The sequence below is a fragment of the Sminthopsis crassicaudata genome, chromosome 1 (genome assembly GCF_048593235.1).
Source record: "Sminthopsis crassicaudata isolate SCR6 chromosome 1, ASM4859323v1, whole genome shotgun sequence".
NCBI classification, from domain to species: domain Eukaryota; kingdom Metazoa; phylum Chordata; class Mammalia; order Dasyuromorphia; family Dasyuridae; genus Sminthopsis; species Sminthopsis crassicaudata.
In genome coordinates this window covers 71,932,456-72,054,351 of record NC_133617.1, presented here as the reverse complement: position 1 = coordinate 72,054,351, position 121,896 = coordinate 71,932,456, and the positions used below count along the sequence as shown (strand labels likewise).

The window sequence follows — 121,896 nt, the reverse complement described above, 5'->3', positions numbered from 1 at the left end:
TCTTGTTGCTCACAAACTCCTTCAAAACCCTTCTCTGGACACTGGACGTCCTCATTCACATCCTCCCCTTTCCCTCCTCCTCCCTCCTTCCTCAAAGGGATCATAAGAGTGGTCCTGAGATCTTGTAAGACCCGTCCAACTCCCTCACTTTACAGACGAGGAAACTGAGCCTCAGAGACTCAGAGTGTACCTTGTACAAGGTCATACGGGGTGACGCCAACCCGAAAAGCCAGCCTGGGCCTTCAGACCGCTCCCCGCCCCCTGCTCACAATTCCTTCCCTCATCCTCGTGCACCCCTTAGTTTACCTCAGCCATCCCCCCTTCCTTCTTTCCCTCCCTCCCCTGGCACTATCACCTCATTTCCCACCTTCTGGCCTTAGTTTACTTCTTCCCCCGTTCTTCTCTTCCCTTTTTCTCCTCTACTCCTACTCAATCTCCCTCCCTCCGTTCCGTCCACAGTCTTTTCCCCTCCTCTCTCCTTTTCCCCCTTTTTCAACGACTCCCCCACCCAGGTCCCTACTCTTCCACTCCCCGTCCCTCCTCCTCCCTTCTTTTTCCCCTCCACCTCGAACCCCGCCTTTCTTAGTCTCCGGTCGCCCCGCCCCGCTCCCTTCGCCGCAGTGGCGCCCCCAGAGCGCATGCTCCCCGGCGTGGCCAGGGGTGGCGTTTGTGCGGGAGGGGCCCAGGCACCCAGGGGAAAGAGGCTAGGTAAGGGGGTATTGGAAGCAAGGCTCCCGGAGCGTGCGCGTGCGGGTGCACGTACTGTTCGGGAGAGGTGAGAGAGGGGGGCGGGGGGGAGGGGGAAAAAAAAAAAAAAGAGATGACTTCTGCGCACGCGTGTTCGGGAGCGCGCCCGTCTGCCTCGGTCTGTCTTTCCCTGATGAGAGTTCCTTTTCCTCCCTGCGTCTTTGGGGAGGCGGGACGCGCGTGCGCATCACGCCTCTTTGACACGGAAGGGGCGGAGAGCAGAGGCCGAAAAGGAAGATCGACTGAGTAGCCGGAGCGCACACGAGGAGCCGCTGGGTCGGGTGGGGGAAGGGCAGGCAAGCGCGCGCGAAGGGGTGGAGGTGGGAGGGTGCAGCCGCGGAGGCGCGGCTGGCTGGCGAGCGAGCGCGGGATAGAGGCGGGCGCGCGCACCAGCTTCCCCTCACTCGGTGGCGGCGTCTTTGTTCCGTGTGGAGAAGAGAGGACTCGAGAGCCAGCGACGGGCCCTGGCCCTGGCAGAGGAGGGGGGGAGCGCTGGGGACGCGGTACTGCCGGCGGTGGCGGCTCCTCCCAGGTCCGGGTAAGGAACAAGGCCCTGGGGATGGGCGTTGGGGAAGGGAGGGGGCGGTTGGTTTGAATGGAGTAGGGGAGCGGGGGAGGGGGAAGGACCACACTGTCGCCTCGGGTCGCGCGGGGACTACGGAGGCGCCACGGGGTCAAGAAACCTCCGCTGCCGGCTCCCCCTCGCCGACCCGGCTGGGAGGGCTGGCCGGGCTGGGCCTGGACAGGGCCTGGGAGTGGGGGAGGGTGGTACGACGAGCGGGAAGCTGGTCTCGAGAAGGAGAGTGGAGGAGAGGCCGTTTCTAACCACTCTCCTCACGGACACCCTCCTCCCTCCGGTCTCCTCAGTTTACCCTGCGATTCCCCCCTCCTACTGCTTCCTCTTTCACACCTCTCCGTCCTTCTGGCGCCGCCGTTTTGGACGCTTTTCTGGGGCTTCGCGGGACCGGGGGTGGGGGCGGGTCTTCTTCCCACCCCCACATCCCAACCCTCGATCTCTAAGGCTGGTAGTCCGAGCTTGCTCAGAGGGGGTGGGGAGTGGGGAAAAGGTACTAATAAGGGAGACGGGAGATTGTATGTATGTCTTTCTGTGTTTGAGACACACACACACACACTTTCGCCGGGAGGGGATCCCCCTGGGCTCCACCGAGATCGGCATCCCAAAGCGCTTTCCCTCGCAGTCGATGACTCGCACGGGGCCAAGATCGGAGGGGAGTGGGAGGTGACGTGCGTGGGAAGCCGGCGCCACGCGGGGGCTTTCTCCGAGGCTTTCCAAACAAACCCTGATTTTCTATTCTATGTGCCGCTTGGAGTGGGGGCCCGGCCTGTTCCCCCCACCCCTTTTTGTTATTTCAGCTCTCCCTCCTCCCTTAACAATAGGCTGTTGTTAGAAAACACTCTGGGAGCTCGCCCTTCGGGTTACTAGAGTAGCAGCACCTCAGCTCCAAGTGTAAAAATGGTTTTAAAAAATAAAGTCGCAGGACATGTTGATTAATTTCGGACTTTTTAAGTCTCTTATTATCCAGTCAGCCAAGCTAAAAGATGAACTCGTGTCGACCCCCCCCCCTTTTTTTTTTTGTGAAAAGAAATTTTGTCTAAAATTTTCGAAAGACCATGTTGATAGTTATTTCAGAATCTTCCTTGCGAAGTGAGGAGAGGGAGAATGGCTATTGAAAGGAAGGAAGGAAGAAGTTTGGTGTCAATTTTGAAATTTTGTTCCTCTCTTTTCCCCAAGATTAGCTTCTATTTAAATTTTTTTTTTAAGAAATGCAGATATTCTGAGAATGCTTTGATTCGAAGGTTTTAAGAATTGTTTTGCTTTCTTTGTTAATGAGAAGTTTTGGACTTTAGGCACTGTTAATCTTTTTTCCCCCAGAAAGAAAGTATAGACAATAGGTTAACCTTTCAGTTGGGATGATATTTTTAAAAATTATTTAATACAGTGCCTGCACATAGTAGGTACTATATAAGTTTGTATTTTCTTTTAGTGAAAAAAAAAAATAGGACTTGGAGCTGGAAAAGACCTTAGAGATCATATAGAGAAACTAACCTCCTTATTCTACCGATGAGGAAACTGAAAATGTAAGTTTGTCCTTTTTTTTTTTCCTCTAAAAGAAATAGGCTATCTTAGAGAATTTAAGACTGAAAAAGGCCAAGTGCAGTTTTCTGACAGTCTGTCCTTTAAGAATGTTTTGTATGTATGTAAAATACATAAGATTACAAAATAAACAGTTACATTGAAATAGTTGTCAAAAATAAAAGTTCAGGACTTAAGGCCATTTGCTGTATATGTAATTTATTCCAATGAGCAATGGGACTATGATAAAAGGTGATTTTTCTTAGGAATTCCACAGAAGTTCAGAGAAAGGAGAGTTAGCCTTCAACAAAAGAAAGGAAAATGTTTTGGTGAGCTGAGCCTTGAAGAATATATAAACAAGTTGGAAAGACATTCTAAGGAGGGTGGCATGCTTGAGCAAAGATTTGGAGGCAGAAAAACTCAGGATTCCTTTGGGAAATGATTCATAGTCAATTTCTCATTCTAAGGAGTTAGTCCATTATAGGTATAGTGAGAACTGGAGCCATAAAGGTATTTTGAGGAATCCAACCTAAAGAAGTGTTGACAGTGGATTGATTAATCAGGCTATTGTGATAGTTTGGACAAGAGGTGCCTGTACTAAGTTGGCACTTGTGGAAATGAAAATGAGAGAAGTTTAGGAGTAACATCACAGATAGAATCTGCATAACTTGATAGCTACTTTAACTAGTTATAACTTGATAACTAATTTTACAGGGGGAATAAAAGAGGAACTGTCAAAGAAGTGTTTAGGTTTCCACATGGGTGAATGGGCCCAAATAGGAATGACATGCCTAAATCCTATGTAGGAGACAACGGTCTCCTGAGAGAAACTCCAGGTCTTCCCAACTCCTTAACCAGCTCTTTCTGAAACAGCAAGAACTCTTTGGTTTAATTGTACAGATGAATAATGTTTAGTTCAAAGGGCAATATTTTTCCTCTTGCTTCACTTCAAGTTCCATTGATTTAAGAATTTGTTTTTCTTTCCAAAATTAAGCTTTTTTAAAAATTCCAAAGTTATCATTGCAATAATTTACTTGTCAAAGTAATATGGAGCAAAATCAAACCTGTCCTTGCATTAAGAAACTTCTTTTCAAACAAGCTTCTCTTGTTTAAGAAATTTCAAATCTGTCACCTTAACCACAGAGATCCTTCAGTTTGTAATGTACATTGTCTCCTGACATATTTTTAAATTAACTAGAGAAAATCACGATTTTTCTTATATTAGGCTTTTCATTGCAGCATTATTAGATCAAATTACATTAAGATAACTTACATTATGATGTATTACCTTTAGAATCCTGAAAGCAGATAATACTTTGCATCATTTGTTGTTTTCATCCTTTCTGTAAATGCCTCTATTTTACATATGTCGCAATAAAAGATGTCATAGATAACATGTATATGTGGCAAACTGTTTTCAGTTACAAGGAAATAAAAACTGTTGAGTATCCAAAGGTTAAAATGAATCTGATACTACACAAATAAGTAGCATAGTAGATTTCAAATTCTTAGTGATGTTGGATAAATCAGGGAGTAATAAATTATCTACTTAACTAGCCATCAAATAATGAATACTAATTTTTCCCCAGACTTATATATGCACATGCATATACACGTATGAGAGATAAAGGAGTATTGTTGTTGTCATTCAGTTGTTTGTCATATTAAATTCTTCATGGTCCCAGTTTGGATTGTCTTGGCAAAGATACTAGAGTAATTGACCATTTTCTTCTCCAGCATATTTTGCAGACAAGCAAACTGGGGCCAGATAGATCAAAACTACTGAGGTTACACATCAGATAAAGTGTCTGAGGTCAGATTTGAACTAAGGAACATGAATCTTCCTGTCTCTAGACCTGCACTCTTATCAACTGTGACAAGAGTTGCTCTATTATTATTATTATCCTTCCCCCTTTTTTCAGAGAAAAGGAGGCCAACTAAGTTTAAATGCTAATGTGATTAAGGGCAAGTGTTACATTTTTCAACCTCCACAAAATTCTACTTTACATGCTTCACATAGGGTGATTCTAGCCTCTTGGTGACTAAGCAGAAAGCTTTTTAGTAAGGTTCCAGGGAGTATCTGCTGTCTGAAAAACAGTTCAGGTTAAGGAGAGGTTCTTCCCTAACAGGTTGGCACCAAGTAGACAATGGATTATTTGACCAGTAAACCGTTAAGTCGCAAAAATTAAAAAAAAAAAAATGTTAACTTTACATGGCATATTCTTTAATGATAAGATATTAAACCATCTATAACCATTTACTTAATTGTTAATATTCTAAATGTGACATCTTGATAATCTAAATGTGACAGTCTTGCATATTGATTTACCAATAGGAAATTTGAACCATATAAATCTTAGCATTCTTATTAATAACCTTAGACTCAGACTGGTTACATTTCCAAAGTGTTTTAAAGTTTATAAAACATTTTCTACAGTTACCTTAGAGGTAAATTAGGAATCAGTATAGCTGTTTTATGAGGTTGAGAGTGAGAGGAGTGGAGTACCTTGGCCAGGTTCACATTGGTAACAAGTGACAGAAGTTGGATTAAACTCAGGGCCCTCCTAACTCCATCTCCAGTGACTTTCTACAGAGAAAGCATGGATGGGTTAAGATCTCTGTTAGAGAAGAGACACTGATGGATTTCTGACCTTTCAAAGTATACTTTTGAAATAAAGGGTTTTTCAATTCTGATAGATGTGGCTCTCTTCAAGATGATGAGATGATTCAAACCAATTCCAATTCTTCAGTGATGAAGAGAACCATCTACACCAGAGAGAGAACTGTGGGAACTGAGTGTTTCCTTCTTGATCTGATTTTTCTTGTGCAGCAAGATAATTATATATGTATACATATTGGATTTAATATATATTTTAACATATATTGGACTGTCATCTAGAGGGGGAGATGGGGGGAAAGAGGGGATAAAAATATAAAAAAATATATCTTTGAAAGGATCAATGTTGAAAAATTACCCATGCATATGCTCTATAAATAAAAAGCTTTAATTTAAAAAAAAGAAAAAGAAAGAAAGGAATTTTGTAGAGCTCTTCTCCCATGAAATATATAAAACTTAAAACTGCACAGTTTGATTATTAAGTGATAATAACCATTTTTGTTTTCAATTTGTAAGCAAGATAATTAATACTTCATGACCAAAATGACAAAAAAGGAAAAAATTATCACATGTTGGAGGGGATATGAGAAAACTGGGACACTGATGCAGTTAGTGTAATTGTGAATTGATCCAACCATTTTGGAGAGCAATTTGGAATTATGCACAAAGGCCTATAAAATTTTTCATATCCTTTGATCTAAGTCTGTATTCCTAAGAGATAAAAAGGGCTGGGAGAGGAAGAACTTATTTGTACAAAAATATTTATGCCAGCACTTTTTCTGGTGGCTAAGAACTAGAAATTGAAGGAATGCCTATTAACTGGGGAATAGCTGAATGAGTTGTAGCATCTAATTGTAATGAAATACTGTTGTGTTGTAAGAAATGACTAGCAGGATGATTTCAGAAAAATATGAAGACTTACATGAACTGATAAAAAGTGAGTAGAATCAGGAGAAATTTTGTACACAATAATAGTAATATTGTGCCATGAGAACTGTGAATAACTTAGCTTTTCTTAGCAATATAATGATCTAAGATAGTCCCAAAGGACTCATGATGAAAAAAATTTCCACCTTCAGAGAAGGAACTGATGTCATCTGAATACAAACCAAAGCATATTATTTTTCCTTTCTCTCCTTCCTTCCTTCCTCTTTTTTCTTTTTTAATTTTATTTTTTTCCCCCCCTGAGGCTGGGGTTAAGTGACTTGCCCAGTTCACACAGCTAGGAAGTGTTAAGTGTCTCTGAGACCAGATTTGAACTCAGGTGCTCCTGAATTCAGGGCTGGTGGTCTGTCCACTGCTTTGATTTTCTTACCCAAAATGTCTAATTGGAAATGTTTTACATGATTTCATATGTATAGCCTATCAGATTGATTACTATCTCAGAGAGGGACAGAATTTAGAACTAAGAATTTTAAAAGAGAAGGGGGAAGAGAACGTTAAAAGTGTTTTGATGTATATATTTGGGGAGAAAAATGAAACTTTTTAAAAGGGGAAGGACAGAAATAGTTCCCTAAAATTAACCCAACACATCAACACAAACTCACATGGTGTTTATGTAGTGTCCCACACCTGTAGTATTCCAACTTTTGAGTGGGTTTCCTTTGAACCACAACATTGAGAGTATAAGATTAATTTAAAATATATAACATTTCATAATCTAATATCAGTTTCTTAAAGTTTCTCTTTCCCTTCCTGTGATGCATCAAGAAAACTACCTTTGGTTTGGGTTATAAGTGTAATTTTGCCATAGACACTTATTTTTGAGAAAAATACAATTTTCATATCAATGTTATTTGTACATATCACTACTTACTATTAAGTAAAACTCTTATTTTTGCTCTAAACTAGTTGGATATGCTTGATTCTATATCCCCATTACATTATACTTGTCTTTTTATATTGTATACATCTGTATACATGTTTCTTTCCCCAGTAGAATACAAGCTTTTTGAGGACAGAGATTTAAATGTTTTTGTCTATATCCCCAGCATCTATCAATAGTTCTCAGCAAGTTATAAATCTTCTGTAAATCAATTTACTTATGATATTTCAGTAAAATTATAAGATAGTAGATATTTCCCCTTTCTAAATAAAGACTGTATTTAGTACTAAATGAAGACATACTTAGGGGTAGTACTTAGATTGTATGATAGATAGAATGTGATAGTACTTAGATTGCTCAGATTCTCCCAAGAATTGTTAATTTGAACTTAAGGCTCCAGTTCTCAATTCTCTTTTAAATGCTAGACTATATAACCTCTATACAAAACAAATTATTTGTTAAGTGTCATTGAAATAAAGTGCTAAATTAACATCTATTGTATCTGTTAATCCGGTATTTCTTCCTTCAAGGTTGGGAAACATTGTAATTTGTCATAAATAAGCATTTCTAGTTACTGAAATAGTTCCTTTGAACTTTGAGAAAATTCAGCAACTGCTCAAAAAAGTAGTTTAACCACATTTTATAAAGGAAGTGGATTATCATACCCATGCTTATTTTATCCTCCTATACCAGGAAAACCCTTATAGTACACTCTACAGATGTAGATTGTGTCCCTTCTTGTGTGCAGGATACTAGTATAAGTAGTGGGAATATAAAAATACATGTAGCTCACATCCTTTTCATCAGATACTTTCTCATCTATTAGGGAGGAAAGACAGACATACAAATGATAATATAAGAACTCGTGGGAATTTATTCAACAACCTTTAATTATCTGTTACCATAAAATACTGGAGATGTACTGGAGAGACAAAAAAAAATGAGACTACTGAGTACACACATACAGACTCTGTTTTCCATTTAGTTTATTGTATCCTCTATTTCTTCCACTTGGAACCCTTTTTCATCTGAAAATTTTTCACAGTGTATATATAAAATAGATATACAAATCAAACATTTACTGATAATAATTTTGTGACCTCCACATTTTTTTGAGATCTTAAGTTTTGCTTAAGAAGTTGAGATTTTTAATTGGAGCTTCAGAGAAGCTGGAAAACTTGAGCTCAAGTAAGACTTACCCAGTTCAGCCATAGAATGCATTAAGGGAATAGTATGAAATAAAATTGGAAAGCTAAGTTAGAGGAAATACAATAGAATACAATACCTAACAATTTAGTACAAAATAATTTGAGGAAGCAAAAGAGATGAAGAAAACTTATCGAAGGAGATAACCCTTGAGCTGAGCCTTACAAGAAAAATATAGTGCCTGGCTCATACTGGATGCTTAAATAATCATTTTTTTTTTAATTAAATTAAAGCTTTTTATTCACAAAGTATATGCATGGGTAATTTTTCCAACATTGACCCCTGCATAAATTAAAGACTTGTTCAATTGAAAAAAGAAATAGGAAAGATGGAATTAACATGGAATACCCTTGTATTTTAAGCAGGGACTTTTTGAGTCAGTAAGCCCTTACTTAGTAAGTACAGAGTGCTAAGCACTGTGTTAAATTCTAGGGCTACAAAAATACCAGAAGACTATTCCTGACCTTAAAGACTCCATGTCAAGCCTCATCAAGAAGCATTTAGTAAGCACCTACTTTGTACCAGGCACTCTTCTAAGTGCTGGTGATATAAAAGGTAGTATCCTCATGGAGTTTCTAATGGAAAGACCACAAGCAAATAAATATATAAATGAACTGTATGCAGAATAAGGAGGATTGGGAGAAGCTTCCTCTAGTACAGTTCTTGAATTTCTTCCACTTAGAACCCTTTTTCATCTGAGAAATTTTCACAGTGTATATGTATAAAACAGATATACAAATCAAACATTTACTGATAATAATTTTGTGACCTCCACATTTTTTTTGAGTTTTGCTTAAGAAGTTGAGATTTTTAATTGGAGCTTCAGAGAAGCTGGAAGACTTGAGCTCAAGGAAGACTTACCCAGTTCAGCCATAGAATGCATTAAGGGAATAGTATGAAATAAAATTGGAAAGCTAAGTTGGAGGAAACTCTGGAGGAGGATCATAAATGAATTAGGCTAGGGATTCTGTATTTTATTCTAGGAATAATACCCAGCCTCAGAGAGTTTGTGATCAGCAAAGTAACAAGGTCAGAGAGGGGCTTTAGAAAGAAAGATTATTTTGCCAAGTTGTGAAAGATACACTTTTCATCTTTGTGCATACTTTATACTGCCACTTGGTATCTATTGTGACATTAGGCAAAGAGTTTCACCCCTCTACAGTTTCTTCAGTGCAAAATGGATAGGTTAGATTGAGATCGTTTTAATCTCTAAATCTATGAAATTATTTGTTTTCAAATCCCTTTAGCATATAGTAAGTAGGTAGTAAGTGTTTGTTGGCCTGTATTAGATTTTTAAAAGATTTATTTGGAGATTTATTAGAGAAAGTTTTGCTTCTACTTGTAAGAGACTTCCCTTTATTTATTTATTTATTTATTTATTTATTTATTTATTTATTTATTTATTTATTTTTCTGGTTAAAGGGTACAATAATAATTAGTCAGTAGATCTCTGCTTGTCTAGGAACAGATGCAGTGAAATCCATCGTGTGAAATCCCACATATGGGTTAGTAAATGGGGATTGGGAAGAAGAAGAGTCAGCTCTATATTAAAAGATTATTATAAGATAATGGTAAACTTCACTCCCTTTAGTAAAAGGTTAAATAATGGGCAGTGGGCTCCAGCTTTTGAAGAAAGGAGGTTAGCTAGAATGAAGAGTAATGGTTGAGTAATGGGAAACTAGAAAATTGTTCATAGTTACTTAAGGGTTCCATTTTAAGAATTTCCTTCTCCCCCTCATCTCCAAGAAACCATGAAACATTCGTCTTCCCCATCTTTGTTTTTTCCCTCCCTAAGCCCTAAATAATTTGTAATGATGTTTTTACATGAAGTACTAAATTTAAAATCTGTATTTGAAATTAAGCCCAACAGTTTGTGTTTTACTGTTTCCATTTAGGAAGAGATTTAAATTCTGTTTCTTCATTTCTTTATAATGGGGTGTGTGTGCGAATTTTCAGAAATATAGTATGTCAGAGCATTTAACCAAAAAGAAATAGGCTTTTCTATGTGGTGAACAATTATTTCCCTGCTTCATTGTTCGCTGACAGTTCAAAAATGGCAACTTTTGGAAAATGGCATTTTAAAAATCTTTATTGGGGAAATCTTTGTTTCTTAAACTGCTATCACTGTTTTTGTCTCTGAGAAAAGAAATCTATATTGACACATACATAGGGAGCTGGAATTAAGTTATAGGAGCTTCTTATGCCTAGAAGTTTTGTAGTGTGTAATTTTCTGCACAACTGCACGTTTCATCAGTGACAGTATTCCCTCCCTTTGATGGGAAGGGCTAAAGGAGAAGTGGTGCTAGGAAAACAAACCAGATTGTCCTTTTGAAATTGTTGGCCCAACCCCATGCTGGGAATAACAGGTTCTCCATCTCATATTCCTGTAGAATATTTTCTTTTTATGATATACTTCATTATTAAAGATCTGACTTGTCAATTGGCTATTGAGTTAAGACATTAACTTGTACCATAAGCCTTCCGAAAGTATAGAAAGTATAGAAACCATAGATGTTGCTTATGTTCACTCACTTCTTAATATTCCCCTTTAAACTGTTACTTTTTTTCTCTTTGTTTCTCAGCTGCAGTTTTCTCTGTAGGAGAATGAGAACATAGTATTGATAATAACAATTGATTACATAGCATTTTCTGCAAAGTGCTTTGCACTGAAGATGAAAGGGTATTGAGAGATTTGATCATAGATTGTTTTAGGTTCTGTGTTTCTTTAAAATGTTTCCTCAGAACCCTGTGTGCTAAAGAGGGCAAGAATTATACTTGTTTAATACATGATGAGACTGAGGCTCAAAAGATTGATGCCCTGTTCATGATCTTAATAGTTTGTAAGTGTCAGAGGTGATACTTCTTAGTACTTAATGCCCTTGTGTTTTAGCTTCTGTGAGTGATTTTCAGTTTGACATAACTACTTGGTTCTCCCATCTATAAATGTGAATACTATTCCCCAGAAATGCTGCTGTGTGGCTTCATTGAATAAAGATTTAAATTTTTTGTATTAAAAATGGCTAGTACCAAAAGTGCTATGGCATTTCTTGCCGTGCACTCTTTTGGCTGTGGTTGGCATCATTTCACATGGGCCGTATGTTCTCTATTCCCAAATATTAGCCAACTTTTCAACTTATACCGAAAAAATTCAAATTATCTCTTTCTTATTTGTTATGTGTTTTGATTTATCTAATTCTGAGAGTCCAAAGTTGAGATCTCCCACTATTATATTTTTGCTCTCTTAACTTCTCTTTTAGGAAGTTAGAAAATATTCATCACTTTTCATTCCCAGATATCGTGTGCCCAATTTGACCTCATGGCTCAGGTCAGAGCCAGGACTTGGATTTGAGAATTTACATAAAAATAGTATTCTGGAAGCTAGTGTAAGAATGAAGTTTATTACTATACAGTTCAGCAAGGCAAAAACTAAAGAAACTATATGGCAATATGCAGAAATTCAGCTATTTGGGAAAGATTCACTCATGTGAGGAAGATAAGTCAAATTCTTGGAGAAATATATGCTCAGAGTGAAGTCTGAGCAAGGAAATTTTATACTTTAAAGATGGGTTTGGTGGAAAACAGGTAATGAATGCCAGACATTGGAAAGGGCTTTCTTAATAGACTTAGGTGTGATAGGGAAATTTTCTGGGTCATTTATTCACCCCAGATTTCTGGGGGAAAGTTATTCATTTAGGACCTTAAGTTGGATGAGAGCCCAAATCTGTAATCAGTGATCCCAGAAATAGATGTTGCCTTGTTTCTAGTGATTGGGAACTTTTTTCCAATCAGGAGCTGTAATTATTTATCTGTGTGACACAGGGTCAGAATGAGTCAGGACAGTGGAAGAGTTAAAACCATCTATCCTTTTTTATGTTTATGACAATTAGGACTCTTTTTTTTTTTTTTTTTTTTTTTCCCCTTTCTTTTTCTGAAGCTGGGGTTAAGTGACTTGCCCAGGGTCACACAGCTAGGAAGCGTTAAGTGTCTGAGACCAGATTTGAACTTGGGTCCTCCTGAATTCAGAGCTGGTGCTCTATCGACTGCGCCACCTCGCTGCCCCGACAATTAGGACTAAATTATTCCTATTTTAATCCTGACACTTGTGGTGTATGTTATCTATCTATCTAGGCAATTGGGGTTAAATGACTTGCCCAGGTTCACACAACTAGGAAGTATTAAGTCTGAGACTTTCATTTGAACTCAGGTCCTCCTGACTTCAAGACTGGTGCTCTATCCATTGCGCCACCTAACTGCCCAATATATTTTTTAAAGCACAATTATATTATAATGGCCTCTGTTATGAAGCTACTAATCCCACATTGGGAAGTTTGATCTTTATTCCCAGACCTTCAAGATACAGGAGAACATTTTCCCCATGGCTTTTTCTAATATAGATATATGCTAAGTTTTGAATAAGTAAAACACTTGAAGAATTGAATATCTTTATTGAATGAATTTTTAATAATTCCCCCCTCACCTTTGACATAAATAATCTTCCATAAATGTCCCTAAATCTACATGGGTTAGAGGAAGTTCTTCCTTTTACCATTAAAATCATAGTCCTAATTCTTGTCTCAACATCAATAGTAATGAGAAAGAAGTTTGAAGAATCTTTGCTATAAACATTTTTTTTAATTAAAACTTTTATTTTCAAGACATATACATGGATAATTTTTCAACAACGACCTTGCAATACCTTGTGTTTCAATTTTTTCCCCTCCTTCCTCCCACTCCTTATCCTAGAAGGTAAGTAATCCAATATGTATTAAACACTCTAAACTTTTTTAAAGTTTATTATCTCTTTCTTAAAATGGAGCATTTTTTAAAATCTACATTGGCTAATTGAGGTTTCTAATACAGTTTTTTACTTTATCATATATTGATAAAGTGTTCAGATAAAGAGTTGTGCTTTTTGATATATTTAATAGTCCTTATCACTTTTCTTTTGTTTTCACTTAAAATTATCAAAATTACAATCCCTAATTGGTTAATGCTAGATACTGGTACCTTATGGTAAGGCCTACCTTTTTTTTTTTTTTTTTTTTTTTTTTTTTAAGTTAAGGCTTGAATAACTGTGCTTGCCAACTAACCAAGGACTTTTTTTTTTTTTTTTTTTTTTTCTAGTAGGTAGTAGGAGACCATTTTGAGCAACTTCTTTGAGGATGTCTACTCCAGACCCACCCCTGGGAGGAACACCTCGTCCAGGACCCTCTCCTGGGCCTGGCCCATCCCCTGGTGCTATGCTGGGCCCTAGTCCTGGACCTTCACCTGGTTCTGCACACAGCATGATGGGCCCTAGTCCTGGGCCACCTTCTGCAGGACATCCCATACCTCCTCAGGGCCCTGGAGGTTATCCTCAAGATAATATGCATCAAATGCATAAGGTAACTAGTTGTATGTAATGTATTTTTTGTTGTTGTTCCAAGATTCATTTATATACTTTAGATCATTTCCCTTATCTTAACAGGCTAATCCTATTTCCTTCCATATCTAAAAAAAAGATGGGCCATATCTTAAAAAGTTGTTTTGAATTAATTTACATCCTTATCAATGGTCTCCTAATTTGAAACTGGCAATACTGGGTACAAGAACTTAAGAAAATAGGCATTCTTTAATTCATTAATTCTCTAATAAATGCCACTAAGATTATTTTGATGTGGGAAAACTTTTCCTCTCTCTAGAAAATATTTCTTAGGTGTAGTAGCTTTGAATGTGGAAAAAATAATTTAATGTAGATAAAGGCTCTAGAAAAGCCTTTTCTAGAGAGGCTTTGCACAGTGATAGTACCTCAATACTAGACTATGAATCTGTAGCTTAACTGATCTATGTATGTCATACAATGTGGGGAAAAGTGTCCTGGATGAGAAGCCAAGAAGCCTTGCTACTGTTGTTGGTCTTGGCTCTGTCACTGGCCTGCTCTGTAACTTTGGCCAATTTTCTTAACTTCTTTGTTCCTCAGTTTCCTCATCTGTCAAGTGGGGGGGAAAACAATTTGGCTTACTTTCTAGTGGTTGTGAAGATCAAATGAGATGAGATGAAGTACTTTAGGTGTTTAAACACCTGTAAAATAATATTGTTGGTGATAATCTGGGTCAGTGTCTATTGTGGTTGCTTTTTTTGTCCTGAAGAGAAATAATGTATAAGTTAAAAGCAGAAAAATTGATAGAACTAATGAGGTAATCAAATAAAAACTTGGAATTTAGTGTTTTTGGAATGAAGCAGTTGGGTGCCTTAGGGGAAAAAGCAAGTAGTGAAGAAATATAGAGGTTCTTTTAAAGACCAGATATGGATACCTTTGCTTTACTCATTAGTTATGATTCCTAAATAGAAATGACATCTGCTCATTTCTAGCATGTCTTCCTTTCTGTGCAACCATTCCTTGTTACAAATAACTTTCTCTTTCCTAGGTTTTGTTTTATTTTGTTTTGTTTTTATATAGAAGAATCCTGTTTATCCTATTTTCTACATAAAACCATTCTGAGTTTTAGAAGGGTCCTTATTGACTAGCTTTGAGGGAGGAGAGGGGGAGGGCATTATGCTAGTGTGCCACAGTGATTCTCTGAAAAACAAAAGCAATTCTTAAGTTACAGATCCTTAATAGGTATTTAGCTGTAAATACAAATGATTGATTACACATTGCCATTCCCTCCTTATCCGCCTATACACGAATTCTCAAAGCTCTTCAGATAACAGTTAACCTGTCCTGTAGCTACTTGATGATAGAAAACCAATCATCTGATTTAACTTTTCTTTTACTTCTTTCTTTTCTTTTTCAAATATTTTTACCTTTCTCTTCTTTTTACTACTTACAGGTCAATTAATTACATACTTCAATCAATCTTGCACAAATAATTACATCTTCTTTAATTACATCTTCTTTCCCTCTAATTTCCTACCCAGTTAACTTCCTCAGGAAAAATCTTTTCCCCATTTATTCTCTGTTTCTTTTACTTGTCTTCTCTCTATAATTGTAAATGATAACCATCCAGAATTATTGACCTCAATAGCTTGTACTTAGACCTGGATTTTAATTGACAGCATTTTGGCATAACTTCATTTTCTTTTCTCTCAGATTCTAGCCTTATATCCAAACAGGATTGGACATTTGTATTTGATATTTTATTGTTACCTTAAATTCAGCTTATCTAAAATTGAGCTCATCATTTTCTCTGCAAATCAGTTTTCTCTTTCTGATGTCTTAATCACTAAGGAGCAAAACTTAAGACTCCTAAGTCCATCTCTTTAATCACCAACGCTTATTAATTTCTTTTTTCCTCTTGTTTCTTTTATCCCTTCCTTTCATTCTGCTCCTACTATTGCCAGTCTTCCTACTTAGACTACTAGAGTACATTTCTAATTAGCATTCCTACCACTAGCCTCTTTACCACAGTCCATCTTCAGGTCACCTTTAAAAGCATTTCCCAAATCACATTTTTGGATCAGCATATCATCCTTGAGTTCATACTCCCTAAATAGCTTCTTGCTGCCTCTAGGCTGGTTCAAAGTATTCAGCTCTTGTTCCAAGTCTTCCACAGTCTGGACCTGGCCTTCCTGGAATCAGTTTTCTAAGATATGAATTTTTTTACAACTCAAACTGGCTGACTTTTTTTCCTGTCAATTTCCGTGGGCTTTCCTTTCTCTCGGTCTTCATTCATACTGTTTCTTCTCTCTTCTTAATTGCCTAGATCTTTCCATCCCTTAGGATCCAGCTTGAGTCCTACTTTTATGAGGTCTTGCTACCCCATATGATCCTACCTTCTTCTGATGAACTTGTAGTTTTCTTATGTGTATGACAGCTAAATTGGCAATTAATTACACAGTGCTTTGTGGCATTTTTTGTTTTATCTTTTATTATTTAATTGTTTTGTTTCAATTTTCATTTGTCTCCTTAGATCAGATTCTTTTAAGGTCAAGAGACTGTGTTTTGTGTGCTTTTAAATCCTGCAAAGCCCCTTGTATGTTGCAGATAGTCCATATATGTATGTTCAATGTTAAGGAATATCTCCATGAGTCATTCCTCAAGGGGAGGCTACTAAGCTGGGTGCTCATAAAGAGATGATTTTCATTGTTGTATATTCTGCATTCTTAAGAGGTAAGTTTTAAGTTGCTTCTAAAGAAGCACAGAATCCAGAAAACTATCTCCTTGCCTTTTTGTAAGAACTAAAGCAAAATGAGTACACATCTTACCACTGTCTTTATACTTGGCACTCTTAAGTTGGAAAGCATTAAAAACTCAAGTTTTGACTTAGACATGAAAGGGATAAGACAATTACCATACTAACAGCTATTTTTATGTATTTGAAAGGCATACCCATGCTTTTCAAAGACCGCTTATGTAAATAAATAATGCCAGATGGTGTAGGGACTAGCAGCAAAATCATTTTAGTCCAGTTTTTGTTTTTTGTTTTTAATTTTGTTTCACATTGAAACAAGCCCTGCCCTCAAAGAACTTATATTACTGGGGAGAGCTGTAGTATTAAAAAATAATTGTAAAACAAGCTAAGTTGAGGGAACATGAATAATTATATAGTTAAAGAATATTTCATAGAGAAGGTAGTACCAAAGATTAGTTTTAAAGGAAGTTAAGGACACGAAGAGATAAAAATGGAATGTATTCCCAGACTGTGGATGAATGAAGGTGAGAAAAAGAATGTTGAATTCAGGAAAAAGTCCGATGTCCAATTGTTTTAGAAAGCTAAATAGGGACAGTAATATTAAGTTGTATTGCAAAACTTGACTGAAGAGCCTTAAATACTAGGCTGGAGCATTTGCACTATGGAGAGGCACTAGGAAGCCACGGAAGGCTTTTGTATAAGGGGTTAGATATGTGCCTTAGGAACATTGTTTTGGACAATTTTCAGGATAGATGAAAGAAGAGAGAGATTAGAAACAGAGAAACCATTTAAGAAGCTATTAGAGTAGTCCAGATTAGAAAGCAATAAAGTCTGAACTAGTCTAAAGACTTTGAGTGGAGCAAAGAGGTCAGATCAAAGAAGTGTTGTGAAGATAAGACTTGACAATTGATTGAATATGGGGCTGAGGGAGAAGAAATAAAAATTACTGAAATTTATATAGCCTTTTAAGGTATGCAAAAGATTTTATATACATTATCTCATTTGATCCTCACATGAGCTCTGTGAGGTAAGTGCTACAGGTATTATTATCTCCATTTTACAGATGAGGAAACTGAGGCTGAGAGAGGTTAAGTGACTTGTCCAGGGTCACACAGCTAGTAAGTGTCTGAGGCGGGATTCGAACCCAGGTCTTCCTGACTCCAAGTCCAGCGCTCTCTCCACTACGCCATGCTGCCTCTCAAGGATGACTCCAAGGTTACAAACCTGGGTGACTGGGAGAATGGTGGTATCTCAACAGCTATAGGGAAGTTTGGATAAGGGGCAAGTTTGGGGGTGGGATAGGGATGGGGGGGGGGAAGATAATTAGTTCTTTTTTGGACATAATGAATTTAAAATGTCTGTGGGATGTTCAGGAGGAACTGTTCAGCAAGCAATTACATTTAAGGAATGGAACTCATGAGTGGGAATAAGGTTGGGAATTAACTTGCATAGAAATGATATTTGAATCCCTGGATAAAGATGAGTTCACCGAGAGAAGAGGGTCCAGTACAGAGGGTTCATGAATGGTAAGGGGAATGATGATTTAACAGGGGAGAGTGACAAGGACTAGTAAAATGTAAGAAAGCTAGAACAGAACAATGACATAAAAACAAAGAAAATGTCCAAGAGGATAGAAGAGAATCAGGTAAAAGATGATAAAAATTAAGAGGCAGCCATCACATCTAGCAATAAAAGATCATTGATAACTGGAGAGGACTTGTAGGAGAGTTCTCAAGTTGGAAGCTGGGTAGTAAAGGAAGGAAAGTGGATGCAGTAAATACAGAATTCTCTTTCTAGGACTTTGGCAATGAAAGGGAGAAAATTTAGGTGAATAGCTTGAAGGGTTAAGTGCGTTTTTCCAGGATAGGATAGACTTAAGCGCATTTGTAGGCATTTAGAGAAAGATGACAGATATAGGAGCATATTGCATAATAGGAAAGGGAAAAGGAAAAATTGAGAAGCTTCTAGGGAGAGTCTGGAGGGATTGAGTTTAAGGGACTAAGTAAAGAGCTTGGCTCTGGCAAGAAGAGCCTTTTCTTTCTAGCCTATAGAACTGAATATACATCAATGAACAGGGTAATAGTAGGAACAGTGAGTAGAAGTATCAGAGAGGCAAATTTAGGTATATATTATAAAGAAAGACTTTCTAGAAAGGGCGGCCCAGGAAAAAAGTCACTTTTCCTCACTTGTCAAACAAGGGTTAGATGAACACTTATCAGTTATGGTATAATGGAGATCCTTTTTTAGTTTATTGGCTGGACTACATGGCTTCTGATTCTCTTGCACATCTAAAATTCTATAAATATATTTGCCTATTGTCTTGGAAATATAAAGGGTTAGGGATAGAGAGAACTGTCTACATATTTGATGGTGATGATGATGATGATGATGATGATGATGATGATGAAGATAGTTAAGATTTATGTAGTGCACAGATTTGCAAAACATTTCACATATTTTATCTCATTTGATCCTCATGACACCTTGGAAGATGCCTGCTATTATTATTCCCATTTTACAGATATAGAAATTGGAATTGAGAGACAATGAACTAGACATTCTAATGGATGGGGATAAATATGACTTCTTAGGTGTCACTGAGACTTGGCCACCTGAGACTCGTGAGTCAAATATATTTCTGAAATTATATCTTATTAGAAAGAAATGGAAATAGGATAAATTAAAAGGGAGGTAAAGTAGCATTGTTAAAATATATTCATGTAAAAAAAACATAAACCAAAGTGAAACCTGAACAGCACTTAGGGGAAGACCTGAGATAGAAAAGATAAAATGACAGTTAATAGTTCTGGTTCTATTACACCTCTACCATCATGGTATGGAGAGTACTTAGGTGAAGATCAATAGAGACAGAAAAGATCAAATGATAGTTAATAGTACTAGTTGTACCACTACCTCTACCATCGATTTTATTGATAAGAGAAATGCAAATTAAAACGACATTTGAAATATCTCACATATATATGGATTGGCTAAAATGATAGGAGGTATAAATGACAAATATTCAAGAGGATGTGGAAAAATTGAGACACTATTGGTGGAACTGTGAACTGACCAACCTATTTTGGAGAGAATCTGGAAGTATGCCCAAAAAGCAATAAAACTGTGTGTCTTTGACCCTGCAATACTATTACTATTAGGTCTTTTTTCTAAGGTTGATCAGAGAAAAAGGAAAAGAAGCTATATGTATATTTATAGCACTGTCTTTGTGGTGTCAAAAACCTGGAAATTGAAAGGATATTTAAGATCAAATACTCCTTAAAAAGCAAAATTGGCCAAATGGAAATGAAGGTACAAAAGGTCACTGAAGAAATTCCTTACAAATTAGAATTGAGCAAGTGGAATCTAATGATTTCCATGAAACATCAACTACAAGCAAAACCAAAAGAATGAAAAAAATCAAAGAAAATGTGTAATGTCTTACTATACTGACCTGGAAAATAAATTGAGAAGAGGTAATATTAGAATTATTGGACTACCTGAAAATAAAACAAACCTAGACATTCTTTCAAGAAATTATCAAGGAAAACTGTATTGATATTCTAGAATCAGACAGTAAAATAAAAATTGAAAAAATATACTGATCAACTCCTGAAAGAGTTCTCAAAATGAAAATTCCCGGGAATATTACAGCCAAATTCTAGAGCTCCCAGATCAAGAAAGAAAATTTTACTAGCAGCCAGTAAAAAAAAACTGATAAATCAAATATCCTGGAGCCACAGTCTACATTAAAGGATTGAAGGTTTAGACCAGGGGTTCTCAAACTAAGACCTGCGGGCCAGATGCAGCCCGCTGAGGACTTTTATGCGGCCCACCAGTTATGTCAAATGGGCTGAGGGGCGGAGACAGTATGAGCTTTTGTTTTTACTATAGTCTGGCCCTCCAACAGTCTGAGGGACAGTGAACTGGCCCCCTATTTTAAAAGTTTGAGGACCACTGGCTTAGACTATGATAAAGGATTTAGAATCTATCCTACAAAATTAGTATAATCCTTTAGGGGGAAAAATAGATATTCAATGAAATGGGGGGATTTTAAGCATTCCTGATGAAAAGATGAGAACTGAATAAAAAATTTGACTTTCGGGTACATGGCTTGGGAAAAGCATAAAAAGGTAAACAGTAAAACAAAGTGACTCGATAAAAGTTAAACTCTTTAGATTCCTAAATGGGAAAATGATACTTGTAATTAATTTCTAAGAACTTTATTATTATTTGGACAGTTAGAGAATATATAGACAAAAGGATACAGCTGTTAAGTTGTGATGGGATATATCTAAAAAACAAAACAAAATAAAGAGGTGAAAAAATGCACTGGAAGAAGAAGGGAGAAGTAGAATGGGATAAATTATCACACATAAAAGAGGCACTGAAATCTACATACACACACATTGTAAAAAGGAAGATGGAGAAGGTAGGGAATAGCACTTGAGCCATACTCAATAAAAATTGTCTCAGAGGGAATAACATAACACTCATTAAGAGTATAGGAATCTACTTTAGCCTACAGGAAATTAGGAGGGAAAGTTGATGAGGGCGTGACATTGCTAGAATTGGAGGAGATGGTAGAAGCAAAACATTTGTGCATGGAGAGAAGATAAAGGAGGAAAGGAAATAGACAATCATAATTGTGAAAAAAAAGTTATACTAAATTTCTGACATCTCTGAGTCAAATTCATAAGAATGGAACTAATTCCATTTAAATGATTTAGAGTAATATAAGCAAGTTAAAGGAACATGGATTAATTTCTCTGTCATATCTATAGGTAATGGAAAGAATTTCTAACTAAATGAGATAGCAAATTTTATTTATTGTTCAGTCTTTTTTCATTCAGTCCAAGCCCTTGTGACTCCATTTGGGATTTTTGGTCAAAGATACTGAAGTGATCCTGGAGCTCATTTTACTGATAAAGAACTAAGGCAAACACTGTTAAGTGACTTGCCCAGGGTCATACAGGTAGTATAGTTTGAGGCATGATTTAAATTCATGAAGATGAGTCTTCCTGATTCCAAGCCCATTGCTCTTTCCGCTGTACCATCTAAATTCGTTATATAGAGGATTATGAGATATAAAATGGATTATTTTTATTATATTCAATTGAAAAGTTTTTCCTCAAACAAAATCAATGTAGCTAAGATTAGAAGGGAAGCAGAAAGCTGGGGAAAAATCATCTGTAGCAAATATTTCTGATAAAGGCCTCATTTCTCAAATATATAGAGAACTGAGTCAAATCTGTAATAAGAATCATTCCCTAGTTGACAAATGATCAAAGGATATGGAAATGCAGTTTTTGGAAGAAAAAATCAAGGCTATACTCATGGGGGAAAAAAAACCACTCTAAATCATTATTGATTAGAGAAATGCAAATGTAAAAAACTCAGATACCACCTCATCTGACAGATTTATCATTTTCCTTTCTGTTATACTGATCAATATTAGAGGATATGTGGGAAGATTGGGACACTAATGCAATGTTGGTAGAGTAGCAACTTAGAGCAGTGCCATCCTTTTTCCTAGCAATAACAGTGCTAGGCCTATATTCCAAAAAGATTGTTCAAAAGGGTGAAAAGGGTAGGGGAAGACTTAGTATATACGAGAAAATTTATATTGCCCTTTTTTGTGGTGGCAAAGTATTGGAAATAAAAGGGATGCCTATCATTTGGGAATGGCTGAACAAGTTGTAGTATATGATTGGAATGAAATACTATAAGAAATGAGCAAAATGATTTCAGAAAAACTCAGAACTTAACAAAAACAGATGCAGAGTAAGTTAAGCAGAACCAAGAGAACATGGTACATACATATATGCTGATCAGCTGTGAATGACTTAGTTATTTTCAGCTATTTAATGATCTAATTCCCAATGACTTTAGACGATGAAAAAATGCTATTTCCTTACAAAGAAAGAACTAATGGACCTGAATGCAGGTTTGAGAATACTTTTTAATTTCTTTATTCTTGTTTTTGTGAGAAGGAAGTTAGGAAGTTTTGTTTTCTTTCACAACATGACATGGAAATATGTTGCACATTACATATGTATAACCTATATCAAATCACTTGCCTTCTTGGGGAGGGTGGAAATAAAGAGAATTTGGAACTCAGAATTTTAATAAATTAATATTATAAATTGTTTTTATGTGTAATTGGGGGGAAATAAAATACTATTAGAAAAAAATACATATGACCCATAAATTGAGATGTAATCTAGCCAAGTTCATCACTGTGTTGGAGGAAATCTAGTGTTGTAAACAAGCTAGAAATTAAAGAAGGATTTCCTGTATTTGGTGAGTCTTTCAGATAGTCTTGTTTGCAAATGATATCATGCTAAATTTCATCAATCCCTGGGAGAATTTTGGTCTCTCTATGTAAACAGATGGTATATGAACTTCTATTGCACAAATTATAATATGTAGTTAAATGGATTATAGAGCTTGTCCAACAGTCTGTATACCAGAGCCAGAAACTAGAGGTAGGTGATAAATTGGACCTAGAAATTGGAAAAGGGTAGCAGTCTGGATTGTTTCTAGTAAATTGTAAAGCTCCTCTGATGATCCCCACATCCATCTTTTAGTAGTCATTTTAATAGTCTAAAGTATTCTCTACTGAGGACATTAGAGAAGCTGTAGAATATAACCAGTGAAGAATTTCAAAGATCACGTTCAGAGATAATCAATGGTAGGAAGAAATGTGAGGTTGGTTAAATGATAAGAAATTGCAGATGGACAGCCTGAGAGTTCCATTAGTATCCTCAAAATGTCAGGAGGACTTGAGAAAGGCTTCTGGCATATTGAATGGACTCCTGTGGCAAATTTATGGGAGAACATAGACATTAAGTCAAGATAGATGTGCATCAATGAATTAGTCTGCTTCATTTCAGGGAATAGTCAAGAAATACATGTCTTTGAATACAGAGACATGGTTAGGTAATAGATGGTTAGAGGATGAATACAAAGGCATAATATGGACCTGGTTATATAAGAACAAGCTCGTGCTAATAGGGGAAGCTACAAATGACAGAGTTTTAAAAGTAGGGAAAAAGAGGTGACTCAAAGATAGGATAGAACCACTGTCTGAGGTAGATGGATCAGTGTTAGTACTGAGAGAAGGTAGATCATCTTTATTCTCAACAGAGGAAAAATTTAGGATGGAAAGGATAGACTGAAATTGGTTAATTAAAAGTCTCATCCGGGATCAGATAGTAAGAAAATACTTAGCCACTCTTGATGATTTTAGGTTAATGGACTCAATAACTATAATCTAATATCCTGAAAGAATAAGTGTATGTGATGTTGGGTCACTGTTGATAATCTTTGAAAGATAATGGGAATAGGAAAATTGATGTTGGAGAGGAGAAATAAGTGTGTTACTTTTTAGTGTTTAGAGTTTTTTAGGTGTTATTTTTTAAAAAGGAGACTAAAAGTTAGAAATTCTGAACTAGTGAACTCTATTTTGCTTCCTGGCCAAGATATGGTTAGTAAACTTTTCCCCACCCCCAACCCCCGGACAGCAAGTTAACCAATATATGTTAAACATGTCTACATTCTCTTCTCACACATTCTTTCCTAACGATGATTCTAGATTGTTCGGTAGAAAGTTTGAGAAAGGCAGATTTATTAGGTTTAATATGTAAGAAAAAACTCTTAAGATTTAGTGATTTCACAAATTGGAATGGGACTGGAGAAAGAAAGTTTCTCTTTGAGAGTCTTCAGACAGAAACCTAGAGTTTTTGTATTCAGATAGTGGACTGGTCTAAATTCTTCCAACTCTGCTTCTGTGAGTAGCAAAAATTGGTCAGCAGGTTGGTGGACATTTTCAAGTATGAGGTCAGGATAAAATGGAGAGGAAAACAGAACCAAATACTGAACCCTGTGCTAAAGAGAAGGATGTTATAGCAAGAAGGTTACAACACTGGTCTACGGAATGGATGATACAAACTGACAAGAGTGAAACTTGGAGAAAGAGGCATTACTGAGCATTGATGGAAGAAAGAGGGCCTCAGAGTACCTGTATGTGTTCTTCCTTCTAGTCCTATCCAAGGATGTGACAGAATTAACAACTAGCATTGGAAGGAACAGAGTGTCTTCTGTTAAAGAGCAGAGAATATGAAAAGGGAACAAATTAAAAAAAAAAATGAAGGGGTATTTCTTAATATTAGAACTTGGATTATAGAGAATACAATGGAAAGGAAAGAAGAATGGATAGAGGAGAAAAGGGACTGGGGAGAGGGAAGTTTGAGATAAGTGAGTCTGATGATGAGGAAAAGGAGCAGGGGAAAGGAATTATCTTAACTTTAATTTTTTTGTTTGTTTTGTTTTATTTGTCCCTTATTTTGGTGTTTTGAGGTGAAGAGGAACTAGGCTTACATGATTTCTCTGTCAGCTCTATTGTCAGAACTCCACTGTGGTTATTTTTTAAATAAACCAGCTCTCTCCCCTGGGGCTTCTAGAAAGCTATCAAAAATGAAACGTTGAGCTCTGGGTTTTTTATTAGGACACAGTGCTTTAAAACAGTGATGTGTGGCTCTTTAGTGGTCCATTTCATCCTCCAAGTTATCAAGTGCTTCATTGTACTAATTAAAGTTAGGTAGGAGGGGCAGCTAGGTGGCGCAGTGGATAGAGCACCAGCCCTGATTTCAGGAGGACCAGAGTTCAAATCTGGTCTCAGACACTTTAACACTTCCTAGCTATGTGACCCTGGGCAAGTCACTTACCCCAGCCTCAGAAAAACAATTTGATTTTTTTGAAAAAAAAAAAAAAAAAACATTCCTGGGTATGGTCGGAAAACAAAATTAAATTATATCTGATTTTAACGTTTTGGTAATTAAAAAAAAAAAGATATACAAACTAAATGGGTTCAAATTTCACTTCTTTTTATGAAGGCACTTAACTTTTCCTCATTTATGAAATGAGAGAATTAAAACAGGGAGCCTCTAAGATCCCTTCAAATTAAAAATCCATGTCCTGTTATTGTATGGATTTATATTTCACCTGTTATTCTTTTTACAACTTCCCTGACGATTTATTACCCATGCCTCTATTGGAAGGCATGAGGGGAAATTCCCTGTGCCCTAAAATGGTTGATCCCCTCCTTACCTACCTCTCCTCTAACCCTTCTTATTTGAATAGGTGTAATAGACATTTTTCTCTTTATATAATCTCTATTCATTGTTCCTAATTCTGTCCACTTTCCATTTAGGATAGTCCTGGTATTTAAAAATAATCTCTTCCTGCTAAAATAGTACTATTTCCTTTAACTGATCATTATCTGGAAAGGGTTTCCAGTTCTCTCAAAAGCATTACCTTTCAAAGGACAATATATATTTTAAGTCTGGTTTATCTTATCTCTAAAAAAAAAGAAAGTCTTTGCATAATTATAGAAGCCTAATAACATCAAGAATTATATAGTCCTCTAGAGTTGTAAGAAACTTGAGATAACTAAATTCTTTTTTCACATTATAGTCCTTCTAATATTTCAAGATGCATATTATAAAGATCTCCCTTTCCCCTTCCTTGATGGTTTTTCTCCATACTAAATATTTCTTGTTTTGTTTTGTTCTTTAACATTTCTAGGTCTTTCAACTTATACTCATAGGGCATGGTTTTCAGTCTCTCAAAATTTTTATTTATCTTCTCCACAAGCTTAAATTCTAAAATTTGGTACCTGGCATTAGACACAATACTTCAGATGTGTTCTGACCAGGGTAGAATAATGGGCTGTGTCCTCAGTGATTCAGCCATCATTCTTTTATAAATGTGACATTAGGTCATTCTCTTGTCTTTAGATTGCAGCATTGCACAGCCAGAATATTAGACTTAATACTCATCAGATTTTCTAGGTGGTTTTCACATGAATTACTTTGTCTCTTCTGTCTTTGTACTCCTAGTCTTAGATTTTAAATTGATTAAAAGAATTATGAGTTTTGGTTTTATTAATTGAAACGAAAAGAGAAATCCAGCTCATAAGTACAGAACTTTATACTTTATTCCCTACTAAATTTCATTCCTGTAGAACTGGCCCATTCCAGCTTTTATGCATGTCTGTTTTGTCAATCTATTTAACTATCCCTCTCAGTTATGTGTTACCTGCTGATGGGATAATATGTCATCTATTTCTTCATCCAGATCACTGATAAAAATATAAAATAACCTGAGTCAAGGATAGGATGCATGCATGGGCACACACTCACCCATACCACACCACACCCCTACCTCTCTTTTCTCTCTCCTCTCTTTCAGTTGACTTGACTTCAGAACAGTTAGCATTCTTTCTTATCTAATACTTAACATCCAAGAATGTTGTGAGAGATTTTAAAATACATTTCTCTGAAATTCTGGCAACCTTAACTAGTCTAACTTGTAAAAGAAAATAAGATTAATCTGCTAAAACTTATTCTTAAAGATTGTTTTATTTTACCGAATGTATTTTTCAAGGAGTTTTCTTCAGTCATTTTCTGTGTTTACTTTTTCAAACTCTTACTGCAATATTTCCATTTCCTTTCCACATTTTTCTTCTAATTCTAATTCACACTTGTAAGATCCTTTTTGAATTCTTCCAAGAGAGCCTTTTGAGCTGGAGACAAGTTCATATCCCCCTTTGAGGCTTCATCTAGAGCATTTTGATTCTGTTCATTCTTGTCTCCATAATAGCTATCTATGATCAGAGCTCTTTTTGGTTTTTTGTTCCTTTCCAAAAATTGTGGTCTGTTCCTATGGTACAGAGGAGATTGTCCCAAGCTTCCTCTTTAGGGCAGCAGGGGCATCAAACTAGCCTGGGGTTGGTTGTATTGCAGGCTTCTCCCCTGCCCTGGGTGGGCCTGGCCAAGTTCTGCCTGTTACTTGCTTTCTGTAGTTGTATTGAAGGTCTCATCTGAACCAGGACGGAGTAGCCAATGCTGTTAGCTCTCAATTTTGGGTAAGAGCCTCCCACTTGATTCCCTGGGGCCTCCCTGTGCTGGGCCGTACCTTTCCTCCTGCCCCCACTTCCTCCAATGGAGACAATCCTTTCCTAAAGCTTTTCTGGTGAAATTTGTTACACCAAATATTTTGGGGTTCTGTCACTCCAAAATCCATTTAGAAGACTTGATCTAATATTGATTCTGAAGGCAGGAAGAGCTTTGCCTACAAAGTCCTGTCTACAAAGTTCCATCTTGGGTTTGTGCCCCTCTTCTCCCTCCCTAGTATAACTCATTCTTAATGAAACAATGCTAACTTGTAGCGAAAATCTCAGTCCCTTTCAAATTTCCATAAACTATCCTTTTAGTTCTAATCTAGCATTGTATCAGAAAAGTATATTATTAGTTAGTCATATCTGAACCTTTGTGACCCTGTTGTAGTTTTCTTGGCAAAAATTTCTTTCTCTGTCTCATTTTACAAATGAGGAAACTTAGATGGAGTTAACTGACTAGCCCAGGGTTACATAGTTGGTAAATGTCTTGAGATCAAATATGAACTTCTGATGCCAGGTCTGTTAGTCCATTGAACTACCTCTCTGGCTTAGATTCACTTAGATTAGATTTAATGAACTTCAATAACATAGCATCTCTCCTGTTTGGTCCATTTCCTCAAAAATCACTATGCGTTACCTTTTTGAAAATCAAAACCACATTCACTCCTTGCCCATATTCCAGTTCCTCAAAAGTAACTATCTGTGGGTTTAACAATCAAGTAAATGTTCTCAATGCTATAGAAAATAGTTTTCCAACCAAGATAAAGGATAAGTAGTTCTACTTTCCTTGCATTGCCCATGGTCTTATAATTCTGATCAAGTAGGGTGCTATGATACTTATCCTTAATCTTCTCAACTCCACGTTGTTAAACTGGCAAAACAGGTAATTAATGAGCCTTAGCCAAAAGGTTTTTAGTCCTTCTGGAACAACTTGTTTTACATTGATTTTTTTTTTTTTTTTTTTTTTAATCACATTCATTTCTGAATATGTTTCTCTCCTCCACTACCTAAAAAGCCTTTTGTGTTTTTTTAAAAATAGTTCAACACAAGTAACCAACTTAATAACTGGGTCTGGTAGTGTAGTAAAGTTTGATAGCAGTTTTCTTTTTGTTTCTTATAGGAGTGAGGTAAATTTTTTTCATCTCTTCCTCAAGCTAAGTGTAGTCATAATTATACAACATTGATTTTATCTTTTTTTTCTTTTCAGTTATTGTAATAATTGTATATTTTCCTGATTTAGCTTACTTTAGTTTATATGTTGTGTGTTTTTCTGAATTATTGTTACATTTAGCTAGTTACAGCCGCATACTGCATTTTGTTTAACCATTTCCACTCTATGGGCATTGACTTTGTTTCAAGTTATTTGCTACCACAAAAAAAATGCTGCTATAATTATTTTGGTGTAAATGGAACCTTTCTTTGACCTCTAAGAAGAAGTTGTATGATTCCAAATTACTTTCTAGAGAAACATTGCTATGTGGAATACTACATTTCTAAATTGGATGAGAGTTAGATTTTCCACTGTGGTTGAATCAGAATTCACTATTTTGTCAATAATGCTACATGAGTTGCAGTGTTCTTGTCTTTCCATATCTCCTCTACTTTTCTAATTTTTTTGTCAACTTTGCTGATTTGCTTGGTTGTAAGATGAAACCTCAAAAGTTATGATTTTTTAATTTTTCACATTAGTGATTTTGGAGATATTTTTATATGTTTTGTCCATTGCATCTTTTTTACTCAACGTCAAAAAGTAATTTCTAATAATAAATGTGTGTAGCAAAACTAAGCAATATATTTTAAAAGTCTGACATTCTCTCCTCAGGGTCCCCCCACCTCTGCAAAAATATAGGAGCTGGGTGCCTTATAACTGTACTTGGGGGCAAACTTGGTCATTATAATTTTGCACTATTCAATTTTGATTTTTTTGTTGTTGACCATTTACATTGTTGATATTATTGTCTTGACTTGGCTTCACATTGTTCATGAGTCTTCTTATGCTTTTATGCATTTATCACATTTGTCTTTTATTTTTTTTAATAGCACAGTAATATTGCATTTTAGTCAAGTGTCATAGTTTGTTTAACCAGTCAACAGTTGATGGACATTTTAAGTTTCAAATTCTCTCCCTCTCCCCAACCCTTTCTTCTTCAATTGAGAAGGCAAACAATGTCAGTTATAAATGTGAAATTATGTAAAACATTTCCACAACTGGCCACATTGCCCATGTAAAAAGCAGGAAAAATAAAGTGAAAAAATTGTATTTTAGCGTAGCTGTCATTCATAGTTGATCACTGCTACTATATTTCTATTCCTGTATGTGCCACACCTTTTCAATTTCATATAACCAAAGATATCTGTTTTACTTTTTATGATTGCATATAACGTTTCTTTGATTAAGAACCCTCTCCTTTTTCCAGTTGATAAATGGTGTAAAGATAAGAATAAATTGTTTTCAGAAGAAAAAAATTAAAATTTTAGTCATACAAAAAAATGCTTTGTCACTGCTGAGTAGAAAAATGCACATTTATGAAGTAACACCTCATACTTATCACAGTGACTAATGTGGCCCCCCCCCAAAAAAAAAAAAAAAGACGGGGCAGCTAGGTGGTACAGTAGATAGAACACCAGTTCTGAATTCAGGAGGACCTGAGTTTAAATCTGGCCTCAAGACACCTAACACTTCCTTACTGTGTGAACCTGGGCAAGTCACTTAACCCCAATTACCCCAGCCAAAAAAAAGGACAAATGTTGGAGGGGATTTAGGAAAATTGGGACACGAATGCACCATTGAGGGAGTTGTGAACTGATCCAACTATTCAGGAAAGCTATTTAGAACTGTGCTCAAAGGGCTATAGAATTGTATATATCCTTTGATCCAGCAATACCATTACTAAGTCTTATCCCAAAGAAAATAGGAAAAGGACCTATATGTACAAAAATATAGCAGCTCTTTTTTGTAGTGACAAAGAATCGGAAATGAAGGGGATGTCCATCAATCGGAGAATGACTTAATAATGAAAACTACTGTTCACCTCCAGAGTTTGAATGCATTTCAAAGCATTTAGATTTTTTTTTTTTTCCTTAGTAGTTTGCTTTTTGGATTTGTTTTTGGTTTTGGTCTGTTTTCTTTCACAACACTGCTGATGTGGAAATGTTTTGCATAATTTACAATCTATATCAAATTGCTTGCCTTCAAGGAGAGGAGGGAGACAATTTGTAATTCAAAACTTTAATAAATGAATGCTTAAAATATTTTTATTATGTGATTGAGAAAAATAAATTAAAAAAAACTTATCAGTAGCTGTGAAATTGATCTGGGTCTCTTCAAACTTTTTAAATTTGTGGTCTTAATATTCAGGTTATGTAACTACTTGGAACTTTAATGTAAATGGTATACAAATCTAATGGTGTCATTACTTTTTCAAAACTATACTACTTGTATTTCTCCTGATAGGTGCCTTCACTTCCTTTTCTTTTATATTTCCTTTTTTAATAGGAATTTGTTAGTGAATATCCTGTTTAATCAAATTTGGTTACTTTGGTAGCTCACCTTCCTTACCAGAATTAGTTGTATCTCATCAGAGAGAACTTTTTCATAAAACTTACTTCTTACAGTTCTTTAAGATAATGTAATATCATTCCTATTTTACATGTTAAGAAATACGAGGCTCCAAGAAAGTTTGACTTGTCTATGATTACACATCAATAAATGTTTAAGAATGGGTCTTTGCTAATAGCTCTTCTGTAGCCTTGCTCCCCTTGAACCCTTTTTACTTCATACTATTTTCCCTACTGGGAAGGAAATGTCTTTTCTAGTCTCTGCTTTCAAGACCTATTTCAGCTCCCATTTTATCTATTAAGCTTTTCCTGATTACTATAGGTCTCAGTAATCATGTCTTTTTCTAAGCTTTTGTATTATCAGTGCCATTAATTTGGTATTTAACACATACGTTTTGCATTGTTGACTACATTAGATGTGTCCTGCCTTTTCAAATATTGATTATTATTTAAATATTAAGTCCATTTTGGATGGGACCCATAGCTTTGTATATACAGTCTTTTACATTATGTCATTGTGAAAGTGTGGGTTGGTAATAAATGATTTGATTTCATAGCAAGCGACTTATCTGACAAAGATGCTGCTTTTTTGCTTTTTAAAATTGTAGCCAATGGATTCCATGCATGAGAAGGGAATGACGGATGATCCTCGATATAACCAGATGAAAGGGATGGGAATGAGGTCTGGGGGACATACAGGGATGGGGCCTCCTCCAAGCCCAATGGATCAGCATTCTCAAGGTAATGTTTTTCTCCAGGCTTTCCCTCAACTTTTTTTCCCATCAGTTTTTATATTTACAATAGTAAAGCTATATATTTATACCCTTAAGTATCTCTCTGAACACTTTGATCTGGCAGTGTTTTTTCAATTTGTCAGTTTCTTTCTGCATGTCACAGAGATAGAAAACAAAATTGTTTTGAGCAATAGCTTAAACAGAGTTTTGTGTTTCCTTATTAAAATGTCTGTTGAATGACCTTTTTCATGTTATTCAATAAAATCCTCTTTTTGATCATCTTAGAGGAAGGTCTTAGAGGAAGTGTCAGAGGTAATCAAGGTCATTCCCTACTTTTAGTAAAGAAACTATACTTTGGAATTTTAGAAAAAAATGTTTTTTTCTTAAAAATAAGAAGAAATTTGGAATGACCACTCAGCATTTCATTTTTTCTTAGGTTATCCTTCTCCTCTGGGTAGCTCTGAGCATGCCTCAAGTCCTGTTCCAGCTAATGGCCCATCTTCAGCCCCACAGATGTCATCTGGTCCTGGTGGGGTACCATTAGATGGTAGTGACCCACAAGCATTAGGACAACAGAACCGTGGCCCAACGCCTTTTAATCAAAACCAGCTGCATCAGCTTAGAGCTCAAATTATGGCATATAAAATGCTGGCTAGAGGGCAGCCTCTACCAGATCACCTGCAGATGGCAGTGCAGGGTAAAAGACCAATGCCAGGAATGCAGCAGCAAATGCCAACACTACCTCCACCCTCTGTATCTGGGACAGGACCAGGACAAGGACCAGGACCTGGACCTGGGCCTGGTCCAGGACCCGCACCTCCAAATTATAACAGACCTCATGGTAAGTGTTGATTAACTATATTGATTTTGTTATCAGGAAGATGGGGAAGGGGGTATGAATAAACAAAAACGCTTCAATGTATCTGTAAATTACTGTTTGTTTAGCCATCCATTCACCTCTAATCCTTAAACTTTTAATAGTGCCCTACATCGGATTTGATTAAATAGTACTTATTCATCTATGCTCTGAGAGCACAAAGTTAAAAGTTGACTTCATTGCGTTCATTATATTATTTGCCCACCATATATACACATTTGGAAACAAAGCCACCCACCACTTTACCCGTAAGCAGATTTTAAAAAGAATTTATCTTCCTCACAATTCACAGGTATGGGAGGGCCAAACATGCCCCCTCCTGGACCCTCAGGAGTTCCCCCAGGAATGCCTGGACAGCCCCCTGGTGGGCCCCCAAAGCCCTGGCCTGAAGGTAACATAAATTCTTTTCACAAAACTTTTGTATTATCATTTTTTACTTCAAGATGAATATAATGTAGGTATCCAGACTGTATAGAAAGAAAAGTGGTAATAAAAGTGAAACCACCCTCAATTGACTTTTTATATGTTGCTAATTGTTTTTTGTATTTAAGTCTCTTTAGTATTTAAGTCTCTGCAGCTTCTAAAATACCTTGAATTTGCTTTTTTCTTTTTTTAAAATTTTGTTTTTAAATCATTGTTAAGTTTCTGCTCTCTTCTCTTGCAGTTTAAATAAGGAGAATTCTAGAAATGCTATTGAAGGAATTTAATCTGGGGTCTATAGTCGGTTTGGTTCTTTCAATATAATTGACTTCCATTGTGATCCTGTGCATTTTATTTTGTATGTTTAAGAACACTCTAAGAAAGGATTACATAGCTTTTACCAGATTTCCTAAGAAGTCTTGAAACAAGGCTCAGCTAGGTGGTACAGTGGATAGAGCACCAGCCCTGAATTCAGGAGGACCCGAGTTCAAATCTAGTCTCAGACACTTAACATTCCCTAGCGTTGTGACCCTGGGTGAGTTATTTAACCCCAGTGGCGGGGGAGGGGGGGTGAAGAGGAAGAAGATCATGAAACAACAAAAATTAAGAATCCTAGTGTTATAAGTATTGTCTTCAGATGAATAATGACTCTGAGCATCAGGAAACAACTGAATGAAATTCCTTAATCTTTCTATGAAATTATTTGACTATAACATTTCCTTAAGACTATTTGGGTCTACTTGTTTTGTAATTGATAGGTCAGTAGTTTGTGGGGTGCATATGAAAGTAATGGTGGCTGTATTTGAGTTTAGAGATTCTGACCAGTCAAATAAATTGCAAGAGGCCTTTAAAGAACACTTTGTTTTATAGCTACAGCTGCTGCTTATGCCATAAACTTCATGAGGATAGATGTCTTTTGTTGTGCTTTCAGATGGGTGTTACTTATAGATAAGTTCTGGACCAGCTCTCTGCCTCAGTGTCATACCTTCACAAGGACTTGACAACTGAAATTTTATGATAATAAACTACTAAGAAACTAATATTTTTGTTCCTGTTAGTTCATGATAAGAAGGAAGAGAAAATATGGCTCAAAAAAAAAAATCAAAAAGTGGTAGCAGCAAAACAAAACCCTGTGGATCTAGTATATTTGGATTTTAGCAAGGCATTTGATAGAATTTATTTTATTGTCATGAGTAAGAAAGCTATGAGTTACACGAATAGTAACTGATAGAATGACTAGATTTAAAAGTAGTTAATACTGAGTCTGGGCAGCAGCAAGGTGGCACAGTGGGCCTGGAGTTAGGAATACCTAAGTTCAAATTTGGTCTCAGATATTTACTAGTTATGTGACCCTGTCAAGTCACTGCCCTATTTGCCTCAGTTTCCTTTTTCTGAAAAATGAGCTAGAAAACAAATTGGCAAACTATTCCAATATCTTTCCCAACAAAAATAAATCCAAATGGGGTCACAGAGGGTTGAACACAACTGAAAACATTTCAATAACTACAGTGTATCAGATTCACTGTGAAAAGAGAGGTCTATAGAGGGATTTGTCTTTGGCCCTGAGCTAGTCAACATTTTTCTCAATACTTTGGAAGAAACTATTAAAATTCTGTGTTTCAGATTTGCTGATAAAAGGAAGCTTGCAGGGTGAAAACATGTATAAAAAAATTTGAACAGGCTATAAGAATGAGAACAATCTAGGGCAGTGAAAATGTACAGGGCTAGATGTGAAAGCTTGCCTTTGGACTCAGCAAAGTTACTTTGTAAAAGCTTGGTAGTCAAAAGAACTAATGGTGTTTTAAGCTGCATGAAAAGAGCTGTCTGAGAAGGAGCTTGCCTATCTACATTTGGAATGCTGATTGGCAACATAATGTAGTAGTTAAAGCTGCATTTGGAGTCATGTAAGTCTTGATTCAGATCCTACCTCAGGCATTTCATAACTTTGTGACCTTGGACACATCACTGAACCTCAGGGCCTCAGTTTTTTATCTTATAAAAGGAGATCGTAATACTTACACAGCCTAATTGTATAGGGTTGCTATGAGAAAGCATTTCAAAATATTAATCCATTTTTCCAGTTGCCAGATTTATTTTGTTTTATTTTTTTAATTTTAAAGATTGAATCTCTCCCATCTCACTGGAGCTGGAAGTAAAGAAGTTACTCACAGACCCAGTTCTGCTCCTGAACTTGAATTTGCTTCAATTCTGGCCTCACCAGTTCACCACCATTCTCCCTTGTTCCTTGGGGCTCAGATTTAGTACAGGTGCCTGATTAGTATCAAGTAGCAACCAGAATGGTTCTCTTACTGTATGTCTGATAGTATCATTTCCCTCCTTGAGAATTATCATTGATTCCCTGTATCGTCTAGCAAGAATGCAAAATGCTGTGGTTGGCAATTAAAAATGCTTCACAGTCTGTCTCCACCCCATTTTTAGGCTATTATCATTCTCCCTTATGCATCTTATATTTCTGCTGAAGTGCCTATTTGGAATTCCCCATATTTAACATTCTATATGGATTTGATATCCTTTCAAAGATTGTGCATCCATCCCTTCCCCTTACCCTCTATTCCTAATGCAGCTCCCTCCTTATGCCTGCTTTTGGAATCCTTGGCTTCCTTCAAGGCTGTTGGGTTCAAGTTCCAGAGAAACAGAAATAAGGAAAAGCTTGCTAATCATCCATTGATAGAATGTGTTTAATCAGGAAGTCAGTTAATAAGCATTTTTAAAGCACTTGCTGTCTGCCAGGTAGTGTGCTAAACTAATGGGGAAGACAACATGCAAACAAATATGGACAGAGAAGCTATAGGCAGGATAAGGAGTAAGTAATGAAGAGATAGAAGGCACTAGAATTAAGAGCAGTTAGGGCAGGCTCCTTGTAAAAAATGGGATTTTAGTTGAGACTTGAAGCCAAAGAAGTAAGTAGAATGAGGAGGAAAAGTACTCCCAACTAGAGGGGCAGCTGGAGAGAGCGCATGGGGTTGTAAGATGATGCCAGCAGAATATGTATGATAGTGAATAAGCTGTAAGGAGGACTTTGTATTTGATTCTGGAGGTGATTGGAAGCTAATGGAGATTGAGCACTGATTGGAGAGATTAGTTTGGTTGTTTTGCAGAGATGCATAGGGTAATGGGTAATAAGCCGAGGCTAGGTTCAAGTTGTAAAGAGATTTATATCACAAACAATAAACTATTGGGTTCTTTGGGTAATTGCAAACTACTTGAGCTTATATTTAGAAGAAAGGTTTTATGGGCATACTTTAGTTTTAGGAAAACCAATTAGACAGGCATATGTAGAAATACATCAGTGGCCCAATGATGAAGTGATGGACCAGTACTAGGAAAACCTGAGTTCAAATCTTGCCTCAACTACGTTCCAGTTATGTGATCTTAGACAACTTAAAAGAGGATTTTGTATTTGATGGGGGAAGGGAGGGAAAGATTGGAGGCCAGTTTGGTTGTTCTGCAGAATTATATGCATAGGAGTAATGGGTAATAAGCCTAGAAAGGTAGGCTAGGTTCAGGTTGTAAAAGGATTTATATCACAAACATAAATTATTGGATTCTTTGGGAAATTTCAAGCCACTTGATCTTATTTAGAAGAAAAGTTTCATGGGCATAATTTAGTTTTAGGAAAATCAATTAGGCGTATGTAGAGAGAGATACATCAGTGGCCCGGTAGAGTGTTGGACCAGTATTAGGAAAACCTAAGTTCAGATCTTGCCTCACATACTTTCTAGTTATGTGACCTTAGACAAATTACTGATATGATATCTGCCTGTTTTTTCACCTTTAAAATGGGGATGATGATAACATGGTTGAAATTCCAGAATGAAGCTATCTGTGTGACCCTACACGAGTCACTTAACTTCTGTTGCCTTTTCCACCTTGTCCTTCTTCCCCCCCCCAAAAAAAAAAAAAAAAAAAAGGAAGGAGGAAAAAGCTTTAAGGACTTAGCTATAAAGAAAAGCAAAAAACAATGTTTGCTGTCAAAGAGCTCAACAATAAATTGGAGGTATTTAATAGAATGAAAGCTACTAACATTAAGGGTGAAGATAAAGCCTTCCTGTAGGTGATAGGATTTTAACTGGACTTGAAGGACAGGAGGCAGAAATGAGAGAGAGATTATAGAGACACAGCTTTGGAGCTAACAGAAAGTGTGAGATCAATGATACAAGTAGAGTTGGCCTTATCAGTGAGATCTTTTATCAGAGACTGGGGTAAATTAAAGAATGAGGGGATGTCAAGGGATTTTAAAATGTAGGGAGAAGAAGGAACTCACTTCTGCAGGCTCCTTTTTTTCCATTAAAATGGGAACTGAATTCCTCTTTTAGGCTCAGAGACACTAATATAGGAACCTTGAGAAGACTGAAACAATCTATGAAGAATGTAATAAGGGTTCAAAGTCAGAGGAGTAAAATCTGTCTTGTAGCGAAGGCCCAGTTTTGTTAGATAACGTGAATTTATGGTGGATTTAGTTAATAGTTGTGTAGCTTCTTCCATCTTCAGTACAACATGAATGTAGAAGCATAGGAGATAAATAGTGAATGTAATATTGGTTTGGAGTTTGACAGGTAATAAGTATTGGACAAAGGGGCACTACCATCCTCTAATTCACCTAGATTTGAAACCCAAGTGTGATCCTCAACCCATTCTCTCTCACCCCCTTTATTCCATCTATTGCCAAGTCCTGCTGGTTTTTGCCTCGCCACATCTCTTTATATATGTCCATCCACCACATTGGTGCAAATTATCATCATCTTAGACCTGGGCTATTTCAATAAGCTTCTTGGGTGTCTCCCCACCTCAAGACACTCTCTCCACTCTAATCTGATCTTCATTAAGTTCTCAAAGTCATCTTCATGTGGCTTAGGTCTAACCATACTTGTAATCTACTCTTCTATCCATCCCTTATTCAGTAAATTTTAGTGACTCTCATCTCCAGAATTAAATATAAAATCCTCTGTTTTGAAAGGCCTTCATAATTTGGTCCCTTTCTATATTTCCAGTTTCTTTCACCATACTCCTCCATCTCCACATACTTAACAGTCCAGTGACATTGACTTCTTTGCTGTTTGTTCCTCATATGTGACATTCTATCTCCTAACTTTTGGGTATTTTCTCTACTTTTGTCCTTCCCTGGAACTCTCTCCCTTCTCACCTTTGCTTCTTAGTTTCTTTGGCTTACTTTAATTCCTACTTTCTGCAAAAAAAATTTTCCAAATTGTATGTATGTATATGTGTGTATATGCATACATTGAGGGTAAAAATATTTATGCATGATCTTATTTGTTCATAGTTATTTGTATGTTGTCCTTAACCAGTAGACCATCAGCTCCTTAAGCGCAGGGACTGTTAATTTTTGTCTTTTTTTCTATCCATAGTGCTTATCATAGTGCCTGATTTGTTGTGGGAGTTTAGTTAGAATGGTTCTTAATTTTATTTTCCAATCCTTTATACAGCAGCCAAAGTAATTTTCCTGAACCATGGGTCTGACCATGTCACTCCCTTACTTAGTAACTCTTCACATACCTATTAATTCTTTTGGTCAAATATTAACTCTGTGGTCAAATACTATTTCATTTTCATCTCATCCTATTATAATTTATACAAAGGCACATTATATAAGTTATTTAGTATAGTAGTTCATGTGTTCAGACACTGTACTTAAAGACATATGTAAGACAGAAAAACTTAGAGACCACTGCTATTTTTCAATGAAACTGTTCAGGTAAAAGAAATAGAGTAGTATTTTTTTTTTTAAGGGTTTGATTACTAAATAACTATCTTTTTTTAAAATAATCTTTTATTTACAAGATATAAGCATGGAAGGGGGCAGCTAGGTGGCGCAGTGGATAGAGCACCAGCCTTGAATTCAGGAGGACCCGAGTTCAAATCTGGTCTCAGACACTTAACACTTCTTAGCTGTGTGACTCTGGGCAAGTCACTTAACCCCAGCCTCAAAAAATATATATATATGCATGGATAATTTTTCAGCATTGACCCTTGCAATACCTTCTGTTCCAACTTTTCCCCTCCTTCCCTCCATCTTCTCCCCAGGTTGACCAATACATCTTAAATAAATTAAAGTATATATTAAACAATATATGTATACATGTCCATACAATTATTTTGCTGCACAAGACAAATCGGACTTAGAAATAAGGTAAAAATAATCTGAGAAGGAAATAAAAAATGCAAGTGGACAAAAACAGAAGGAGTGGAAATGCTATGTTGTGGTTCACTCACACTCATTTCTCATATTTCTTTCGCTGAGTGTAGCTGGTTCAATATATTACTGCTCTATTGGAACTGATTTGGTTCATCTCATTGTTGAAGATGGCCACGTCCATCAGAATTGATCTTCATGTAGTATTGTTGTTGAAGTATATAATGATCTTCTGGTCCTGCTCATTTCACTCAGCATCAGTTCATATAAGTCTCTCCAGGCCTTTCTGAAATCATCCTTCTGCTCATTTCTTACAGAACAATAATATTCCATAACATTCATATACCATAACTTATTCAGCCATTCTCTAATTGATGGGTATCTTTTCAATTTCCAGTTTCTAGCCACTACAAAAAGGGCTGTCACAAACATTTTTGCACATACGGGTCCCTTTCCCTCCTTTAAGATGTCTTAGAGATATAAGTCCAGTAGTAACACTGCTGGATCAAAAGGTATATATGATTTGATGACTTTTTGAGCATAGTTCCAAATTGCTCTCCAGAATGATTGGATGCATTCACAATTCCACCAACCAAATGTATCAGTGTTGGGACACATCCCCTCCAATATTCAGCATTATTTTATAATGTCATCCTAGCTAATCCGAGAGGTATTTCAGAGTTGCATTTCTCTGATTAGTAATGATTTTTGGAGCATCTTTTCATATGGCTAGAAATAGTTTCAATTTCTTTATCTGAAAATTGTCTATTCATATCCTTTGACCATTTATCAATTGGAAAATGGCTTTATTTCTTATAAATTAGAGTTAATTCTTTATATATTTTGGAAATGAGGCCTTTATCAGAACCTTTGACTATAAAAATGTTTTCCCAGTTTATTGCTTACCTTCTAATCTTGTCTGTATTAGTTTTGTTTGTACAAGAGCTTTTTAATTTAATATAATCAAAATTTTGTATTATATGATCAATAATGAACTCTAGTTCTTCTTTGGTCACAAATTCCTTCCTCCTCCACAGTTCTGAGAGGCAAACTATTCTATGTTCTTCTAATTATTTACAATTTCATTTTTTATGCCTATATCATGAACCCATTTTGACCTTATCTTGGTGTGATGTTAAGTTTGGGTCAATCCCTAGTTTCTGCCATACTAATTTCCAATTTTCCCAGCAGTTTTTGTCAAACAATGAATTCTCATCCCAAAAGCTGGGTTTGTCAAACATTAGATATATTAGTCCTTGACTATTTTGTCCTGTGAACCTAACCTATTCCATTGATCAACCAATCTATTAGCCAATACCAATTGTTTTTGGTGACTACTGATTTATAATATAGTTTTAGATCTGGTACAGCTAGGCCACATTCTTTTGATTTTTTTCTCATTAGTTCCCTTGAAAGTCTTTACCTTTTTTCTTAGAGATGAATTTTGTTGTAATTTTTTCTAGATCATTAAAATAGTTTTTTTGGAGTCTGATTGGTATAGCACTAAATAAATAGATCCGTTTAGGTAGTATTGTCATCTTTATTATATTTGCTCGATCTATCCAAGAACACCTACTATTTTTCCAATTGGTTAGATCTGACTTTGTGTGGAAGTGTTTTTTTGCGCATATGGTTCCTGACTTTGCCTTGGCAAATAGATTCCCAAATATTTTATACAATTGGCATTTAAATGGAATTTCTTTTTGTATCTCTAGCTATTGGATTTTGTTAGTGATATATAAGAATGTTAATGGTTTATGTGGATTTATTTTGTTTGTATCCTGCAACTTGGCTAGCAAAGTTGTGCATTTTCCTCTTTCTAATCAAATTTACCAAAGATTTATCTATTTTGTTGGTTTTCTCATAAAGTGAACTCTTAGTTTTATTAATTCAATAGTTTTTTTACTTTCAATTTTATTAATTTCTCCTTTTAATTTTAGAATTTCAAGTTTATTATATAACATTTCCCCATATTACTGCTTTGGCTGCATCTCACAAATTTTGGTTAGAGTAGTATTTTTTATAAATGTATTTTTAAATACATATTAAATATTTGGTTCATCTGTCAAGTTGTATCATATAGAGGTAATTAATACAGGTGTTTTTATTACACTCTTATAGATGAAAAAACTGAGGCTAAGGAAGAAGGTTGCTTTGCCCCAGAACATGACAGTTAAATATCAGAGGTCGAAATTAAATCTGGTATTTCTGACTTCCTCTGATATCTGTTAGGATTACTAGGTGCTAACTCAGTTGTCTAATTTAGCATGGTACTTAACAATTCTCTAGCTCAGAGTTCTCACCTTTAAAAGGAGTTTACACCTTTAAAGGAGTTTATAGCTTTGTAATACTAAGCCCATTCTCTGGGAGGATAAAAGGAGCCAGAATTCAGGAAGAAGGAGGATTGGAGATTCTACCTTCACTCTGGCTGAAGGCTCCAGAAGCCTCCCAAAAAACCTGCTTACAGAGAAAAGGATTTACAGAAAAGAGATCTCCTCCCAGAGAAATCTAGAGACAACACAACATTACATTTTGGCGCCTCCAATGTGGGGTAAGGACTTTTGCTTTTCCTGACTCTGGCTGATTCTGAGCTCTTCAGAGGAGCTAGCCCGGACTTGACAGTTACCCATTCCAACATACTGGTATACTGAGAGAGGTAATAATGAAGCCAGAAATAGTATCCTGTGTGTAGTTTATATTTTATTAAAAACCATTGGCTAAAAGATTTCTTCATAAATTACTAGGAAAATTGGATATTAATGTAATTACATATTTGATTCAGATTAATATTCTCAGCTCCAATGAGACTGGTGTTTTAAAAATTCATTTAACAACCAATAATATATTTTTATCTTACCTTTGTAGATAATAGAAAAATATATCTTTTAAACAAATGTAAGAAACTGCTAAAGAAAAGGTTGATGGTTTTGTTATCCAGAAAATAAATTTTATATGACAGAATGCCATCTTTTTTTTTTTTTTAATTTATTTAGAATTTTTTTTCCCACAGTATATATGCATGAGTAATTTTTTTTTAAATAATATTATCCCTTGTATTCATTTTTCCAAATTATTCCCCCCCTCCTCCCTTTACTCCCTCCCCTAGAATGCCATCTTTCTAAAATGAAAAGTTTGGGGAAAGTTTTTCAATAACTGTATCCAATATAAATTTGACATTCCAGAATATCTAAGGAACTGATATGGTCTATCTTAATTTAGTCTTCTAAGGATGTGAATAATTTTCGTTTTAAATTTTATTTATTGATATCTTTTGTTTTTATATCACCTTTATTAGCACAAGTGAGCCTTCCCTTATACTAAATAATAAACAAGAGGGGAAAAAAAAACCCCATACAATCAACTAATTCTCATCAGTATTTGTAATGTTATATAGTATAGTTCCCCACTTCTGCAAACGTGGGAAGAAGATGCATTTTTTTAGTTCTTATTAGTCAGTCTTGTTCCTTACAATGGCCTAACATTAGGATCATAGATTTTGTTTTGTTTTTGGTCTGTTCCTTTAAACTATTTTAGTCAATTACCCATATTGGTTTCGTGCTACTTTTTAATTTCTGATGGCAAATTATTAGTCCACTACAGTCATGTAACTTTAATTTGTTTAACCGTTTCTCACTTGACAGATGTCTTTTGTTTCCAGTTCTTTTCTACTTCAACCTTGTTGGGCTACATAGCATTACTATTTGGGGTCAAAAGATAGCTATTTTGATCACTTTCTTAGAATAATTCTAAATTGCTTTCTAGAATGGTTGGACTAAATTGCAACTCCCCACAATGGGGATTAATGTGCTTGTCTTTCCATTATCTCCCCAATACTAATTGTCAATCTTTGTCAATTTTTTTGTGTGGTGGAGTTTATTTTGGAATTACTTTGATTTGGATTCCTTTTTTATTCTTTGTAATTTAGAGCAGTCTTTGATGTAATTATTAACATGGTCTTTATTTCATCCTTTGTGACTTGTTTATTCATATACTTTGTCCACTTCACTTTTGGGAAATCTTTCAGTCTTACATATTTTGTATTTTATTGCCTATAGGTATATACAAATATTTTGAACAGATTATTAGAGATTTTGTTAATTTTTTTCTTATCCCAGGTGAATTTATTTTATAAACAGCTCTCAAAAGGAGTAAGCATAAACTTGAAAAATTGTTCAAATTATTCCCACTCATCAATAATTTGAGAAATCTTAATTAATATTGACTAAATTAGTAAAAATAGCTAAAAATGATAGGATTCATGTTGGTAGACCTTTATCAGAAACACTGGCTGTAAAGATTTTTTTTTCTAACTTTGTATTTATCTTTTAATCTTGTTTCTGTTGCTTTTGTTTGTGTAAAACCTTTTTAATTTAATGTAATAAAAGTTGTTGATCTTTTTATTTTCATAAACAAGTTAATTGATTCAGTAAATATATGTGTGATGTTTAAAACTACTGCATCCACCTGCCTTTAATTATATAGTTGAGATCATACTGTAAAAAGCAGTATAAAGTATGAAGAATAAACTGTGGTCTTAGAATTAAGAAGATCTGTACTTCATATATCCTACCTCCAACACTAATTTTGTGACCTGGAAATGTGTGGCATTAATTTCTCTGAATCTATTTGCTAAGAAATAGAGGTAATGATAGCACTTAACCTTAAAGGGAGCCAAATGAGATGATGTAAAACAGTTTTTAATCATTTGGTGCTGTGTAAGCAAGAGCTATCTAAGCCAGAGTAATTGAAGGATAAGGGAAGACCCCTCACTCCTGGTGTTAATCAAATGTATAGATAGAAACTACCTGTTGACTTACAGCATATTTTACTGAATAGATCATTTCTTTTGTTCCATTTTATTGGAAGTTTGTGATTATGAATAATAACTTATTAAAGGGATTGCTGAAAATGTAATTCTGCTAATGTAGGGAAAGAACTAAAGAAAAGTCCAAGTAACATTAGATAACCCTTTTAAATAGAATTCTGTGACGATAGGGACACAAGTTTTACAAAATGAAAAATTGCTATGGGAGGACAGTAGTCACTGTTGTTAGTACCCACCTAGCCTTTTTCTGTCCTAAGCTTAACAAGTATGTCTTAGATTCATTGTATGATAAAGAATGCTTTTGTTCCCATCACAGGCTTCTTCATCAGGGCTTAACAGTTCTGTCTTTACAATTGTTTATCAGATGCATATGTCTGAATCAATAACCCTGGGGAAGAAGGGTCAATACTGCTTCTCCCCCCTGGTTTGGAACCCCACACCAAGAGCTCCTCCTGTTAGTCCCCACAGCCAGCAGCTTCCCTGCCCACCTGCTTCTGTATTCACTGGCTGTGCTGATTCCTTCTCATTCAGTTGCATGTCTCAGCTACACAGCTGGGCCTGGCATCCCTTAGTAGCAGAGGTTCCCCCAATTTTTCTGGACTCAGGAAGGTCCAGAAGGTGACAGTTTCTGTGGCTGAAATAGAGGTTTCCTCTGCGCTCAGCCCCAGGACTCCACACTTTTTGGGTCAGGAGAAATAACCTAGAGGTGTTTGCTTTAAACCAGCCAGACTTCAACCCTCCTGTCTGTGTTCAGATCTTTTCTGGGTCTTCTCCAGAGGATTGGTTCTGCCCCTAACTCTTAACTTGTTTTTCACTGGGCTATGTTCAGCCTTAGCTGCCATTTTGTTTTGTTTGTGGGGGAAAGCTGAAGAGCTTGGAATTTTCTGACTTACACTGCCATCTTCCCAGATGACTCTGACAATTTTTTCTCTTTGATTCTTAACTAGGACCCATGGCAAATGCTGCAGCCCCCACTAGCACACCTCAGAAACTGATTCCTCCCCAGCCAACTGGGCGCCCTTCACCAGCACCCCCTGCAGTACCTCCTGCAGCTTCTCCTGTAATGCCACCACAGACACAGTCCCCTGGACAGCCAGCCCAGCCTGCCCCCATGGTTCAGCTCCATCAGAAACAGAATCGAATCACTCCTATCCAGAAGCCGAGAGGACTTGATCCAGTAGAAATTTTGCAGGAGAGAGAATATAGGTAAGTATTGTTTGCTTTCTTCTCAAGTTTGTATTTTATTTTCCCTAAACTATGGAGATGTTAATTTCTGAAATGCTTTACTGTTATCTTATATACTCTTCAATTTTGAAATAGCATTTTCTTAGGAAATCTGTGTTTTTTACAGTCAGAAAAATTCTGATATTTGAGCACTGAAAACCTCAGTATAAAATTATTAAAGAAATTCCCCTTTACTGGCCTTATATAATCATCTTATGAGCCAACCGTACCATAATATATATAAGGGCGCTTACTGTATGAAATTTTGTTTTGTTTCCAAAGCCATAATTTGACTTGTGATATATTTGACTGTTATTGTATTAATTAATTTATAGTACAACATGTTTTTTGAAAGCATTTTTTGCCCTGGTTAAGGGCGGAATTTAAGGACCTGTGTTTGGGGAAGGTCTAGTTTTCTTTAGATGTTCTGAATAAAACTAAACATTGTAAACAAAAATCATTTTATGTTTTCATTCCCTACGTAAATGGGTTGGTTTCTTCTCAATAGGTTACAGGCCCGGATTGCCCATCGAATTCAGGAACTTGAAAACCTTCCTGGCTCCCTGGCTGGAGATTTGAGAACAAAAGCAACTATTGAACTCAAAGCACTCAGACTGCTAAACTTCCAGAGACAGGTAAGGACAGACCCTGGAACTGTAACATTTGTGAGATTGTGCCATCACACTCAGTGTTGGGTAAAGTTAATTTAGGGCAGGATATGCATAAAACTTTTGTTGTGGGGCAGTTAGGTAGTACAGTCAGTGGTTAGAGCACCACCCTGAAGTCAAGAGGACCTGAGTTCAAATCTGGTTTCAAACACTTAACATTTCCTAGCTTTGTGACCCTGGGCAAGTCACTTAACCCCAGTGTCTCAAAAAAAAAAATTTTTTTTTTTTTTTTTGTCCTGCTTCTCTATTTTCTTGTGAATATCCTTCTATTCTCTTTTGTGCATTTAAAAAAATAACTCAGTGATCCTCTTTATTTTTTTGGGCAGAAAGGGGGCTGGGTAGCTCAACTCTATGCCTAACTTTCTTCCTCCTCTAAATCTGTTTCCAGTAAAAAGAAAAAGAAAAAAATCTCAATCCATATTGCAAGTAAAGTCAATAGTTGGCATATAGATAATTGTTGATAAAGTGAAGAAAACTAATTATTATTCTTTTAAAACATTCCCCCAACACACTTACGCAATTGTTAACTGTATTGACTCTTCTTTTTATTTATAGGTATAAGCTATGTTCATGAATAGCAATTATACCATTTCTGTTAAGAATGGCTTCTGTATCTCACTAATTTTTTTAAATTGTATTTCAAAAATGTGACACAAGCTATTAAAAATGGTCCAGTGCTTTTAAAAACTGCATCTTAGTTGAACAAAATTGTTCTCATTTGAGTATACATACCATGTTCCCAATTTATGTTTATAATTTTTTTAGTTGTTTACCAGGACTCCTTGTCTGAACCTAGATTTAATGCTTTAGCTAGTGAAAAATATTTTTTCTAGTCTTTGTCATTATGACTATTATGTAATCTATAATTATGGCTATTTATGTAATTATGTACTGCTTCTAATTTTTTAAAAATGGCAACTTATTTAAAAGCTGCGTCAGGAAGTTGTGGTATGCATGAGAAGAGACACAGCCCTGGAAACTGCACTGAATGCCAAGGCTTACAAACGCAGTAAGCGGCAGTCCCTTCGTGAGGCCAGAATAACAGAGAAACTGGAGAAGCAGCAAAAAATTGAACAAGAGCGGAAACGCCGGCAAAAGCACCAGGTGAATCTTAGAAACAATGTAGTATCTCTCCTGTATATGTTTTCTTAGGTTAACCACTGCTCTGTGTATCCTACTCAAGCATTTTGATAGTTATTGAAATTTGTTCAGAGAAATAACTGCAAAGGAAACATATGTTTCCTTTATTATGTCATGTTTCTAATCTTTTGTTATATGTTATGTTTCTAATCATAATTATAAATTAATGGATTCTATGTAGTCTGAATGATCAAGTCAGCCAACTTAGCCCACTCAGCTGTATCTCTTGCGAGATAGAAGGGTATAATATCAGTGGGGTTCTTGGAAGATGATGGTCAGAGGTCAGGCAGTATCAAATATGTGATGGGTTCTCCCTTGTCTACTCTTCCTGCATATGACCTCTATCTCACCCACTCCCCAGAATCATTGCTCTCAACAAGGGAAGCATACTCCCTAGATAATGGCACCTGGTGACAAAGCCCTACTCACCCTGTTAGTTATTATATGTTTATTCTTTGTCTAACTTAAATAAGCTGTAGCCTAAGATTTTCTGTAGAATCTTAAACATCCGGGTCTCTTATTTCAGGAATACCTCAATAGCATTCTTCAACATGCCAAGGATTTCAAAGAATACCATCGATCTGTCACTGGCAAAATCCAAAAACTCACAAAAGCAGTGGCTACGTACCACGCTAATACTGAGCGGGAACAAAAGAAAGAGAATGAACGAATTGAGAAGGAGAGGATGCGAAGACTTATGGTAAAAGTCTTGTAGGCACTATCATGGGGGTGGAAGGATGGGTGTGTGTGTAACTTTTTCATTTATAATGAGATCTTTTCATTCATTTATTTATTTATTTTTTTGCAAATGATGCTCAGAACATATAACTTGTAATTTCTATAGGCTGAAGATGAAGAAGGATATAGGAAGCTTATTGACCAAAAGAAAGATAAGCGTCTGGCATACCTACTTCAGCAGACAGATGAGTATGTGGCTAACCTTACAGAATTGGTACGACAACACAAGGCTGCACAGGTTGCCAAGGAAAAAAAGAAGAAAAAGAAAAAGAAGGTAAAATAAATTTGTATCAATTTCCTATTGGTTATTTTTATTTTTATTTTTTTTAGGTATTTGATTGCCTTGAACCCTCAGCAATGCTTTATAATCAGTTTTTTTCTTTTCATTTCAGAAGGCAGAGAACGCAGAAGGACAGACACCTGCAATTGGACCAGATGGAGAGGTTAGGCGACAGATTTTTTTTTTTTTTTTTTTTTTTTAATTCAGCCAGCATGGAATATTGGTTGTTTTTTATTCTTATAAGATACTGCAGGACCTATACTAATACTTTAATAAGTGAATATATTTTATTAAATACATAATTATTTTTATTTATTTATTTTTCTGAGGCTGTGGGGTTAAGTGACTTGCCCAGGGTCACACAGCTAGGAAGTGTTAAGTGTCTTGAGACCAAATTTGAACTCGGGTCCTCCTGAATTCAAGGCTGGTGCTCTATCTACTGCATCACCTAGCTGCCCCAACACATAATTATTTTAAATCTTGCATTAGGAAAATATCTGTCAGCATTCCACTGCAGTTTAAAAAAAAAAAAAAAATCCCTCTTCTCTTCTTTGGGAAACTGGAGGAAAGTGTTAAAAATAGTGACTAAGGTAAAATATAATCAAGGGAAATTAATAAATCAATGATTTTTTTTTTTTTTTTTCATATTTTAACAGTAAGCACTTAGTGGCTATTATAGACTTTGTCTATTCTAGAGAAAACTTAGAGCCAACTCTAATAGCAAGTTCTTGTAGCTCTCTTTTCAGAATTTTCAACCTTGCCTTTAAGATTGGTTGAGTGAATAATGAGAGCATTTACTAAACATTTCATGGAAAGAAATACAATTTAAGGAGATTTGGCAAATATATTTCAAAAACCAAATAGGCTTTAGATAATGAAGTTCTATAAATACACATTATTTATATTTTTTATAATAATAGCTCATAGTAGAAAATTAGGAAAATATTAGTTAAGTGTGGGAAAATGCTTCAGTGTAAATTGCTTTGAAGTTCAGCTTGTCTGTCAATTTGGGATATTTAAAGTAACTGTAGATATATGTAAAAGTAGATGTGAAAATTCAATATGTCATGTTTTATTTTTTCAGCCTTTGGATGAAACCAGTCAGATGAGTGATCTCCCTGTGAAAGTGATCCATGTAGAAAGTGGGAAAATCCTCACTGGCACAGATGCCCCCAAAGCAGGGCAATTGGAGGCATGGCTTGAGATGAATCCAGGGTATGTATGTAAGACAGTTCCATATAGCACTGATTAGGCTTTGAATTGTTTTATCCCTTTTATTCTAATAAAATATTTGTTTAATTTATAAATATCATACATACCTAAAGTAGTTTATCTTAATATTTGTTGTAAAATGTGAACATTTTTTCCCCATTTAGATATGAAGTAGCACCAAGATCCGATAGTGAAGAGAGTGGTTCAGAAGAGGAGGAGGAGGTGAGAACTTCCTTAAAACTTAATTATGTTTATAATAATCATTGGCATATAGACCGAAATTTATAAAACTTTTGCCCGCTACTTCATTTTCATAATGAGGGGACTCTAGATTTCAGAGATTTTGCCAGCAGGGAATGGAAGCTATAGCAAGTCCAATAAGAAAAAGTAATCAATGGCTATAGACAGTGACTTTTATTTGAGGAACAGCTCTTTTTTTTATATTTTGAAGACTTCTTATCACCAGAGAGTTGACCATCATTCTTAGTTACATTCAGTTAGTAAACTGGGCAAGGTTAAAATAATTGTGATGAACAATTATATTTAGATAATTATATAAAGCAACATTTAAAATAAAATTTAAGGAAAACTTTAGGTTTTGGAGGGAAAAGTTTTTGGGGAATCAGCCTACTTTTCTTTTATAGGGAGGTTAGGCTTTAAAGTTCTGAACACTGAACTGCAGTTTAAGATGATTGAGGTGGTCACAAAGAAGCCTAATAACTCTTATGCATTTACTTCAGCAAAGACCTAAAAATAGTATTAGATCAAATAATGATCAACAAATCCAAAGAGAAGCTATAGTAAATGTCTTTGTTATTAGGATTAAACAAAAAGACAATCAAAAGCTGTAGAAAAGAGATCCTGCCAGAAAATCCAATTGTGAACAAAGGTTCACGGATGGAAATCTGCCTGTGTAGATTAGAGATGTTCTGGGAGCATCTAAATTTGGCATTATTCTGTATTCAGGGACAGGAATAACAGAGGGTGGGCTGGACAAGAAAGCTCTAGGGCAGTTGAAAATCTGCAGAATTCAGATTGCACATATGGATCAGGAGTTTTCAGTGCTCATCTTGTGTATGAGGCTCCAGAATTCCATGACATCAGGACCTATGACCTAATTTTCTGGGCTACTTGAAAATTTTTAATACTCAAGAGGGTAGATAAAAGGTGTAGTGAGAATTAGAGGAATAGGCCTGGGTATTCAAGATCTGTACCCAACAGAGCTTAATTATCCCACCCAAAGTTGGGGAAGGGAGAGACTCCTGGCCATGGCCCAAAATCCTAATTCAGAAATTGAGGATAGAAATAATAAAATAGAAGAAGAGACCAAAGTAAACAAATTCAAATAAAGAGAATGACATCTTAACAAATACAAGTAGAATCTGAGAGGAAGAACAGGCTTTGACTATGATAACTATATGAATATGTAGATGAAAATAGATTTTAAACATGAATTATAACTTAATCAAGAACTTTGCAACAAAAAGATATAAATTGAAGCAAACAGGTAGAAGCAAAAAGGAGGAAACCTTATCCATAATAATGGATTTCTTGAAAATTAAAATATACCAAAATTAGACAAGAAATCTTAGCATAAAATTAGGAACTGGGGGAAAAAAATGTAAGACATCTTCAGGTCAAGGAGACTTGACTAACCATTAATGTCCCTGAAAATTTAAGACTTAAACTATAATACCATCTTAAAGAAATTATAAATATACAGTATAACAATGCTTTCTAAAAAAAATTCCTAAGCAAAATCTAGAGCTTCCAGGTCAGAAAAAATATTTCAAGATTCTACAGTTTAAAAAAAAAAAAAAAAGTTTTAAGTACCAAGAAATCACAATCAGGATCATATTAGAATTGAAATCTACTGCAATAAAGAAGATAGCTTGTAATATGATCATCTAAAAGAAAAAGATAAAGACTTATAATGAAGTAATTTAATCTGACAATCCTATAGGGAAAAAAATGAAATTTTAAAGGAGTTGAGGAGATTCAAGCGCTCCTAATAAGACCAGAACTGAGCAGAAACTTTGAATAAGATAAAGAGTACTTGTGGGTATAGTTGTATTGTTTTGATTACCTTGAGAAAAAAGAAAAGGGGTCAGTAGGGGGAGGGGGGGGGCGGGAGGAGGAAGTACACTGAGAAAGAAATTTATTATGATTGGAGTAAGCAAGAAGAGGATAAAATAACACAGGAAATGGTGGTAGAAGTGGGCACTAACACAACTATTACTTTTATCTCTTCTTAACCAGACAAAAGAGGGAAAGAGAATTGAAAGAAAACACATGTGTATAGCCTTGTGTAGATGTTTAAAGTCAAAAGAGAAATACATATGTGAAAAGGGAGAAGGAGTTTTAACATAAAGGATAGTAATAGGAAGTAAGTAGTCATAAGGAAAATAAACTTCAGCTTTTGAGGGTAGCTCATGAAAGGGAAAAATGAAAGAAGAAATTATTGCCATTTGGGAGGAATAATGGAGCCCCAAAGCACATTGCTTTAATTAGAGATCACTAGTATTTATCATCTTCCTTCTTTTTCACCACTTTCCTTGTAAAAACAGGGAAGAGAATATGATAAAGGGAAATACATAGTGATAGAATAAATAGTATACATAGGATAAACTTAACCCCCAAAATGAAATAAAGTAGCAAAAGAAATGGGGAAGCAGAATTCAATAAAATACTTACACAAAGTATTTGAAACATTAAAAAAAAATTCTCACTGTTAAAACTAAGGTAGAAAATTTATTGTATGTGCTTCAGGGAATTCATAACATTATTTCAGAGAAAGCAAAAACAAAAGGAGACATAGTCAAAAGGGGGACAATGGATCTTAAAATTATATAATGTTTAAAGGTACCACAGGCAAAGAAATAGCATCCCTACTTAATATTTATGTTCCAAATAACAAAACATCTAACTAAAGAAAGTTAATGGAATGAAAAGGGAAACATGACAAAGACATAATAGGAACCATAATATAATTCTTTAAGACAGACAAATATAACAAAAAACAAATATAACAAAAAAGGGGTTTTTTTTTGGTTTATTGTGGTGTGGAGTTTGTTTGTTTTTAAGATAAAATAAATTAAGGAGCAGAATAAACATTTAGAAAAGTTAAATTTGATAAATTTTTGATAATTACTGAGGGAATAAGGAAGAATATATTTATTTCTTGCCTGTTTGTGGTACCTTATAAAAATCGATCGTGTGACTAGGGAATAAAAATTTCATGCAGAAAATTAGAACACATTTTTTTTTATGAACTAAAATGTAATGAAAACATAATTTCTAAAGGATTAAAGAAATAAATCAAGGAGGCTAAAAAGAAGTGAGTGGTATACCAGTGTCAGAACAAGGGCCTGCAGAATAAATGAGGGGATGAAAAAAATTGTGCAACAAATGAATCCAAGTTACCATTATGCTATCAGAGAAAACAAAGAAATATTCAAAAAGTATTAAGAGATAAACAAGGAAACATATATAAAGGAAGCATAGACAATGCACTAAAAATTTTCAGCATCCAAATTTACAAATGAAACTATTTGATCTTTAAGAAAACATTTAAATACAGCAATGACAGGAAATTTTAATATCACAAATGATGGTTTTGGATAAATAACGGAGTAAAAAAAGCAAACTACAGAATTGAACAAATTTCTCAATAAACCAGAATTAAAAGATACTAAGTCTTTAAGGATTTAAGGTACTTCCTAAATGGAATAGCAAAAGAATATATAAGTTTCTATATACCCTAAAGACAGAAATCATCAATACATCCTTTCCAGAATATAAGAGAAATTGGTTTAGGGACTACAAACCAAAGATAGAGACACAACAGGAGATTTAATAATGAAATCATTAGTAGATTGGTCAAAGAATAAATCATAGAAATAACCATGTAAATGGAAATTATAAAGAAATAGCATACCAAAATTTCTGATACAAATTTAAAAATTTCTGATACACAGCTAAAGTAGTCCTCGGGAAATCATATATTATTGTACATAAACAAAATAAGGAAATTAACTGAATATTCATTTAAAAAATTAGAAAATAACCTAAAATTAACACAAAAGAAGAGTTTTTTTTTTTTAATCAGAAAATAAATAAATTGAAGGGGGAAATAAATCCATAATAATGGTTAATACATTTTAAAATGGTTCTTTGATAAGATTAATGAAATTGATTAGTCCTTTACTAATCTGATTAAAAAGAGAGAACAAAATTTCACAAAGTGAAGTCACAGGAAAGCCAGAAGAAATAAAAAGAATAATCAAAACATTATAAAGTTACTTGCTGACAAAACTGAAAACATAAAAGAAAGGAATTCAGAAATATAAAATACTCATACTTATATGAGTAATACTAATAGAAGTATGAGTAAAACTAATAGAAGACCAGATGGACACTTTAAATAATCCAGTCTCAGAAAAGGAAATAGCTATAAAAGAACTATCAAAGAAAAAAACAACTGGCCCATATAATCTTAAGAGAACTGTTACATCAGACTTTTAAAGAAAAATTACTATTTAAATTCTGAAAAATTGAGGAAGAACAAATCAATAAATCAGACAAGCAACTGTAAGAAAATTAGAAAAACAAAAAGATAAAATTTATGAAAATCACAACTAAGTATCGAGTAGAAACTGAAAAATCAAAAGAGCTTAACAAATGAATTCAAGGAGCATTTTCCTCCATTTACAAAAATTTACATTTAAAAAAAAGAGAAAGGGAAAGACAAGCTATTAGCTAGTTGACTGTTGAAGAGAGGAAAGCCAGGTGCCAGTATCAATTATAAAGAAGATTGCTAAATAATTATAAACTACTATGCTCTATTAAGAGCCAACAAAACTTTTTTTATAATATTTGTCATCATGTAATATGCTCAGATAAACAGATAAATAGAGAAAAAAGTCACACAGTCTAAAAAAATGAAATTGAATAAGTCACACATTAATTCTCAGATTAAAAAAAAAATACCAAGAAATGTATTAGTATATTATATCAAACAGCAAAGCAGTTTAGGTGCCACACTGGATGAAGTTCCAGACCTGGAATCAAGAAAACTCATCTTCCTGAGATCAAATTATCCTTAATTAAAAGTAACATACATAAAATGTTAAATAATATAGTAGCAGTAAAGCCTCAACAACATATTAAAATGATTATAATGTGACCAAATTGAATTTGTATTATGGAGCCAAACTTGGTTCAGTATCAGAAAAAGTATAAACATAACGAGCTATGTTAATTACAATAGGCAGCATATGTTTATTTCAGTATATGTGAAAAGATATTTGACAAAAATTCTGTATCTATTTCTTTTAAAAAGCACTGAAGCCTAGGAATGAATGGAGTTTTCCTTAATATAGTAAGGAATCTCTGTATGATAGGTAAATGCAAGAGGCCTTTTCATGTAAGATTAGGGGTAAAATAGGGATGTCATTTCAGTGCTATTATTTAATATAATGCTTAAAATACTTGTTGAATATAGAAAGTCTCTTCCATTTCCCTCCTCCAAAAAATAAACATAGGCAAAGAAGAGAAAAATAGTGCTTTTTGAGTCTGCTTTGATAGCTCTCTAGAGTCAACTTAAACATTGAGGGGCAGCTAGATGGCGAAGTGGATAGAGCACCAGCCTTGAATTCAGGAGGACCTGAGTTCAAATCTGCTCTCAGACACTTAACACTTCCTAGCTATGTGACTCTGGGCAAGTCACTTAACCTCGGCCTGGGGGAGGGGAGGGACTGTGGACATTAATTGAAACATAATCCTATCCTTTTATGACACAGATAAGGTGCTGGAAGAAGCAAATCATGAAGAAATAAAAGAAAATTATAGATCAGTTTCTCTAATGAATATTGATACAACAATCTTAAATAAAATATTAGCAAAGAGATTACAGCAACTTCTCACCAGGATAATACATTGTGACCAAGTGGGATTTATACCAGAATTATAGAACTGGTTCAGTATCAGGAAAACTATAAGCATCATTGACCATATCAATAGCAAAACTAACAGAAATCATAGGATTATCTAAGTAGATGAAGAAAAAATATTTGACAGAATACAATACCCATTCCTAATAAAACCTGTGGAGAGCATAGGAATATATGGAGTTTTCCTTAAAATCATAAGTAGCATCTATTGAAATTAAAGCTTTTTTGACACTATCTCCTGTTTACATAAGAACATATAAAACATTATAGGCCAAGTATAGAATCCAGGTCAAATATTTGTGAGAATCAGTTGGATATATTTGCTTTGTCAATTTTTAATGGTCTTTTCTAGGAATCTGAACACAATAACTGTTTTTAGCTGATCTTTAGTTTTTCCCTATTATTAATTTCAGAGAAAGATTGAATAGAAATTATTTCTGTGGGTCCATATTTACAAGAGTAACTAAAGTAATTGTGAGCTGTTTAAAAAAACAAAACAATAACCTAGTAGCAAGTTATAAAATTCACATGAAGCATCAGTTTTCTAAAATTAAGTAAAGCTAGCGGAAAAATATAGAAAGAAATGTATTCAAAATCATTATATATCTGAATACTGCAAAAGTACATCCTGCAAATGGGTTCCCACTAACAAGAACTTTTGTTGAAATGATAGGAAGAAGAGGAAGAGCAGCCGCAACCAGCGCAACCTACTCTCCCTGTAGATGAAAAGAAAAAGATCCCAGATCCAGACAGTGATGATGTCTCTGAAGTGGATGCAAGACATATTATTGAGTAAGAGGAATCCTTTACCACCTTCTGAGAAATGATTTGAGTCTAAATAAAAGTCTCACTTAATAAGTTAACTTGTTGGATTCATAACTTGTATCAGACCCCACAAAAGAGGTGGGGAAACCTATCTATTTCTGACTTTCTATTACAAGACATGTTTCATTCTGGAAAACTTTGTATGCAAATCAAAGTCAGATCCATTTGTTTTTCTGGTGGGGTTTTTTCCCCCTGGAAATTTCATTCTAAGCTCATTTCCAGTTACATTGAAAATGCCCACTTTCTTTGACTTCTGCCCAGAAGTGAATTTATTTTATTTTTAAAGTAAAGACATTTGGATATTTCCCATATTTAGTTTGTGGACTCAAAACTGGTAATGAGTAACAGTTTTACAGATTGAGAAATTGTGGAATAATCATGGCTAAATGAGGCAGTAGTGTAACTAGTTATCCTGCTTATTTCAGGCTTGTCCTTGTCCTGCTGCATCATATTTCAAAACTCTGAGAGCCTAAAAATGTACAAAACTTAGTTTGAGGCTTTAGAGCTAGAATATAACATATCTTTTCCCAAACCTCCCTCATATGATAGTTGAGCAAACTTGAAATGAAGTGCTTTGCTTCAGGAAACACTAAATAGTAAACCAGGAACTCCAGCTGGATCCTCTGGGTTCCAGCCTCTGTCCCTCACCACAGTGCCACAATGTGACACCTATTACAAAGCAATGGAATAGTCTAGTATAACCATGCTAAAGAAACTTGTGTTGGTACAATATTTATTACAAAAATGAACACTAAGTATCTGTTCCCTGACTTTTTTTTTTTTTCTTTTTCTTTTTCTTTTTTTTAAAAATCAAACTATAGGAATGCCAAGCAAGATGTCGATGATGAATATGGTGTCTCTCAGGCCCTTGCTCGTGGTCTGCAGTCATATTATGCTGTGGCCCATGCAGTTACTGAAAGAGTGGACAAACAGTCTACACTTATGGTTAATGGTGTACTCAAACAGTACCAGGTAAGAGATAGAAAAAATTGGAATATGACTTCCCAAGCATCAGGCACATGGGGCTTTTACTTTTCTAACATACATCATCAAAGAGACTTTGCTATATAACATTGAACAATACCATATTTTCATCTTTCAAATAGATATTAGATACAAATCATTTTTCTCTGTTGCCAGGAATTCCATATTTTCTTTTTAAGCTGCTCAAATAGAGTAATTACAAATGAAATGTAGTGATCTGGTATACACATGGAAGAACAATTTTTTCTATCAATAGAAAAGTAGAGAACAGTGAGCTCCTTATATGCTTCACATGCCTCTTGTTAGATTGGTTCTAAGTTAAATTTTCTTTATTCATTTATAAAGCATAAAATGCTGAGGGAAAGGGGAGAATTGATCTGTTCCTTTTTAGAAGAATCATATCCCCCATGTATGCCTTGCACTTTCTCACATCTCCCACTTAAAGTCATCATATTCCTTCAGGTCTTGCTTTCTCCAGAAAGTTTATCTTGAAACTCATGATTGTTAGTATTCTTTCCTCAAGTTATGTTTCATTGAATCATCAAAATGCATTTCTCCCTATAGAATGTAAGTTCCAGGAATTATATTTTGTTTTTGTATCCCCAAGGCCTTGCATATAATAGGTGTTTAATAATGCCAGTTGGTCGAATGAATGGACAGAATGACTAGATTGTTTTTATCAAAATATCAAAAGAAATCTGTAAAAAGATCATTCTATTAATTGACTGATTAAAATAATTTAAAATTATTTCATTGTTTTTTCTGTTTGGACATGACTTCTTTTTGTTGCTAACCACTTGTTGAGGCTTATTCCATAAAGTCTTGGCTCAGTGAAGAAATGAGATTTCACAGAAAAGAAGCCCTTATTCAGTGGGAATTTCCAGAGGCAGAAAAAATTGTAAAAATTAGAACTTAGTTATTAAATCAGTGAACTTTATTGCTTCTGTTCTAGGATCCCAAATTTCCTTGAGAAAAATATCATTCCATTTAAAAATGATACTTGTGTATTTTTTTCAAAAGTTCCCAAAATCTCTAAAGAGTTATATGTTTGTATTAAATAGGTTAGAAAGTGACACTTCAATTACTACTTCACTGATCTGATGTCTTTGTAAAAGAGAACCCTTGTCTTTTGAGGTCATTTTCAAAGTATATCTTTCTCTTTAATTAACTTAATGTCACTACCTTTGTTTGCATTTTTATTCTTTTTAGATTAAGGGATTGGAGTGGCTGGTGTCCTTATATAATAATAACCTGAATGGAATCCTGGCAGATGAAATGGGTCTTGGCAAAACTATTCAGACAATTGCTTTAATTACATACCTCATGGAACACAAGCGTATCAATGGACCTTTCCTCATCATAGTACCTCTTTCGTAAGTTGACAAAAGCAAAATCTACCTGGGTTTGTACTTAGCTTAGTGGTCTTAATACAGTGATAATAAGGCACAGGCACATTAATTTCAAGATGGGAAAACCTATTATCCTTTTAACTGTAAACTGAGCCCCTTACCATGACTGGCATCCACAGAAATGTATTCCATTGTTTACCAGGGTCCTAGTAAGAGAGTATAGATAGGCTGATGTAGATCCATTACTGTTATATGAAAGACAATTCTGGGTATATTGTTAATATCTTTTAAAAAAAATTTTTGTAGAGCACCAGGCCTGAAATCAGGAGGACTTGAGTTCAAATCTGACCTTAGACACTTAACACTTCCTAGCTGTGTGACCCTGGGCAAGTCACTATTGCCTCAGGGGAGGAATATCCTGCATTCATTTTTTAAAACACATATCTTTATGAATCAATCATATTGGAAGAGAAAAATCAGAACATGCACCTCAAAAAAGTGACTGCCATTCAAAGTGGACATAAGAAGAAAAGAGAAGGCTATTCTTTTGTAGCAAAATAATCTGTCTTTTGCTTTAATAAGTTAATGATCATTCACAACTCTTCATACAATAAAATAAGCCAGTGGGGCCACCAAAATAGATAATCCAACTAAATTTGCTTTTTTCCTAAATTTCTTTTGGACATAGAAAGGAGATGTGCTTCAAGGGCAAAGTTTTTTATTATAATCATCAAAAATATTTTTCTTTTGCTGAGGCAATTGGGGTTAAGTGATTTTCCCAGGATCACATAGCTAAGAAAGTTATGTGTCTGAGGCCAGATTTGAACTCACGTCCTCTTGACTTCAGGACTGGTGCTCTATCCACTGTGCCATTTAGCTGCCGCTGGCAATTCTTTTCTTTCTTTTTTTCTTCCTTCCTTCCTTCCTTTCTTTCTTTCTTTTTTTTTTTGATAGCTTTTTATTTACCAGATAAATGCATGAGTAATTTTATAGCATTGACAATTGCCAAACCTTTTGTTCCAATTTTCCCCCTCCTTTCCCCCACTCTCTCCCCCAGATGGCAGGTTGATCAATACATGTTAAATATGTTAAAGTATAAATTAAATACACTATATGTATACATGTCCAAACAAATATTTTGCTGTACAAAAAGATTCGGACTTTGAAATAGTGTACAGTTAGCTTGTGAAGGAAATCAAAAATGCAGGTGGATAAAAATAAGAGGGATTGGGAATTCTATGTAGTGGTTCACAGTCATCTCCCAGAGTTCTTTCACAGGGTGTAGCTGGTTCAATATATTACTGCTCTATTTGGAGCTGATTTGGTTCATCTCATTGTTGAAGATGGCCTCGTCCATCAGAATTGATCTTCATGTAGTATTATTGTTGTTGAAGTGTATAATGATCTCCTGGTCCTGCTCATTTCAGTCAGCATCAGTTCATGTAAGTCTCTCCAGGCCTTTCTGAAATCATCCTTCTGCTCATTTCTTACAGAACAATAATATTCCATAATATTCATATACCACAATTTATTCAGCCATTCTCCAATTGTTGGGCATCCACTCAAGTTTCCAGTTTCTGGCCACTACAAAGAGGGCTGTCACAAACATTTTTGCACATGCAGGTCCCTTTCCCTTCTTTAAGATCTCTTTGGGATATAAGCCCATTAGTAACATTGCTGGATCAAAGGGTATGCACAGTTTGATAACTTTTTAAGCATAGTTCCAAATTGCCCTCCAGAATGGCTTAATGTATTCACAATTCCACCAACAATGTATCAGTATCCCTGTTTCCCCACTTCTCCTCCAACATTCCTCATTATCTTTGCCTATCATTCTAGCCAATCTGACAGGTGTGTAGTGGTATCTCAGAGTTGTCTTAATTTGCATTTCTCTGATTAATAATGACTTGGAGCATCTTTTCATATGGCTAGAAATAGTTTCAATTTCTTCTTCTGAGAATTGTCTGTTCATATCCTTTGACCATTTATCAATTGGAGAATGGCTTGATTTCTTATAAATTAGAGTCAATTCCAATATTTTGGAAATGTGCTGGCAATTCTTTTAAACAGGACTAAAAAGGGAATAGATTTGGATATGGACTGCATAGAGATAATAATTGAGCCCTGGGCAACTGATAAGATAAGCAAGTTAGTATAGGAGAAAGAAAGAAGATCCCCAGACAGAGCCTTCAGGGATAGCCTTGATTACCAAGTTTTAGTATTATCTAGTTGTAGATCAGGGGAGAGTAGCTGAGAGAGTACTTAAAACAAGTAGAAGGACCAGGAGAGAACCATGTAATGAAAACCTAAAAAGAAGAAAGTTCCCTGGAAAGGAGTGATGAACAGTGTCAAAAGTTTTAAAGTAATCAAGTAGCATGATATTTGAGGAAAGGACATTAGATTTGGCAATTTAGAGATACTGGTAACGTGTTGAATCATGAGAGCAGATTCTGCGTTATTGGAGGGATAAGAGAAAATAAAATGGAGGCACCCAATGTAGCTGGCTTTCCAAAGAATTTCGTCAAGAAATATCAGAAAGAAATACTAGATGATAGCTAGTAGTGATGAAGGGAGTGATTAGTGAGGATCCAACTATTCTGGGAGAGCAATTTGGAACATGCCCAAAAGGCTATCAAAATGCCATTGCTGGATCTGTATCCTAAGGAAATCATAGAGGAGGGAAAAGCTCCCTTTCGCAAAAATGTTTATAGCAGCTCTTTTTTTGTGGTGGAAAAGATTTGGAAAATGAGAAGATGCCCGAAGATTGGGGAATAGCTGAATAAGTTATATGAAAGTAATAGAATATTATTCCATAAAAAGTGATGAATAAGCTGATTTCAGAAAGGCCTGGAAAGATTCACACAAACTGATGCTGAGTGAAACAATTAGAACCAGGAATATATTGTACACAGTAAGAGCAAAATTGTGTAATGTCACCTCTGAAAGACTTGGTCCTTCTCAACATTTAGTGATTCAAAGGAATCACAATAATCTTTGGATAGAAAATGCCATCTGCATCCAGAGAGAGTTATAGAGACTGAATGTAAATTAACACATGCTATGTTCACTTGTTTTTCCTTTTCCCTTGTGTTCTGATTTTTATTTTCCAATATGATTCATAAAGAAATATGTATTTCAAAAATGAATGTACATGTATAAGGGAAGAACAAGCTCATTTATAGTTTCTCCTATTGGATTGAGCTTAAGTCAGGAGCTGTCTTTTGCCTCTTTTTGTATCACTGGTGTTTGCCACTTAAATGTTTAATGGTTGACAGACTTGCGCTGGTTCACAGCATTGGAGGTAGAGTGCCAAAGCAAAGCATTTGTATTTGACCACAGTCCAATACGTGTTGAGCAGAATGACATAATCAAACCACTGTTTTTGTGAATATTATCTTGAAAGCTGTATTGATGGATTGTGGTTAGATTTGAGACAGGTGGACCAATTAGAAAGCTATTGACTGGCATGATGGATTAATCCTGGGCTTGAAGTTTAAGAAGGCTTGATTTCAAATCCTGCCTTAGACACTTACCAGCCATATGTATATAAAAACATTTATAAGTGCCTACTAGGTGCCAAACACCAGGGATAGGAAAAGTGACAAAAGACAGTCCCTGCCCTAAGAAACTCATAATCTAACAGGGAAGACTGCAGTCAAGCTGTTATTTGTCCTTTGTTTTCAAAAAAATACCAATGACATTACAATATTGAATTGGGGTATAGTGTTATTCTGTTGCTAATTAGATGAATATGTATTTGGAAGGCACTATCACTGATTGGTCACAAGTAGTGTGTTAGAACTTTTAAAGTGGAACTAGCTCTGGATTTGCTCAGCTAACGTTTCATTTGTGCTTCTACAATTCTGCTTTGTTCATTGAGTTAGCACCTTTTTTTGATACAGACATGCCATGCCGGGCAGTCTTGTGCCAGCATTTCCTATGTGTCACAGTCAGTACTAAAGTTTTTATGTGATAACCTTGAGAGTATCCATATACTACTACTTCTGATCATCTTGTGAGCTCTTAATTTTGGGAATTTTTCACGAGATAGTTTTTTGGGTAAGCGTGCGTTTAGCTTTAAAACTGTGGCCAGCCCACCCAAAGTTGTATTCTCTTTAGTAGAGTTTGAAAGCTTGCCAATGTAGCCAGTGTAGAGTGTCCAGTAATATGCACTCCAGTGTAGAGTGCCAAGTTATATACTTAGGGCCTTCCCAAAACAATCCAAGTGGAAACAGTTCATTTTCTGGTATGACCAGATTTCACTGGCATATAACAGTATCATCAGTATGGCTGTCTTGTAGGCCTTCAGTTTGGTAGGCAGCCCAACATTCTTTTTGAGCTTCACAAAAGCTGAATTGACTCTGGCAGTGCAGGTATTACTCTCATTGTCTATGTGGAAGAACCTAAAGGATAAATGGGAAGGTATTAGCAGTAAGTGTGATTGGGAAAGGCTTCCTGTAGAAAATGGGATTTTTATTGGCTCTTAGAGGAAGCCAGGGAGGACAGGATGTGAAGGATGAGGAGGGAGAGCATTCCAGCATGTCAGATAGCTAGAAATGGAGTTTCTTGTTATGGAACATCAGTGAACTCACTGTTGCAAAATTAAAGAATGTGTGACAAAGAATGATGTGTAAGAAGTCAATTCATCCTTTTCAGTCTCAGTTCCTTATATGTAAAATTGGACTAGTAATAGCACCTAGTTCACAGAGTTGTTGTGAAGATGGATGAGATGTGTAAAGAACTTTGCAAACGTTAAAGCTTTTTGTTAGCTAATAATACAGGCATCTGGTGAAGATTTAAATTAGAAAGGGACATATGTGAGAAATGGTGTGAACATAAAGAATATCCAAGAATACTAGAAATATAGAATACCACAAAGAGCTCAAGAAACAACTAAGAGAACCATTGTATTTAGTAGCTAAGAGTTCACTGGTCACAATTGCATGGTAAGTTCAGAAGCTGGATTGCCAAATGGTGAGAAGGGAGCAAGAAGTGGGGGGGGGCAATTAAATTAGTTCATGGGGTTAGGATTTTGGTTATAGAAGAGGGAGGAGGCATAGGGTAGTAACATGTTTATAAGCATTCATGAAGAAGCTCTTTTTTTGTGGTGGAAAAGATTTGAAAAATGAGAAGATGCCCAATGATTGGAGAATAGCTGAATAAATTATAGTATATGAAAGTAATAGAATATTATTCCATTAAAAAAATGATGAATAAGCTGATTTCAGAAAGGCCTGGAAAGATTGACACGAACTGATGCTGAGTGAAACAATTAGAACCAGGAATATATTGTATACAGTAAGAGCAAAATTGTGTAATGTCACCTCTGAAAGACTTGGTTCTTCTCAACATTCAGTGATTCAAAGGAATCCCAATAATCTTTGGATAGAAAATGCTATCTGCATCCAGAGAGAGTTATAGAGACTGAATGTATCTCTATCCACTCTCGCCACCTAGCTGCCCCCTATTCTTTATTTGGATAAAAAGATACTCAATAGAAGGATGTTGAGGTAAGGGAAATGTTAAGAATGATTGAAGAGGAAAGTTTCTTAAAGAAATGGGAAGAGAGGTTATTAAGGTTCCATATAAAGGGATGAATGGGGAATAAACTTGAAGAGTTTTGAATTGAGACAAAGAGGAAGCTCAAGACTTGTGGCTTGTTTTTTTTCCTCTGTGAAATTGAAGGCTTTTAAAATAGGACTGGATGACTTGAAATAGATGCTTAGGAGAGAGAGGTGACTTTTATTAGGAAAGAATAAACATAATTCCGTGCAGTCTTGAGGATCCGTTTGAGAATGAATAACAAATACATAGTGGACTAAGTAAGTGTATTTGCATGACTTCCTCCATCATTTGGTAGTAGAAGGAATAGAGAAGAAGAAGAATGGTCTCAAAGATAGAGGGCAGTTGAACTAGTTAACTATAGGGTCAACTTTTAATAGGAATAAAGTAAGATCAGAGCATATTTACTGGGAAAGCTGGGAGCAGTAATAAAGGAACAGTTGGTCAGAAAAGGGGGGAAAATACGTTTAGGATGAGTGAGGTCAAGGGATAGATGGATAAATTAGAGGATATAGCTAAAATGATTGCTGGCATTCTTGATCACATAGCTTAAATCTTTATAGGAATTCAAGAGGATGGCCTTCCCTCTGTGTGGCTTAATATTACTTCTTTTCATGTATCTTGTTCCTCACATATAACATTCCATCTGCTATATTCTTGCTTCTATATAAACTATTCCACTATACCTGGAATACACCCCTCCTTTGCCCACCTTTTAACATCCACATTCATGGCTTTCTGCAGAGGAAGTAGAAAAGGAGTGTTCTAGATCAGGGATATGAAACTTGGAGCAGAACAAGGGAGTTTTACTTAGAGCACTTTCAGATGGAATTGGAAAATGTTGAACCACAGTACCACATAATGTCAATTTGTGATTTTCTAAGTCAGTACTGTTTGTTTGAGTTTGACACCACTGTGATGGATGGCTGGAAAAAAGAGAAGTATTGGAACAGATATTGTGAAGAGTGCAATGCAGCACTAAGGAACTGTGAACCTTATCTACTTGTGCCTTGTGAGGTATCTTACAGATACCCCATTTGCTTCTTTAAAGCTAACCCTCTGCCTGTGTCCTTTCTCTCATACTGATTAACTTTCCTCTTCAAATAATCCCCCTTTTAAAGTTTTTATTGCTATATTTTGCTTTTATATCATTCACATTTGTTGATTTTTTTTTTTTCCCTTGCTCTTCTCTCAAAACACCAACTACTTTTTTTCAGAAAAACTAAACAAAATATCAGCCAAGTGTACAGTTACATGCAATGTTCCCTACTCCATCCTCAACTTTGGTAAAGAGGGAAAAGAGATACAGTCTCATCTCTCTTCTTTGAGGGTAAACTTGGCCATTATAAATTCAAAGATTCATCTTAATTGTTTGTTGATCTTTTATTTATACTGTTGTCATTATGTAAAATACTTTATTGGTTCTGCTTAATCAGTTTTGTATTTGTATTTATCGTATTCTTTATTTTATTTATTTATTTTTTTTCCTGAGGCTGGGGTTAAGTGACTTGCCCAGGGTCACATGGCTAGGAAGTGTTAAGTGTCTGAGACCAAATTTGAACTCCGGTCCTCCTGAATTCAGGGCTGGTGCTCTATCCACAGCACCACCTAGCTGCCCCCTATTCTTTATTTTTTATAGCACAATAATTTTCTGTAACCATTCATACACCACTATCTATTTAGTTGATGCCTATCAGTTGGCCAATCAATTCTTTTTCCAGTTCTTTGCTATTACAAAAAGTGCCATAGTGGGCTTTGATTCAGGAAGACCTGGGTTCAAATCTCTTCACAGAAACTTAGTGTTTGATCCTTGATAAGTCTCTTAGCTTCAGTTTCCTCATCTCTACAGTAAGACAAATAAGAAAACATACAATACAGAATTGTTATAAGAGATCAAATGAAGTAACAGAAAGTTCTTAATAAATATTGTTATATAAGACATTCAGGATTAAACAAAAAGTAAAATGGTAAGACCACTGAATTTAAGACCTGGAAACCAGAGTTCAAATTCAAATTCTTGATATTTACCAGCTGTGTGGCCTTATTAGCTTAATTTTTGTCCTTTTTCTAACAACCACATGGAAATAATTCTTCATTATTGCCTACTTCACAGGATTATTTTAAGGAGAGCCTTTGGAAACCTTAAATAATATTGTACAAATATGACCTCTAATTTTAAGAGAATTGGACACAGTAGAAGGAAGCAAAAACTAAGTAAATAGTACACTAGGGACTAGGGGCTAATTAGGGATGAATGAATGAATGAAAAATAAAAAGCATTTGTTAAGTATTTACTGTGCACAAAGTCCCATGCTACAAATAGTAACACTATTTGAGTAACTCTCAAAGAGAAGGAAACTTGTAGGAGGATTCAGTTGCAAATTAGATGGAAAGTCATTAATCTTTAAGGAGCAGCAGCCAAGCAAATACTGTTATCAAATATTATGAACAAATATTGTTGAGATTACTGAGGGAAATAGGACAGATAATGTGTCTAGTTTACTGTTCTTGGGAGGTGAGCTAGAAGGAAAAATCAAGAGAGGTCTAGTAATAAACTTGTCTTTTTCAAAACTTGCTTTCTCTCCCAATAGTCACCAAACTTGTTTTTGCTTTGTCGCTTTCTCTCTTCCTCAGTATTCCATCAGTCACTAAGCTTGTCAATTTTTCCAAAAGAATTGTCTTATCTATGGTTTTTCCTGCCCTCACCATCATAATCCAGGCATACAGTTTAAAAATATATATATTATTTCATACCTGGTTTACTATTCAAACCTCCTGTCTTCCCTTATTTGAAGCTTTAATCATTCCAACTTGTCCTGAGAACTGCTGCCAGGCAAAGTCAAATTTTCACTTCTATCCCTTTGCCCTTTTTTTTCTTGCTTCTCACTACTCCCTCAGATGACCTCTTCTGTCAGGAAAGCCAAGTCAGTCTTCTCATAGACAGTAAATGTATCATATACATTTGTGACTAATTTAGTTCTTACCTGTCCAAATGCCCTATTTCTAGGAAAATGCTGCTCAAGTCCTATCTCTTCTTAGGAATTCTTTTTTCACTGTTGGAGACTTAATTGATTTCCATCTCCTTCAATTCCTCTATTATAGTCCAGTACTTAACTGGCAAGAATTTTTATTTATTTGTTTGTTTTTGCTCTTGTTTGATGAATCTCCTAGTTGTGCCTCTTCAACTGGATTCTGAAGTCTAGAAATTATAATAGTTTGTATAGCACTTCCCCTCTGACAGCACCTAGCACAAGTCTGGGCACACTGCCTATGAATATTTTGTAGATTTTGATAATTTACATTTTAAAATGTCATTGATAGTTTTGTTTTGTTTTGGTTTTTTCCCTAGAACTCTGTCAAATTGGGCATATGAATTTGATAAGTGGGCTCCTTCTGTGGTAAAGGTCTCCTATAAGGTAAGTTATAGCTTTCCCCTTCAAAAATTCTCCTTGCTGATAAAATACCTTAAGGCAAAGGAAAGAAAAGCCAACGTTATGTGCTAGAATCAAAAATTGTCAGCTGGGGCTGCTGATAAAAGGCGTTTGGCACCTGGTAGCATGGGGTCAGACATGTTGTGACCTTAAAGAAATTTCTCACCCTCTGCATCATACTTTCCTCCTCTTCAAAATGAGAAGATTAAATGAGGAGATTGGTTTCTTTCTGCTGAGCTTAAATGTTAGCATGTTGAATAGGAAGAAGTAAAAGAGAAATTTTCAAAGTCATTGCTTTCCCTTTGAGTTCTAAAGCATTTCAGGTTGATTATTCATACACCCAAGATCACAGGCTTGAAATTCACCACCCTTTCAGACTAATTCTTCCCATGCCTGAAGGCCTCCTATAATGGGCAAGGCACAGAGCTTTGGCCCTGGACCAGCTAGAGTAAAATTATTCAGTGAATTATGGTGCTTTTTAAGAGTTCCTCCTTTCAAAGTCAGGTGCTCTAGCAAGCATGTGTTTTAATCTTTATAAAGATAGTATAACTGACATCTGTTGCATCTAAATACTTACTCCACTTGTTGGCAGAATTACCCTAATAGGTTCTTCTATGGCCCCAGTAAGCAGCTGCTGCTTTCCTTTCCCCAGGGCTCTCCAGCAGCAAGACGAGCTTTTGTACCTCAACTTCGGAGTGGAAAATTCAATGTCTTGCTAACTACGTATGAATATATTATAAAAGATAAGCACATTCTTGCCAAGGTAAGATTTTATCCCTAATCAAATGAGAAAAATTAGGAGAGAGCTTTGTCACTGTATTTCTTCAATTGTAAGCCTATTTGTGATGACACATTGAGGCAAAAACAGAGAAGCCAAGGGAGTTGGACTGTCTCAGCCCAGTCTTTTAGTTTAAAGAAACTCTTCACTCTCCTGTGCTTTCTCCTAAATTTCCCAGCATGGTACAGTGCCTTGGTAGTCAGTAAGCTTTTTAATTTAAAGGGGTTAGACAAGATGATTTCTGAGTTAGGCTAGTTGTAGACTTAATAATATGATCTTTTAACTTGTACTTCAAATTTCTTATGGAATCTTAAACAGACCCTCAGAAAGATTGTTGCTGTATCAAAAGAGGCAACATGACATTGTTCTAAAGAGTCCTGGACTGCTCATATGTAAAAGGAGGATGTTTATCCTCAACAGGATGTTAAAGAAAAAGGGTTCTGTTAATGATTACTTCTCTCCAGGCTATTAGTATGGTGGAAGAGGACATTTATCCTTCATGTGAGACAAACTGATATAACTTTGGCAGGGAAGGAGTCATTTGATTTTTCAGTATTTTAAATATTACAGTTTTTTATAATATTACAATTTATTATTTGTTATTTTAAAGTTTATTCTTATTAACACTACTATGGAGTAGGGGATTGAAATAGATATCTAAGGCTCCTTCTGCCACTATATCTAAATCTCGTGATCCATTCTGAGTGTGGAAGGAAGCTAAATATTTGAGTGACACAATCAAGTCAGGATGTTGGCTGTCCACAAACTCTTCTCCCCAATTTTACATAGTCTGTCTGTCCCACAAAAATTGTCAAATGTCTGTTAAGTTGTTGAAAGGTGAATGTCAGCATATTGAACATTGTGAACCATAGAAAAGTCATGTATGTGTGCCTTCTGACTGATGATAGCTGTAAATGTTACCCCGGCATCATACTTGAATATCAGTGACTTCCCCCTAAGAGTGAAACTAAGATAATGAGGTTTATCTCCTGTTGCTCTAGAGAAAATGATGTCTGAGAGGGCACAGTGTACTCTTGATTCCTTCAAATCACTGCATAGGTGATTAGGCCTGAGGCAGCATATCAAGTGTTTATTAAGCACTAGCTGTGTATAGTGTACCATACAGTATTCTGGGACAGTGATCAGATTTAGTTAAGATGTGGACACAGCCCAAAATGAACAGGAAGAAAGTATTTGAGTTGGATTTTCAGGATGTAAAGAGCATGAAGTGTAGGGTATTAGCCTAATTAGGTAAAAATAAACAAATATGAGAAGATCCTTGTCTTGGGGGCAGAAAGTAGTCTGGTTTGTAAACAAGGACTCTTTCGTGCCATGGAATTGAATTATAAGTATAGATGATATAATTTTTTTATGCACATATACATACACACACACTCATTCATATGAGTATATATAAATGTAGCTTGTATGACAGGAAGTCATATTAGGTAAAACTAAAAAAAAAAAAAAAAAAGGCAAAGACAGAGGGCATCAAGAAGTTTGCACTACTGCAAAAGGAGAAAGAAAGCAGGAACCTGAATGCAGGCACATTAAATGCTTATTATGTAGTAGACCCTCTTCTAAGCACTGGGGATACAAGTGCAAGTAAGATTGTCCTTAATCTCAAGGAGTTGTCTTTCTTATTGGGGAAAACAGTTCATAATAATAAAGAACAGAAGCAGTTAGAGAAGGCCAAGTCAGAATAGAGGTGGAAGAGAAGAAAGATTGTTGGGTTGCTGGTGAAAGGATGAATCTGGCCAAAGACCACACAGATTAGATGAGTTGGTCCTGAGGAGTGGGCTGCAAGACAAAGCTGTCCTTCAGGGGAGAAAGCTGCTAATGGGCTATAGCAACAACTTAAGATTTTAGCACAAATGTATGACATTAAGCAATTTTATGCATCAGCAATTGTGGTGGCAGTTATCAGTTGAGAGAACAGAAGTGAGAAGACCTATAAAGCCCTATAACTAGAGATGATAGGTGGCAATGAGTAAAGGGGAAGAGGGATTTGCAGTCTAATATAGTAAGCATTCATTAAGCATCTATTGTGGGCATAGTGTTCTTCTAGCTGCTTGAGGACACAAGACAGAAAAACTTTTAATGCCTGATTGGGTATAAGAGGAAGAGTCAAAGGATAGATATGTTTAGAGAAGTGTCACAGATCACCCCAAGATTGTGAGAATGTGAGACACAAAGTAGGCAGCAGTACCACAGAAGGACACATCTGTGAAGTCAACAGAAGAGACAGGTTTGAGGGAAAGGGAATGTTGAGTTCTAGCTGCCAGCCAAATACAAAGGTCAAGCTTAGAAATGGAGTGTTGGAAGCCACCTATTCAGAAGGGACCATTGATGCCATGCGTATAAAACAGATTGTCTAGAGATACAGGGTTAGGGCTTCCAGGACAGATTTAGACAGGCTGGGTGTTCTGCTGTCTTAGATTTGTTATCTTGCCATACCATGGTCAAAAGTAAGGAAAAATGCATTCCTCCGTGGGAACTGGTTACAGTTAAATGAGATGTAGCATAAAAAAAGTTCACTTGTATCTGCAGGATAAAATGTCTCTCCAAATAATGTTTTTCAGATTCTCACAGTCAGGCAATTCCCTTTTCCTAAACTGGTGTACTGTTTCATCTGCAGATTCGCTGGAAGTACATGATTGTAGATGAAGGTCATAGGATGAAGAATCATCACTGTAAACTCACACAGGTCCTGAACACACACTACGTAGCTCCACGGCGCCTGCTGCTGACAGGGACGCCCCTGCAGAACAAGCTACCTGAGCTGTGGGCACTGCTCAATTTCCTCCTCCCAACCATCTTCAAGAGCTGCAGCACCTTTGAGCAGTGGTTCAATGCTCCCTTTGCCATGACAGGAGAAAAAGTAAGTGTGCCCAAGCCACAAGTCACTGGTTATGCATGGAGATCCATGGCTGTGAGGTGGAAACTCCTTGAACTTACAAGGGAAAGAAGACAAAAATTGCCATTTCAAAACATAATCTCATCAGTTTTATCGAGAGAAGTGGAGTGTTATTTATTGGGTTAATAAGTAGATAAAATTCCTGGATGTGCAGAGTAGAGCTTTTCAGCATAGTGAGGCAAGAGTAAAGTTCTCAAGGGGTGAGCTAGAGATCAGACCTAGCCAGGGGGCTCAACAAGGGAAAGCCTTTTTATAATACTGCTGAGATTTGACTCTTGATATGACAAATATCAATTGATGTCTTAAAAAACTCTTTGGGAAGGGAAGAATTCAGTTACTGCTAAGATGGTAAAGAGCTTGCTAAGGGTCATACAACCACTATTTCCTGACTTGGGGAATGGCTTTCTAGGCCAGCTCCTTCTCAAAATGTGAGGAGAGATGAGATGCTTTATTACAAGTGAAATATTTCATTTGATCCTCACAATCCTGTGAATTAGGTATACCTATTTATAGATAAGAAAGATGATGCTTAGAGAGCTTAATGACTTGTCATACAACTAATCAGTAATGTCGGCAGAGTTCAAACCCAGATCTCCCCTGATTTATTTGTTACCAATCTTATTTCCAGTGATAAATTGTTCTTCTTAGTAGTTTTAAAGAATGAACAGCTATTATCTTATACAACTATCAGATAAATATTAACCTTTTTCTTAGGACAACTTGCCCTGCACCTTCTTCTCTTCTTACTCAACTTACCCTACCCTCTCTTGGTGACTTTTATCAGTTCTTATGGTTTCAAGTATCATGCAGCTGACCCTCAGATTTTTCCATCCCATGCTAGTCTTTCTTCTGCGTTCTAGTCTCACAATGTCTTAAACTCAATGTGTCTAAAGCAGACACTTATAAAACTTGGCCCTCTTTTCAGCTAAACATTTCTTTCAAGAGCACCATAGGATCCTTGGAGTTATTAGCTCCCCACTCACCCCACATCTCCAATCACTTGCTGCCAAGTTCTTTTGATTCCACTTTTAGTACATTCCTCAGCTCCATTCCTTTCTATACTTATAAAACTCCTGTCTGCTTGGCAGATTGACATCACCTCTTGACTGGACGATTATTGCAGTAGCCTGCTCATTGGTCTTCCTGCTTCTAGGTTTTCCCTCTTCCAGTCCATCTGCACTCAGCTGTCACAATGATAGTCTTAAAATGGCTGTGTAGCCATTTTACTGAGCATAAAATGCTCAGTAAACTCCAAGGGCCTCATGATCTCTAGGGTTTTTTGATTAACAGAATAATCTCGTTGGCCTTTTATGCCCTTTCACAACCAACCCTCCTTTTTGCATATGTCATATGATATTCCAGACAGCCAAACCAGCTTTCTTTTTGTTCCTCTACCCAGCAGTCCACTGCCCATCTGCATGCCCTTGTTTGGGTTGCATCTGCCCCATACTTGGAATGGATTATACTTGCCTCTCACCTCCATTGCTTAGAATCATTTCCTTCAGTTAGCTCCCCAAATCTCTCTTCCTACCCTCATAAACTTCTGGTGCTTCTTTGCCAAGTTAGATGTCATTTTATATACATACCCATTTGCGTGTTATCTGTTCCTGTACAATGTAAAGTTGAGATCAAAAGCAAAACTTGTATCTTTTTAATTTGTCCAACATCTAACATACTGCCTGGCATGCTGATTGATTGATTGATTGATTGATTGATTGATTTCTATATTTGCATTTTTTCAAACATTCCCTGTTTTCTCAGAGATAATGGTTTTGTTTTTCTTGTGTTAATTGGCAAAAAAAAAAAAAAAAATAGGTAGACCTGAATGAAGAAGAAACTATTCTGATTATCCGACGTTTGCACAAAGTGCTACGACCTTTCCTGCTCAGACGGTTAAAGAAAGAAGTTGAAGCCCAGTTACCTGAAAAGGTGTGTATAGGTATATTCAGGTTTTTTTGAACCAACCCTATCACTGTTTCCCTTGACTCCACACTGAGTGGTCCTATTCATATCTCCGCTTCACTGTGTCCATAATGGAATTTTGAATGTTCTCCTCTTGAGCTTACCTCCTACTCAATCTTTCAAAAATCATTTTCAACTCTTTTATGCTCCACAAGTCACCCAAGTCCAGGTGATAACTTTTCATCTCTTACATCGCTCCCCTTTTCACACACAGCCACCTCCCTTGTTCATCACCTCTCTCCTGGACAATTGAAATATCCTTCTCACTGGTCACCCTGTTTCTAGGTTCTTGCTTTGTTAATTCATTCTACCCATCACTGTCAAAATACATGATGCAAGGCTGACTATGTTACTCCTTGGTTGCAAACTGTCAGGGCTTCCTTATAGCTACTGTAATGAAACACTGACCCTTGGTCTCCAGGAGTGATTTTTGGACACAGCTTTCTAGACTTAATTTTGCACACTTGTAATCCTTGCCAGTTGACTGTTCTCCAGTCTCCTCCAGGACTCTCTTGCCTTCATGCCTTCACTCCATCCTCACTCCACTTCTTAGAATCCTTAGCCTCCCCTCCCCCAAGTTCAGCTCAAAGGCTGCCTCCTACACAAGAGTTTTCCTGATACTTCTCAGCTTCTGATGACAAATCACCTCCCTATCTCCATTGTATTCTATTTACTTATATATGTATATAATGTAACAATATATACATTGTTTCCACCAATCGAACATAAATGAGAGTCTTGTCTTTAATATGTCCCCCACGTGTCACAATGTCTGGCATATAGTAGAAATTTTATAAGAGACATGGGGTTTTTGATTAATCCTTTCAAGGTCTAGTTCATGTGTTACTTTTCTCTTGTTCTGTTTTCTAATGTTCTTCTCCCTTCCCTCTCCTCCCCTCAATCCTTCACTACCTAAAAGGGATCATCCCCTCCACATTTTCTAAAGCATTTGGCCTGGATGTCTCATCCATGCTGGTCATATTTTATTTTATGTTTACTTGTGAGTAGCATCTTTCCTAGTTGTCTGTTCCTTACCTTGCCTTCCACAACCCCACTGAAATATAACTTAATGTCATGAACTATCATTTTTCAGCATTTTCTCTCAAGCATCTAATACAGTATCTGCTACATACTAGGTATTAATATCTGCTTCTCTTTTTCTTTCATGATAACCCTTCTAGAAAACAGGACTTATTAGTGACAAGCCAAATATACTAGAGGTCTGAGAACCATCAGCTCCTCTTCCCAGCCAGATCCTTAATTTCAATGTACCTTTTTATCTCACTGCCCTGATATGAGAAGGGCAGGCATCTCATATAGAATATTTAAGCCCTCCTGGCTTATCAAAAGAACTGCTTTATATAAAAGGTGTCTTTTGTGACTTTTCAGGTGGAATATGTGATCAAATGTGATATGTCTGCACTGCAGCGAGTCCTCTACCGGCACATGCAGGCCAAGGGAGTACTCCTGACAGATGGCTCAGAGAAGGACAAAAAGGTCTAGTACAGCTCCTCATTCATCCTTCCTCCCTTCTTCCCTTCCAGGGCTTCAGAAACTTGAGGGCCTAAAAGTTCATGGGGCCTTCCTTTTGATTGCTTTGCTTTTAGTTGGAATATATTAACTGACAGATTTCCTGGCCATTTTAACTATTGTTTGACTTGGCTTGGCTCGGCTCAGCTCAGAGCATTAAAATAGTTGTGGCACTTTGTACATTCATTCCTCCCTAGTGCTAATCCTATTTGAACATAGTTCTCCTTCTAATCTCCTTGGAAGCATTTGTCTTCAAGATTCTTGAATATTTCCTTGCTCATATTTGTCTGCCTTTTAATAAGCTATGTGGTCCTTGCCTTGGCAGACTGTTTTTGAGACTTGGAATATCAGGCCTTCTGACTTATTTTATCTGAAAATGATGGCAAGAGATTTCAAACAATTTCTTAAATTCTTAGAAATAGAAAAAAATTTTCCCCATGGGGCAAAGTTAAAAAATAATCCTTTGTAATGCTTAAGTATTTAAGAGTCATCTGTGGGCTAATGAGGAAAGTCTGTAGGTCATTCTTCCCAGGATTCTCTCTAAGTGGTCCTCTGATTGGAAGGGTGTTCTGACTGGGAAATCTGTTTTCCTAGGGTAAAGGTGGCACCAAAACACTGATGAACACCATCATGCAGCTAAGGAAGATCTGCAACCATCCTTACATGTTCCAGCATATAGAGGTAAGACAGGCGCCAAGAAGTCTGTTTCAAGGAATATATATTGTCAAGTTACAAAAGAACTTCTATTTCCAGTTTAGAAAAGTAGATCTTCATGATCTTAACTGGTCAAAATATTGAACCCCTGGATATTCTTTATTGTAAACAAACAAAAAAACCATTCCTTTGTTACCCAAATGTCTCTTTTTGTTTTTTTTTTTTTTTTCACTGAGATGGATAAGTATTGTTAAAAAGACAAAAGCACCAAGTCTTGTTACGTTTTTTTGCTGTTTAACATATGAGGTTGCTTTTTGAAGTTGCAAAACTTTGATTAAATAACCAATCTTTAGGCTTTCACACATCCAGTAGCAGTTATGGATCATGAAGTGAAGCAGAAATGATAGTCTTGGAGTTGAATACTCCAGAACTCAGAGCAAGACCCCAACCATATTAAAATGGAATTGGGAAATGTTTAACAAAACAAATAAAAATACAATACAATATAATGTTAATTTGTGATTTTCTAAGTCAATCCTCAGCTCATAAGGATGCATTTCTTACTGAGTTTGACACCACTAATTTAGAGCTTCTAAATGTCTGTTGGGCATAAATAATTTTCCTATTTTGTTTGCAGGAGTCATTTTCTGAGCACTTGGGATTTACTGGAGGGATTGTCCAAGGGTAAGAGCAGCATGTATTTGGGATTTCCCATTTTGAGTGATTCAGATGAACTTTTTTTAATTTGCTTTTGATTAAAAAGCTCTAGTATTAGAACAGAATAAACAGGATTTTACTTAATTTGGGTTTTATCATTTTCACTATAATCTACTACTATGTCTACATTTTAATTTAATTAATATATTTTGGTTATATTTATAAATATACCCTTCTCCCTCTTTCACTACTTAAGTAAGCCACCTTTATAACATTTAAAAAGAAAGAAAATTGCTCAATAAAGCCAACCACTACATCAGCTAGGTCTGATGAGATATAGAGTACTCCACACCCATAGTTCCCTACTCTTGCAAAGAAGGGATAGAGATGCATTTTCTTATCTTTGGAACCAAGCTGGCTCATAGATCACTGAATTTCTTTTTTTAAACCTTCCCATTTACATTGTATTGATATATTATTTTTCTGGTTCTTGCTTACTTTGGGTTAAATCAGTTACTATTTCTTGCAGCCAAGTAATACTCCAATTACATTAAGTAATCACATTTAAACAAATTGTTCCCCAATCAATGGGCCTTTACTTTGTTTCCAGTTCTTTTCCACCACAAAAAAATGCTCTTAGGAATCTTTCAAAACCCATTCCTTTCCTCTGTTGATTGGGTTTGGGGTTTGAGTTTTCTTAATACATTGCATGATTAACTTAATCTTCAAACAAACATTTTATGATACAGGGAAGAATACTATGTAATAAACTGAACTGTTACAGAGATTTTTTTTTTCTCTCTCTCTCTCTTTTTTTTTTTTTTTTTTTTTTTAATTTTGCTTTGGTAATTGGGATTAAGTAACTTGCTCAGGGTCACATAGCCAGAAAGTGTTAAGTGTCTGATATCAGATTTGAACTCAGGTCCTCCTGACTTCAGGGCTGGTGCTCTCTCCATTGCACCACCTAGCTGTCCTATTAGAGATTTTTAAAAATATGTAGGTGTTGACTTTAAGAAGACAGTAACAAAATTGCTTTGTTTGTGTTCACGTCTTGAATGTTCTTTTATTCGTTGTTTCATTTTTTTTCGTATTGCTTTTTCATGTCTACAGTGCTCCCTAAGTTGGAGCTCCTCTGTGTAACAAATATGTAAACTCAAGCAAAACATATTAATACTTTGACCATATCTGAGAAGGCCTATGTGATTCTGTACCTTTTTTCATCATCAATTGCTTGATGTCACAATTATTTCTCCCTGTTTCTTATAATCATTACCTAAATTGTTCTTTTAATAATCATCACCTAAATTGTTTGCTTGATTTTGTTTATTTTACTTTTCATCATTTCACATAAGTATAAAGTATAAAAGAGCACACGTGTTTGAATTTGCATATTCTTCCTTTTGAGGCTGTCATATTTCATTCCATTACATAACTTGTGTAGATATTCCCCAAATGATGGTTATACATTTATTTCCACTTCTTTGCTACCATATAAAGTGCTCCTTTAAATATACATGTGATTTTTCTTCATTCTTAACTTGCCCTTTGGTCATTATCCTCTTCAGTGTTAAAGTAAGCATAGAATCATAAAAATCTTTCTCTTTTTCCTATCTCATAATCCTTTTTTTCCATATCTCATGTGGTTTTTGGTCTTTTGCACACCAGCCTGGATTTATATCGAGCCTCTGGAAAGTTTGAACTCCTGGATCGAATTCTTCCCAAGCTTCGAGCAACCAACCATAAGGTGCTCCTTTTCTGCCAGATGACCTCTCTCATGACAATAATGGAAGATTATTTTGCTTATCGTGGCTTTAAATACCTCAGGCTTGATGGTGAGTTTAACAGAGAACCTTTTATTTGAAAACTGTATTATAGTTTAATGATTCCTTTCCCTGAATTACTAAAAGCATCTCAACTTCCTCACAGAAACCCTGTGTAGGAGGCAAAGGCTTCAAGGTAATTTTTTTTACAGATGATGAAACTGGTTTTTGATTGTAAACCCAGTCTGTTATTAGAAACATATTTTAGACCTAGGATCCAGCTCTGGTCCCAGTATTCTTCTGCCTGCCTGTCAGGTACTTGAGTCAGGATGAAGATGAAATTCCTGCTGGCTGTCTTCCCTACTGGGTCCAGTTCAGTTTTGCATTGTTTAGTGACTAAGCCCAATCTTAGTTTTTAGTTAAGGATTCTGGCTATTTTGTTATATCTAGAAAGTTGGCAGGAAGTGTTTAATTTGCATTTACAACTTGAAATAACCTCTCAATTTTGCTTAGAGCTCCTTTGATCACAGTTGATAATGACCAAAGAGGCCTGGAAAGCTCTCTGCTGTTCCCACAATGCAGTCAAATTAGTTTCCCATAAGTATAAGAAATTAAATGACTATGTTCATTACTTGGTGAGAATGCCTGCATTTCCCAGTCTGGAGAGCTTTTCCTTTCTGCCCTAAAGGATTTCTAGAAAGCAGATGGTTTACTATTCATTGGAGCTAGAGAAACATGATTTTTGTATTCTTACCCTTAGAAATGTTTCTCTTTGCAAAGCAAGAAGTTGCCTCAGTAATAATATAGGACTCCACAGCCCAAGCTACCTGCCTTTATTTCTCAGGTTAGTGAAAACAGTAATTTAGTACTCCATTCACACCTGACACTAAGGTGACCTGGTTGGTCACTGATATCTTCTTTCATAGGGTGCCTTTCTGACTCCTTTTTTTGGGGGGGGGAGGATGGGAGGAGGGTCAGTCTTGCTCATAGTTAATATGCCTCATACAAAGGACCATTCCCCATAGCCTCCACCACCACAGTGTATTACACAGTCAAGCTCTTGCCCAATCACTTAAAGCACTTATTTTGGGATTTTTGTGAAAAAATATATTGAAAAATAAAGTTAATTCATGGTATAAAGTAAATTTTAAAGTGTTTATTCTTCACATATTATGCACATCTCCTTAAGTAACTATTTTCATAGATTCAAATGACCCCATAGTCATGTTGGGGGGCTTGATATATATTTAAGAATATTACAAAATTTAAGTGTGAAGCTGCTTATTTCTTCTTGGGTTGGTCATTTTATTTAGATTTCTAACTCTTAAATGATGTCAAAAATCTTAACCCTTTGCTTCTTTGATGCCCATCAGGAACCACAAAAGCTGAAGACCGTGGTATGTTGCTGAAAACCTTCAATGAACCAGGCTCTGAGTATTTCATTTTTCTCCTGAGTACTCGAGCCGGGGGTCTTGGGCTGAACCTCCAGTCTGCAGATACTGTGATAATTTTTGACAGTGACTGGAATCCTCACCAGGTAAAAGAAAAATGATGCTAATGGAAGGGACTCTTGATAGAGATTCCAGAAGCAAAGAAAAGCTTTCCACCTCTTTAAGGGGGGATACAGTAATGGCTCCATCTTAAGTTTAAATACCAACTTTCCTGTTTCAGATATTCTGAGTGGTTTAAAACATGAAGTGCAAAGAGAACCTATAGAATCTCTTTCTCTAAAGATGATTAAATTCCATCTGCCTTGGATGGTATTAGTGTGAATTCACTTGGAGACAAGTAACTGAGCTGGATGACCTCTTGAGAGCCATTCTTTTACTGTCTATAAAAGCACAGACATTATCAATATTTACAAGTAAACCAACGAATAGCTCATTTAAAGTGCACCGACATGTAGAGTTGAAATAAAAGTCATGTTGCCTTCCTTTTTATACCTGAAAACAGGTGATGTTCTCAGGCTTTCATTCTGTGCAGAGTAAGAGATAATTCCCACAGCTAAAGAGAAAAAACTCAGCTAGGGATTTGCTCTTTGTATTTTCTGCTTAAAAGCACATGAATGCAAAGCCTCCTTGTGGAGACTTAAGTACTACTTTCTTTGTCTAGTCTAGTCGCTGGCTGCCTTACCTACTTTGGCTCACTTAGTTCCTTACTTGTGTGTTGAGATGTGACCCAGAGAAAATCGCATCTTAATCTAAGCAAGAATTAAGTTTGCTTGGGTCATTTGCTATGCTCTTATTTGTGCTTAGGGGTGCTAGCGTTCTGTCATGATCAGGGGAAGCGCTCAGTAAATATTTGTTGCTTTTGTTTTATTCATGAGGCAGCCATGAAAGAGAGTGTGTGGGGTGAAAAAACAGGTCTTTCCAAGAATGAAGTAGTAAAAGCTGAGCTTTCTTCCCATAGCCTTGAATTCCAAAGAAGGTGAAAGCAAGCTTCTGAAGTAAAACTAAGGTAGTATGTCCTCTTTCTAGGCCCCCTCTAGAGGTGGTAATGGCTCTGGCCTCAGCAGCTCCTTTCATGATTTATGGAAAGATGAGCTGGTTTTCTCAGTTGCTCTACTAAAAACTATCAGCAAAACCAGCCTTTAGATTTCACTTCTCTAGAGGCGTAACTCCCTCTAATAGTAGAAGCTTTTTAGACAACTTTATGTTACACTTGGGGGTGTTTCAGCTATACCAGGCATGTCTTTTCACAAAGACCCAGCCTTCTGGGTGTCATTTAAAGAACCTTTTCCATTATTGTTATTATTTCTAGAAAAATTTGAATTGAAATGACAAGCAAACAATTTTCTCTTTCAGGACTTACAAGCACAGGACCGTGCCCATCGTATCGGGCAACAAAATGAGGTCCGAGTCCTCCGTCTCTGCACAGTTAATAGTGTAGAAGAGAAAATCTTGGCTGCAGCCAAATACAAACTAAATGTTGACCAGAAGGTTATCCAAGCTGGTATGTTTGACCAGAAATCCTCCAGCCATGAGAGAAGAGCTTTCCTCCAGGCAATCCTAGAGCATGAGGAACAGGATGAGGTAGGAGGCCTGACGGACCCTGTCCTCTCTCTTTCCTGTGTGAATGGTGAATGCATGAGTACCTTTCTTTTTTTTTTTTTTTTTTTTTTCCATAATTTTTTTTCCCTTTTTTCCTTTTTTTTTCCTTTTTTTTCCATTTTTTTCTTTTTCTTTTTTTTTTTTTCTTTTTTTTTTTTCCTTTTTTTTTGCTCTTATTTTTTTACATCCCTGGAATAAAGGGAGTGTGGGCTGAAAGGAAAGAGGATGAGTACTTGCTTTTCTTTAAAGTGACTTTTAGTGCTGGTGAAAGATGCCGGATTGACAGCCCTGGAGACTGAAGTCCTCTATTTATCCACAGAGCAGACACAGCACGGGCAGCGGCAGTGCAAGCTTCGCCCACACTGCCCCTCCGCCAATGTGCCTCAACCCTGACTTGGAGGAACCACCTCTAAAGGTGAGAGGGGTAGTTCAGTCTCCATGCCCATTCAATCCTTGGCTTCTATGCTGAGGTGGCCAGCAAAGGGCCAGATCTGACGATGTGTGTGTGTGTGTATGTGTGTGCTTTCTGTTGCCATGTGGATACTTGTCCACTGGAAACTGGACTGAGACCTCCACCTCATTTCCCATGGACCACCGAATAGCTGTCAGGTGGTAAAGACTGTCGGTGTTGAAATCCACTCACTTCAGCTCCTTTTAGAGTCTCCACAGTAGAATTAAATATTTAAAATCTTGTAGGAAGAAGATGAAGTTCCGGATGATGAGACTGTTAATCAGATGATTGCCCGACACGAAGAGGAATTTGATCTTTTCATGGTGAGCTTCAAAGGCTGGGGTAGTTATAGTCAATAGAGAGAGCCACAAGAAATGTGGTATTTCCTGCTTAAAGGAACTTAATTAGGAGAAAACAGAATATGAACATTGAAGGGATGCTTTTAACAGTTTGTGTGCAGCTACAAAATTGTTTCAGAACCTTGTTTTTAGTAAAATACTAATAATACTAATCAGGATTTTACTGATAAAATACTAATAATACTAACCCAGGATTTGTTTGGAGAGTGAGCGAGCTCCATCATTCCTAACAAACTCTGAGGGGTAGACCGGAATTAAACTCTTTATTTCTCCCATTGGCATATCTTGTGGTAGGCACTGCAGTAATTGTGGTCTTCATTATGATGTGTTGACTTGCTGAGCTTGAATGATTTTCTTACAAGGATAATTCAGTCCATCAAGGGCTAATATCTTTGAAAAGGAAATTGTAAAATTTCTCTTGTTTATTTTTTCACTAGTTGTACATTTCTAAATACCATCTCTCTCAGAATGAAAGTAGTGACTATATAACCTTAAGTTAGGAGCCCTTTTTATCCCTTGAGGTATACCTGTGCTACCTTGTAAACCTGACCCTTGGGGGTAAAATGATGTGTTATTTCCAAAAAGGTTTAAACCTTGGTATCCTTGCATCCATGGAATAAACCAGAGGTCTATTCAAAACATTATAGAATGGTGCATTGAAGGAAAGTTCTCCAAAAGCATCTGCACCTAAAAAGTCAAAACTATGCTGTATCTCTCAATTTGACTGTGTTCCATGCTAGAATAGAAATAAAGTCACTTTATGAGCTATAGTTTCTCTTTTTGTGTTTATGGAGAGCCTCTCCATCTAAATACAACTTAGATATCTAATTATAATGTATATTGGGACTTTATCTCATTGTCACCCAAGGACTTTCTAGCAATAGAAATAGGCAGTGATCTCTTTAATAATTGCTTATGATTTTCCCATGGCCCTCTGAGTTCCTTTCACTCTGTTTTAGCGAATGGATTTGGATCGTAGGCGAGAGGAAGCTCGAAACCCAAAAAGAAAGCCACGCCTCATGGAAGAAGATGAGCTTCCATCTTGGATCATTAAGGATGATGCTGAAGTTGAGAGACTGACTTGTGAGGAAGAAGAAGAAAAGATGTTTGGGCGCGGCTCTCGCCACCGTAAAGAAGTCGACTACAGCGACTCGCTGACCGAGAAGCAGTGGCTCAAGGTATATACTGTAGGTGATGGCTTCATTCTGCAATGATTTTTTTTCAGACTACCCTTGTTAGAGTTCTGGGGACCTTAGTTTATGCTGAGAAACCAGTCTCCTGCCTAGTGGGTTACAGTCTTTACTGAGGACTTTATTTGAAATCTCACTGACTTCCAACAGTTCTTACTCAAATTTATTTTTATTTCAGCGTCAGTGAAGCTTAAGCAACACAGATGTTAATACAGTTCTAATTCCTTTGCAAGAGAATTAGGCTCTCTTGATTTGTATTGCCTAACAGATATCCTCTGAGGATGTGAAAATTAATCAGTCTATCTAAGTTTATGTCTGTCTAGGAAATGGTGGCAGATATTAGAAATAGTCTCCTTTCAGCTAGACATTAATGAACAACTGACAGATTTATTTTCTTGCTATGTTGTTTTTTTTTCTATGCATATTTCATTCAGAATACCACCTTTCTATTAAAGTGCCTTATATGAGACAGTAACTTATCATTTTATCTGCTTTTTAAAAAAAATCTAACAGACTAAAGTCTATACTGAGAGCAGAAGACTGGGTTCTAATGTCAGCCCTTTGCAATAGACTCAAGTCAGAAAGCCTTGAGTTCAAGTTCTGCCTGAGATGCAGTCTAGCTATGTAGTCCTGGGCAATATAATACAACTTTCCTTACCCTGAGGTTTCTTTATCTGGTAGAGAGAAAATTGGATTTGGGAGCCTCCCTGGTGTCTTCTAGCTCTTAATTCTATGATCCAAAAATTTTTTTAAATGTTTCTCTTCCCTTCTTTACAGAAGTGCAGTACTATGGGCACACAATTACATATACTCTTAGATTCATTTTTCCTGACCTGCTTTTCCTTTTATTAAATGGGATAGCTTACCAAAAAGGAGATGATGCAAAAATCAAAATATAAATTTTTTTAAATGTTAAGAAACCCACCGTCAGAGCTTGGCCTCTTATTTGATGATAAAGTCAGCTACCAGGAACTTCCTGGTCAGAGCATGACCCACTCTGATTTCTTTCAGCTAATAAATTCCATTTAAATGTTGTTAAAAACCAGGGGCTGACAGAGTACTATGTTATAGATTTGATATTATCCCCTCAGAAAACCAGAGGAAATAAAATATATGGTTTTGAAGTAGATTCAATTTGGTTTCTAGGGAACAGGAAGAGGCAAATAATGGTGCTCATGTAGTGACAGAACCAGCCTTACTTGTCCCACCAAGACACATTTTTGCTCAGTTTCATTTTCAGATAACTCTCCATGCTGATTTGCTTTTCTCTACCAGACTGTCCAAAAGTATATGCACACATTTGTAAAAAATATTAAATGCAGAAAAAGAATAAACAAGCCTGTTATATCAGGGCCGTGTGAGGATGAAGCAGTTTGTGCTTCTGCGGCTTCTGAGTTCAGAAGGCCTAGAGCTGTGATGAAAACCACTTCAAAGAAAAACATTTTCTGTGGACAGTGCTGGAGGTGGAGGTCTGCATGGCTTACTGGATGGAATGGCAAAGTCTAAGACATAAATTCAGCTCCTAAAAGGAATACTGTTTTATAAGGAAATAGAACACCACTTTGTAGAGAGGCCTCTGCTCAAGAGCCATGAAGTCCCTTGTCTTCTTGGGCAGGAAAAATTGACTAACAGATATAAACTATATATAGAGTCTTAGGGTTGGAAGGGAACCTTAAATTTAATGTATTCCAACTCTTCATTTTACCAATAAGAAAACTTGGACCCAGGGAGCTTTAGTCCAGTGTTCCTCTTCCTTTAAGGGTGAAATTGCCTATGGGGTGTTTTCATTTGTAGCACTCATTACAAAATTTAGATAGCACAACAAGTGAATTGAACCAGATTTGGGATGTATGGCATGGAGCTTGCCCTTAACTGTTAGCTGCCCTTCCCTTAGCTTTGTGTATGAATGAGTTGTTTCTGTTGTATTCCTCTCCCTAAATAATCTGGATGGTGGTTGTTCTGTTTTACTACCACTGACCTTGAAGGCCATAGAAGAAGGTACACTGGAGGAAATCGAGGAAGAAGTTCGACAGAAGAAGTCATCTCGGAAACGCAAACGAGACAGCGATGCCGGCTCTTCAACACCTACAACCAGCACTCGCAGTCGTGACAAGGATGATGAGAGCAAAAAGCAAAAGAAACGTGGCAGACCTCCTGCTGAAAAGCTCTCCCCAAACCCACCAAACCTCACCAAGAAAATGAAAAAGATTGTCGATGCTGTGATCAAATACAAAGACAGGTAAGTGAAGAAAGGGACAGAGTAGCCCCTTCACTTTGTGACTGGTTCCTTGGCTGTGAGCAGGAGGATGGGGTGCAGCCAGAGTCCAGTGGGTGTCCCTACCAGACTGGCTGTCTTTAGTTGTGCTGAAGGAGAATTTGGCTAAATGACATTTTCTTGTGCCTCCTTGGTAATGCCAAAAATTAGAATAGAATGGGAGGAGTCTGTGTTCAGAGGTCTCTTCAGAATCTACATCTCACCTCATCTTGATTCTAAATTCTGTAACTTTCAACAGACCCATTTTACCAGTCATCTGCTCTCATCTAGTGAGCAAAACCACCCTGTTATGTAGTGAAGGCAAGCTTTTGTCTATAGCTTTTTATATCTCCTTGCAGACTTTATGTAGGCTTTGATTTGCTACCTATCCTCTGCCTTTCAGTTTTGTGTTCTCCGTAGGTAGTTACAAGCTCTCATCATTTAAGGCCCATTGCATTGAGTTGTTTTCAGAGTGGTATGGTATATGCAATATATAGTGCAATTGAAGCATGTCTACCTAAGAAGTATTACAGTTACCTGTGTTTGGAGGTATTTAGGATTTTGTGTAAGTCTAGAAAGCACAGTAGGGAAAAATTCTAAACTTGCTTTAGTGCCCCATTTGACTGCTTCACTAGGCCCAGCAGCTTTAGAAAGAAGTGCCTTTTTCTGAGATCTTGAAGTACTTCTTAGGAGCCCTAAACATCACCAGTAAGGGAGTTAAGACCTAGCTGATATCTAAAAAGATGGAAGGAATAGGTCTAAAAGAGATTAACCCCAAGAAATACCTGCTTTAAAAGTAAAAAAAAAAAAAAATTATGCTAGGGAAGTTTAAGTTGGCTGTATTCTTGATCAAGATAGTTTGGGTTTTTTTTTTATTTGATCTTGACTAATTAACATTTTATATTCTATTATTTCCCTCTGGCCAGATTTTATGTACAACTACTGGACCCTAAACTCAATCTATGGTTCATGTTACTCTGTTGAAAACATTTCATTTGATAAGTTACCAAATGACTTTACTTTCTGTAATTTTTAATACATTTCAGTAAGATCTGGCATGTGAAGAAAAGTTGCAGAGGCTTAGACATTATTGTACTACATATAATACTAATATTAGGGGGATATTTGGACTACCATCTTACAAGGGACATATTGCTCAGAACATTTACACTTAGTAAAGCTATAATATAAATAGTATATATTTCTTTAGGGCTTTAAAATTTAAAGAATTTCCCTACAATAATTATGTAAATTGGAAATATAAATATTGTCACCACTTTAGGGCTAAATTATGGCTTATATAGATGAAGTGACTTGCTAAGGGTTATACCACCCTTAGAAATGGGGAGCCTCACTGCTTCTCATATTCCCAAGTCATGTCCATTATCTCAACTCTTCCTGGGAATGTGCAAAGCAGGGGTTCTCAAACTAGAACCTGATGCGGCCCGCTGAGGACGTTTATGCGGCCCGCTGGGTTATGGCAAATGGGCTGAGGGGCTGAAACGGTGTGAACTTTTGTTTTTACTATAGTCTGGCCCTCCAACAGTCTGAGGGACAGTAAACTGGCTCCCTATTTAAAAAGTTTGAGGACCACCGGTGCAAAGCCTCAGGCGTGATACTATGCCTTTGTAAGCTTTTTTCAAGTATTCATGGAACCAAATGGAAGAATTATGGCCTCCTTTTATGTTTGTTTTCAGCAAATCCAAAAAATATCCCAGGTATTAAGGGTTACAGTTAGTAGTTGTAGATAGAACATTGCCTTCTCCACCAGAGGACACTGTAAAGGGAGATGTTATTGGAACATGTTTTTTATTGAAACTTAAAACTCTTTAAAACACAATTGCCAATCCCAGAATAGACAGCAGATTTCTTCAAAACTAGTGACCCAAGCAATATCATTCTTTAGGAGAGGGGAGTGGATAGTTAGACCAGGTGACCTTCAATGACCTTTTCCCATACTCATACTAATCTTCACTGATGAAGTATCTCAGGTGTTTCTCAAAATTGAGAATGAAAAGCTGAACAGATCTAAGAACATCTAAGGAGATGTTACAGAGAAGCAGATTTTGGTTCAAATGTTTGGGGAAAATTCCCAACGAGCAGTGCTGGCCACATGTGGAATGAGCTGCCTCTTAAATCACATTCTCGTGCTTACAAAAGTTCTTCAAGGAAAAGTAATAGAGAAGACTTCTGCTCCAGGATAGGTTGGGCTAGACCTTGAGAGTTCAGCTATTTCAAAGAGGCTGTACTTTTGGAACAGAAACAATATTTCCTGATCTAGGACAACCCCTTGTGGTAACTTTCCTCCATGCTGCCTCTTTGGGTCCATTGACCTTGCAGGAATTGGTCTTTTGATGACTAAATCTATTCTCTTTCATCCTTTTATTTTAAGATTATTCTTGGGTGTATTGGAGGATTCTTGTCATTTTCCCTCATCCAAATTGAGAAACATTGATAGAACTCTTATTGTGTACCCAAATATGCTCTGAGAACCTGGGACACTGATTGGATGTGTCGCATAGTAACTGTCCTTGTAAGATGTTCACATTAAAAATAATCAGCAATAATTCCAGGGAGTGTGTGCTAAAGGAGATTGTCCTTGGAGTGATAGGAGCTAATGCACTCTTGAGAGTTGGAGAATGTGTATTGGGCAAATCCCTTTTATTTTTGTGAGTCTATTTCCTTGTGAGTGCAAAGATAGGCTAAGCATGAGTAGGATCATGACTAAGGATCAAGAATGGCATAAATTTGGAAATTAGCTGTTAGAAATAGAAAATAATAATTAGGAGAGAAGGAAAGTGAGAGTTCCTCATAGCAAAAAAACCCACAGTTTTAGTGCTGTGCTGGTGAGTACAGCAATTCATTGAGGCCATAAGGATATTGTCTGAACTATTCAGTACCTTTTCTGAGGAAAAATAACCCAGGGGAGGAAAAAAGCACAGGAGGACTATAATCTGTATTTGGCCAGAGGAAGGATCAGCTTTTTTTCCCTCAAATATATTTTCATTTGTTTGTTCAACATTGTTTATTATATACATTAGGGCTGACTAGAAAATACAAAAAGAAAAGCAAGCTTCTTTCTTCAAGGAGTACATTGAGTAGAGTGGAAATTGTGGATGGATCAAGCCACATGTTGTATGGGTGTGACTTTATTCATATACATACAGGTATAGTAGGACAGGCATTAAATTAGGGGGGATTCTGCAAGGCTTCTTGTGAGAAGGGGCCTTTGAACTGATGGATTTTGTGAATGAGAGATAAGGGAGTATGTTAGAAGGATGGAAGGGGAGAAGAAGGAAGCATATATGTAAATATCTAGAATTGGGAATTACAATACAAGTGAAGTAGCCTGGTTAGAACATAAAGGGAGTAAAGGAAAAATCTAGAAACACAGGGCCTCCCAGCTGTACATCTGTCCTCATAGAAGCTTACAACTTTCTTTTGATCCTTTACTATTATTTAAGCCTTCACAGGAATGCTGTATTTAGAACATTGTTCAGTTTTGAGAGGAGTTTGGAAGGTGTGCAGACAAGCTGCAATGCTAACCACAGTTTTGTTTCATTGCCTGAGTACTTCTCTTTGCAGTGCTAGATAGCCATGCACTGGTAGTACTTAATATATGGAACAGGAGATACAAAGGCAGGGGGCACTTGGTGCTGAGGATGGTAAACAATGTCATTTCATCACCAGGGAGTGAGTGGCAGATAACATTTGGGGCTAACATGCCTTCACAAAGGAAAAGGGATTGCAGTTATATCCAAAAAGATAGTTAGGATTTGGTATCAAAAATTCAGTTCTGCAAATCTCTAAAGGCCTACTGTGTGCAAGGTCATGCACTGGATGCTGGGGAAGTGTCCACTCTCAGTGTGATATGATTGTTAGAGCACTGGACTTAGGGAGTAAGGGAGACAAGGATCAAATCAATGCTCTGCCCCTATGACCAGGGGCCAGTGCATTTGAACTCTGAACTTGGCTCCATGTTTTTAGAAGGAAATCTAGAATTGTGCAATTGAATAATTTGTGTAAAACACAGTACTAAATCATTCAGTTATTATTGTCTCACCTTTTTTTTGATGGCATTTAAATAAAAATGATCCTACAGTTATCCTTTTGAACTTTTGTTCCAATATACTTTTTGTTGTAGTATATAAACTCATCCTCTATGGACTTAATATAAGCATTCTTAGTATAGTAGAAAAGACAATGAGGATGTGAATTCCTTTGACTCTGGTTTTGCCCCTGGTTTACTTGGGATCAGATTTTGGGGTCCTTTGGTGCCGAGTTAAGGAATTTGTATTTTATACTATAGGGACAGGGAGTCTATCAAAGGTGTTTGATAGAAGAGGAACCCAGATAGGGGCTCTAATTTTTGGTCAAATGTATTTATGAGTTTTGAAAGTTTTCTACAGATCTAGGGGAAAAATTTCTGGGATTGCTCTTTTTTTTTTTTTTTTTTTTTTTTAACTTTCACTAGTATTTTATTTTTCCAAACATATATATAAAGATAAAGATAACTTTCAACATTCATTTTTTTATAAGATTTTGTATTCCCAAGACAGCAAGCAATCTGATATAGATTAAATGTGTATAATTTCCATATTTGTCGTGTCGTGCAAGAAAAATCAGACCAAAAGTATATTTCAATCTATAGTCTCTATAGAACTCTTTCTGGATGTGGATGGCATTTTCTACGGGATTATTTTATGTTGATGGCTCCATGAGCCTATCAGTGTGAACACTTACTCCCAGGACATAGGTCTCCACCCTCCTGTGTCTCTCCATCATGTGTGATATTTATCCAGGCCTTTGTATAATTACTCTACTGAAGATCTACTTCCTCTGGTTCTTCTCATGTTTCCTGGATACCTGTGTGACACTTGGGCTGTCCATGTGTTCATCTTTGCTAAATAATCATCACATATCTTCCAGTATAAGTCTAGAAAAATGTCATTGTGGGTCCAGCTCAGTTTCTCTGTTCGTTTATCAACTCTCCTGAGGACCTCCTTTTGAGTATCAAGTTATCAGTAATTAGATTCAAATTAGATGATCTACAATCCTTGTGATTCTAACTACCATCTGCCCCCTTTCCTATTGCAGGCATAGCAAAATCAGTAGGGAACTAATTCCAGAGGGTTCATATTTTTGTTGGAAGGATCACTTAAGGCCTAACACCTAGCAATAAGCTGCTCTGCAGTTAGTAAATGTAGTCCTTGGGTAGCAATGTGTCCCAAGGCCTCTACTTGAAGGCTTTTTCAGCTGGGTAAGTGGAGGGTAACTGTGGTAACTGTGATACCATGAGGAAGCATCTGAGGAAGAAACCTGGGTTAGCAATTCTAGCAGTTTCCTTGTTATTTTTGTTCTAGTGTTGATTAGTTTCTGGGCAGATTTATATTTTGATTCTTTGTCCTACTGTTTCTCTACATGCATAATATAGATGTGGGAGTACCAAGGACTACAGGGGGGAAAGAAACAACTTGAAGCATCTCTGATTCCCTCTTTGTACATCGTCCTGCTCCTGGGTCAGGTCATATCCCTTTCCACCCCTTGGTAAAAGATAAATAACTTAACCATGGCCAAAAAAGTCCAATGTGATGGCCAACTCTCTGATTTCAAGCTTCTCTCCACTTAACTAGTCTGGTTCTCAGACAGCATATGGCCTATCACTCAGCCTGCCTGGCCTTGGAGGATCTAAGCTTCTAGCCATGCTTTGGTAGTAGAGAGAAAGAAGGGGAGGAAATAAGCATAATGTTTGTGATGAATAAATACTGTGGGGGTATTGCTTTTGAGTGTGGAAAAGCCAGGCCTACACGTGTGCAGCAGGCTGATTCCAGTGCAACATTCTCTTAACAGTACACAGTCCCGTCTCATAGACATGCACAACCCCACACACCTCCAGGGGCATCAGGATTCGTCTTGTTGGCCCATGAACCTCCTCAGCCTGCCCTTGAGTTAGGGACTGACCATGAGGTGGGTTCTTGTGGCTCAGGAAGAGGAAGTGACTTGCCTTTGGTCCGAAAGCTAGAAAGGGTTGGAGCAACAGCTTGGAATGTGGGGGTGCTGCCATCAGCATCCATTCCTCCATGCATTTCCTGTAAAGATTAGAAGCCAGGAGCTTACTGCCCTGCCCAAAGTATGCAGGACAGAGAAACATCAGAGCAAGGGGGTAGAGTTGAAAAGAAGTTGAAAACAACTACTTCATGAGCCTGTGACCTGGAAATCCACATAGATCCTGAAAATGCCCTCGCTCTTGGAAGGTAAGATTTTACATTTATCTGAATTCAGAATCATCCAGTTCTATCTTAACCCATTTCCACAACCTGTTCTTTGCTACAGCAAAGCTGCCTCCCTCTGCAGCCTGCCTGCCAGCCTCCTTTGTGGCTAGGCTGGGACCTGGGGCTGCTGGGCAGTCCAGCGGTCACTCTGAGCAATTGTCTCTGAGGTAGTGTAGTTTTGGTAGCAGCCCACTAAACTGCTCTTTGTTTTTGTTTCTTATTTCTCTCTGCAGCAGAGTGACGAGCAGTGTGTAATGTGTAGAAGCTTCTCCACACTAGCCCAAAACAACATGACTTATAACTGTTGAACTATGGAAGAGCCATTTCCAATTGCACCATATTATTAAAATGGCCAGACTTGTTCTCATCTTTAAGACATGTTCTGCAGATTTTTTAAAAAAATCCTCCTTGGTCAAAAGTGAAAAGGACCTTAATGAAGTTCAGTCTGGTCTAATTCTTCCATCTTCTGTGACATCAACATCATCTGCAGCCAAACAGCTACAAACAGTCAGGAGGAGTCGTACCAGCTGCCCCCTTTGAAGGCAGGGATATCCCTCCTTCCCCAGGGATCCAGCAGCCCTTTCTCTGAGCTTTTGTAAGAGTCACATTGTCTGCTAGCAAATCTATGTTAGCGGCTGGGAATCCAGTTTAAGCAGATGAATTTTTTTTAATGACTAAGACCAGAAGGTGGCGATCTCTAACTAAATATCTTTCAGACTGGAAGCATGAACACTGAGACAATAGGAAGTACCAGCAAACTGCTCCTGCACAAATCCTGGCAGAAAGGAACACCCTAGTCTTTCTTTTTACTCAGAACTTTGATGAGTATTGAACATCCTGGCTGAAAAACATGGCATCTTCTACTAGTTCCAAGACTTGATGAAGCCTTGATAACTGAAGGAGCAGGTCAGGGTTCTGAAGAGGAAGCAAAGCCTGTTGTGACCACAGCACAAGTCCTCATGGCATATGAACAAAAGAGTAGGGAAGCATGGAGCCCTCGTTCCTTCTATGGCTGCTATCTCAGAAGCAAGCAAGAAAGGCAACAAGCTCATAGCCCTCAAATGGTAGGACAGTCCAGTAGGGCAGAGAGGCACTGAGGAAGGTTACCAACAACTTTAAGAAACAGTTAATAGTTTGGGATGGTAAACTATCTTAAAGCATAAGAAATGGTATACCTTAGGATGGTCAGCCACAGAGTTCCCTGTGATATTTAAAGCAGGGGATGCCTTGAATTAGATGATGCCATCTGGCCAGAGAAACTACCCAAAAGCTCCTAGGTGAGCAGAGTGGAAAAGAGAGGTTTTGGGCTCAGAAGACTTGGGTTTACATGCTGAACTTAATGGTGATATAACTGGGATTATGACTGAGCTGCTTCAGATTCTTTGGTTTTGTGGTTTACGTAATCAAAAGAAGAGGCTCCTAAACCTTGAGAACTAGAAGGGAACATGAAAAAATCTCTTTGTTAGCCTGCTTAATACAATTGAGGACCTTCAGCCCTAAACTGTTTGGGCTGGGACTCACAATAATACTCCCCCCTTCCTTAACTTCCTTGGACTGAAGACCAAATGCAAGAAAATGTAGTTATATGAACATTAAAACATTAGATAAATGTAAGTTATTTCAATTTATGTACAAAAGACAATCATGTGAAAGAATTTATTATGAAATGGAAAGAATTTTGTTAACATGCTGCTGTAAATGGTAAATAAACTTAATGGACAATATTGTTGCATTATAAGTAATGAAGAATGTGAATATTCAGAGAAACACAGAAATATTTGTTTGAACTGAATCAAAGTAAAGAGAGTGAACCCAGGAGAGCAGTGGACATAATGACCACAGTCATGTGAACAGGAAGACTACTCTGGGAGGTGTCCAGATCCAGAATACTAGCAGGGACTCCCATCGATTCCTTCTGATTCAAACTCAAAAATGCTCCCTTGCTCTCTGCTAAGAAATGGCACATCTCTGCACAGACAAGCACATTCGGCCACTCACAGGCACTAGATTGGGCAGTTTGATTTGACTGGTTTTTTGATCTCTCTTTTGTAAGAGATGGTTCTACATAGGGGAAGGGTTATTGTTGGGGAATGATTGTTGTATAAAACAAATTATATCCCAAAAAACTTTAAGATTTTTTGGAAAAAAAATATTTTTATTGTCAACAAAAGCTGCTGTATATCTCATTTCCAAAATTTGGAAGCAGTAATGAAGAGCATCACATTTAAGTTAAATCATTCCTGCAGAAAAGACTTTAGCAACCATTTATTCCACCTTTCTCCACGAAACTGAGGCTCAGAGAAGTGATAAAAAATGTTTCAGGGTCAAAGTAGCAGTAAACCAGTTGCTCTCCTGTGTTCTTTCTATTCTGTTGTGGGAGTCTCACTTAGGTCATGTGGCCTTAGGAAGGAATACTTAGCATCATGACCTGAGAGCTAGACTGAGTCAGGAAAACCTATATTCAGCAACCTATGTTGCGATACTGGACAAATCACTTACCTGCTCTCAACCTCAATTTTCCCATCTCCAAATAGTATTTGACCAATGTGGTTGTTGTAAGGATAAAATGAGATAAATATAAGCCACCTTAGAAACATTAAAGCATGGCTGCTATCATTTGAAAAGAACTGGTTTACCAATAAGCTAACAGATTTGGCAAAAAGCCATACCTCTTTCAGATAGTTGGCCAAGGACTATACTGCCTGGCATAGTGTTTGTGGGCAGAGCCTTTGTCCTACTTGTAACTTCTGATTCTTCATATTCTACTGCTGAAGCATATGAAACAGTTTGGGGAAGTAAGTTCCTCTTAAAAGAGAAATAAAGACACCAAAGATTAGAGGAATTTATCTCAATTTCAGTTTACCAGAAGGTCTAGGGCAGTCATAAACATGAAGCTTCAGAAGTAGCTGATACTGACAACTCATAAAGTGATTCTGAGAAACCTGGGTGTAATCAATGAGTTTGGAGAGTTAGTGTGATTGACATCGCATGTCTTTTATGGAACTGAGCACTTGCTGTTACCTTCCCAGTGATGGACAGAGAACCTTGTAACACCCTTAGAACACAAAACTTCCTTGCTTTATTCTGATGGTTTCCTGTGTCCTTTGTTGTTTGCCTACTTGTCTTAAACTGGAAGAAACTATAAGATATTCAGTTCTGTGGAAGTCTAGCCACGTACCTCTATTTGTAACAAAAAATAAAAACATTCAAAAGTTAAATGGATAATTAAGTTGTGGTTTTTGTCTGAAGAAACTATAGTTTTTATTTAATATTTCAAACCCAAGCAAAATGAACTGTGCCTATATTGTCTTAAAATCATAAATCTGAGTTGGCTGATATATCTGAGTGTGCATATTCTTACCTTTCCCACCGTAGACCTACTGTATTTCTCCTCCAGCAGTATCAGTTTCTGTCATATTCTCTTTCGTCTTTTTGTGCTATTTAGTTAGCCTAGGTCTCGGCATCTCCCTCCCTTCCCTAGTTCCCATTAGTCATACCCTGGAAATGGAAGTGTGAAACCCCTGACGTTGTGGTCATCCTTATGCTTGTTTTGTGAAGCTTGTGCTCCCCAGGAGGGTCCCAGGCAGGGGAGGAGATGGGAAGGGCCAGCTTTGGGGTTGGGTGCCTGGCTGAGCTGGTAGTTCATGCCTGGTGGGTGTGTGTCCCCTTGTTTTGTAGTAGTAGTGGACGCCAGCTGAGCGAGGTGTTTATTCAACTTCCTTCCCGAAAAGAACTGCCAGAGTACTACGAACTCATCCGAAAACCTGTGGACTTCAAGAAAATAAAGGTAACATTGCCTTCCAGATTGAAGAAAAGAGATTTCTTAGCCTATAAGCAAAAAGTCCCCAGTCCTGCCTTGTTAATAAAACATTTTTAAAATAGCCTAGACAACACCCCTACTCCTGTCCCCTAATTTTGCTCCTGTTACTTGTTTGACTAGCCATGACCTGTTATTTCTTGGGTCATGCAAGGTCATTTCAAAGGAGCCCTAACCTCATGGGCAAAGACCTCAAATGAGTTGGTGAGACTGCAGGTAGGGTTTTTCCCGTGGTCAGCAAATACTAATATGGAAAGTGCTGGGATAAGACCTGATTTAAGCCCTATGAAATAGAATGAGTTTTTCAGCAAGATAGTTAACTTTTTTTCCCCCATGCAGGAGGCAGGGTTAAATGAATTGTTCAAGATCATACAGCTAGTAAGTGTCACATGACTGAGGCTAGATTTGAAGTTGGGTCCTCCTGACTCCAGGACCAGAATTCTATCCACTGCTCCAGGACAGTTATCTTTTGAATGAGTAGAGGTATATAGGATGATCTTTGGGGGAGAGATAATTTTCTATCATTTGAGCTCTTCATTATATACCAAGTCTTGACCCTGCCTTTTCTCTCTCCCTTGTTTCCCAGGAACGGATCCGCAACCACAAGTACCGAAGTCTCAATGACTTAGAGAAGGATGTGATGCTGCTGTGTCAAAATGCCCAGACCTTCAATCTGGAAGGCTCACTGGTAAAGATCCAGCACCACAGCCTGGGAGGGGACAGATGGAAGAGCCCATCCCCCAATTTCAGATGCAGCCCAGCCTCCCTTCCTTTGTCAACAATTGAGACTAACCATGGCTGCATTTTTAACTTTTCTTGTTGGGCTCCTGGACATCTCTAAGGCTGGTGTGATCTATGCCAAGAGAGAGGGCCCCACGTGTGAAATCTAGGCCATTTGCCCCCTGACCTGAGAAAATAACTTTCACCCTACCAAAATGGTGCATGTGTTCTTCCAAAGCTGTCGATCATAAATGTCCGCATTCAGTAGAACTCTGTAGATTCATGTTCCCGCCTCTGTCCCTTCTCTCATGAATGTTGTTATAATTTCTGCTTTCCCAACACCCATGTTAAAGATATTGTAAATTCTGCCAGATTGGCTTGGTTTCAACTATTCTTCCCACTCTCCAACTCCCCTTCCCCTTAGATCTATGAAGACTCGATCGTCCTACAATCTGTGTTCACTAGTGTGAGACAGAAAATTGAGAAAGAGGATGATAGCGAAGGAGAAGAAAGTGAAGAGGAGGAAGAAGGGGAAGAGGAAGGATCTGAATCTGAGTGTGAGTTTGCCTTGATACTTCAGACTTGGTAGTAATAGTATCATAACCAGACACCTTTAGTCACACTGGAGAAACAGGAACATGAGAATGACAGGCCTGGAGACCGGCAGGGCTTGTGCAGGAAGGAATGGAGAGATCCTGTCTCTTGTGTCATTAGCAGGGGGAAGATGGGTTTTTTCTCTTTCACAATGTAAATAACCCCCAAGTTTGGGGTCCTGGGAAGTTTAATGGTTCTCATATGCCCTTTTGGTACCACCTATTCTATTGTCCTGGAAGAAGAGTGGATTTGTGGATTTATACCCTGACTTCTATGATTCAGGGAGGGCTGAAAACTGGGAAAAGAGAGGAGGTGAAAGGCTTTTGGGGATGCTCTGAGCCTATAATCAGTTTCTTCCCTTGGTCCTCAAACCCCAACAAGTACCCCCCAATCTTATACCCTATTACTCCTTCTCAGCTCGCTCTGTCAAAGTGAAGATCAAACTTGGCCGAAAAGAGAAAGCACAGGACCGATTAAAGGGTCGGAGACGCACCAGCCGGGGGTCCCGAGCCAAACCAGTAGTGAGTGATGATGACAGCGAAGAAGAACAGGAGGAGGTAAAGATCAGAGGATCTTGTTTGTAAAAGGCAAAACTGGGGTACATGTGCAGTCTGGAAGGAACATCAGCCAGAGTGCACTTTGTTGATGCTCTGCCCCATCCTTTTCAAACTCATCATTAACTCAGGGGGCCAAAACCAGAGGAAGCCTGTCAGGCCGCCCAGTCCTTTTCAACCAAGGAAATTGAGCACTGGCAAGCTAATGTGGCTTTCCTAAAGTTACTCACAGGCAGTAAGGGGCAGAGAGTTACAGTAAATGCCTGCTTAACATGGGTAAAAGTCAAGTACTTAAATCCTCTAAAGAGATCCTATAAGTTATCCTATAAAGAGATTCCCTCCCCCCACTTCAGCAAACATTTATATTTGAGAGCCTGGGTCCTTTCTAGTATAGACTTTGGTTACCAAGAACAGTAATCATTTTTAACATTCCATAGAGTAAGGTCTTATAACTGGAAGCAACCTTGGATGACCTCATAGGCCCCCAGCCCTCACTGCCCAACTCATCCTCTGATGTGGGGCAGCAGCAAAGCTTCGGTGACTTCTAGGCCTGGAGCAAGAAACCAGGGCCACTGTGACTCCAGGGGGTTTCTGGGGGGGAGGAGGGGGGAGTGATGATCTTCTTACATCTTCCCCCACCTCCTCCTTCATTATCAGACAGGATACAAAGAATTTAGTAGCCCCCACTCCTAAGGGACTGGACTATCTCAAGTTGCCATGTTGGGATAGCTGATCCTAACCGTCCCAGGACTGTTTCTGGCCCAAAAAAAAAAAAAAAAAGGGCAGAGGTAGCTTTGATCAACCTTGTTGATATCAACCAACAGTTTTTCTTGATTTATTTTTATTTAAGCCTTTTTGTCCCTCTTTTCAGTTCCTGCAGGCTAAGCTTCCATAACTTTCAACTGTAACTTTCAAGCTGGGATTTCCTATAATGTCCCCTAGGTTTTCATTGTCTATTCTGAAGATGTCATTACATTAAAAGGGTCTTTAAAATATAAATCTTTTGGGCTGATTGCTATGTTAAACTGAGACTGGGCCCATTAGGAAAAGCTAACAACCTCTAATGAAAAAAGTAACCACTGTTAAATAAGGAAACTTTTAGGATTAAAAAATCTCAGTACCTTAGCATGTATATGTCACAGAGTTACATTTCAACGGGTCTTTAAAATATAAATCTTTTGGGCTGATTGCTATGTTAAACTGAGACTGGGCCCATTAGGAAAAGCTAACAACCTCTAATGAAAAAAGTAACCACTGTTAAATAAGGAAACTTTTAGGATTAAAAAATCTCAGTACCTTAGCATGTATATGTCACAGAGTTACATTTCAACTAATCTTAAAGGAATTAGGATTAGCAAAGCAAATAGGTTCCTAATCTGTGTTTGTCATCTAAAACAGATATTTTCAGTTTAACCACTATTTCTGCCTGCCCTGAATATAAATGCTGGATATGATAGACCAGAAATGCCACAGGTTTACAAGATACCTGCATTTGTGAAATCCTGCCTAGTACCCGAGGCAGTCATCTTAGGACACAAATCCAATAAGTATTTTATTCTATTTCCCAGTAAAGGTGGAAGCCTACCCTTCATCAGGAAATTAACTAAATGTTTCTTGACACTAACTGGTCCATTTCCCCAGAAGGATAAGTTAGAATGGTGTCATCTTGTGTAATGGCAAGAGTACTTCTGTGCAGTCCCAGAACCTGCATCTGAATCCTGGCTGCTTTTCCTAAACGACCTTTGAACATCATCTTTGTGGGCCTCAGTTTCCTCATCAGTAAAATGAGGGGGTGGGATTAGATTATCTTCAAGTCCCTTCCAACCCCAAGAGTGATGTGGTGTTCTGAGCTTCCCAGATTCTGGGCAGTTCTGAGAACCCTGCCTGCCTGCCTGCCTGTGTGCTCACCAGCCTTTTTTTGTGCCCTACTTTTTAGGATCGTTCAGGAAGTGGCAGTGAAGAAGACTAAATTGGACATTCCACGGTGTAGACCCCCGAGAAAGTCCCTCTTCCTTTAGCTGTAACGGGTAGCAACAAATGTAGTATCAGACTTCAGTAAACTGTATAAAAATCTTCCATATTTATACTGCAGAGAAGATGTAGGACTGTTTGTGTCTTGCCTTGTCCTGACATCAGTAGCGTTTATAACAGCATTAACTGTTTAAAAAGGAAAAAAAAAAAAAGAATTATGAATTGGGGAACACTTGATATCTATTTTTTTCTTTTTCTGGCAGTACTGTTTCAGTTGCAGTATTGAATCACTGTAGTTTAAACTGTGGATGCATGTGTGTAGCCGTCCACTACTAGTACTGTATTTTATTCAACAGGTCAAAGTCACCAGGTCCACCTGTCCACAGGGGACACTGACCCTGGTGAGTGTGTGTGTGTCAGCGTCACTGGATTTCAGACAGTAATAAATTAAACAGAAAGACTCTCTGGTGGACTTATTATCTTTACAATATTCATGTGTTGCAGTCATTTCTATAACGCTCCGCCCTCCTCCCTCAATGCCTATCCTGCTTCCAATATAGAAAGCAGAAGAAAAAGGGGCAACTAAAAGGTACAGTGCATAGAGCACCAACTCTGGAGTCAGGAGGATCGGGGTTCAAATTCAGCCTCAGATACTTAACACTTACCAGCCACATGACCCAGAGCAAGTCACTTAACCCAAATTGCCTCACCAAAAAAAGAAAAGTAAGTTAAGGACATAAAAGCTGAAGACACCTTGAGCTTGAAAGGAGAGTTACTGCCTGAGTAGGAGGATAAGACTCCTGGTTCTGCCTTCAAGAGCAACGATTTTCTGAGGTTCATGTTCTTTTCTTTCTTTTGTTTCCCCTCAATAGTATTTTGTTTTCTAATTATATGTAAAGATAGTTTTCAACATTCATTTTTGTAAGATTTTGAGTTTTTTTCTTCCTCTCTTCTTTCCTCCATCCTCAAGAGAGCAAGCAATCTGATATAGATTATATATGTTATTTTAAACATATTTCCATATTAGTCATGTGATAAAGGAAAAATCATGAGAAAGCACAAAAAAAAGCAAGAATAGTATGCTTCAACCTCTTTTGAATCAATACTATCTCTACTGGGTTTGTATCCCAAAGTGATCATCAAAGTGAGAAAAGGACCCAAATATGCATGTTTGTAACAGTCCTTTCTGTAGTGGCAAGAAACTGGAAACTGAGTGGTCCCTATCAGCTGGAGAATGACTGATGCTGAGTGAAGTGAGCAGAACCACAATCAGGTTGATTTCAGAAAGGCCTGGAAAGACTTACATGAACTGATGCTGAGTGAAGTGAGCAGAACCAGGAGATCATTATATACGGCAGCAACAAGATTATGTGATAATCAACTGTGATTGACTTGGCTTTTTTCAACAATGAGGTGATGCAAGACATCTTTAATAGACTTGTGATGAAGTGCCATCTGCATCCAGAACTGTGGAGACTGAATAGGGATCAAAGGCATAGTATTTTCGCCTTTTTTGTTGCTGTTTGCTTGGTTGGGTTTTTTCTTATGTTTTTTCCCTCTTGATCCAATTTTTCTTGCGCAGCATGATGAATATGGAAATATGTTTAGAAGAATTGCATGTTTAACCTATATCAGATTGCTTGCTATCTTGGGGAAGTGGGAGATGAAAGAGGAAAATTTGCAAAGGTGAATGTTGAAAACTAGCTTTGCATATATTTGGAAAAATAAAATACAATTTAAAAATAATATGCTTAAATCTGCATTCAGTCTCTATATAGCTCTCTGGATGTGGATGGCATTTTCCATCCCAAGCCTATTTAGAGTTTTCTTGGATCATTGTATTACTTAAAATAGCTAAGCCTATCAGAATTAATCATCACATAATCTTGCTGTTACTGTATATTTAATGTTTTTCTGGTTCTGCTCACTTCGCTCAGTGTCACTTCATGTAAATCTTTCCACGCTTTTATGAAATCAGCCTGCTATTCAACAATTCTTAAGAAGATAATATTCCTTTATATGAATACATACCATAAATTATTGAGCCATTCCCCAAATGATAGGCATCCATTAATTTTGAGGTTCATGTTCTAAAGCCTGGTGGTGCTTGGTAAGAGGGCAGTCTCACCTCTGCCTGAATGAGAATCCTCTACTAATCTATAAGCAGGTGGTCATCAAGTCTCCATTTGATCTCATAGTTGATTGTTCTATTTCCAAAGACAGAGTCTTTCAGTCCAAAGTACTGGTCACTTAAGCTTTTCCCAAGGTAGATATATGTTCTTAGGGGGTCTCCCCATCCTCCAGATATTTACTTACCAACTTTAAGTCTTAGGAGAGTCTTAAGATCAAAGATTTAGACCTCTGAACATGGACAACATTTTTTATCATGGCATTGCCCAGCTGGGTCAATGCAGATGAAGGACAGGAAGACCCAAAAGCAAATTTCTCTTTAGCTGTGTGATGCTGCATAAGTCACTTTTGTTTGCCTGTTTCCTGATATAAAATGGGGATGATAATAGCAGCCTCCTCTTATACTTTTTTCAAGGATCAAATGAAATGGCACATTTAAAGTATTATATAAATGCTAATATTTATAAGGCTAAAAAGTTATTGCATAAAATAGATTTCATAGCTAATGTTATTAGCATGCAGCATATGTAGTTTTAGGATTTATGGTACCTCTTTACATGTCTCTTCAATCTTCCCAACCACTTCAAGTTAGGGACTTTTATCTCTTACAGCTGATAAGAGGCTGAGAGAACTTAAACAATCTGGGTCACATGGATAGTGTCCAAAGTAGGATTTGAACTTTCCTATTCCAAAGTTAGCATCCTGTCTTCAGACATTAAATATGAGGGATCTTAGGTGCCAGAGCAGAGGTTAGCAAGCATTACATTTAATTTCAAGATTTTTTAAATTTGTATGAATGGCTGACCTCACACTCTTAGCAGCATCCCAGTCCTTAGCGATATTTTATAGGTAGCTGGTGTCTTGGATTTCCTTTTAAAAATCCCAAGTATTCCATAAAAACACCACTTTCCCCACCCCAATCCCATCAAGTATCTGTGAAGTTACAGAAATGCATGTTTCCATCCAAAAATCCATGAAAGCTAACTGCTCCCTCAGGCAGCAGTAAATAGGGCAGAACTGAGAGCAGCAAATACTTTGGCAAATTCATTTTGCAGAGAAATTCATTCCTGCCCATTTTCTTAGCTCCTTATCACTTTGTCATGATGTGAGGAGGCTGGGAAGACAATCTGCTATCCACCAGTGCTGCTTGTTTCTCCTAATCTCAGTCCAGCAAATTCACAGCTTTCCTTACAAGTCTGAATTTGTTAGGCACATCTTCACCTAAGATACTGCAGTCTGCATAGCTAATGGATCCATTTATTCCTCTCTTTCCTTCAGACCAATCATAGCCTAGAATCTTTTCCTTATTTTAGTGGAAGAGAAAGCCTATGTATGAGGCAGAAGCAGCTGGCAGTCCATATCCAAATTGGCATCCCCAGTCTAAGAAACAGATTGCTCGGCAGCTTGTACAAGGATGGGCCGAGATTACCACGTGATATGAATGTCTCCACACGTTGTATGTATACATTTGCCCAGGACCAAGTGTCTTTGGATTTAAATGCTTTTTCATTTATGATAACTACTCAAATACATAGAAAAGGAACTAGGCTTGGATTCATAGATGGAAGCTACAAGGAAAATTTCATCTCTATACAAAGAATTTCCTAATAATAACAATGGGAATGGGCTAGCTGGGGGTAGGGAAATAGGGGAAAGATGGGGAGACCCTTTAAGGGTCATAAACAGTGATTGGACAATTGCTAAGTAGACAAGACTTCAGGTAATGGTGGTAACCTCCAGGGTAACAACAATGAATTTCTGTGCTCTGATGTTACAAGGAAAGTGGATCAAGATGAAAATTTATGATGGACTTTATTTCCCCTTCTATATGACCTAACCCTTTGAAACATCATCTTCCTTCTTCAGAGAATTCCTTCCCTTTGTCAAGGTCATTTCAGTTTCTCAACTTGTGAGTTACTCCAATGCCTGTCTCTTCCAGGAGTTTGTTCTATCAATGACCGATCTTCCTCTGTCTCATCTTCAACCTTTCCCAAAGGATGCTTTCCCAGTTACTTTATAATCATGCTCAGGCTTCCAGTTTTTAATTGTTAAAAAAAAGATTGATTAACCTTTATATCCTCAAACTATTATCCTATATCTCTTCTCCCCTTTGCCAAACTCCTAAAAAGCTGCCTCCACTTGTTTATTGCCTATTTACCCAATCCTGAATATCTTTTTTTTTCCCCTGAGGCAATTGGGGTTGTGTCACACAGCTAGGAAGTATTCAGTGTCTGAAATCAAATTGGAACTCGGATCCTCTGATTTCAGGATTGGTGCTCTGTCCACTGTGCCACCTAGCTGCCCCATGAATATCTTTCAAAAACTTCTGAACATTGGCCCTTGAACACACTGCTGATATCTCAAGGGTCACCATTCACTCCTATATTGCTTTTCCCATATTCTTCTTCACCCTTCTGTACTGTTGTCTGCTCTCTCCCCACTTCCATACTTTTTTTCTCTTGATTTCCTTGAGATATACCTATGTCTCTGTGTTTTTTGTCTCTCTTCTATCTTACCCATTAATAACTCTTTCCGTCCCTTCTATTCTTTTTCTCTTCCTCCCTTTTCCCTATTTTCCTCTGTCTTCAACCCCCCCCCAACTGTCTGCTGCCTTTTTTTAATTTTTATTTTACCTTTCCTGTAGGGGTATAGAGACAAAGGTCAGAATTTAGCAAGAAAACTGTTGCCTAAGGTTCAAATGGGTAACATGAGCTTCACCATAGCCCCAGAGGCTGTGGGTCAAGGTACTGAACTCTGAGAAAGAAGGGAGGATGGCCAGGTCCAGATCTTTGAGACAAATCACTGGACTGACCCTTCTGAGATCATGAAGTGAACAGAGATGGGGGGGTTTCTGAACCAGAACTGGCAGTGAAAGTGAAAAGCAATTTCTTCCTCTGAGCTCTGGGTGTTTGGAATATTAGTGTTGTATGAGTGTGGTATGAATGACTGGGGGGCTAAGGATGGCCAGGAGGCACCACTTCTTCCAGAGAAAGCTGCCTGATTTTTTTTAATAAGGACTGAAGGGCAAGAGAATAAGGGAAAAGAGAGTCATTCTTATTAGGAGCTCTGCTAGAGAATTAACCAGCTTGGTGTGTGATTTGGGGGAAAGGTTTCTGCAAGAGAGATAATGGAGATATGTAAACATGGGCACAGGTCCAGCAGACAGGTTAATTTAGTGGATGCAGATTTCAGAACCTATAAGCTTGAATAGACACATCCATCCTGTGTGTGGGCATCCCAGTTAGGGATGACTGACTCCCTGGGGCCAACAGTTTGAATACTTCTATTGCTCAGGGCTTAAGACAATACCCAGAACAGAAGAGGAGGTACTTAATAAAAAAAACTTAGTGTTTAATTTTCCCCTGGAGTACTTTTTAAGAACTGAAGGTAGTAGAGATTCCCAGGTCTTCTAAGGAATTTTGCTACATATCCTAGTCGCAAGGATTAGGGAATTTTTTTTTTTTTAATCGTATTTTATTTTTCCAAATACATGCAAATTCAAATCACATTTTAAATTCATCTTTGCAAATCTTTCTCCCTCTCTTCCCCTTACTCCTCTGCAAGGAATTTGGATTATTGTATAATTCTTTTAAATATTTTCATATTCATTATGTTGTTCAAGAAAAATCAGATCAAGAGGAAAAAACAAACTATAAAAAAAAAGATGTGAAAGTACTATCCTTTGATCCATATTCAACCTCCATAGTTCTCTCCCTGGATGCAGGGAGATCCCACATCTATTGGAATTGCCTTGAATCACCACATTGTAAAGACCCGAGTCCATCACAGCTGATCATCACATAATCTTTTTGTTGCTGTGTACAATGTTCTTTTGGTTCTGCTCACTCCACTCAGCATCAGTTCATGTAAGTCTTTCTAGACTTTTATGAAATCAACCCTCATCATTTTTATGGAACAATAATATTTCATTACATTCACGTACCATAACTTTATTCAGCCATTCCTCAGCTGATGGACATCCACTCAGTTTCTTGCCATTATAAAAGGGACTGCTACAAACTTGCAACGTAAGAGTCCTTTTTCAAAGATGCTTTATTATTCCTCTTTATTTCACCTTAGAAACAAGTTCTGGAGTTCACCTTTGGTGACTTTTCCTGGTATGGGGGTAAGCAGTATGGTGCCCTCAAACTCAGAAGGAAGCCAACAAGGCTAGAAATACCCATCTGGGAATTACCTTTGATCACCTGTCTTCAGGAAAAGAAACAAAAGCCAAGAACATAGTCAGGAGCTTAAAGTCCTCCCTCCAGGTTACCTAAACGATCTCACGTTGCTTGCTTCCATGTGCATGTAGTCAACCTAGCTGCTCCCAGAGAGTTGACTTTGGCAGTGCTCCACCAAAGCATTAGAAACCACTCCCCCCACTCAACCCAAAGAATGGGTAGTTTTTTCTGGTTCAGTCACCAAATGGGAAATAATAAGGGAGTTGGACTTGGCTCTGTCTCTACCACATTTTTCATAATCTTGCCTCCTTATAATAATTCAATGGAAGGCAGCCTCCACTTGTTTTTCCCTATCAGCCTTTCAAATACTTGAAGATTTATATCCCTCCATAAGTCTTCTCCAAATGCCCTCATCCTGAGGGCCTCTGAACATCCTGGTCAGTGTCCTTCCTTGAATATTCTTCCAGATGAGTCCTAGCAAGGGTAGAGCATAGTAAGACTGTCCGTTTATTCATTTGGGATAATGTGCTTCTGAAAGTTTATTTTGCAGAAAAGGAAACTAAATCACAGGGAAGAAAAGTATCTTAGTCAAGGCCATATAATAACGCAGTAATGATGTAGCTGAAAGTGAGCAGCTATTAGGTTAGAAAAGGCCTTAAGCCAGTTCCAATGGTCTTGTGATGAAGAGAACCATCTGCACCCAGAGAGTGGACTGTGGGAGCTGAGTGTGAGTCACAACAAAGTGTTTTTACTCTTTTTGTTTTCTTGCTCTTTTTTTTTTTCCTCATTTTTCCCTTTTTGATCTGATTTTTCTTGTGCAGCATGATATTTGTAGAAATACAAATGTTCTATACATGTATAGGAGAATTGCACATGTTTAACAGATTACTTGCTGTCTAGGGGAGAGGATAGGAAGGAAGGGAAATTTTAAGAGTGAATGTTGAAAATTATCCATGTATATATTTTGAAAATAAAAAGATTTTAAAAATCATAATAACCCAAAAAAAGGCCTTAAATAGTAACCTAAGTGGGTACTACTCATACTAAAAAACGACTGAGGTAACCATACAGCAAGGTCCCCTCCTTCCAGATGACTGAAAGACTAGATGTGAGAGGTGGTCACTTCAGAGCCTCAGTTTTAGAAGAGGTGGAAGATTGCTGGACTTTAAATGTCAACAGCTCCTGTTCACGGGTGCTGGGCACCTATGTCTGTCCTTTTCTGGTAAACACACAAGGTGTACTCTGGACACAAATAGATGACACAGGCTAGCAGGTTCCCAAATGTGCCCCCTGACCACAGGTATTGTTAGGGTCAGGGAGTCCTGTGGTACCGATAGAGCCTGCTAAACAGACTTGGTGGGATTTTAATTTCCTGGTGCTGTTAATGACGAAGCAAAGCAGAGCCTGGGACGGATGCTTGGCTGAACTATGAGCCCTCTGGGCCTTCTTTGCTAGTCTGTTTTGAATTTCTGAGCCCTTTTCTCTACCTGAGTTATTGCCTTAGAAGGACCTCATAAGTTAGACCACCAATAATTCTTTTCCTTGATCCCTGGGCCCTCCCTTCTCTCCCTTTCTCACACATCTTCCTCTCTCTCTCCTCTGGACTCAGATACCCAGTCTCCAACTAGAAAGGATCATCCAAGGGCATCCAGTCCAATCCAGAAATGGCAAAAATCCCCTCAACATCCCTGCCAAGGAGGTACCTAGCCTCCACTTGTTGGCCTCAAATTGTGATGGAGAGAGTTCATTCCTCCAAAGCAGGATACCTGCCTTTCTGACATTTTCTACCTGTTTCTCCTAGTAACTTGCCTTAAGAACAAACTTTCCTCTTTGAGATTAGAGCTCTTCAGATAATTGAAGGCAACTGTGTCTTTTTACACTTTTTCTCCTCCCCCCTTTTAATTCTCCCTTCTCCCATTCTTTCATCCTTATCTCTTTCCAGTCCCCCACCCCCATACTGCTCGTGGGCCATTTTTTTTTTTCTCAGAAGATGACTAAAGCTCCCCATTGGAACCCTTGTTAACATCTTAATTTGTGACACCTCTCTGGAGTATTTGGCTTTTAAAAGAGAAGCACAGGGAATACATAGGCAATACTCTAAAGAAAATCTCTAATAATGGGAATTTCTAGCACTGCGGATTGATATGAATAGAGACATATGGGACAGGAGGGTATCCTGGGAGGAAGCCACATCACATCACACTAGGTGGGTCACCTGCCCAGTCTGCCTTGATTTTAAGCAATTAGTAACACAAACAACAATGCAACAAAAGTTCTTTCAAAGAGACTCATGAGAGCTGATACAATCAAGTGTGTTTATTTAATTTAGATCGAAGTCCAGTAAGGAAGGGAGAAGGGGAAGCAGACCTCAAAAAGCCCATTCACTTTGCAGCCTTTGCCAAAAAAAAATCTCTTTGGTGAATTTAACATCAACTGGTCTTTTTTTTTTTTTTTTTTAAAGAAAGTAAACACTAATCAAACTTTTTTATTCAATTTAATTCATCAACAGGCATTTATGATGGCCCTACTATGTACTATGTATTGTGTTAGGCACTAGGGGTACAAGATAAAAATGAACCCATTCCTGCCCTCAAGAAGTTCATCTACTTTTGATGAGTAAAGTTTGATGGGTAGGAGGAGTGGAGAATGTGCACAAAATATCTAAGGAAAAAGACATGAGTCTACTACAAAGGATGGTGGCTAAGTTAAACAAGGCTTCTGCGAGGCAAGAAAGAAGAACAGAGAGGGCTTACTAGGAACACCAGACGAGTTAACGTGGCCAGATATGAATTAACTTCTCAGCTCCTTCATCATAGTCAGATTCTGACATCTTGCTGCTTTGGGAATTAAAACTCCCCTATACTTCTCTAGAAGGAGATTTGAATATTCAAGAAGTGTCCTTGAATCCTCTCTATGGATGTGTGTAAGCAGATGGCTCCACCTATCATGTGCTTCTGCAGTAACTTACATCTTTGGTGAGAAAATAAGGGAAGAAATTCCCTTGTGGCATCCTGGATAAAGGTGCAAAGAAAAAGATCTAGCATATCCTCAAGAGGTCTTGTATCAAATGCTTTTGATAATACCTAAAAACCTTTAAAAATGTCTTTGAGAAGCTCCATGAATAGTAATATGCTAGAAGGACTTTTTCCAGTTGTATCCCATTTGGGGTTTTCTTGGCAAAGACACATCATTTAATTTGCCATTTCCTTCTCATTTTACAGATGAAGAAACTGAGAATAAGTAAGTGACTTGCCCAAAGTCCCAGAGGTATTAAATATCTGGATGAATTTCAACTCACAAAAATGAGTATTCTAGACTTCAGGCCCAAATGTTCTATCCACTCACTACACCAACTAGCTGCTTAAATAAGGAGAGTGACTTTAAAAAAGTAACCTTGCTTTCTATAGAATTACAGAATCTCAGAGGTAATCTTATCCAGGGATCAACCCTTTTAGCCTTCACTTCGAAACTCCCATTTACAATGAATTCATTATCCCAAGTGGACAACTGAGCCTAGATTTCAATAAAACACTTCTCTTCACTGTGTATGAACACTCCACGTAGACATGACCGTGAGGTAAAAAGGCTGTTTTTAAATTTTCAGGTTGTTCCAGGTATTAGGGGATTTTCCCTTGCATCTTATTAGTCCTAATTTAATAATAATAATAATAATAATAATAATTAGTCCTAAATTTTCTCTTGCTGCTCTTAATTGTGCCCCCAGAGACCACACAGTAAGTTCATTCACTCTTTCACAGGACAGACTTTTAAATCTCTGAAGACAGCCTCATTGTCTTGTTAAACATTCTCCACTCCTTAGACTGATCCTTGTATATTCTGATTGAGCCATTTTATTGGCTTTAGTCTTATCCTGATCCTGATGTCCAAAATATTAACTGTGCCTTCCTTCTAGTTGTGAGTCACCAGCAAATTTATAACCGTCCCATCCATGCTTTCAGCAAAATCACTGATAAAACAAAAACAAAACCCCGTTGAACTCAATTAAGCAAAGGACAGGGTCCCAACTGAAATTTTCCCTCAAGGTAGGAATGTCAATGATGTTTTAGTAATCTCTGGGAATTTGACAGCTCACTGTAGATAAGGACTAAAGACCTCAAATCCCCTCTAAGCTTTGTATAAATCCTGCCTCTCTCCCATTATCTCCACTTCTAGTTATTATATGGGTGATTTAAGGCAAATCTGGATTACAGCAATCCAGTAATAAGATCTAGTAAATACCCAGACTAATTCCTGGGGCAAGCTCCTGTAAGACTTGTTTCTAAGCATTTCCCAAGTTTTCTCCCTCATGCACACTCATTGCTTTCAGCCTAGCTCAGAGTGCACTATAAGGAAGTTATAAGGAGTTAGCAAATTAATGTTGCCTAGAAATTCAGGTCCCTTAGGAAGGTTTATCCCTATACCTAAGCGTATGAAAAGAAAAGGGGAAAAAAAATTTTTTTTTTCAGAATCCTTGTGCTTGGCAGCTTAATCTGAAGTCTTTGAACAGATTTTCAAGGGATCTGCAGACTTGGATAGGAAAAAAAAAAAAGCTTTTATTTTCATTAACTCTTAAACAAAAGCATTTTCTCTCGCTTAAACACAAGTTAATTTGCTGGTAAATCAATTAATTAAAATTCTGACAAGGAGTTCATTAGTTTCACTCAATTTCCAAAGAAGACCACAGGGCACAAAGGTGGCTAAGAATTCCTGGTCCAAAAAGTACCAAGATTGTTAAAGGGAAGATGTGAAGAAAAGGTCAAGAGTAAGTCTGAGCAAGTCTTAGCAAAACTGGAAAGTTTTTCACTTTCTCTGGTCTTCTGATTCTCAAGAACAATTGCTCTTTTCTCTTATATGTGAATGACAATGTTGCTACTGTCTTTGGTGCAATGGACCAAACTGGTCTCTGACCTGGAATGGCTGGACCGAACAGAGAAAGCTAGATATAGGAGAGTCAGGAATCAAACAGAATTTAATTTCAAAGTGAGGGAAATGGCTTGCAAGTAAGGAAACAGTGCTGGACCCCACTCCTAGTGGTGGACCTGTTAGTGTGGCCAGATGTCAATACTTATACCAGCAGCTGCACAGTGATCTGTAGCTTGGGCTATGTGGGGTGCAGTATGACATTTGATTCATAGCAGGGCTTCATGATCAGATCAGAACTTATCCAAATTCATAAAACACAAAACACCTGGTTCTGGTCAAAGCCATATAACAACATATGAAAAACTTCTGATTTTGCTGTAGCTGAGATCATCCAGAGGGTGAATGCAAAGAATTGTAGTGTCAAGCTCAGGTACAACTTGTTTGCTGGGTTTTAGTGCTGAAAAAACAGGGTCTTTTGTGTTTTATCTCTTCCACCTCAAAGAACAAAGATGGGTAAAGTACTGGTCTGGTAGTGATAGTCTTTGTGTCTCATGCAAGGCATCTGATCCTCGGTTCTCTGTTTTGTTTTGAATATGTCAACATCAACTGGAGTTGCCAGGTTTTTAGAAGTAATCTTAGCCAGATAGACTCTTTATATGAGTTTCTCCTACCACAACAGAGGTCTGGCCCGTGACAACAAAGATTAATATTCCAAAACTGAGTTTCTGATTTCTACTTTTTAAACTGGAGTGAGTTCTGATAAGATGTAGGAAGAGAGACTTCTCTTCTACCCTAATATTTGAATACTTATCAAGAATTGTTTGCATATGTCCCCCAAAATTCAGAAGACATTGTTTATGAAATCATTTCCTTTCAAAAGGATGGTTTGAGAGAGGTGGTGGTCAGAAGCAAAATACCGGGGAAGAGGGAAGAGAGAAAGGAAAAAGAAAAGCATAACTTGGGGTAAATGAGATGGCAGGAAATACAGAATTAGTTATTTTAACTGCAAATGTGAATGGGTCAAAATTTCCCATAAAACGGAAGCGGATAGCAGACTGGATTAAAAGCCAGAATCCTACAATGTGTTGTTTACAAGAAACACATTTAAAGCAGAGGGGTACATACAGAGTGAACGTAAAGTAAAGGAGCAGAATCTATTATGCTTCAGCTGAAGTAAAAAAAAAAAGTAGGGGTAGCCATCCTTATCTCAGATCAAGCAAAAGCAAAAATTGATCTTAATTAAAAGTGATAAGGAAGGAAACTATATCTTGCTAAAGGGTAGCATAGACAATGAAGCAATATCAATATTAAACATATATGCACCAAATGGTGTAGCATCTAACTTCCTAAAGGAGGAGTTAAGAGAACTGCAAGAAAAAATAGACAGCAAAACTATAATAGTGGGAGATCTCAACCTTGCACTCTCAGAATAAGATAAATCAAACCACAAAATAAAGAAATAAATAAGAAATTATAATTAATAAGAAAGAAGTTAAGTAGGTAAATAGAATTTTAGAAAAGTTAGATATGATAGATCTTTGGAGAAAATTGAATAGAGACAGAAAGGAGTTTACTCTCAGCAGTTCATGGAACCTCTTGAAAAATTGACCCTATATTAGGGCATATAGACCTCAAAATCAAATGCAAAAAGACAGAAATAGTAAATGCATTTTTTTCATATCACAATGTAATAAAAATCACATGCAATAAAAAGCTAGGGGAAAATAGACCAAAAAATAATTGGAAATTAATTTAATCCTAAAGAATGAATATAATCAATAACTTCACCCAAGAGAATGACAACAATGAGACAGCATACCAAAATTTGTGGGCTATAGCCAAAGCAGTTATTAGGGGAAATTTTATATCTCTAGATGCTTACTTGCATAAAATAGAGAAAGAGAAAATCAATGAATTAGGTTTACAACTAAAAAAGCTAGAAATAGCTTTCAATAAAATTGAAAGTAAGAAAACTATTGAATTAGTAAATAAAAGTAGGAGTTGGCTTTATGAAAAAACCAATGAAATAGAAAAAGTAAAAATCAATTTGCTAGTCTCAAAAATGAAAAGGAAGAACTTTCCACCAATGAAGAGGAAATTAAAGCAATAATTAGGAGTTATTTTGCCCAACTATATGTCAATAAATTTCATAATTAAGTAAAATAGAAGAATACTACATAAAACATAGATTGCAAGGGGCAGCTAGGAGGCGCAGTGGATAGAGCACAAGCCCTAAAGTTAGGAGGACCCAAGTTCAAATCTGGTCTCAGACACTTAACACTTCCTAGCTGTGTGACCCTGGACAAGTCACTTAGCCCCAATTGCCTCAGCAAAACAAAACAAAACAAAAAATAGATAGATAGATGATAAATAGATGGATAGATAGATAGCCCAGGGACTATCTAAATAGTCCCATTTTAGAAAAAGAAATAGAACAAATTGTTAAGGGACAGGTCAATTCTCCAAGAGCCTGTGGATCATAGCATCTGAAGGAGTTGCAGGGCAGCCTTTGCTGACACAGGTGCTGCGGACTGGGAATGAGATAAATTGGAGGTAGAGGGAAGAGGAGAGAGGTCAGAGAACAGCAACTGCCTCTCAGTTTCCTTGTAACATCCTAGGACCAGATGGATTTACATTTGAATTCTAAGAATGAGATTTAGGCATAAAGAATGAATTCTACCAAACATTTAAAGAACAATTAATTCCAATGCTATATAAACTATTTAAAGGGGAAAAGGAGCCCTTTTATGACACAGAGATGGTGCTGATAGCTAAACCAGGTACAGTAAAAACAAAGAAAATTATAGAACAATTTCCCTAATGAATATTGATGCAAAAAATCTTAAATAAAATATTAGCAAAAGAGATTACAGAAAGTCATCCCCAGGATAATTCACCACGAGCAAGTAGGATTTATACCAGGGATGCAGGGCTGGTTCAATATTAGGAAAACTATTAGTATAATTGAGTATATCACTAACCAAACTAACAAAAATCAAATGATTATCTCAATAGGTGCAGAAAAAGCATTTGATAAAATCCCACATCTTTTCATATTAAAAACACTTAAGAGTGTAGGAATAAATGGACTTTTCCTTAAAATAGTCAGTGGCATCTGCTAGCATCATATGTAATGGGGACAAAGTAGAACCATTCCCAGTAAGATCAGAGATGAAGCAAGCTTGCCCATTACCACCATTGTTATTCAATATTGTATTAGAAATGCTAGCTTTGGCAATGAGAGAAGAAAAAGAGATTAAAGGAATTAGAGTAGGTAATGAGGTAACCAAATTATGCACTCTTTGTAGATATCATCTGCATGGTATACCTAGAGAATCCCAGAGAACCAACTAAAAAACTACTAGAAAAAATCCACAACTTTAGCAAAATTGCAGGATACAAAATAAATCTACATAAATCATCAGCATATTAGCAACAAAGTCCAGCAGCAAGAAATAAAAAGAGAAATTCCATTTAAAATAAAATCATTCCCTATCATCATTTTGGTTGTGAGCCAGAGGAAAGAAAACCTTTTGAGACAGAATTGGAGATAAGCCCAGCAACCATGTAACTGGCAAACCATATGCACCACAGTGGCCACTCTTCCTCCCTGCTTCTACCTTTACCTCAGTGAGCTGATTGATGAGTCATTACCACTCCTCCCAGAAAGAATTTAAGCACATTGAGGGCAGGGACTTTCATTTTTGTCCTAACAAAATGTTTAGCACATCATAATGAGCATTTAATAAAATCTTAGCTGATGGGTGTTTCCAGGCATGCTCCTAATTACATTTTTAATTCTGTGACTAACTTCTGGTTCTAATTTTGGTGATGATTGCTTCAAATATTTAGAAAATAATGTGAAATTCTGTTATAGTTTTAATCTACTTCAGTGATCCTCAAGGAATTTGTTAGAGAATCCTTCAGGTGGTCCTGGGGCATTAGGATATGAATATTGTATAATATGATTAGGTTGATAATCTTATATTTAGCAGAGTTTTTGAAATTGCAGATCTTATATTCATTATTTTATCCTAAACTTTAAAAATATGAACAAAAACATTCATATCTTAAAATGCTACATAAATCACAAACTTCAAATATACATTTTTTAAAAAATTAAGTTAAAAAAAAAGTAATAAGAAAATACTGTCTCTTATATCCCCTTCTGATTTCTTTCTCATCAATACTGTAAGTTGGTTTTTATCTCTTGCTCTCTCTTTTTAAACAATATTTGATTATTTTCTCTACTTAAAAATAATTACCATTGTTAGGTGAAAGAAGTTTTTCATTCTATCAGTCAAAATCAAGTATAAACAGAACTCATATATCTTCTTGAACCAGTCAAAGCCATTGTGTGAGAAACTTGGTTGTACCACAAGGAATTAATGTAAAATAATTAGTAATCTTGAAAATCAGTGTGAATCTGAACTTCTGGAATTATATAAGCTTGACTATATATAGTGTTACAACTTTGAGGAACAAAAGTAGGACTGAGATGTGTCAGAGGGGAAATGCCAAGGAAGATCATGGATTCTAGACATCTTGGAATAGAAGAATTGGACTAATGAAAATCCTGAGAAAAAGTTGGCTCTTTCTCCAATTTCCCCTCCTGATATTTGTCTATGACACAATATATTCTGTTCTTTCATTATCCAAATGTTTCCAGTAAAAGGAATTTTTCCTTGACCACTAAGAAGCAGGACTTAGAGATAGCTATAGTTGTGAAATTAGATAATCCAACCTCTCCTTAATTATTAAGAATTTTCCTAAATGGGCTTCAAAGTGAAATTGAACTCAAAATTTTTCATCAAAAATGAATTTCCTAAAGTCAAAAAGGAAGGGACTGCATAAACCTTATTGTCCCATAGGCTTAAAATGAGAAAATTTATAATAAAAGAGTATAATACATTTATATAATACACAATATTTGTATATACATTGTAAAATACACAAATATACTATTAATATTTTTTGTAGAGAAAGGTGATTTTTTTTTCCTGACATCATCTTTGAGGTCAAATCTTAGTGTTGGAATTACAGAGTTATAGGTAAAGAGTTTTGTAGTACTTAATATATTACCTACTGTTTTCCAAAAAGATCACACTATTCATATATAGTTCCTTCAGAAGTATAATCTGTCTCACATTTGTCTTTTTGTCTCCAGGGCCTAGCATAATACCTGCCAAATAATAGGTTCTTAATAAATGTTTGTTGATTGGTTGATGATGATGATGATGAAGGAAAAAGGCAAGAATGAGTTATTTAACCATATATTGTAAAAGCACCTTGACCAAGGCATCACCTTCTACATGGCCTCTCTTTGGTTCCAGTTTCTCTGGACTATAGGTGACTATATTTTATTTACAATTCATTGTTTAAAAGTATTGCTTATGGAATCAAGGGCTATAGTCTGTTCAGCGACCAATAATAACTCAAGAAGATTGATGGTAAATCACATCTCCATCACTCGACAAAGTTGAAAGATTTGAAGATCTGGAATAGTTTTTTGATCATATTGATTTGTTTCAGAGGAGGGCATTTCCTGGGCAGGGGTGAAGTAAGACAGTGCTCTGATCATAAGTGGGGGACAGTGATTGTGATGATAAAATCAGAAAAGAGAATCAATAAAACATATTGAAATATACTCAATTTAGAAGGGTACACAGAAGCAGAGCAGAAGTAAATTTAATATTTACTTTTTTTTTCATTTTCTATTGGAATGATTTTTTTATTATAGCTTTTTATTTACAAGATATATGCATGAGTAATTTTACAACACTGACAATTGCCAAGCCTTTTGTTCCAATTTTTCTCCTCCTTCCCCTTCCCCCCCTCCCCAGATGGCAGGTTGACCATTACATGTTACATATGTTAAAGTATAAATTAAGTACAATATATGTATACATGTCCAAATAGTTATTTTGCTGAACAAAAAGAATCAGACTTTGAAATAGTGTACAATTAGCCTGTGAAGGAAATAAAAAATGCAGGCAGACAAAAATAGGGGTATTGGGAATGCTATGTAATGGTTCATAATCATCTCCCAGAGTTCTTTTGCTGGTGTAACTGGTTCAGTTCATTACTGCTCTATTGGAACTGATTTGGTTCATCTCATTGTTGAAGATGGCCACGTCCATCAGAATTGATAATATTTACATTTAAAAAGACACATAACCTACAATTAATAAATTCACCATTTCACAATATTCTTTTTCTGTTCTTTGTATATGGGTGGGGTTACCCTAAACAATAATCCCAAACCACTTAAAATGAATGATAAGATAACACACCTTGACATATTTATCAACTGAGAACATATATCAGTAGTTTATTTAGTGTGAATTGGGGAAAATAAACTGGTAATACCTCTTTTAGATCAACAGAAGATTTGTTTGGATTGGCTGAATATCTTGATCATGTTCTCCAGGGTTTGAATTTTTTAAAAGCCCCTGATTTAGACAGAATTGGTGATAGGAACTTTTTTTGTTATTGATTATGTTGTTTGTCCTTCATTTTCAAAGACCATGACATCATGGAGATGATACCATGACATGCAAGTGAGTTGGATTTAAGTGAGTGAGGGCTGTGCAATCACCAATCTCACTTTCTCCTCCAGAGCCATCTGGTTCCAGTGACAAGATATAGATTAGGACTTGAGATGGCAACCTAAAGGGGAATTTTCCAGCCAAACCCCTGAAAAAGAATTGACCTTGGTCAGAAGATCTCTACATTTTAATGGATTAGAAAGATTCTGTATTTCCCATTTCCCCATACTCCATCCCTATGACATCATGGGCTATCAGCACTTTCTACATTGGAAGAACAAACTGTGTGCAATGAGGAAAAGATTATAAGGACCTACAAAGAGTCTCAAAGAAAAGCTAAGCATTCCCTAAGAGAACATCACTAAGATTCCAGTCAGAAGTCTGTCCAGACCTGTGGGTTCTTCCTTTACCTCAATAAGCTTGAGGCCCCTTTCTCTGATACTCTGTATGTCCTTGTGGGAGAGTGGGGTATGGGTTTTGGGGAGGATATTTGCACCAACTGTTCTTATTATTCACCTTAGTATTATTTTTTGAAAACTAGTATTCAGTTCAATTGACTAATATCAACTGATTATCATAGTGGAAAATACACTATATATGAGAATTTGGAACTCAAAATTTGAAAACAATTGTTTTTACATGTAATTAGGAAAAAATAATTTTTTAAAAATTGTTACACATCCTTTAAATATCTTTTTTTTTAATTTTATAATTATAAATTTTTGACAGTATATATGCATGAGTAATTTTTTTATAACATTATCCCTTGTATTCATTTTTCCAGATTTTCCCCTCCCTCCCTCTACTCTCTCCCCTTGATGACAGGCAATCTCATACATTTTACATGTGTTACAGTATAACCTAGATACAATATATGTGTGTAAATCCAATTTTCTTGTTGCACGTTAAGAATTGAATTCTGAAGGTATAAGTAACCTGGGTAGATAGACAGTAGTGCTAATATTTTACATTCACTTCCCAGTGTTCCATCTCTGGGTGTAGTTGTTTCTGTCCATCGTTGATCAGCTGGAAGTGAGTTGGATCTTCTTTATGTTGAAGATTTCCACTTCCATCAGAATACATCCTCATACAGTATTGTTGTTGAAATATACAACAATCTTCTGGTTCTGCTCATTTCACTCAGCATCAGTTCATACAAGTCTCTCCAAACCTTTCTGAATTCATCATGCTGGTCATTTCTTACAGAGCAATAATATTCCATAGCCTTCATGTACCATAATTTACCCAACCATTCTCCAATCGATGGACATCATTCATCTTCCAGTTTCTAGCCACTACGAAAATAACTGCTACAAACAAAAAATAAAATAAAACTTTTTCCATCCAAATATCTTTAAAACAATCTTAAAATTTCCTCTAAAAACTGCTTTGGCTGTATCACATAAATTTTGGTATATTATCTCAGAATTGTCATTCTCTTGGATGAAATTATTGATTATTTCTATGATTTATTCTTTAACCCACCAATTCTTTAGGAATAGATTGTTTAATTTTCAATTTAGTTTTAACTAACTTAATTTTGATCTATTTATCCATGGATATTTACTAGACATAATTTTTATTTATTGATCTGTAAAGGATGCATTTAATATTTCTGCCTTTCTGCACTTAATTGTGAGGTTTGTATGTGCTGATATATGGCCATGCAGCACTGAGAAAAGCTATATTACTTTCTATCCCTATTCAATTTTCTCTAGAAGTATATCACACTTAACTTTTCTAAAATTCTTTTTAATTCCTTAACTTTTTTCTTGTTTATTCTGTGGTTAGATTTATCTAGTTCCGAGAAAGGAAAGTTGAGATGCCCCACTAGCAAATTTTCGCTGTCTCTCTCTTCCTGAAACTCACTTAACTTCCTCTCTGAGAATCTGAATGCTATACCACTTGGTGCATATATGTTTAGTATTGATATTACTTCATTATCTTTGGTGCCCATTAGCAAGATGTAGTTTCCTTCCTTATCTCTTTTAATTAGATCTGTTTTTGCTTTTGCTTTATTTGAAATCAGGTTTGCTATCCTAGCTTTTTTATTTTTTTATTTCAGCTGAAGTATAATATATTCTCCTCCAGCTTTTTACCTTTATTCTGTATGTATTTCTCTGCTTCAAATGTTTTTCTTATAAGCAACATATGATAGGGTTCTGACTTTTAATTCACTCTGCTATCTACTTCCATTTTATGGGAGAGTTCATTCCATTCACAGTCACAATTATGATTACTAACACTATATTTCCCTCCATCCTATTTTTCCTTTTACACTTTTCTCTCTTTTCACTTTTTCCTTCTTCACTAGTACTTTGCTTTTGACTCCCACCTCCTTTAATCTGCCCTCCCTTCTTTCATCCCCCCCCTTTTCTTTCCCCTTTCCCCTTCTAGTTTCTTATAAGGTAAAATAAATTTCTTTATTCAATGAGGTGGATATGTTATTACCTCTTTGAGCCAAATCTGATGAGATTAAGGTTCAAACAATGGTCATCCCCTACCCTTCTTTTCCTCTACTATAATAGGTGTTTTATGCCTTTTTATATAACACGATATAATTTATCCCATTTTACCTCCTATTTTCTCTTCAGTACAATCCTTTTTACACTCCATAATTTCTTTTTAATATCATCCTATCAAAGTCAGCTTATACCCAAACCCTCTGCCTTCTGTATAATCCTTCTAACTGAAGTTACTTGGAAAGTTATGAATATTCTGAGCCCTTCATAAAGAAAAGCTTTGAGAATTTATTGCTTTGTCTTTTAGCTTTCCAATCAGAGGAAAGAAGCAATTGAGGGAACTGAGGAAGTGTTGTGTATGAAAACCTTCAATAATATGCAGAAGGATGAGATTTTTAGATATACCTTACCTTGGGGGCAGCATATAACCATGGAATCAAAACCAAACAACTGCCCAGGGAAAATGGTGTTTCTAGGAAAGTTTCGTAGGAAATTGGTTGCTACTTATTGAGAGAGATATTCTCTATGCCAATATATAAACCATCCAAATCAATTAAGCTTCACTCCAGAATGAGACTGTACCATAAAGAAGACTCTAAATTCTAAATTCTAGATGTATAATATGAGAAACAATTTCTGTGCCTACTATATCTGTTCCCCCTGATTCCTCAATCACAACCCTTTAGAATTTACAGTCAATCCACTTTTTAAAAAAATTAACAATAGCTTTTTATTTTTTTAATACATTCAAAGATAGTTTTCAGTATTCAACCTTGCAAAACCTTATGTTTCAAATTTTTCTCCTTCTCTTACCTCCTTCCCCCATCCTAGACAGCAAGTAATCCAATATAGGTTAAACATGTACAATTCTTTTTTATTATTATTATTATTATAACTTTTTATTTACAAAACATATATATACATGGGTAATTTTTCAACATTGACCCTTGCAAAACCTTCTGTTCCAACTTTTCCCCTCCTTCCCTCCACCCCCTCCCCCAGATGGCAGGTAGTCCAATACATGTTAAATATGTTAAAGTATAGGTTAAATACAATCTATGTATACATATTTATACAGTTATTTTGCTGCACAAGAAAAATTGGATCTAGAAAGAAGGTTAAAAAAAACCTGACAAGGAAAAAAAAAAATGCAGCAAACAGAAAGAGTGAGAATGCTATGTTGTGGTCCACACTCATTTCCCATAATCCTCTCTCTGAGTGTAGCTGATTTTCTTCATATGTACTGCTATTTTTCCAATTTTCCCAACAGTTTTTTTTCAAAATAAAGTTATTATCCCAGAAGCTGAAGCCTTCGGGTTTAACAAACACTAGATTGCTATAGTCATTTATTACAGTGTCTTAGTTAATCCATTTTTTTTTTAAACCAAACATAGCAATAGAATTAACTGATGGAATAATCAAGGCCACTATTTCCCAAACTTCCTCCCAGCTTCCCTTTATTTTGGAATATCAGAAGAACATATTTGAATTTAAAATATTTGAATTATTTTTCCCATCCTCTCCAAAGTCATGGAGAAGATCAAGGGAAGAACTTATATGTGGGATTCCCAACTAGGAATGTCTTTGTAAACAAGAAAGTGGGGAGGGGAGAAGAGCAGAAAGGTCTCATACAGGCCTTCTTATCAATGCTGAGTTTTCATAGTGGCATCCAGCCCTGTCTTTATCTCTTTAGATTTCAAGCTTCTCGAGGTCAGGGAATTTTGTCTTTCTTTGTCTACCAGTGTTTAGGACAATGCCTGGCATAGAGAAGGTAATTAGTAAATTCTTGTGACTGAGTGACCTCCATAGCATCACTCAGATTCCTGGTTTCAACTCCCCCAGTCCCTAGTGCTCATCAAAGGAGATAAAATCTGGAATAAGCATCTAGCATTCAGTAAGAAGAGCCATTCCCTGGCTTTCTCAGGCTCTTGGTCCCTGATCTCAATGACCCATCCAATAGAGCAGAGATTTCAAATATCTGGTTCAAGGTCTCTATAAGGCCTCTGAAATCATTTACTAAGGCAACCACAGGGGATGATGAACCGAAAACTAGCTACAGAAACCTCCCGCTGCTTGAATTCTATAAGTTGATAATTTTGTAATTAATGAATGATTTTATAAATATCATAAATATTCAAATGGTCCCTATCCCTGCAATAGAGGAAAAGCAACAATCTCAAGGGCAGAGATGAAGAATAATAATAAGCCCTAATATTTATATAGCATATACACATGTTTCATTTTTATTAGCTCAAGTTGATCATTTAATCAACCTTGTAAAGTCAGCAAGCAACTAGGCAACACCTGGACCATAGCCCAAATTCAAATCCAGCATTGACTAGGAATGTCAACTTGGATAAATTACTTATGTTCGCCTAAATTTCTTCAATTTAAAAATAGGGATAATAATAATAATACCTCTCTCCCAGGGTTGTTGTAAGGATCAAATGCTTAGCATGGTACCTGACATATAGTAGATGTTATATAAATATTATTATTACTTATTATTGTTATTTTATTGTAATATTTTATTTTTCACTAATTTCATGTTAAAACAATTTTAAAAGTTTTTTAAAGTTTTGAATTTTATATCTTTGCCTCTTTCTCCTCCTTCTTCCCTGATTTATTTATTATTATTGTAAATATCCACTTTTATTGAAGTTTTTTATTTTCAAAACATATGGGAAGGAAAAATTTTCAACATTTAC

At 36.7% G+C, this 121,896-nt stretch overlaps 1 protein-coding gene across 12 annotated transcripts; it reads left to right on the top strand.

Annotated features, from left to right (window-relative positions):
• Positions 1-674: 674 nt before the first annotated feature.
• Positions 675-99,462, top strand: SMARCA4 (SWI/SNF related BAF chromatin remodeling complex subunit ATPase 4). 12 transcript variants are annotated; one of them, XM_074311703.1, is made up of 36 exons: positions 975-1,285; positions 2,754-2,847; positions 13,615-13,874; positions 31,731-31,863; positions 32,293-32,697; positions 33,026-33,124; positions 45,098-45,356; positions 45,883-46,009; positions 46,973-47,146; positions 47,709-47,882; positions 48,027-48,194; positions 48,313-48,363; positions 49,285-49,415; positions 49,577-49,634; positions 56,037-56,155; positions 57,010-57,160; positions 58,382-58,545; positions 67,433-67,499; positions 68,167-68,277; positions 70,931-71,173; positions 73,025-73,138; positions 74,561-74,668; positions 75,296-75,382; positions 75,993-76,039; positions 77,678-77,844; positions 79,146-79,309; positions 80,577-80,804; positions 81,142-81,237; positions 81,519-81,596; positions 82,592-82,819; positions 84,808-85,061; positions 95,027-95,135; positions 95,752-95,853; positions 96,310-96,442; positions 96,897-97,036; positions 98,970-99,120. In XM_074311703.1, exons 3-36 carry the CDS (start codon positions 13,653-13,655, stop codon positions 99,000-99,002), a joined length of 4,944 nt encoding a protein of 1,647 aa, XP_074167804.1. In that variant the 5' UTR covers positions 975-1,285; positions 2,754-2,847; positions 13,615-13,652; the 3' UTR covers positions 99,003-99,120. The 12 variants fall into 12 exon arrangements, with proteins under 12 accessions (XP_074167823.1, XP_074167850.1, XP_074167841.1 ...); XM_074311730.1 differs by having other exon boundaries at positions 1,123-1,285; positions 13,618-13,874; XM_074311722.1 differs by lacking the exons at positions 975-1,285; positions 2,754-2,847 and adding an exon at positions 675-708.
• The last annotated feature ends 22,434 nt before the right edge of the window (positions 99,463-121,896 follow it).

Excerpts from the sequence above, each read along its gene's own strand:
- SMARCA4 (XM_074311722.1), top strand. The coding sequence starts at position 13,653 with ATGTCTACTCCAGACCCACCCCTGGGAGGAACACCTCGTCCAGGACCC. Across the intron at positions 81,238-81,518 it reads TGGAGGAACCACCTCTAAAG|GAAGAAGATGAAGTTCCGGA; the intron begins GTGAGAGGGGTA and ends AAAATCTTGTAG. Across the intron at positions 81,597-82,591 it reads AGGAATTTGATCTTTTCATG|CGAATGGATTTGGATCGTAG; the intron begins GTGAGCTTCAAA and ends ACTCTGTTTTAG.